The 121,896-nt window shown below is 41.5% G+C and overlaps 3 protein-coding genes across 10 annotated transcripts; 2 read left to right on the forward strand and 1 right to left on the reverse strand.

The window, feature by feature from the left end:
- Positions 1–44,856: 44,856 nt before the first annotated feature.
- On the forward strand, positions 44,857–58,223 carry PDIA6 (protein disulfide isomerase family A member 6). The gene is made up of 13 exons (XM_072331774.1): positions 44,857–44,949; positions 47,765–47,906; positions 49,025–49,082; positions 49,763–49,889; positions 50,372–50,478; positions 52,223–52,356; positions 52,770–52,884; positions 53,743–53,883; positions 54,849–54,933; positions 55,022–55,094; positions 55,481–55,639; positions 56,482–56,578; positions 57,729–58,223. The coding sequence occupies exons 1-13, from the start codon at positions 44,916–44,918 to the stop codon at positions 57,798–57,800; spliced, it is 1,344 nt and encodes a 447-aa protein (XP_072187875.1). The 5' UTR covers positions 44,857–44,915; the 3' UTR covers positions 57,801–58,223.
- A 1,065-nt stretch (positions 58,224–59,288) lies between these two features.
- Positions 59,289–71,752, reverse strand: ATP6V1C2 (ATPase H+ transporting V1 subunit C2). 8 transcript variants are annotated; one of them, XM_072331782.1, is made up of 13 exons: positions 71,418–71,752; positions 70,867–71,025; positions 69,270–69,337; positions 67,032–67,117; positions 63,842–63,936; positions 63,249–63,340; positions 62,828–62,926; positions 61,800–61,868; positions 61,306–61,398; positions 60,984–61,077; positions 60,588–60,685; positions 60,339–60,468; positions 59,289–59,650 (listed from the first exon to the last, which is right to left on the reverse strand). In XM_072331782.1, exons 2-13 carry the CDS (start codon positions 70,993–70,995, stop codon positions 59,555–59,557), a joined length of 1,149 nt encoding a protein of 382 aa, XP_072187883.1. In that variant the 5' UTR covers positions 70,996–71,025; positions 71,418–71,752; the 3' UTR covers positions 59,289–59,554. The 8 variants fall into 8 exon arrangements, with proteins under 8 accessions (XP_072187883.1, XP_072187884.1, XP_072187876.1 ...); XM_072331783.1 differs by lacking the exon at positions 71,418–71,752 and adding an exon at positions 71,139–71,245; XM_072331775.1 differs by lacking the exon at positions 59,289–59,650 and having other exon boundaries at positions 60,097–60,468; positions 71,418–71,546.
- A 3,013-nt stretch (positions 71,753–74,765) lies between these two features.
- NOL10 (nucleolar protein 10) lies at positions 74,766–118,423 on the forward strand. Its single transcript, XM_072331738.1, has 21 exons — positions 74,766–74,880; positions 75,099–75,144; positions 76,178–76,276; positions 77,088–77,165; positions 78,660–78,697; positions 81,874–82,010; positions 82,534–82,599; positions 83,814–83,874; positions 84,388–84,473; positions 84,742–84,820; positions 86,126–86,275; positions 88,564–88,630; positions 92,154–92,206; positions 106,817–106,943; positions 107,873–107,952; positions 108,070–108,168; positions 108,488–108,577; positions 110,201–110,374; positions 110,745–110,992; positions 115,144–115,246; positions 117,763–118,423. Exons 1-21 carry the CDS (start codon positions 74,815–74,817, stop codon positions 117,880–117,882), a joined length of 2,067 nt encoding a protein of 688 aa, XP_072187839.1. The 5' UTR covers positions 74,766–74,814; the 3' UTR covers positions 117,883–118,423.
- The last annotated feature ends 3,473 nt before the right edge of the window (positions 118,424–121,896 follow it).

A 121,896-nucleotide genomic window follows, 5' to 3' on the forward strand; every position in this document is an offset into this window, starting at 1 on the left:
TAGCAATGATGAATGTGAGGCCTGATGTGAAAAATGGATACTGCAACCCCACCAAAGTCAGGAGAACAGAGGCTTGTTCAGGAATAAGACCAGAAATGCAAAGAAACAATTTACAGTTTCTAAAAGAATTTGCTTCATGTTTTTCATTCTTCTGCAGTCAAACCAAACAGAAACTTCATCAGATACAGCAAATGCCACTGTCAGTGACAAATGTCACTCCACTTATCTTGTTTTATTTTATCTTCTAAACAGCCTATTATATTTTATGACCTTTCAATTACAAGTTCCTGTTATTATTTGAATTGCTGTAAAACTGAACAACCTCCTTATGCTCAGAGCAGCTTGTAATTAGTGTTCCTTGAACTTGAAAGATGAAGTCTATTAAAAACATGGAAATATTAAAGCACAGCATCTGGGAACTCGCGTATGTTTGTCTTGCAAGGTGGCCTTCAGATGCCAGGGTCAAAAAGAGACTCTCAGCTATCACATAAAAGAGCTTATGTGGTCACAGTGAAGCTGTAGGATTTCAGAGAACTTTTATACTTTCTTGGGAACTGTTTCACACTTAGCTTTTATTCTGTTTTTAGAGTAAGAAATAATAATAATAGTAAAGAAATAAAAAATAAAAGAGCTAAAGGAAAGATAAAGAAAAAAAAAATCCCTAAGGTTTTCTAAGTTATAGCCGTTCAAACTGAGTTTTCAATTAGGTTTATAGCCACAGCATCAATAAAACTGAAAATATGAACATAAAAACTTTAATCTGAACTCAAGATGTTTTTTTACTATGCCAGCTGTCTCAGTTTGTGAAAACTCCATCATACTAAGAGGCCTGCTGGAGAGCCATTTCTGCTTAACTATGGTTTTGTTCCAACTCATAAGAAATATAAGGATTTCTTGCAGGAAGAGAAGTAGAATACAAAGTTGGGGCTTATCTCTCTTCCAAAACTGAAGAGTCCTGAAATGGCCTACATCATTTTCCTCTCCACATAGCTGTAAGACACAGGTCTCTGTTCTATCCAGATTCCCATTTGAACGAATATACTACACTAGCTAAGGGCTGTTTTCCACTTTAATAACAAATATTCTGTCAGTAACAATCTTGTATATGAAACAGGAGCTTTTGAGTATGTGTTATATGAACAAGAGTAATTGGAGCATAACAATTGCTGTTAACAAGTAGCAGCAGATCTGAAATGTTTTTTGGAGGTGGCACTACTGAAGAAAAGAAATCTAAATGATACGTACTGCTGCATACAGTGCTTAAACACAGCACTGTGTAAGGCAACAAATTGAGCTCAGTGCCTTCCTTGGATATTGGAGGGGTGAGGTTGGCACAAAGCCTGGGATTCAGCTCCACGTGTACAGCTCTACTTCAAGTAGACCTGTTCTACTTCAAGTGTAGGTGTTCAGAGGAAGGGCATGAGGTTAAGCAGTAGAGTCAGGTGGGATTTAAAATAGCTGCATCATGCCTGTGGTACTGGCAGATAAGGAAACTGACCTAAGAGAGACATGCTCACGTCTGCAAGAGCTGCCAAGGGCAGGAGGATACACCAGGGCACATCAAGCAACACTTACAGCCTATGTTTAAACAAACAAATGCAGTTTCTTTGTCAAAATAGTCAGCAATTATACTGTAATAGTCATCATTCCACTGTGTTAGGCAAAACATAGACCCATAGTCCATTTTTCTTGTGATCATAAACACTGCTATAACAAGACCATTTGCTATGATGAAATACCTCCAAAAGAGTATTACAAGACCATTTGCTATGATGAAATACCTTCAAAAGAGTATTTTGTTTAACATGATTTTCAGCACTGGAGAGGATCAGCAAAACTTGCAAGATTTGTTACCTGCCATCTTGATTTGAATTATTTCCCCTGTACTGCATTCACTCTCTCATGGAGCTGACCCAATAAGAATGTATCTGGATGCCAAAACTTGATAGAAGGCCAAAGAAGGCTTGTTTTCTAAGGGGCTGGCAACAAAACTGGTTGGATCTCAGTGACTCTGCAATCTGCTGATTGCAAACAAGCAGCCTGAGTGTCAATGTGCCCTCTCCATACCCCATGTAACTTTGTAAAATCATTTTAGTCTTCCTTTGCAATCTTCAGCAGTAATTCTCTGACGTTTCAGCTGAACTCTTTCCATGTCATAAATATATTGACAATATCCTTGAATATTTCAGTCTCAGATCTCATCTAGATTTGCCTGTCATTTCCAGGGGTGTGTGGCTCATTTGCTTAAAATGAATGGGTTGCATCCTTCCAATAACAGGAGTCATTAAAAACAGATATGATCAGAAAGCAAAGAGAAGATATAGGAGGAACATGAAAGACAGGAATGAAGACAGCAATCCCCTCATCCTTCCTCATTAAAATGAAGTTGGGAGATGTGACGAAATTGAGAGGCAGACTTTTTAAAGCTGTGTTCTTTTCCTATAGTATGCAGTTGTCAAAAGACACTCTTTGAACATTTTGTTGTCTCTGTTATGTGTATGCTCCTCAAGGCAGAGGTTGGTTTTTCTCCTTTTGGAAAGCAGAGATCATCCTGAATGTGCCCTTTGCAAAACATAATGAAAAAAAAGGACGATTCATTTCATATAGATATCATAGAGTCATAGAACATCTTGGGTTGGAAGGGACCTCGGAGATCACCCCTCCTGCCACATGCAGGGCTACCAACTTCCAGATCTGTACTAGACCAGGCTTCTCAAGGCCCCATCCAACCTGATCTTGAAGACCTCTAAGGACAGAGTATCCACAGCCTCTCTAGGCAGCCTGTTCCAGCACCCCACCACTCTCTCTGTAAAGAACTTCCATATGTTTAAGTATTACATGTGGTTCAGGAAAAGAATGAGCACAATAACTGTTTCAGCAGCAAACAAGGGATAAAGCAGTAATGACACCTTCACAGGTGCATGGTGCTGGCTAATGTGCATGGTGTACTGCCTAAAGGATATGGATGTTTTTTTCTTCTTCTCCCTATTCACTGGTACAACAGCCAGGGGCATGCCAAAGAATAAGGAAAGAAAAACCCATTTTAAACAATCCTCTGGAGCCTGCAATCATCCACATCACTGACAAACAACTCATCTGGGAGCACAAAACATTCCTGCTCCTTGCGGCACTGCTGTAGACACAGATGCAGCATTTGCAATCTATTTGTTTTCCAGTATGGGGCTGTATTGGCTTTTTATCTGGCCAATGGCACTGCATTAAAAGAAAATAAAAATGAATCTCCTTCTTGCTGAAAATAGTACAGAGGAATACGTTTTGTGCTCACTTCTGTAGGGAACCGTGTGAAAACAAATTTTTCTTCCTCTGGATTTACTTCTCCAGCTATCGAGCTCCTATGCAGAATAATGCAAAAATGTGCAAAGCTGATCCATTCCCAGAATAGGAAAGAGGGCACGATATAGAACAGAGCTCTGTATCCATGCTACGACTCCTAGCTCTAAGACATGCACCAGCAAAAGTCATATTTACTTACTGCACTCTCTATTTATTCCCTCTGCCTCGTGTAACAAGGAGGGATTAGGGTGTTGTGCATCAAAGGGAATGAGAATATCTCTGGGGCCAGAGAGCAGATACTTCATGCTCCTGCTCTATGCTATGACTGAAGCCTGAATGCAGCTTACTGCGAGTTGTTTGCCATTGCCAGATATGGTGAACATGCAGAGACTGAATTCCACGCTTGCTTTTAGCAGCCATGTTTAAGCAATTATAATATTAAGTGAAGACTATTTAATCCAATTAATTAAAGGCTAAATGTATATGCACATATGAATCCGTGATACCGGGTGTTGTGTGCTATTAGTAACTGCTTACTTCAGCTGGAAAACAGTTGATTGGAATAACCATTGATTGCAGTGGGAGGATTGTATTAATATCCCTAAGGAAAAAGAAACTGATACATTCAGGAAATTGTAATCGTGAGGCCTTTGAAACTGGAAGAAATGAAACTAAAGGAATTTACAAAATTTTGGAGACAGAGACAAGCCTATGAGTTGATCTGAGCTATCTGAATTAAAGATATATATTTGTGCTTACATATTGATCCAGGTGGAAAGAAATCATCTTTGACTATAAAATCCTTTCCTGTCTATCTCTGGCATGACTAAGGGATGGGTAATGGTAGCTTCATACTCATGAGATGGGAAGACAAAAGGGGATGATGAAACTTGAAGCACAAATTAAATACACTTGAAATTACAATGTGGTGGTCATATGGAGTCATATTTTATATCACTTTCTGAACAAAAGCAATGTTATAGAAAAAAATATATACAACCACAGTTTTATTTTTAAAATGTATTAAAATATAAAAGAAATTATTGTTGAAAACATGAACAGGGTGTCCGAAGAAATTAATGACCAAAGAAAAAGTTTAAAAGAATGTCTTGAGTTGTTTTCATTTCATTATTGTGTGATTAAATAAGTCATAAATAAACATTACCTCACTGCTAATATAGATCAGAGACAATAACTGACAAGCATTCAATGCATCATAAATACATGTTTGCACAGACTGTGACAAATGAGAGCACACTGTGTTACAGCCCAGAGAAAAACATTGGCCTTGGGTACAATGCTATGGAAGGCTTCTGCAGGCACACTAGCAAAATCATCCTCATCCCAGCAATCAATATTTCTGTTTTTAAATCTCTGAATCAATTTAATTTGTGCATTTGTTTAGCAAATCAATGCACTGCAATACAAATTCAATATGTCTTGAATTCTAACAGCGGTCCAGCACTAGAGATAGTAGCCCAGTCTTTACAGTATATATATTTAAGAATATCTTTGTTCTTATATTTATATAAGAATATCATCTGAAAATCTGAATGGCATATATGGAACTGGTGTTCTTATGAGCCTGAACTCTTCTATATATAAACAAGTCAAACAGCAACAGTGCAACCTCCCAGACTTACTGTACTATTATAATTTATATTGCTATTGTTAAGGATGTGTTTCAGCTGCACTAGGTAAAACAAAGATGTGATGCATTGGAAAGAGAAACAATTGGACTCAGAACTCTGCTGCTCCTACAGATGGCTGTGATCCAGTGCTGGACTGAGCAGCTCTGCTGGGGCAAGCAGTTGGATGCTGACCTGTTTCTTGCTTCCAGAACAGAACAGTGCTGAGATCTACCCAGCTGCAAGTCCATGCAGCTGGTCCTAGGAACACCTGATCAAAGACATCTTCTCCCAGAGATACTTCCATGTACTCCACAGAGAAACCAGTGGAGAGAGAGTATCAGGGCCCAGGCTCTTACACCTTCAAATCCAGGTTGGATGGGGCCCTGGGCAGCCTGGTCTAGTACCAGATCTGGAGGCTGGTGGTCCTGCATGTGGCAGGGATTGGAACCTGGTGATCCTTGGGGTCCCATCCAACCCAAGCCGTTCTATGATTCTATTATTTCAGAAGCACAAAGCTGGGTCGGAGAAATCCCACCTTCAGCTTCACCAGCAAATCCAAATATGTTACAGCTTCACACAAATGGTGAGACCACGTAAATGGTGCAACACGAGTGAAAGTTTTTAGCTTTCCATTACAAACAAAACCATTGCTAAAACCTGCGCACCTGCAGAGGTGCAAGATTCATCCATGTCATTACCAACGTGACTGTTTTTAGTGGGAATGTGAGCTGGGCTGAGACAACGGTACTTATTCAACTTTTTCTTTTTCAAAACATGCAAAACATGACATTCATTTCACAAGCCTGTGTGCAATAAATACTGTACTATTAGAAATTTTTGCACTTACAAATGCAAAAGTTGGTTGAAGGAGATTGTCACATGTGGGGCTTTGATTATAGTGTTTCATCGCTCAGCTGAACACCTAATGCTTAGCACAGTTGTTGGAGTGCTTCTTTTTCATGTCATAACAAAGGTTGCCCTCAGAAAGTAATTACAGCCTTCCTAATAAAAGGAAAAGAAGTCTGAAACTGCTTAAAAGTTGGGAAACTAGTGACAAAGTTTGGACATGCAGTTTGCCGTCATCTTGCACGTGGCAGGTAGCCTGCAGTCTGAGCTGCTGTGCAGCAAAGTGGCATATTTACCTTCAAAACATTTCCCCAAAATAGGAGACTTTAAAGAAAAAAAGAAAAAGAAAAAGAAAAAGGCTGATGGGGGAAAATATAAGTCTCCAGGATTGCAAAAAGTCACAGTAAAGTCAATGTATCTGAAAAAAAGAAGCAAAACCAATCTGAAGATGCAGTGCAAAAGAGATGTAGTGAAATTTGGATGCACAGCCAGAAATACACTGGGAGCCAATCCACCTCCTTTTCTTTGGGCTGCAGCTATGTCTTGAAATTAGGGTTTCAGATTTTGACCCATTCCTATGAGAATAAACAGGACTTCTCTTTCCTGTGGTGTCCCCACTTGATGATCTGAGCATTCCCACAGCAGTGAGGAATCTTGCTAATCTCTAAGCATTTGCCTGTTGTCCTGTAGATTCCTATCCCACCTCCAAGTGATGGACCAGATATCAGAAATCTGGCTGGCTTAGAGGATTCTTTGTAACAATTAAATCAATCACTACTCACACAATTTCTGATCAAGATACTGTGAGTTTGGACAGAATAGATGAATCTGAGAAGAGAAACGAAATGTTTTATGGCTGTCCTCGTGCATGCTGAAATATCACAAGAGGTAACTCACCAGCACTGTTTATCTAATCCAACCTGGAATGATAACCATTTAAATAAGTTTTAATATAGGGGTCATATTGATGGGTATTTGCCAACAAGCTCAGCAGCCTTTGCAAGGGCTGTGCTGAAAAGCCCCATGTACTTGCCCCTAGACAAGTATTACTAATATTCCCAAACACTCGTAGGTTCTATTTCATGTCTGCAAGCCTCACCAATGTTTTAAAGTCACTCAAGTCCAAAGAAAGAGAGAAATTATTGCAAACATGTTCTCCTTCCCATCAGAGATATAATTTCCAAAGCAGCAGTAGGGATTCGGGATTTGCTGTACTTCTGTCCCTTGAGTTCCACTCAGTCTCACAAAGAGCTTTACAGATATTATGGCTGAGGTGCATCACCCCCAGCTGTAAGTGTTCAGCACAGTTACCTCAGTGAGGAGAAAACTGAGGAGAAAACTAACTCTGTACTCATAGGAAGAAGGTAGGAAAGCTGGAGACTGCATCTATCACAGGGACTTGAGTCACTTCTGGTGCTGCCAGTCCCACCCTTCCCTCACAAGGAAAGTGCTTTAGTGCCAGGATGGCATGGCTTGTCAAAAAAGAATTAATGGTGGATAAGGGCGTTATAACAAGGAGCCAATTTCTAGAAGTCTAAATGCTTAGTTTTCCCACCCTGTAGGCATAGAATCATTGAATCATCTGTGTTGGAAAATACCCCCAAGATCATCAAGACCAACCATCAACTGATCACCACCATGCCCTCTAAACTCCTTCACTCTGTTGTGGTTTAAGCTATTAGACTACAAGCTATACTAGAATTCAGCTATGCTAGACTATGATATGATCCACCTGTCAGGCCAGGGGAAGAGGCCAGCTACACAATCCAAGTTCAGAGAAGCATTTGTGCTTATGGTATCGGGTTATTAACACAAATCCTAATTTGTTCATGTGTGGGCTGCACCAGGCCACCTGGCAGGCTGAGGACGTGGTGGTGGTGCCCCCATTAACAGAGGCAATTCAGGAAACGTTGGGAGCATCCCCACCCTCCACCGCCTGTCCAAATCCACTTTTGTCTGTGGCTATTACAACTGCACGTAAAGCCTCTCTTCTGCAGCTCAAAATAAGTAAATAAATACATGGAAATGTTTATTTTAAAGCTTACAGGCTGCATGTGAATCTGCTCAATCTTCTTTGCTGTACCACTGCTCACCAGAGCAGCTTCCCAATCCTAACTCCTTCCTCAGCACAAGAAGGACATGGAGGTACTGGAGCAGGTCCAGAGAAGGGCAACGAGGCTCGTTAAGGGCTTGGAGAATCAGCCCTATGAGGAGAGACTAAGGAAGCTGGGGCTGTTTAGTCTGAGGAAGAGGAGGCTGAGGGGAGACCTTATTGCCGTCTTCCAGTACCTGAAAGGTTCTTACAGTGAGAGTGGGGCAGGTCTCTTCTCACTAGTGACAAGTGACAGGACGAGGGGAAATGGCTTCAAGTTGCGCCAGGGCAAGTTTAGGTTGGATATTAGGAAGAACTTCTTTACAGAAAGGGTGGTTAGGTACTGGAATGGGCTCCCCAAGGAGGTGGTTGAATCGCCATCCCTGGATGTGTTTAAGAGCCGCTTGGATGTGGTACTCAGGGATATGATTTAGCAGAGGTTTGTTGTTGTGGTATTGTTTTGTGGTTGTTTTTTAAGAGATAGGCTACTGGTTAGGCTGCGGTTGGACTTGATGATCTTCAAGGTCTTTTCCAACCTGAGTAATTCTATGATTCTATGATTCTATGATTCTAACAGGTGCAGGCTGTGCAGCCACCTTACAATTAAAATAATGGCTCCAGACCCAAAATATAATCTGGGATAGGTTTGTTCTGACAATAAAGTCTGTGCTTCTTCCAACTTTTTTTTACCTTACGTCATTCTCGTGTTCCCATGGAACTGCTATGGATACACAACACAGGCCATAATGGCAGGCTATGCATCCAATTTATTGTGTAGGCTCCCTTTTGGATATCTGAGCCAGCGATTTCAGAAAATTTCAGACTGTTCTTTGAAGAACATGAAATGTACAGAGACAAAAAGACTCTTCTCAGAGATCAGACAGTATATACAGCCTGCTGCTGTATGTACCTGATTTCTTTTTAAACATAGATTGGAAAAGTTTTTCATTGCGTAGAAGGACAATCCACATTCCTTAGCCCAGCGTTTCTGCATGATGGAGTGTTGGGGAACACACCTCATTTGGGCACCCCAAAGCATCCGCTCCATGCTGAGAAGCTGCCTCAGAATGGAGCTGCCCCAGTCCCAGGGACATTTCCCAGTCTTATTTTATGTGTCCCTTCTTAGAGAACTGAAAATACATGGGCGTAATTTCCTATTCAAAGTGCATCTTTCAGAAGGTGAATTGAAATCTTGGGTTTAAAGACTTATAAAATATCATTCTCTGTTTCATTTGTTCTAAATTCTGGCATACTTGCCAGTTTCCAACATCATCTTGTCTACTTGTCAGTAACTGTCACATTGTTTATAGCGTCTTCAAGACTGGCTCTATTGATCCGAAAGACCCATTAAAAGTCACATAGCCATTTTGTTTTCTTTATTCATTAAAATGCCTGCCGACAAGATAAATCTGGGGGATATTGAATTAAATTCTAAATATATTCCACTGCATTTATGGGGATGCTATTAGAGCTTGGAAACGCCTGAGTATTACTTTATTGGAACAGAAAATCAGCAGTGATTTTAAAAGTGTGCTTGCACTCTTTGGGAGAGTTTCAAATAAAGCTGTTTTCATAGAATCATGGAATGGCCTGGGTTGAAAAGGACCACAATGATCATCTACTTTCAATCCCCCTGCTGTGTGCAGGGACATCAACCACCAGACCAGGCTGCCCAGAGCCACATCCAATTTTCATTTATTTTCATCTTAGCACTGGTTCATAAGTGGCCTGCTCCCATCACTGGGACCTTCCATTTGCCCCCCAGCCTTTCCCTTCCCAAGAACCCACATGGTGAGGATACACAATCTTGGAGCAACTCGTACCTGGGAACTATATCAACTGCACCATCGTATTACATTCACATCAAACAGAGCTGGAAGAGCTTTTGGGAACAGCAGATCTGTAGGACTACCAGCTCACCCTAAACCCCTTCAACATGAAAGACCAACATGTTCCTTAATCAGTTTAAGCCTGTTAAGAGGAGTTTATTAGCAAATGGAAAGCATCTCTCAGTTTATCTTCTAAAGCAGATAGGAATAAATTCCTGGGCTTATCTGTCACTTATCTCTGATCCCAAGCTCAGTGTAATACTTAGGAATCGCTTCCATTCCCCACAGCCATCACTGCTGGCTCTTGAAATGCTGCAGGGCCACTGCGTGCCATGCTTTGGAACACATTGCTGCTGGAGCTGTGGCAATGCGCAAAGCCCTGGCCAGCCTGTGATGCTTTCAGAATGGCCCCCAGGCTTACATGAGGAGAGATTTATGGCCACAGGGTCTGGCACTCACTGAGGTCGTTTAAAAAAAGAAGGAAAGAAGTCAGAGTGGGACTGACAGCTGCACCTGCTCTCCCTGCTGCTTCTCTGTGCTGTGTCTTTAGCCAGGTGGTGGAACAGCTGAAAAGAAAGAAAACTCGCCCCCTGAGCAAAGCAGTGCAGACAAAGCAATCTCCCCCAGGGCTGAACATCACCACTCAGAGGGCAGGCAGTCCCTGCAGTATCACGGCTCAGAAACCCCCCTCAAACCATCCCCAATGACACACGTTGTCTGTAGCCCATCCGTCATGCCACACTGAGATTTGATCTATATCTTCCCTCACGCTGCCCTTTCCAGTGCCTTCTCTGGCCTTTGTCTCTCCCTCACAGCACAGGAGAGGTCACCGTCTCCTGGCAGAGCACTCCTGATGATCCCTGTCAGCACTACCTTCCTCTGCTTCTCCTGAGGCAGTGATGACCTCATGATGCTGGAATCCTATGAGCACCTCTTTGTGCCTGAAATCCATCTCCCCAAGCTGTCAGCACTGCTGTTTTCCAACGGGATCAGCTTGTGGCTTTCACTACTAAAGGTATCCCAGTGAGGGATCAGGCAGATGCTTAACCTGATTTTAAAAGATCTGCAGGGGACTGAAGGAATTTCACTTTCAGAAGCAACACAGCAAGGATCCAACAGAACAACAGAAAGGCAATACTTTGCTGAAAGCAAACAACTGCTACTGTGAATTATGCTGTAAGTGCCAGACCTTTAATATGTTCACTTTTCACTTCTGCACATAAAACTGTCTCTGGGTATTCCCAGGCTGTGGGCAGCCCTCATTTGACTTAGAAACACAGGATCATAGAATCATTATGGTTAAAAAAGACCACTATGATCATCAAGTCAAACTGTTGACCCATCATCCAACCATCAACCCATCCCACTTTTTTGGGGCAATCCTACAGGATATAGGCAACATCTCTGATTTGAACAGAAACAGAAGCCAAGACTGAAACCATCAGAGGTGTAAAAAATGAACATAGCTTCTTGGTGAAGTAATACAGTGTACATTCTCCAGAGAGCCTCCTCAGTACAGCAGTTGAGAGGCCCAGGGCTAAGGATGCTGCTGAACAAGAACAAGTTTTGGCCATGATGTTTAGGAGGCCCATAGCAGTAAAGGCTAACATTTCTTGGTAGTAACCTAATCCAGTACTCAACTACCAGTCAAGTTCTGATTACTTTATCAGAAATGAGATACCGGTGTTCAGACATCTTGACACATTCTCATATGGTCCCATCTGCAGTTCAGGGGCCCATCTGCATCTCTGAGGCCCCCAGCACAAAGGACATGACCTATTGGAGTGCATCAGGGGCTGGAGCACCTCTCCTATGAAAAAAAGGCTGAGGAAGCTGGACTTGGTGAGCCTGTAGAAAAGAAGGCTCTAGGGAGACTTTAAAGTGGCCTTCAAGGAGTAATGGTTTTAAACCAAAAATGATAGATATAAACATTAGGAACAAATTCTTCACCATGAGAGTGGTGAAGCACTGTCACAGGCTGCCCTGAGGAGCTGTGGATGCCTCATCCCTGGAAGTGTTGGATGAGTGCTGGGCAGTCTGATATGATGGGTGGTAGCTCTGCCCCTGGTAGGGGTGGGAACCAATTGATCTTTGAGGTCTCTTCCAGCCAAAACCATTCTATCACTCTATGAAAGGCACTAGATTTAAAGCAGTTCTATAATGAGTAGTGGGATATTTTGGTTTCCAAGTGCAGTGATGTCTGAACAACAGTTACTGTGTTATCCAGCACTTTTCTTTGAGGCAGTTTAGCATAATATTTCCTGTTTTGGAAAATAAGACAAACTCAGAGGTTCTTCATCAATTTACAGGTCTTTAACTGACCAAAGGTGCTTCCTACAGACTTCTCATTCTGCAATAATGCTTCACAACTCTAGTGAACCTAGATGTGATGTCCTCCTAGGTGCAGTTATGGCGGTACAGTTCATCATCCTGTAAAGAGCTGGAAACTTGTCACACTTACAGAGCCATCATTCTCAGAGATCCTGGTGTATCTTCTCTTCCAGACTAAAGTGGTGAGTGAGGTTCAGGGTTAATAAAGCATCGCTGAAATTGCACTGAACCAGACATGCAGGTCACTGTGTTTGTAGCAGTCCAACATCAGCCCAGCATGGCTGTCCAACATCTGTTAGTACTTGCCTTGGAATAACAGTGTTTCATTGGGTGAAAACTCAGACACCCAGCAAGTCTACGCCAACAGGAAGAAGCAAGGAGTTCTGCTGCATCGTGTGACACAGCAAACACTCCTCAGACTCTCACCCTCTCATCCAGATTGTAAAAAATAGCATTAATTTTAACTCTACTGTTATATTGTGTTTATTATGGAGCTGGGACTCGTGGAACACTCTTTGTTCTGTTTATTCCCATTTTCTCATTAAAAATTGAAGCCAGGATGCACGCTAGGATTAAGCATGTTGCTCTGAAAGGCCACATCCAGCTCTGCTTTCTGGCAAGGACAAAATTCCCATTAGTTTTATTAGCACAGTACCAAGCCCTAAAACTAAAAGTAGCGCTATGAGTGACAGATCCATTGCATCGAAGATTAAATACTTTTCCTGATGCAGAGCTGGGCTTCTTTCTGTGCTGTCATTTGTGAAAAATAATGATGATCTCTGCAGACGTCATCCCTGGAGGTCTGTGCTGTCTCAAAAAAACCTGTTGTGACTTTGATTGCTTGGCCACCACCACAGACGTGCTGATAAGCTGACAGTGGCACATCCAAGCCACAGGCAGTCAGAGCTAGATGGGGAAGGAGGAGCTCAAGGTCAGCTGAAATTCTGCCTGTGCAGGGAGAAGATATACAATGGAATCCTCCTATCAGGAGTCCTGGAACTGGAAGATTTTCCCTTTGAACTGCAAGATAGGAGGGTTTGCAGTGCATTTTTCTGTCTATTTCATGCATCTTTTCCTGCAGAAACAACTTAATATACACAGATAGTTCTTGAAGAAAGGAACTTTGTGGTGTTGTTTTTTTTTTTTTTTTTTTTTTTCCATCTGGACCATTTAATTTGTAAAAAAAGAAAAAATCATAACTCCATTACAACTGCTATGAGTCTGCCTTGCAGACTGTAATTCAGCGTCTCTTAGAAGGACCCAGCTGACGAAACACAGACACTGCTCTGTGCAGTCAGCCTGCACTTTTAAAGGAACATTTGGAGCTTCGTTTTTTCAAATAAAATCTCTTGATTTGGGAGCTGCAGATGCACTTTTTGGTGCTTGTAAATCATCAACATGCAAATACAGTAATCACAGCATCTGCTTTTCAGTTGCATCGGCTCTCCATTATTCTGTAAAACTCTCTTTACTAATCAACACTCATATATCTATGTACTTCCTCCCTAGCAAATATGCAGACAGGATAACATGTACTGAAGTAGTAATCCAAAGGTTTGTGTTATGTACTGCATTTAGCTCTGGCAGAGCAGCTGGCTGGACAGCAAGTCTTGGACAGCAAAGCCTGCTCCCCACAGATGCAGCTAATGTCTGTGAAGCTATTTTGATCCATTCCATACTAAGGTTTTGGTGGCCGTAGCTCTTGGACCAGATGAGAGATAGAGCAGTCAGAGCCTGTCTACCACACCACGGCACAATATGTCCATACCACGTCTTTCATAGGATGTATCTCTGTGTTTTATGCCCATTGTTTTCTCTGAGTAGGGATTGCACAGCCGATCAATCTGTGGCCAAAGAAAGAGTGGCTTTAGCTAATGCTTCGTGGCATCTCTAGATGTGAAGGTGCAGCAGCAGAGCTAAGCCATTTCCCATCATCATCACATCTGCTGGTGCTCTCTTCCAGAGAAAGTCCCCACAGAAAAGTTCTCCCTGCAAAGACCACTCTTACCCTCTACTTCCCCCTCCTCCTAAAGGGAATCCCCTTTGTCCTTGCTTCTGTCAGCTTCAGCAGCAAGTGACTAAAGTTGGCAAACTTCTCTGCTGATAAAAATCTCCCTCTCTTGCCTTGCCTGGGGCATTGATTGGGCTGCAAACTAAACCAGCCAAGACTGAGCAAGGAAAGCCTATAGCCAGCACCTCACTGGTGTTTGAAGGTTTGTTTACACCACAGCTCTGTGCAGAGAACCTCTTGAAACCTACAGGTAAGCTCTAGCCTTGTAGTAGGCTTTCCAGTATCTAATTATCTCTTTTCAACCTCCTTCTGAAATACTTTATTTCTAAACCAAGAACTGGTTTAATAACAGCTTTCAGCTTCATTAACTGTTTTACATACATATTACAATTATGAAAGAAAGCAAAAAGTATTGATTAATTTCCCAGCAGCCCAGTCTAATGCAGCATAGGATTTACACTGGTGTTAAAGAATTTCTAAGAAATCAAATTTTACAGTGCAATGAAAGGCCTCTATCAAGTCAGCATCTACTTTGTGAGGATAGAGAATAAAAATCACATGTTGTTTTCCTCGTGTTATTTGGTTTTTAAAAGCTTTAGAGTCTTTATTTTGTTCAAGGGTGCAGCGTTGATTTCAGTTGAAGGAGAACCTTTTAATTGTATGAAAATGGTAACCTTGAAGCAATGTATTTCAAACATATCTATTCCCAATCAGAATTTATCCTAACAGCCATTCAGCATGTTTTTGTTTCAGCTGGGTTGGAATTGTTTTCTGCAGAGTACCTGGTATGATGCGACGTTTTTGTTCTAGGAGATAACACTCCAGTGTTTACAGTTGCTGCCAAGCAGGTGCTGTACAGAGCCAAGGCCTCTCTCAGCAAAGGGCCCAAGGAGCTGGGAGGGAACAGAATTAGGACAGCTGTCTTAAACTGGCCAAGGGGTTATCCCATACCATGCAACATCATGCTGAAGATGTTTTGAAGGAGATGGAAGTTCACTGCTTTCTTCTGCTGCCCAGGGGGCTAGCTGGGCTTTGGTCAGGGGATAGTGAACAATCACTTGTACATCACTTGTTATATACATTCATATACATATAACTACTATCCTTTTCCTTTTCTCTATCTTATTAAACAGTTTTATCTCAACCCACGAGTTCTGCTTTTATTTTTTGATTCTCTCCTCCATCTCACTGGGAAGGGGGGAAAGTGAGTAAACAACTGTGTGGGGCTGAGCCACCTGCTGAGTTAAACTAACAGCATATTGTTAGCAAACAATTCTTCAAATGTGGGAAGAGCATTAGTTGAGTTGGCATAGTGGCCACATAAGTGGCTTCTACAGATTCTTGTTGCCACACATCACCCCTCCATTTTCAAGCATTCAGTACAGCCTGGATTCCTTCTCAAGTTATTACACGGATAAATCTGAATTTTTCACATTCAAAAGCCTCCCTCAACTCAACATGCATTTTGGTGCTTCGGGAATGGAAAATGAGGAATTTTTTCACTGCCATTTCCCATATAGCCAGAATGACTGATCCCTTTTGGAGTAGGGCTGGCTTTTAAGGACGCTCAGCACAGTATTATTGTTGTCTATGAACCAGATCAGATTTTGTCATTTTCTTTGACAAGAAAATGAAGATAAGAGTAGCAAGACATCAAAATGCGTGAACAGTGCATTACAGTTTAATATTCCAGTGAAGCAATGTGAATAAAGATAACGGTACCTGGCTGCTAAAAATAACCCCTTATTTTTAATGTTGATCTGCAGCTGTAATTAGTGTGTTCAGCAGTTCTCTAGTCTACCAGTTTTTAACGCTAGTAAGTTGGATCAACCTCAGATGAGAAAGACTCACTCTGACTTTTAGGCAGACTGTACTTTTTTCCTAACATAGCTCTGCTTGATTTTGGAACCAAGTATATTCCCCAGACCAAAAGCAGACCAAAGTCACGCTGTCACCTTGACATTAAGCAAAGTGTGAAATCACATTGCAGTAAGGAGAGCCCCAGGGAGATAAAGCTGTGCTTAGTGTCATGACCACTTCAAACAGTTTGGGATCATCATCTCTCTGTATTATACAAGAAGTGGGCTTTCACAAGTAAACACTTGCTATGATTTAATTAATATTCCAGAGCATAATTCTGATTCATTCTTCCTGGCTTAATGAAGGATTAATTACACGGAAGCCAAAGGAATTACATTTATGTGACTGAACCCAAAATCAGGATATGTGCGTGGTTTAGGATGATTTGTAGGTTCTGGAGGGTTCTTCAGAGCCAACCCTCCCAAATTCCTCTCTTCCTCCTCAGAAGTCCTGGCAACTTCCAAAGGGAGCTTAAAGTGAATGTACCCATGGGCAAACAAGCACTTATACTCCATAGGAGAGAGAGGGAGGCAGTTGACTCAGGGCAACAAAGCTGGTGAGGGGTCTGGAGCACAGGCCATATGAGGAGAGGCTGAAGGAGCTGGGGATGTTCAGCCTGGAGAAGAGGAGGCTCAGGGGAGACCTTAGAGCTCTCTATAACTTCCTGAAGGAAAGATGTAGTGAACTGGAGGTTGGCCTCTTCTCTTGTGTCATTAGTGATAGGACCAGAGGGAGGGGGTGCAAGCTGTGGCAGGGGAAATTCAGGCTGGACATTAGGAGGTATTACTTCTCAGAAAGGGTGGTCAGGCACTGGAATGGACTGCCCAGGGAGATGATGGAGTCACTGACCCTGGGGGTGTTCAAGGAAAGACTGGATGTTGTGTTGAGGGACAGGGTTTAGTGGGAGCTATTGGTAATAGGTGAACGGTTGGACTGGATGATCTTTTAGGTCTTTTCCAACCTTGGTGATTCTATGATTCTATGATTCATACTGAACTCACATTTCTAAGATGGCATGGCCATTTCCTGAGTTTTCAGCACAAGGTGGAGTAGTATTCAAAAGCACTTGTCACTGAATGCAGCCTGCTTCAAAAGAGGTTTTAAAAATGAGAAAAATGATAGGCAATGAAAAGAGAAAGAAGAATACCACTCAGAATGAAGCACAAGTGAAAGGAAGGGAATTGTTCTGGGGATATTTTGTTTGAATGATGACTAAACTTCACCACTTACCAAAAAGATGCAAGAAATTGACTCTTGCCAGTCTCGTTTATTCTTTCTGTTTGTTTGGTTGGGTTTTTTTACACCTCACTTTTTCCTGCACCCATGCTGTAAATAAACAAGAAAAAATGACTTCACAGAAATTAACATGATAGATGTAATTATATGTAATTATACATAATATTGACAGGATTTAATTTCAAAACACAACGGTCTAAGAAGAAGAAATTCTCTTGTTCTCCAAATGACCAGTTCAAGATGAGCACAATGTGGAGACAGTTCAGATCATTCTGGAGAAATATATACTGTCCTATGATCAAAGGATCGCTTCTGTATCCAAAAAGCTGTTCAGACCCAACAGGACCACAATTACAGCTCTGAATTTTAAGGCCAGTGGGAAATATTTCCAGGAATTAGAAATATTTCTTCAGGCTTCAAAGTGATCAACAAACACCTGCAACAAAGCAAGTGAGGGAAGACTTTATCCTATACTGCACATCTATAGCTATATCTGTGCAAGAGTTTCAGCAGTCCTACGGTGTCTCAAATCACATTAGATCCATAATTTTGGACAACTGAACCAACTCTAGATCTTCCTTGACTGTAAGTGTTGTTTATGCACTTCAAACTCCTGTAAATGTCTGTATGCAAACATGTAAAGATAATTATCTCAGTCTTGAACTGAATCCTATCCCATCTCTGTTCACTCTGTACCTGGCTGACTTTCTAGCACTGACATAAAGGTGAAAACCTACAGCTGAGAGTTAAAAAAATAATCAACTTAGTTACAACTTCTTTTAACTTACTCTTGGCCTATTTGCCTCAATTTATGGTCAAACAAGGACCTTCAAATAGCTGCTGAAATGCGGTGGTAATTTTTCTAGGTACAAGTTTTGAGCAGACAGCTGTAGCTTAAGCAATTGTTAGTTTAGACCATTCTCTGACATCTGTTACTAATTGCTCAATTTGCACCTGGGTGAACCCCCCCCCATGTGCTGTGCAGACCTCCCATTAATCCTGTTCTAGACCCTGCTGTGTTGCCTGGGCCACACAGTTCAATGCTGAATCTGGGGGTATCTAGCTCTACCCCTCTCAAAGTAGTGACAAAACCTTTTGGGCAGCTGTATTAAATATCATTATATCACATCATGCATTATTGACCCTATTGACTGCTAGAATGAAGCATAGTGTGCCACAGCTCAATGAAATGCTACATTGTGGATTTTTTGACATGTTTTGAAGGTTGTGAGACCTTTACGTGAGGTACTGTTCAGTCACTGAAATGGTAGTAGCTGCTGAGTTGAAATGGAGGCACAATTTGTGTGGCTTTTCTGAGAAAAAGGCACACAAAGCTCTCAGCTTTCACCACAGAAAGGCTAGAAAGGAGATCCTGACAATAATGCTTGATAGGTGGCTTTGGGAAACACAGGCTTTGATTCCTTAGAACTTCTGCTACCATTCAGCACATTCTGCTGGAGTCCCTTAGGGGAAGCACTGAGATCATCTCACCCATCCAAAGCACAACACCAGCACGTGAATAGTGTTGGATAAGGTCTGGCACGTCCCACATACTCATACCACAGACCATCTCTTGCCTGGACATAGATGACCTGGACCACATATGTAAGCAGTTGTCTTTAGTATTCGCTTCTTGTTACTGCCACATTCTTAAAATACAGCTTTGCTGTTATAAGTGAGCTAAGGAGCCTGCTTAGCCATAAGCAAACAACTGTGTATTTCCCAGATGCAGAAAAAGTAAAACTGAGTGATTTCAGGTCACCTACAGAAGCATCAGCAAAATATGAATTTCTTGTTACTGAAATGATTTATTTTAGCTGAATGTCACTTCCCTCTATGTCAATTTTGATCCAGCTGGGAAAGTGAGTGGTTATTGAGGCTATTAAGCAAACATTCCCAGATCAAAATAATAGACTCATTACTTCTAGAAGCATATGGTTTTTATTGTAAATGAATTAGTTACTAACTCACCCATTCTACATTTTAATACTCAGCTAGGAAGTGCAGTTTGGTTTTAAGGGAATTTTATGTTTCACAAATGTGAAAACTTTGCCACTTACTGAAGGGTTCTAAACAGTAAATAAATGTTTCATGAGACTGTGGGAAAAGCATCTCTTTTCAGACGTTGTTTAAGAAAACAGTTTATCAAGCAGTGGAATGAAATTGAGAAATGAACCATGTTATCCTTAAACCCAAACTGGAGCCTAGGGGTAAAATGAAAAAAGAGATCTAGCTTTACTACATTGTATAATTTGTTGGTGTCAGAAGTTGAAGAGCTGCAGAGCCTCAAGGCAACTAACTCTGATTGCTTTTCCCTGCAGAGAAGGGCACGCAGTCAGTGGTGACTCAGAGAGTACATGCCAAGGAAATGAGCCGTGGCTGTAGCCAGGAGGAAGAGGAGGAGGAAGAAGGGGCAGGACGTTAAGGGGAATCCGGTCTTCTTCCATCTAGGGGAAGAAACCAAAGCTATGGGGCTGTGAAATTCCAAGAGAGAAGCTGGATCTGGTGAAGCAGGGGAGGGAATGACTTGGAACGGTAATCACCGTTTGCTTTTACACAAAATACTGCGTTCAGTGCTAGAGATAAGCAGCTGTAAATCTTCTTACCCATGCCACATAGAAGTATGACAACAATACTAAGGGGCAGGAGATTAGTAGGCCCTGACTTTTTGTATGGGGATGAGCTTCCCAAACTTCCTGCAGCAGTCCACTGCAAAACAGGTAATTCCACAAACAGTTCAGCTACCACAGGAAAAAACGCAGCTGATCTTTCCAAGTGTAATTTCTGCAGGTCTGTTGTCCCTCCAAAGCTGCTGTCATGGGGTGCTGGGGAGCTGTCCTGGACTTTTATTGCAAAGGAAGAAGAATGAGATTTAATGAACCAAAACACAGAATTTAAGTTACAGCCAGCTTACTTGAGAAACCTGGCAATGGTATTTTGTCCTCACAATGAGGACTTGAAAATCATCAATAAAATTTAATTATTTTTAATGTTATGTTCTTTGTACCTCATGTTTCTTGCAGAGGTGACTTAAATCTCAGCAGGTCTATCTCTTTAGTAAAGCAGTGTTGAAATCTCCTTGGGTCACTTTGCAGAGGATACATACTGCAAGCTTATTTGAGCTCCCTATCTTGGATCACACAGATGTGCTTTCAGGTCAATGGGTGAAGCATTTAGGTGGGCTGGAAGGCACACAGCCCTGCCCCACAGTGGGGTGTCTAATGACATGCATCACTTTGCATACCTGCATTGTATGCTTAGAGCTGTGGAGCTGGTAAAGAATTTGCTGTATCAGGACCTCCCCCATCAAGTGTATGAGACAAGTCCTCCCATGAAAGAGCCAGTTTAGGAAAGTCCTGTCCAAACTCTAAACGTGCCATCCTGCCTACCCCTCCATCAGAGGTTTCCCTGTGGTTGCACTGATCCAACACTTTGTGACCACGTTGTGACTCACATCTATAGAACTGTCTGGTCCTTTAGGATTATTTCTGGGTGACATCACCTCACAGATGTGGGCTGTGCAAAAGGTGGATATCCCTTAATACGTCTGCCCAAAAGCCAGAGATTTTGTGCCTGCTGAAGCCCCTCTCCAGTCAATGGAGAGAAATGACACCCCTGACTACATACTTAATGGGAAATATATGTATGCTATTAAAATGAATACTTTAATCTCATAGTCTGGATTGTAGCCTGATAGCTGAGTGTAATGGTAAAGTTAGAATGAAGTGCTTTGGCTTCTCATTGGAAATGCTAGAGAAATGAGTTGGTTCCCATAGACTACCTTTTGCAGTTAATCTGCATTTTTCTTTGTGAGCTGGTTCTTCAAGAATCTCAGGCACTTTCATCTGTGACAAGAGGTGCATATGGATCAGAGATGCTGCTGATGGTCCAAATTTCTCTCCTATATTAACACATTCCCTGTACCAGATTGCATTTGAAGATAAACCTTTATTTTGCAATATAAAACAATGGAGAAAACCTTCAGATTAAGAGAGATTATTTTAACACATGAACTGTTAGAAGATAGATTGACATGTTGTCAGAGTGAAAAAGAGACCCAGAGAGTGAAAGCTAGGGCTGAAAATGTCAGGCTTAAAATAAATCGAGCCAGGCAAGTTGAATTTCAAATCATTCCATAATGCTACAATGACATTCTGAGCAATAATTAAGTTCTCTATTGTTTGCATTCAGAGAAGAATCTTTTAATATCCTGCAATTTATCATTCTAAAACTGAATTGCAATATAATTCTCTCCATTTTAAATAGAGCTGTAATTGTTAAAGGAATGATAAAATGCATTAGTAATTCACTCCGAGCTGCCAGCATCATTCATTCTAGGGACAGGGTTTGGTGATTTGTTGATGGGATTATGAGATTACCACATTAGGAGGCAAAAACTGAAGGATCGTAAAACAAACTCTTCCTCATGAGCCGAGCAGAGACTTTCAAGACTCTCAATGAGGAGGTTTGGGAGGCAGGAATGGAACAGAGCCTGCAGATCTTCAAGCACACCTTTCTGAGATCACAAGATCCCATCTTTCCATCCCTCAGCACAAGAAATCAAAGAGAGGAGGCAGGGTCTGTACAAGGCCTTTGACATTGTGCAGTCTTTATCTCTAAATGAGAGAAATGTGGATTTGAAGGCTGGACTATTTGGCAGATAAAGAATTGGTTGGACAGCTGCACCCAGAGCAATGTTGTCGATGGTTCTGTGTCCGGGTGGAAGCCGGCCACAAGTGCTGTCCCTCAAAGGTCAGTCTTAGGAGCAGTGCTTTTTAACATCTTGATCAATGACATAGACAGAGCGATCAGGTGTACCTTCAGCATGTTTGCTGATGACACCAAGCTGAATGGTACAGTTGATAGGACAGAAAGAAGGGATGCAAATCAGAGGGAACCAAACAGGCTTGAAAATTGATTCAAGAGAACTGAATGAGGTTCAACAAGGCCAAGCACAAGGTGCTGCACTTGGATCAGGGCAATCCCAGGTATATGAGTACAGACTGGAAGAACTCCTTGAGAGCAGCCCTGCCAAGAAGGATCAAGTTGATAGGAGCAGACTTTAATTGGTGGCATGCAGCAATAGAATAAGGGGCAACAGGCAGAAAGTGGAGCACAGGAATTTCCACACTAACACAAGGAAGAACTTCTTTACTGTGAGGGTGACGGAGCACTGGAGAGGCTGCCCAGGGTGGTGGTGGAGTCTCCTTCTCTGGTGACCCACCTGGAGGTTTGCCTGTGCAACCTGTTGTAGGCAAACCACACCGTGCTCTCCTGAGCATGAAACAGGCTGTGAGAGAACTTCCAACGTGCATCCCAACAGACATGGCCTCCAGAAAGCTCCTGTGGGTGGAGAGTTGGTGGAAGAGAGCAACCATTGAGCGATGCACAGTAAGAAACCAAGTCAGATTGCTGTCTACTGAGCTGATATACAAATGCAGGGACTATAAAGAGATGGTTAAGACCAACCATAATTTTCAGCAAAGGGCTCAGTGAGCTGGAGACAAGAACCCCCGCTTTCCTCAAAGGGAAGAGGAGAAAAAGGAATTGAACTTCTAACAATAAAGCAACAAGGAATTATTTTGCCTTACTGCTCTGTTACCCTTCTCTTTCCCTCATCACTCATCCCAGTGCCAGTGTCACAGATCTGCTATGGAAATCACATTCTGCTGCTGGGACAAGTACAGGGTGGTTGTCCTCAATGGACTTGCCATAAATTCTGATTAATGATACCAGAGACCGATAATTATTGTTATTCTTTCTCACTATTGTGTCTTAAAATACAAAATACATTACTATTTTTTATAAATCTTCAGCTGTTCCTGGTTAACCACACAGTTTAAGGATGCAAACAGTAAAGGTGGAAGTACTTCCCCCCTACAGGTTTCTGCATCCTACACCCCAGAGCTGTCAGAAACTTAGCTTCAACAGCTGATTTACATCTTGCTGAGAAAGGAAAGCAGCCTAGTTAAAAATGCAGAGTAATTTTCTGCTCTTACGATCCATCAACCACAGCAGCACTGGCTGTTATACTGACAGGGTAGTAACACAGGACTGACACCCTTCCAGATCCAGGGCTGCTTGCTGTAATCCCATCAGCCTGGACACAAACAGGAACATTGCCAGATGACATCTCCATGTTGCTCCCAAGGAGTAAAGAGCACCCTTAACCCAAGAGGCAAACAAAGAAGTATTCAAAACTATCTTAGAATTATCATGGAAACACAGAATGGCCTGGATTGAAAAGGACCAGTTCTCTCATAGGAGAGGTGCTCTAGCCCTCTGATCATTTTAGTGGCCGCAGTTAAGAAGTGATGGTAAAAAGGGAACTGCTTTTAGAGGGGCTAAAGGAAGGGATTTTTTTTTAATGAGTGACTTACAGAAATCCCTGGGAAGACTGTCTTTCCTAATATTTCTCCATTCCAAGGGAACAGCTGAAACAGATGCCATCATCACCTTCATCATGGTTTCTGCACACTAAGAAACTGAACTGTGACACCATGGACTGTTAGTTGGTATTTAACATAGGTCACAATTGTGGTTATCCTTATGGCAAGCTAAGTGATATGCCCTTGGATGTCTGGCTCAAACCACAGATATATTTTTAACCAGGGCACTTTATGCCAGCTGACATATACTACTCAGCACTGTTTCTTGGTCTTTCCTCTTAATCTTCATTCCCAAGAGTGGTCTTGTAAAGATCCTTGCAAAACGGGATTTGACTTCTTAGACTTCATCTATATTCTTCATATATATATGATAAACAATTCTAGAGCCATTACCTACCCCTAAGGTCAATAGACACAGCTGGTTGGCATCAATACTGTTAAAAAAAAACACTGGGACAACATCCCAATTGCCAAATGGGAAAAGTCCCTGGTTCACTGTACCTTTCAGACCACACTCAGAAGTCCTCTAGGAGAATTCTAGCTGGCCTGGAATTGATCACACCACATTTTTATCATTTTGCAATAAATTTAACAGTCTGGGAGTAGATTCCTGTATTTGACACAGACCATATTTACTGCTCATACTCACTGGGAGCTTTGGGACAACAGTACTAAGAACCACCCTGGTATGGGATTATTTAGTATTTCAGCATGCATCAAACAATTTAAAATATGGATTATGAAACTCTTTGCACTTCATGTTTTCAGCATGAGTCCCATCAAATCTGTAGCAGTTCCTCTGTCCCTCATTCTTAAATGAGCTTAGTGTGAAGTAATGGTACTAGAGTCATCATCCTTCTGGTGATGGGAAGCAGCTGAACACAGGGGTCACTTCTTTTCCAAAACCAGGTAATCAGGTGTCTCTGCAGAATGGGGGCAATAGTCTCAGGTGGCAGCATGGCTTCTCTTTCTGTCAGCTTTAGTTTTAACTATTAAATATCATCGTGCATTCTCAAGGTTGTTTTCTGTAGTCGTTTTGAATGGAAAAATCAAGGGAGATATTCTGTAGATTTTTCTTGTCTTAGTTTCTTGCTGGATTTATGACATCTACTGGTTAATGCATAATATTCCCTGAATAGGTATGAAGGCACTATGGTGACAGCTGAGACATGGGACCCTAGATAAGGAAAATGAATTTGAGGCTATGACAGATTGAAAGCTCTGTTCGTCTGCAGGAAAATGATATCCTTGCTGGAAGGATAAGATCATTCATACATGATACTGTTGGATAGTTAAAAACCTTCAGAGTAGACATCCTTCTCAGTTCAGCTTTTAGACTATTTGTGTATAATAATGCAAGAGTTACAAGTGAATCCTTAACAAAATTCCCTAGCAATACCACAAATTCCTCGGTATTATCTCAGAACAATCTCCCCAGAAGCAGACATCCTTATTTACACATACAAAAGCCCCTTCTCTGAGCTGCAGCAGATTGAATACACCACCTCATTCATCCCTGTATTTCCAATGAATTAAGTCCAGACTATCATTCAGGGGATGAGGAAGATCTTCCTCATGCAATTAACAGTATTTAAAATATGATTGTAGACACTGGAACTAATCAGCAGGAAAAGGCTCTTACCCAGAATATGCAATAAAAAGCAAACACATTTCTGGAACATTTGAGTTTCTTGTCTCCAACTTCACAAAACCAATTTTCGTTGCTATTACCAGGCGAATCAATGGAAAGTTGCTATTCTGACTACTTCACTTTTACACTTGGTGCTAGATTGGACCCCCACAAATTATGTTTGTGATTTGATTAGATGCTAGATGGGGTTCCAGGTTTTGCCCACACAAGTGGCATGAGAGCCAGCTGATCTTAGCCACAGTTTAAAAGGGGCTCATCTTTTAGCTTTGCCCGCAGCTAGTGGCTTCACTTGGAGCATCATTTCCACATGATCTTTGCTTCAGATACAGATGGGCTCATTTTACAGATTCTGTTTGTCCATATGAGGCCACTGAATTGTAATGCTGTAAAAGTTGGATGCTGGTCTCAGCCTTACTTCAGAGCATTACTAAGACTTCTGTGGTTCATGTCTTGATTTCTGTCGTGATCTTCCCAATTTTATGCAGCAGCCCCAGACCTTTAATAGACTTAATAGGAATGTTTCCACTAACGTTAATGGAGCCATTTTAGAGAACAATGCAATAAGCAAAAGTGAGGCTTCAAAGTCCGTATTTAATTTAGTGTCTTAATAACTTTGCCTTGCAGTGGAAGCCAAAGACAAAGATTCCAATCTATTACATGAAATCTTTCCTTAGCACCTCTATGCTAAATCAAAATGAACCAGGCCTAGACCTTAGTGCTAGAAGTTTTCTACTGCAAAAATGCAATCTAACTACCATATAATCTATCAAGAATCTTGGTATTAACTCCTGGAGCAGTACAAGAGCTCACTGCATGTTGGCTTATATGGGATCTGAAACAAAACATAGGAGACTGGTGCCTGGTGTCACCAGAACCAGAATATGGAGTCTTAAGAGATGGGAAAGTCATTTTTGGTCTTCTTTGGGATGGAGTCATTTGATTGAAATGACCAGAGGGACATACTCTGAATCACCTGGGACACAGCTAACATTATGATATGCATTTTGGAAACACTCCACTTATGAAACAAAACTCAGCAATATGCCGTAAAATCTTTTGCAGAAATCTTCACTCACCTTCCCAGGTCTCAAAAGAACATTTGTCTTCATCCCTGCCTTAGACTTCTTGCTCCAGCAAAGCAGCTGGTTGTGATTGGAAGGACAGCCAGGAGGACACCTTGCAACCATGGGTTCTAACATAGGGATTACATCTAGCTCTCACACAAAGATGGAAGAGAAGCATTTTCACTTCTCTGCTTGCAGAGCTGTTCAGGAATTTGCACATTGCCTCACATCTTGGAGCCCTTGTATCTGCATTGAAACCTTTTGCTCAAATTATAGGGTCACAGGATGGTTGGGTTGGAAGGGACCTCACAGTCCACCCCCCAACCCCTGCCATGGGCTGGCTGCCTCCCACCAGCTCAGGCCACCCAGGGCCCACCCAACCTGGCCTTGAACATCTGTGGGGATGGGGCACCCACAGCTCTCTGGGCAGCTGTGCCGGGGCCTCACCACCATCTATGAGATACAACAAAACACACATACCATACAGTTTACCCACTTCATATGTCTTTCTACCATGTGATTGGCTCAAAGACTTGATAGGAAATAGAAGCGGAAAAAAACACAGGTACAAGACGTATCTAAATAAGTCTCTATGAGGCAGAGAACAGCAACTAGATCATTGGCTAGAGAGAAACTATTTTCAGCTGCCAGCTATAATTAAACAACTCACTTTCCTAAGGCAGAACATCCTCTACAGTGAAAGGTTTTTGTTTTTAATTAAGTTGCCAAGGAACTGCTCTCACAGACGAGTCTGAGAGATCTTCAGCTTGGGGGATTGGTGTGAGGCAGTAAAATCATCCATGTTTTGTGGGAAAAGCTATGAACTATAACAAAGAATTTAATGGGAAGCCTTTCAGACATTTCATAGGGTCAAAGCATCTCTGAAGTGGGCAGGTATCTCTGGATCCATCCAGCCCAAACCCTGCCCAGAGCAAGGTGTTACAGTGCTGTCATACCTTACAAAAGGAACAGGAGTGCTTGGATATCCCTAGACAATGCATACCACAAAGCAGAAGAAAATCATGGTCTCTGTTAGTGACAGGATGAGGGAGAATGGCTTTAAACTAAAAGAGGGAGATTTAGGTTAGACATTAGGAGAAAATTCTTTGCTCAGAGGGTGGTGAGGCCCTGGCACAGCTTCCCAAAGAGCTGTGGGTGCCCCATCCCTGGAGGTGCCCAAGGCCAGGTTGGGTGGGCTCTGGGCATCCTGAGCTGGTGGAAGCAACCAGCCCATGGCAGGGGTTGGGTTGGGTTGGCTGTGAAGTCCCTTCTGACCCAGCCATTCTGTGCTTCTGTTCTTTTATTCTATAACCCACAGTGCTGTACCTGAACACGGTATCAGATGTAAACAGGGAGCAAGAAGGAAGATGCAAAGATAAATATGGCTGCATAAATCCATTGCCACGGGTGGCTGCCAGTGTAATGTTATTCGCTCCCTTTCCCCACTCCCACCCTTCATTATTTACTCTGATTATATTGTTTAGATCTCTAATTGCACCGTTCTCCAAAGCATTTGTCTAATAGTCATTAAGCCAAACAAAGCAGCACTATCGCATTGTAGCACTGTTGCCTTGAGCAGAGCTCTGCAGCGACTTTGGAGAAGATGGGTTCTTGTATGCCCCAGCAATTCTTCCTTTTCCAGTAATGTTTAAAGTATATAATTATGTGCCAGATAACAAGTTACCTCAGTTGACATTTGAGAAATGCCAGTGTTGTGCTCCTTTATGCGCTTCAAGGCAGGCAATGTTTTTGGAACAGAAATAGGTTGAGGGGAGCTCAGTGCTGGGTACTGAGGGAGCCTACGGGGGCTGCTCTGGGCTCTCCCATGCCGTGGGCATAGAGGAAGCTGGAAATGTGATGTAGAGTTGTGTGTGGGCTTTGGTAGGGGAGGGACATATGGAGAGACTCACGTGCTGAGGGAAGGTCAGCATGAAGGGTGGAGAGCACACACCTCAATAAAACCAGGGCATTTCTGTTGGGAATTATCAACATTTCTTCTTTCTTTGTTATTTTCCCCTAAGAACAGACAACAGAATGCAGTTCCTGCAAGGACAGAAACAATTCCCCTGTGCAGTTCTAAGAACTCCGTTGTTTTTCCAAGGAAGCATACAGTGTTCCCTGGAAATACGCTGTCCTGCAAATCCTAAATAAACCATTACTTTTCACTGTAATTCCACCAGTCCATCTGCTTCTCTTTTCCTTCCCAACTTTTTCCATGTCTCTTCCATTCCCCACCATGTTATAGGTGTGTTGTTTTTTTTTCAATAGCAGTGGCAATTGAAGTTGCCAAAAGTGATGGCAGCAGTCACTGCAACCCATAATCATTGAATTATAAAATCACAGAATCACAAGTGTTGGAACGGACTTCTAGAGATCACTGAGTTCAACCCTCTGCTAAAGAAGGTTCCTTACAATACACGGCAGACGTGGCACAGGTCTAGACAGGTCTTGAACATTACCAGAGAAAGAGTCTCTACCACTTCTTTGGGCAGTCGGTTCCAGTGCTCTGTCACTCTTACAGTGAAGAAGTTCTTTCACACATTTGTATGGAACATCCTGTGTTCCAGTTTGTGTTGTTGCTCCTTGTTCTGTATCTGCACACCATGGAAAACAGCCTGGCCTCATTCACTTCATTGCCTTTAGATATTTATAATCATTTACAAGATCCCAGCCCAATCTTCCCTTCCCCAGACAGCCCCATTTCTCTCTGCCTTTCCCCATCCTGGAAGTGCTCCAGGCCCTCATCATCTTTGTGTCCCTCTGTTGGGCTCTCTAGAAGTTCTGTCTCAGAACCAGATACAGCATTCCAGATGTGACCTCATCAGGGCAGAGGACCCGGGGATGATCATCTCCCTTGACTCTTTTTAATGTGCCCCGAGATACCATTGGAAAGGGGAAAGAAGTGGGACAGTTGGAGTTATCTCTTTGCCCGTGTGTTCCTTTCTGGTTGTGCATTTGTAATACTTTCTATCTCTAAATAAAACTCCAAAGAAGCAAAGGGTGTAGCATGTATCCAGTCACCACCAGATTTTTAGTGCTCTATTTCGGCAGAATCTTCTGTGATTTTTAAGCACACGTTGGTATTGAGTGTCTGGAAAAAAACAGCTACGGGCCTACTGATGGTAAGACAGCCATCAGTGAGACAGGGAGGCAGCCACACTGCTGTGCCACAGTAGAATGAACAACAGCCAGGTAAATTCTGGTCTGCACGTAAGTTGAAGCACTTAAAAAATAAAATGACTCTGGGAGATATAATGCTATGCATAGCGGAACAAGCAGGGAGAAGGAAAAACATTTCTGTGAGTGGTATAAATCCTCAGAATCGCAGTGCCGGCAGCTGGAATGGCACTGAATTTTTAAGATGGCTTCAAGAGGTCAGTTCTCTACGTGTGAAAGAAGGATTCTATTTACTTATTAAGTTCTCCGTGGAATAATGAGAAAATGGAGAGATGAATGAGATATTTAACTGTGCATAGGCACTAGGACATAAAATACTTCCACTGTCTGTGTGTACATGTACACTTACATGCATGCTCACACGCATTAGCCAAGCCTACAAGCAGTGTGCACTCATATCCTACAAGCAAAGCATTTCACAGCTTATGCTGACAATGTGCTTCCCTTTTGTTATTGCTCAGCACCGTGGCCCTCCTGGGCAAGGAATTAATGGTGAAGCAGACAGCAGACCGTGCCTGGGCACATGCCTGAGTAAGCTTTATACCTTTCTTATGTAAGGAAACACATTACAGTAAAATGTACTCAGTATGAGAAACCAGAATTGACACTGATGACCACAAGTAAATATTTTTATATGTGCACTGCGTAAAAATATGAGGAGTATTAATTCTGAATCATGTTTGGTAATTGATCATAGAATCTTAGAACCATAGAATCATTCAGGTTGGAAAGACTGATTAATCATCTAATCCAACTATCAGCCCATGCCTGCGTCCACTCAAGATCATATCACTCAGTACCACATCTACCCTTCTCCTGAACACCTCCAGGGCAGGGATGGTAACTCCATCTGCCTGATCTATGTTACGGCTTCAGAAGGCAGTTATGCGAATGTAGGTGAATATAAAAAGACTAATGCCATAATTTACTTAATATATAGGGCTCCATTTACAAAAGCATTTGTGCTATATGTGCTTGTGTTTTAGTTCTGAAGCTGACACTGAGGCAGTAGGTTTCATTTTGGCTGGAAGTAAAATGCTGTAGTGCGCTTCTTTATCTTTTTCACAGTACTGCTCTATTCCATGAAGGTAAGTGCTGTAACATTTTAATCTAATTATAACTGATTATATTATTGAGATTCTCCACTAAGTGCTTCGCTAGACATATATGCCTTAGGTACAATTTGAGTGCCCAAATTACACAGAGCACTCAAAGCCCACATTAAGCAACAGTTCCAGGCTTAATGACCTGAAAGTAATTGAGCAGTAGTCATTCCAGATGCCTGTACAGAAATGCCTCAGAACATTCTGATAAATAATATTCACCAGTGTTTCCTCTCATTCATACCCAGAACTTGTTGCATAAGCTCAACAGCAGCAAGCCCTTACTAATTACTTTTGTCTTCTCCTTGCTGTCGTGACAAAAGGATCACTGTGGTCTCTGAATTAATGGTTTCAGCCATACCTTAGTATGGTGTGGGATTTAAACCCAGAGTTATGATATAACTTTCCTGTAGTACAAGAGTCGGTTTTCATATTTTAAAAGTATAAGCTGTGTACGTCCAAAGCTATTTAGAGGTTAATGGGGATTTTCAAAAGCATCTCAGTGTTTGAAATTGTCAGGAGTTCACTCTAAGTACACAGTGGCTCCTACACAACCTTCAGAGCACCCATCTACCTTGTTAGGCACTTACATACCCATTTCAGTCATTCAGTTTCACATGATTTGTGTCGAGCTGACCATAAAGCTTCTAACTACTACTGAAATAGACCCTTTCCCTTTGGGCACATGGGGATGGTTTGGGTCAGCAGTCAGGATGGGCAAACCAGGAGGCTGTGACTCATACCTGCAGGTGGATGTAGCAGGTAATGCTGGTGATGGACATGGTAGTGATGGGCTGGTGGTTGGACTAGATGATCTTAATGGTCTTTTCCAACCTTCTGTGATTCTGTGATAGATGACTGTGTTGCAGCACTTGGACCCATGCCTTGTTATTTTTCTTTGATCTACTCCTACAGTTATTCCTAAAGGGGAGCTTGCTCACAGGACAGCCGAGCTTCAGAATCAGTTTTGCTCTTGGTATGGAACTGTTTTCAGTAGCCATGCCTCCCTGGATTTCCATGAAGTCATGCATAAATTTAAACACTGGGTGCTTAGTTGGCATCCTGAGCTTGACCTCCAGGGGAAAAATAAATAAATAAGTAAATAAATAAATAAAGAGAAATTAAATAAAAATAATAAAAATAAAAACTCCACGCATCAGATCCTGTTGTTACCGCGCTAATCAAAGCCAGCGCTGTCGCAGGATCTGCTGAAAGAAGACCTACGCACACATCAGGCTTGCGCCAATTAAAAACTTGCTCATTGCCTAATTCATCAAACAGTGGGAAGCAGAAATGAAGCTTTAAATTTAGCAGAGATATTAGTGCTCATTATTAACCACAGTCTCTCATTAAGCAGTTGTCTGTCATTCTGATGAACAGTTAGAACAAAGAGGATGAAACATAATCTACTAATCAAACTGTAATGTAACTGTATCCAATCAAACAAGCATGCGGTCATTTTCTCAGAAGATCAACTGGTGGCTTTATCTCACAGTTGCTAATTAAGTGCAGACTTATTGCTCAAAAATAACACAAATTATTTCTGTATCACATTTCTTACTGCCACAAATAAGGAAGGAAGAGTGCACAGAACTTGAGCAAAAAGCACCGCAGTGGGATGTAGCTCAGTTTTCTATCTTTGTGCTCCTTCTTGTGATAAAAGGCCTTTACCTTCACCAAAGCAAATCTTACCATGTGGCCCTTGCTGACTCTGCGAGTGATTTTTGTGTTCATTTTAGGCCATCCAGGGCTCCATGTGCTGGCTTCAAGAGCAAATTGGAACCACTTTATCTGCCATACTCATCAAATATAAGCACAGATCAATACCCAATTGCCTGTAGGCAGGTAGTGAATTGTTTCAAATCACCTATCACGTTTACATTGAGATCTGTGGTCTCTGTGCGTGATGCAATTGAAGAGGCAAGTGCTGCCCTTGTGAACTTCAGGACTGTAACTGAAAGGAAAGCCTGCAGCTGATGCCAAAACGAACACCTGTCCAAGAAACTGTAATAATGAGTTCTTTTTTTCTCTGGATGACTTGAATCAAACTGGATTCAATGGATCAGCCCTCCCTGTGGGGAGGTTTAAGGTTTTCTACTTGGCTTTGCAAATCCTGAGTGGATACTGGGGAAAAGTTGCAGCTTTGAACTCTGGAATCCTGCCTTGGCTCAGCTAAGCTCAAGGGATTCCTAACAAAGGATATTTAAGTTTTGGCTTCAATCTGCAATTTTGTTGATGAGTGCTGCCTTCCTCTTAAATCCATTACCATTTTGGAAATGAAATACAGAGTCCCAGTGTGACAAAGCATGTAAGGATAAAAATTGTAGGATATACCTGTAGGTGTTTGAGCAAAAGGTGCGTATGTGTGAACTGCTCATCCACACCCACGTCACAGTCAATAGGCAATTGCAGAGAGCAATTCATGGGACCCATGTATGCAGATATTTTTAACTTAGAGAACTTGCCTTCTGGAAGAGCTTGTTTATGTCCACTGACTGTAAACTGTCCCAGTGAATTAGTTTTCACTTGGATAGCCATCCTTCAGACAGGTAAGTAAGCAGAGGTTAATACTGACTTGCTTCTATAACTCATGGCAGAAATAAATTCTCATCAGTTTATATAATCTACAGGGCATAAGAAATCAGAGGTCTGGATTTCAAGCCTGCAAGACTATTTTCCAGGCTTTTTCTGATCAGGATCTCAGCACTCTACAGGAATGGGCTTCACTCAATTGTCTGTTGCACAGCAGCACCAGAGGGACGCAGCAGCTTTGGAATCTGGGTTTCACAATATTATGGGGTTGTAACAGACTGTTTGAAAAGAAGAAAAAAGGAAAAGAAGAAAAAAAACAAGCACAAAACCTATCATGAGCTGCTTTGTTTTGCAGTTCTGAGCATGATACAGCCCAGCATTTCCTGAAATTAATTAGAGGTTATTCTTTCTCTGGAGCAAAGAGATTCATTTTTAGGTAGATTAAAAAATAAAATAATAATAAATATAAATAATTTTTTAAAAGGCTAAAATGGCAACAAAAGTGCTTTTTTCCTAAGCATAATGTTAATTAATCTTCCCTTTTTCTATACTGGTTAGAAACTGTGCTTATACTAATTATACATTTCTTAACCTGACATTTAGGTCTATGCCTTCAGCCAAACCTTCATCTTCCCTTGGCCTTCAGATCAGTCAAAGTCTTTCAGCCCTCTATCCCCCTCCCAGACCTGGCTGCAAGGAGGATCCTGAAAGTCTCCAGGAGCTGTCAGTGTTTTCCCTTGTTACTGCCCTTCTCCTTTATTATCAATGAACTTCAAAGGTTTGTTATTAGTGCATCACCTTAATTTGTATTAGATTTTGTGACTGTCTAATTGTCATAACAACTTAGTACAAAGCTACCCAAAAGGTATTCACCTTGTCAGAAAAGTACCATTCAGCTAAAGGACTTAAAATGAATGATTTTAAATTCAATTACCTCTTACAGAAAGATTAATCGTGGCTGTTAAATTCCCAAATTAAGATATTCTTGCTCTAAGCAATTAGGAATACGAAAGGCCTTCTGGTCTGTTTCAATAAAAAGGAAAAATCAAGTTATAGAAGACAAATAGATGTGATTCTGATCTATGGCAAAGGGTGCACACAAAGTCCAGTTTCTCGGAGCATGTTCCAAACAGCACAACACAGCACCCAGCACCTACCAGAGCCTTTCTGCAAAGGTAACCCTCCATATCCCTCTGTCGAGCTCTCACAGTTGGTCCCTTTGCTGCATGCTGTCTCTATCTGACATGGCTGAGCCACATCTTCAAACCGGTTTCTCACCACAGAGATGAGAGTGGCAATGATTTAAATGCATATTGTAAGCATCTATGCTTGGCCAAAGGAATGCCTTGTAGAGTAACATCTACGCTAATGACATAAGAAGCAGCAGGGCCCCTTTTCCTGGTCTGCAGCCAACTGGCAGGAGTGGACCAAATAAATGCTCTCATAGCCTCCAGAAAGAGCTGGTGATATGCAACCTGCCTAGTGGATATCCCTAGCTTGGGATAAGTGGTTTCAGGGATTGCTAGCTGGATGTGACCAAAATCCTGTTAGGGATATGCATGATGGTTGAACTTCACTTACATGAGATGTAGGTTTGAAGCTCTTCAGGCAAAGCAGATGACAGAATCATAGACTCATAGAATCATTTATGTTGGAAGGAACGCATACAGACCATCTAGTCCAACTCCCCTGCAATGAACAGGGACACCCACAGCTCCATCAGATGCTTAGAGCCCTGTTCAGCCTGACATTAAGTATCTCCAGGAACTGGACATCTGCCGCCCTGCTGGGCAACCTGGGCCAACACTTCACTGCCCTTATTGTAAAAAACTTATTTTTTTTTTAACATCTAAGACAACAGTATAAATAAATTTCCCATTTCCTATTTTGTTGCAGCTTGTGACCTACCCTGCTGGCTGGACTGAACTCTGTAGGGCATCTGTTAAATCTGCTGAACTACTGGATCTTGACAGGCCATGAGTATGAGATAAACACTGCACGGCTCCATTAAATCAAGGTTATTCCAGAGGGTACAGAAGGAGGAGGACTCCAGGCAGTTGGCTGCACCACTCAGACAGCTGAGCTACCCATGGAGCTCAAGCACCAGCTTCTCTGGTAGCAACTGCGTGGGAGTTGGGAGGATTTAGGTGGTTGATTCTGACCCACTGTTTTTAGATAGAATGATCTGAGTCCATTTATCCACTACAGAAAGTTTGATGTAGCTATGAAATGAACATTTAGTTTCTGAAGGAGACTGAGGCAGCCCAGAAGCATGAGGAAGAAATTAGACAACAACACAGCTCACTGGATATGCCGGATATGATTTTATTAAACGCATGCCTCCTGCTTTGATTGTTAGTAACTGCAAGTAGCATGCTATGTGCTTATTGATTAGACAAAAAGGCTTTATTTTAACACGGAAATTTCTACCAATCATATACACGTGCCATGTGCAGACTTACCATCCCCTCACAAGATGGCAAGTGCTGAGCTCAGAGATAGGCAGTCACATTCATTCCCCTCCTACGTCCTGAACTCCTCTATCGACAGGAAAATTCACTTGTTCACACGTGCTCTAGAGTGACACTGATGTAAGCAAAACATTCATTACAACAAATGGTGTAACCATGTACTAATTGATGTTGCAGCTGAAAAAACTAAGAGCTACCTCCCATGCTTTAAAAAAATAATAGGCTCTTTTGACATGAAGCCAGCTGTACTCTTATCTTAATGGGGATGCTCTGTCCGTGCAGTGAAATGTGGGAATGAAGCCAGGGACAGGATTCTGCATCCAATCCATTCCTGTCTTTGCACACGGTTTTTACAGCTTTGCTCTGAGTTTAAGAGCAGAACCAATTGACCCAAAACGCATCCCCTGCAGAACAGTCAGGATGTGAAATAGGGCTGGAAGAAGCTGTACTTCTGCTTGGTTTTACTGTCTTAGTCCGCATTGCATATTTTAAGAGATGTTTATTTCTTACATGGAGTGGGTAAATCCTACTTCTTTTAAAGCACTGAGTTACTCAGCTTTTGTTCTGATACAGTTGGGCCGTATCACAGCTGTTCCATCTTCCAGATACAGCAGATAGTGTGTTATGAAGCTGTGGCTTCATAACTGTAAATGCCAAAGCCATCAGCCCTGCAACAGGCACTGACAGTGATACCAGGATGCTCAGTCCATCCATCCACAGATCTGATCACTGTCCAGGAGAGCATCCCTCCCCTCTCCCACCTCGGTTGCACTGCTTACAGAGGAGGGACATGGACAGAGAATATCCTGCACCTGAAGCAGTGATCAAGTTCTGGGCTGCCCAAAAAGCACCACCAGACATCTCCATAGCACTACTGATGTGCTTCCCTAGGCACTGCTAATTTATTCTCCACAGGGTCCCCAGTATTCCCCAATACATCCGTCCAACCATCTGTGAAGTTGGGCTATTTCTTGCCCAACTCTTCAGCTCTCTTCACAGTGCAGTCCATAACTTCTGGCAGCTCTCACACTGCTGACTGTGTCATGCAGCAGTTATCGCATCGTGTCTTGCTCAGGGAGCCTCAGTTCTGGCCTCAGTTCTAGTCCTAGAAGAGCCCGTTGCTCACAGAAAGGTGAGTTCCTCTTGGGCCAGAAGCAATAACCAAATAGTTAAGTTTTGCATTATTTGATATTCATTGTTGCTACTGTGAAATTTCAAGGCTCTCTTTCCTAGTAAATAGTAATAGACACCTTGAAATCATGCGAAGGCCTTTGCAAATTCATAGGTGTCCTTCATCCCCGGAAGGACAACCAGTGCAATGGTCAAGGATGAAGGAGCTGGTAGCAATGTTATAAAAGATGCTCCATTGAAATTTGTACTTAGAGCAGAATTAAAATCCCCTTAGTTCACCCTTCTATGACTACATTTTCTCTCTATATCTCTGTCAGTAACTCCTCAGGGAACTATTAAATTGTCTGTATCATATTTTTAGAAAAATATTCCTCCGTTTATTGCCAGGGAACAATTAATTTCTCCAGCCTGGATTTTAGTCCCAGCTATAAGAAATCCATCTAATCACCTGCAGCCCAGCCTCCACGTGTCCTTAAGGTCACTTCTTCAAACCAACATTAGCTTAAAACTCTCACATGAGAGTGGTCCTTCCTTATGTTAACCTGATGTAAATCCTAAACAATTTTTTCTCCAATGGGAAAAGTTCAGGTTTGGGAATCATCTCTTTCTGGCAGAGCAGAGCAGCAGGTTCACAACCTCTCTTTGAAACATTTCCTTTTACAGCATGTTCTCCTGTGCTGCCTCCAGCTTGGCATCAGGGGTGTAAGGAGGGGATAGATGGGATTCACCCCCTACCTCACTAGACACAGCCCATTTGCCGAATTACTGCAGGTACAGCCCAATATTTGCATTTAGCAGGCATGAATAAGGAAAGGAAAATAGGGCAGGCAGGGGGGTGGAAGCAATGACTGCAGCCATGCTGCTGCTCCCAGGCTTACCTGTCCCCCTGCATGGCTCTTCCCATCTCTTCACAGCATTAACAAGATGAAGTGGGGCTGAGGGACGGCTCTTTATTTTCCCAAATGTAGAGTATGCATTAATGAGATATGCAGAGTAAAGTAAAGTTAATTATTATTTGACACAAAACATGGGAGATGAATCACTGATGGTTAAAGCAAGTTTAAAGTCTCTCTTTGCAAGGCTCATGTAAACCAAAGGTGAAAGTAGCAGTCCCACAACTCTGGTAGTGTCTGTGACAGCTCTGGGGAAGCAGAGGGTGATGTTTCCATCAACAGGAACCCACCTGCTAAAGCTTCATCTATAGGAAGGCTAGATATTGCATTCACCCAGGTTGTGGTGTCATCAATGACAGAAAAGTGCACACAATCTGACCTATCTAGATACGTTTTTTATTTGAAAGCAAACATTTTCTTTCTTTCTTAGTGCCTTATGGGGACCAGCAGTCTGCAATTAACAGTCAGTGAAGCCAAGCAGCCGGGTTCTCTTTCTAGGGAAAGTGGCATTGACAAAGCAATTGGAAAAGGGACGCAGCCTTTCACCCTGTGGTGACAGTTTTTGTCAGCTGTGAGGGAGGGATATTCCTTCAAGGAAGATCTGGTATTCCAGTTTCTGCAACAAGTCCTGCAGTTGCTCCACAGCCCTGTAATTGCTCCAGCTCCTGCAATCAGCCCTGGAGCTGCTCCAACTCCTGTGACAGGTCCTGCTGTTACTCCAGCTCCTGCAACCAAAGCTAAGCTGCAAAGGCAGCCTGCATCACATACATAACTTGGTTGTGGAAGTCAGGCAGGTGACTCCCATACTAGATGTTTATTTTTCTGCATTCGTCCCATGATTTTTTTTCTAATCAGAATGAAACACAAATAAATGGCTTAGAAAACAAACAAAACAAAACAAAACAAAACTGGATTCGGATGGCTTCTGATAAATAAGGTTGAGGGGTTCTGTGGAAGGGAAAGTGTAACATGGAAATCTCGCTTTGTATCTCATCTTCTGGCTCTCAAAGTCATGCAAGAACTGTACCTACAGGGAGAACACAAGCTATATTATGCTGTAAGACTATAGCTAGTTTAACAGCTAGGTTAGGGGAACTGATTTTCTACATTTTTAGAAGAATCCATGGTACAGTTTTCTCTCAGGTCAAGCAGCACTTCCCTAAACAATTCCTTGGTATGCTTTTAGAGTAAATGTGAGCCAGGCAATCCACATGCAAGCAACATTTTTCAGAATGTAAAGGGCTCTGTAGTGTGGTAATGGCCAGAGCAGGCCTACTGGCCTAAAGGCCAAAAGTAGACCCAGATTCTGCTCAATCAGCAGAAGTGTAACAGCAGCACATCAGCAGCCCAGTGCCATGAATTCTATTCTTCCCTCAGCAGTTCTGCCACAGTTACATTGAACTCGATCAGTTTGGTGGTGAAATGAGGAGACATTGCTTTATATGTTTAAGAAGAAAAACACAATATGTAATTGACTGTAAATTACTCCCCTCTTTTTCTGTCTTGTGAAATCTAATTTTCACATGTGGTAGTGTAAGGAAAACAACCTGATTTAACTGTCGTACCTCAGTTAGTTTACTGAGAGAGCAGAGAGCCAGGTGGTAACCACAGAGTTGCCCAGAATCAAGGGTTCATGCATAGGCTTTAGCCATAGTGATACTTATACAAGTTATACACTGCCTCCTAATCAGGCATACTGGTACCTTTCATCAATCTCACAGTCAGTGAGGTCACAAGGCTCTTTAAACCAAGGGGCTGCTGATAATTAGTTGGATTTTCTTCTCTGCTCTCTTGAAGAGCAATGTATTGGTGGCTGCCAACCTAAGAACTAGCTGTGAAGTTCCAACAACTCAAAAGCGAATACAGGCCAATAAACACAAAACATTTTCTCTTTATCAGTTGTGGCACTCAGGTCCCCAGCAGTGAGACGTTCTGTAAGTTTCCTTCAAGACTGTGCTCCCGTCAGTATCAGGAATCATCAAGTACATAAATATTCTCTCTACATCTCACTCAGGAAGCTCACATTCGCAATGAGGAGTACTGCGTTCCAAAGAACTTCACATTTCACAATAGGAAAACATATCAGGTCTAGTAATTATGTGTCCGTGAAACTTCCTACACGGGTAGTATTTCCTCTGAATAATGCAGAGATGTTCTGAAGCTGACAATTGCACCCAATTTCATGAGTCTTCTTTCCAGATCTCTCAGCATATACACAGAGCCCTGCTCATAAAAATGTTCTTCCATATTCAAGTAACCATTTATTACCAGTTTTAGCAATGTTGCAAGGACGCGTTCTAACATTTGTTTTCATTATCACATTGTCAACCTCTTAAATTAACACTCAAGATTTGATTTCTTTTTCCTAAGACTGAGCTGAGAGAACTTGTGGCTTTAAACTTGAAATATTACCCTTGTATCTGCAATTAAGTCAATTTCCCTAAGTTAGGTGAAAAGGAATATGTCAGCATTCATTCCTGCTCTGCTACCTCCACAGTATGAGGCAGAGTGATCTTCTTGTTCTACCAGAGCAATGCAAAATTCAGTGCACAAAACATAAGGTCCCACTTACTCAGCTAGAATAAACTCAAACTCTTCTAATATTTGGCCTATACTCATTTTGAAATAGTGTTTGTCAGCTGGTCTAGTAGTTACAGACTAGTTCTGAAAGGAATTAATTAGAATTCCTTGGTTTTAACCTAAGTCAATCCGGACTAACAGAATGAACTCTTCTTGCCCTGAAGTTGGTGTCTACATCTAGTTACGACTACCCAGTGAAAGCAGAGCTTACAAGGTTTAATCTTGCATAATATGGCTTTCCAGTTTAACACTAGCAAACACTGCAACTTGTCACATTAGCACAGTAGTTCAACTATTCTTACTTTTGTTTTCTGTAATCAAGATGTTAAGGACTGTGAGCATCATTTCTTTCTATTCTTCCCCATATCATTCTCCAGCATTACCTCCCCTGCATGAACATACGATCCCAGCTTTGCAGACCCCAGTGTCCCATGACAAGGTTTGCTGCACTGCAAAGGCAGACAACCATTGCAAAGGCAGCCAGCACCACCTCATGCTGCTTTGTGGCACTGCAAGGAGCTGCAATCCTGCAGCAGCAATGGGTAAGAAATGGTCATTCCCCCCAACACTCCTGTCTTCCCTACAACATCCTGTATTAAGTATACCTGCTTCAGTACCACTGAATCATTTCGTGATTCAAAGCAATAAGTTTTGGAAGAGATGCACCAAACTATACTATATTTTTCATAATGTTTTCATTTGTTGCAACAAAAAAGCATCCTAAATCATATGCTAGTTTAGTGTAAAAACTTCTGGGGAAGTATTCACAGATCCAAGACAGATTTCTGGTAAGAGACTCAACCCCACTTGATCTCAAGCATTCATAGATAATTCTTATTCTGCTGTCCCAAACAACCAGTGCATCTTCTAGTAGTACACAAGCAGGTCAGTTAGGAGAACAGACAACTCAGGACTCCTCTGGACTCTGGGGTTTTGTTTCTAAAGAAGAAAAAGGGACAGTTCTCCAGACCTTTGCCAAAGAATATACACATGCTATAACTCTGATGTGCCAGCAGTACCCTTTCGTCAGCCTGCTCTCCTGTACAGTCCGGATAATTAGATTTGTCATGGATGACATGTTTTAATTAGTGACAGCGGCTGGATGAGACAGAGGAAAAGATCCGTTCGTTTGCAGCCTTGCAAACTCGGGTACAGAAGACATGTGGCAGAGCAAATGTCAGACTCCAGCAGGACCCAAACTCCAGCACAAAGAAAACACATTGCGTATAAAAATGCTTCATACAGATTTCACATACTTCTTCTCCATACCTTTAGGCGCCATCAGTTTAGTCCAGACAGAACAGCGGCTGGTGTCGGGAGATAAGGCTTTTTGGTTGCTTACATGCCATTTGTTTGTCACTCAAATGAGAAAAAAGCAGACTCTAAAAGACAACTGAATAAACAGCTCAAAAATAAAGGGCATCACTCCAGTGAAAGTATGGATGCCACCTGTTAAACCAGAAGATAGAGGAAGAGGAGTGAGGATGCTAGAGATCCTAGTCATATAAGATATATTAATGAATATAAAATGAAACAGTAGCAAAAGATGCCCACAGACATTAGGGATGGTTAGCTGCTGGCTCATCAGACCCACAGCCTGGCCAGCTGCAAGGCCAAAGGAACTACTGCATTCAGGAGGGCTCTGCATTCTCTGCTCCTTTTCAGCTGCCCCTTGTATGGCTCTTTTTGTGCCGTAGGAGTTCAAGGGAAACTGATTGCCTTTTCATTTTAGCATCTTTCCTGTAAAATTCTGTATCTGTATACCTTGCATTTATGTCTCCTTTTATTGTCCTGACTGGTGTAATAAAGACAGATTGCAGAATGTGACCTTTTCATCAAGTTAAATGTTGTCCCTGTGCTTGAAATGCTATTGCTTTATCTATCTTGAGGCCCAAGGAAATTGCCATTGCACACACTGATGGGCATAGTTATTTATTGCCTGATTCTTGAACAGATTTCTGAACCTGTTTCATACGCAGACTGGCTGCTGGTGAGATACTGAAAAGATGTTTGATAGCACACAACCATCCAATGCAATGGAAGCTAAATGCAACTTGCTTTTAAAAGCCTCCTGCTTAGTAAAGGCGCAAGCAGCCTGTTATCATCAGTGCATATCACTGCTACTGGATTGTTATTCAGAGCAGCTGAATATCGAGCAAAGATACCTGACTTGCAATAATTACAGCAAATTGAAACTGGCAGGAGAAGTACAAACCAAGCCAGCCTTACAGTGACCATGTCAGGTCAACCTGAGAGGTGGATGTGGTTCAGAAAGAGCAACTGGGAAGAAGTGGTCTTTTTGGAGTATCCTGCTGCTATCCTTATCTGTACGAGTAAGGACTGGAGGGGTCCTGGCCCCTTCTGAGGGGTGAAAAGATCCACTTTTTTGGCATCTCCTGGCCCCTTCTGAGGGGTGAAAAGATCCACTTTTTTGGCATCTCCTGAAACAGAAGAAATATTTTTCTGTGTCACTGGAAGGCAAACAGTGCACTAAACCTCACTAAAATTTGTATCGCTCTGACTAAATAATAACTAAAGATATCTGCATACAGCAGCACGGATAATGTCACAAGGTGGTAATGTCACCAGACAGCCAATGTCAAGCTGGAATGTTATTGGCATTTTTAAGCAAAGTAATTTCAAATTGTTTGACATAGTGCAAATAGATTCAGGCTTATACCAGCAAAGTGGGGGTTGGCCCATTAGCACCTCAAGCCAAGACATTCCAACAACATGGTGTTAAATGCCATACACGTCTGGTCACCTCCTTCCTAAAATAATCAAGTTCTTCATGAAAGATGGATAAGCATTTGAGAACACAAATACAGAAACAGATACAGAAAGATACAGAAGCAAAAAACAGAGACATCTTTTTCCAGTGTATTCCAGTGTATCCTCATCCCCCATCATGGTGGGCTTAAGGGACTTTCCCAGACAGCCTCCATAGCTAACTAACTGAGATGGAGTTCTGTTTCCATCACTTTAATCCACTAAGGCTTTTACTATTCAATATTTTTCCCTCAGTTGGAACATTTCCCCTCATGCTTCCTCAGAGCAGAGCAGGAATTCCGGCTGCAGGGCTGAGTTTCCCTTCAGCAGGAGGAGCACGCTGTGCTCACAGCAAGTCACAGTCTGCTCCAAGGCCCTTCAGTACAACAGGTCAACCTACATGGGATGTGCTCAAATCAAACTTCTTTTTTTTTTCCTTAAAGAAAGTCTTAGTTTATTAAAACAGGTCTTTCTTCATGCCATAATGGTCAGACAAAAAAAACCCAGCCATTAAACTGAAAATTACGTCTTCCCACAGTTGCTGAAAGTGCTACATCTAGCTTCAAGATAGCAAGCTAGAGACTTTCTAAGAAGCTTTGTTTTCATGAACCCTTCTGGATGAATTCTGGAAAGTCTCCTATGATTAGCTAACTGGATTTGAAAAGCTTTCGTGTTTCTAATCCAAACAGGATGCTCATCTTCTATATCCTCTGGTCTGAGAGGTCTCCTGCATCATCTCCTTCCTTGCTTCACTCAAGCTTCCAGTGAGCACAGAGCTATTCGTAAAGATCTGAACCATTATTACCATTTTACTTTTCCTTTTGCTTCTGAAACCTGAAGGTTCAATCTATGGCAGTTTAAGTTACTAGAACCCAGGACAGTTGGGGCCTTGCCAGCCTCTGCCTCTGAGCTTGCACTGTCCCTTGCACACTTGTAGTATCTCTCATAACATGATAGTAGAGTTTCAGTGAGTAGAGAAACACGTTATTAGATGTTAATTATGGTAGTTGACAGTAACGGCAGTTAGTGAAAGGTATTGAATGTGTCATTTTTTGCCCTATGGCACCCCTTAACAGCAGACACTTGAACCTGCAAGATATGTAGGACTGCACTTGCCAGTTAGTGAAGGCCTTGCAGCATGTTTGCTGCCTACATGCCTTCCTTTCCTTCAAGTATGGTTCTGCAGGAGAACAAACAGGTGAGCCCTAGACATCCCCAGAGAAGGCAGCTTGTGGGAATACAAGAAAGACTATTCAGAGCAGAAGCTGTGAAACGGTATGAGAAAGCAAGGCTGAGAAGCAAGGATACCAGAAGATGAGAAAAACAAAGTCAAGCAAGCTGCATGATGGACATGTTGGTGATGACCCTGATTGGAGGAAGAGCGGATGGCTTGGAACGACTCACCACTCTGATAGAATAAGCGCCTGCACACACAGTTAAGGGGTGTTTGTGATTTGTTGACATGTAAAGGCAGGTGGGGAAGTTAAAAGAGAAAACCTGTGAATGCATATATGGGATGTCAGAACCCGTAACCGATTTGGATCGATCCCATCTGAGCCTTTGCCTCGTTGTGTTTCCATCATTATCCATAAAACTAGAATGTTCTATTGTTCTACTGGTTGGCAACCCTGCCCACCACAGGGGGGTTGAAACTAGACGATCTTTGAGGTCCTTTTCAACCCAGGCCATGCTATGATTTATCACTCTACTAATGCTTGTGTTAGTGTAGGTCTTTCCAGTGCTATAGTAGATCAAGCTACGCTCCTTAGTGCTATGGAAATGGTCATCATACAACTGCCTGCTGAGGGCACCAAGCCCCGCCATTCACTCCTACCCGCCCACGCCCACCCGCCGCCCCACAGCGCTTCTCCCCTCCGCCCAGCGGCCCTCACGCGGCCGCTCCCCACTGGTCTATCCCAGTGCGCCTGCGCCGCATCCACCAATGGGCGCCGGCCACGGCGGGGAACGTGGGGGTGGGTCCGGGCGGGCTGTGAGGAGCGGCGGCGGCAGAGGGCGGCTGCAGCGATGGGGGCGCGCGGAGCGGGCGGCTTGTGGTGGGGTAAGGGCCCCAATAAGGGCGTCTGGGGGGTGGTGGGGTTGGGGTGCGAGCCGCGGTGTGATGGCCGGGAACGGGGGGCTCCGCAGGGGAGGGATTAGTGTGTGAGGGGGCGGCGGGCCGTGCCTAGAGCTGAGCCGTGACCTCTTTGCCGGCGGAGGAAGCGCGAAGGGCCCGGTCTGCCCGTGGGGCCCGGTGGGGAGACTGCGGTGGTAGCGGTCCCTGCAAGCGGGAGCAGCGGAGCTGGCTCTTACTGAGATTAAAATAGCTCCTCTCGTTTCCAGTAATCGGGGGGTGGGGTTTTTTCACGTGCCTGGTCGCCCCGAGCTGGGGCGCGGTGCATTGAGGGCGGCCAGGGGTGAATTAACGTGCTACAAAGGGCCGTGGGGCGAGTCGGAGCCGTGCGGGGGTCGGTCCGAGGAGGGCAGGCACGAAGCCTTCGTCCCACGGCGGCAGCTTTCCTTGCCGGCCCTTGGGGCGTAACGCGGCTCTTTGCTGGGCTAATGGCGCTGCTGCCTGCCTGCTTTGGTTACAGAGAAAACTGCTTTGGATATCTGCTGCTCCGGCTGGTTCCACCCGCTGTGGATTTCAAGCAGTCCCATATGTGTGTTTTTCTGGCCTAAACGCTTGTAGGAAAACGATGTTGTTGTTTGCTGTGGATGAGTTAAGCCTTGCATGTTTCACATTAGAATAAATCCCAAAACGCACCAGTAGTAACCTAGTTAAATTTCACTGTATGCTTTCTTCTCTGGTTTCTCTTTGGCAGATCTTTGTGAGCTTGAACTTTTCTATTTGAAGTGACTGAAATAGTTGAGTGAACGCTGTTCAGTTGCTGAATGTTTGCCACAGATCTCTTGGGTGATGACAAAACGTGCCGGTTTCAATTCAGTCATCTCTTTCCATCTTGGGAAGGGTTTCTCAGTAGAGATTGAGCTCTGATAGTGGGTTGGTCTGCACTGAGGGGATACTGAAGGGGCAGGCTGGTGGTGGAAACCAGTGAGGTTCACACTAAGAGGAGGGGCTGAGAGATGCCTGGAAGAGGGTGTTCTGCAGTGGGTAAGGTGCTGGTTTGTAGTGTGGCAGTTCAGCCCTGACCTCTGAGCACCCAAAATATGCTGTACTCAGCATTGGTGAGGCCTCACCTCGAGTACTGTGTCCAGTTTTGGGCACCTCAGCACAAGAAGGACATGGAGGTACTGGAGCAGGTCCAGAGAAGGGCAACGAGGCTTGTTAAGGGCTTGGAGAATCAGCCCTATGAGGAGAGACTAAGGAAGCTGGGGCTGTTTAGTCTGAGGAAGAGGAGGCTGAGGGGAGACCTTATTGCCGTCTTCCAGTACCTGAAAGGTTCTTACAGTGAGAGTGGGGCAGGTCTCTTCTCACTAGTGACAAGTGACAGGACAAGGGGAAATGGCCTCAAGTTGCGTCAGGGCAAGTTTAGGTTGGATATTAGAAAGAACTTCTTTACAGAAAGGGTGGTTAGGTACTGGAATGGGCTCCCCAGGGAGGTGGTTGAATTGCCATCCCTGGATGTGTTTAAGAGCCGTTTGGATGTGGTACTCAGGGATATGATTTAGCAGAGGTTTGTTGTTGTAGTATTGTTTCGTGGTTGTTTTTTTAGAGATAGGCTACTGGTTAGGCTGCAGTTGGACTTGATGATCTTCAAGGTCTTTTCCAACCTGAGTAATTCTATGATTCTATGTTACTTTCTGCTTCCCTCATTTGCAGAATACGTATAGTGAAACTTGACTTGCTGAGCAGGGCTGCTAATCCATAGGGTATGCTGCACAGTCTGTGTACCACATGGCATAGAACTTTGGCATCATTGAGCTGCGTCTTGTATTCAGTCTTGAAGGAAGTGAATATGCAGCTTGCTATGCAAATTAGAGCCACTTGCAGAAAAGCCAACCATTTTTGCCTAGTTCTGACTTCGTTGTCTGAGCTTTTACTTCCCTGAACCTTCAGTGAAGGAAAAAAAGTCTGCTGTTGTATGAATTTTGTTACAAAGATGCTTGTTGTTATCATCAAGTCATCTCTTAATTCTGACAAGGTAGAAGAAAGGGATGTGAGACTGTACGTGGAAAGTCTCAAAGTAAGATCTAGAAGTGAGCAGAAATATGAAATTCGTTTTAACAGATGGCTGCATCCTTGTGCCTTTTCAGTGGGGAGCTCTGTTGTTAGGGCTCTAAGGGTGTTTGAGTTGTTAACTAGAGAGATTTAGCATCTGCTTTCCAGTCTGTTGCTAGATAGACTAATCAACGCTGGATTAGCATCCTCATAAAGAATGAAGGCAGTTATACTACTAAGGCATCAGGTGCTGATCCTAAAACTAGTATAGCTGTGCTAACACTGGTTGGGATTATGCATTATGTGATGCTATGAAAGGTGTCTGTGGTAGTGCAGCCAGCTGGGAGTATGTTGTGCTGGAGACATGACTGGATGGTTTTGGAGGTTCCATGAGAGTGAACTGAAGAACTAAAAATGTAGCTGATCTTGGGGATGCACATGGAAGTCTGTGTGGTGCCAGCTGTAGTTACAGTTGCAGCTTTGACTGAATGTTCTCTGCAGATCCTCAGCTTAGCGGAGGTCCAGCTAGCTGTAGGCATAGAGAATACAGTATATGATCCAGTGGGATCATGGTATAAGTGGTGAGTGAGTAGCGTACATGTCTTCTGTTTTACATGGGCAAGCTGGAATCAAGGTGTCTGTTTTTTTTCTGCTGATGTGAAGACTTGCTAGAGGAGGGAGATGGTTTAGCCATGCGAACAGGAGAGCTGGAAATGGTTTCCAGGAATGCTGATTGTTTTGATTTTTCTTCTAGGCACTGTGAGCTGCACGTTATTCCTGGCAGTGAATGGTTTGTATTCAGCCAGTGATGATGTGATAGAGCTAACGCCAACCAACTTCAACAAGGAGGTCATTCAGAGCGAGAGCCTGTGGCTCGTGGAGTTCTACGCCCCATGGTGAGCATTATAGTTGTGTAGTTGGTTCTTCTGCAAGATAAGAGCAAACAGAAGAATCTGTTGCTGATCAAGTCCAGGGTTTCATGCGGTCACTGATGGGTCCACGTGTCAGCTTGGTGGCATCACAACTAGGAAAGAGCTGAAGTTGAGATTCCTTTTTGAAATATCTTCATCACGGGAAAAGGGGAAAAAACTGGCAAATGCCTTACATGCCATTTTACTGCTTCAGTTTTTCAACTGAAATGAAAATTGAAAATGACTTATCAAGTGCAATAGATAAGTTGGAAGGCTCTTCAAGTCTTTCTTAACTTCAGTCAAACGTAAAGCACAGAGCTGAATGCACACTTACATTTATAAATACTGGCTTTGTGGATCTTAGTTTACTGCCCTTTTCTCCCATGCAGCTTGTATTCAGAGTAGTCTCTTCATCCTGCCTGTAAAGTCTGATGATGCATATTCCATCTTTGTACAAATCCTCTGCCCAGAGCTTCCACATCCTGATGAAGGGGCTTGAATTGCAACAGGCTGACAGTGTCTGAACTGGGCAGTTTATGAGACTTATCTACTGCCTCTTCTAGTGCTATTGCAGCTTTCCAGGCTAAACAATGGGCATCATGTAGTTTCAGTAAATGGACAGCTTCTCTTTCCCTGCAGACATACTGTACCATGATTGTATGCTGGTTCCCAATCAGTTGTGGGTCTTCAGGAGATGTTTGTGGGAGTTGATGTACCAACACCTCTTCCTAATTAAGGAGTTACCTCTAGAATCAATTTTTCTCTCCCCATCATTGAGCCATTTTATCTTTTAGCATTTTAGCAACAGAAGAGACTGTGCAAATCTGCATTTTGGTGCTCGATTTTACCTATGTGCTAGGAAGGCTTGTGAGACGTGTGCACGTGTGTGTATCTATAAAAAATACAGGGACGTTTCTCTTCAGGTATCTGAGGGATGATATGATGTAGCATAGTCTCTTCCCCTCTTCATGGATAGAACTCCTTTGGTTTTCAGTGTGCAGGTGTTCTGCAGTTTCAAACTCAACAAGGCTGTGTACTTCATGAGATACTTATGTGCCGATGTTAATGTTATCTGTTGCTGTTTCTTTTTTTTCTTTCAAAAGGTGTGGTCATTGTCAGAGACTGACCCCTGAGTGGAAGAAAGCGGCAACAGCGTTAAAAGTAAGTTTGGCTACTCACAAGTGCGCTTTTGTGGTAGTGGAATAAAGAAAGTCTAACTATTTGGCTTGGAAATATGAAAACAGAATGGAAATCCCCCAAACCGTATCAATTTAATTATGTTCCTCTGCTGCAGAAGCAGCCTATCCCAGGTGGTTAAAAGACCATTAAAAATATATAAGAAAGTCAGTTTTGTCCCAGTTAGTTTCCATTGCTGTTTTCCTAGTCTGCTTTTAACAGCACCACAAGACTGTAGAATCAAGCCATCCCCAAAATAGCATATTTCTCTTTTCTTCTTCTCACCATCTTGTCCCCTCCTTTTGAAGTACAGGAACAGCATGAACTGAGTATTTGAGCACAGCTTTGTAAGCTGTTGGTGCCGAGTGCTTCTTTTATTGTAGAAAACTTGATCATGCAGTGATTTGCTGAGCTCCCTCCCAGAAAAGGGGAATGTAAAATATATATTTCCTTGTGGGGAGTAAAACTGTGTAAAGCTTTCAGGTTGAAGAAAGAAATAAGCATGTGAGATGTTCCTAGTTCAGTGCTTTTTGGGGAACTGCATCTTTCATTTGGTGGCTGTTTTCTTACCTTACTAGTAACTTATCTTCCCACCATGTGTAGTATATAAGATGTGTTACATCACTGTAGGAGGTTTGTCTTAGTTTTCGTTCTTATTTCCACAGGGTGTAGTGAAAGTAGGTGCAGTAGATGCAGATAAGCATAAGTCCTTGGGTGGACAGTATGGAGTCAGTGGTTTTCCAACTATCAAGATATTTGGAGCCAACAAAAACAAAGCAGAAGATTATCAGGGTAAGTGTGATACTCTTTCATGTGCTGCATGCCTATTAGCATCCCTGAATATAGTAACGATGCGAGTTGTTAGTCCTGGCTTGCGTGGCATTTTTTCCGTGTCCGGTGGTATGGTAATGGAGAGAGACAGGTGGGTGAGATCTGTTTGACCAGCTGTATGTGTCCTGTCAGCAGTCTTTAGTCGATGGAGGTCAGTAAGCTGTTCCCGAAGATTACTCATTTCCTGCTGTTTGCTGGGAGCTTGCTGCAGCCATCTCCCCATCGAATAAAGTGTGTATATGAAAATCAGAAAAGGAATCTTGTTGCGTTTGTTTTAAGTCAGTGTTCCACTGCTAGTGCTGTATTACTCTCAGCACAGACCTGCTTTTCCTGAAGGATCCCAAGGGGGAGAGTTTGTTCCTTATACTTATGATTAATTCAGTGGCCTGCCTGAAAAGCAGTTTGGTGCTTTAATGATTCATTTTCTTTTTGCTGCTTTGCAGGTGGCAGGACAAGTGAAGCCATTGTTGATGCTGTTCTGAGTGCTCTTCGGTCCATGGTGAAAGACCGGCTCAGTGGCAGAAGTGGAGGATACAGTTCTGGGAGACAGGTACTAGAGGAAGCGTGTTGTTATGGTTGTAGTTGGAGGCTGTTCTGTGCAGAAAGGGACGGGCTTGTGCTCAATAATTCTCTGAGTTGGAAGGGAGTTCCTAATTTTATCTAGTCCAGTCTCCTCCTCAGTGGAGTGTCAGAGCAGTTGCTTTGGGCTATGTCAAGGACATAAGGACTACAGAGACTGAAGTCTCTGGACAGCTGTTTCTGGTGCTTCACCACCATTATAGTAGGAACATCTTCTTGGATGCTTGAATTGAATTCTTCCATTTCAACTTGGACCCTTATTTTTTGTTCAGTCACTGGACACTGTAAAGAAGAGTCTGGCTTTCCTTTACTCCCTTTCACCAGGAATTTAAATACACGAAAAGGATTCTCACTGAGCCTTCTTTCTTGCAGGCTTAGCAATCTCAGCCTCTCCTCATATGTCAGATGAATGAAGCCCTTAATCTGCTTTGCCCCCTGGCTGGACTTACTCCAGAGTGTGCATGCTTCTGTTACACTGAGGAGCCCAGAACTGGACCCAGCACTACATGTGTTTGTTCCCAATACTGAGCAGAAAAAAAGATTACCTACCCCAACCTTCTGTTAACTCCTGCCTAATGTTCCACAGGAGTGCCTTAGTGGCTCAAGTACAACTTGTTCTCTACCAGGACCCTTTGCATGGAGTTATTCTTCTCCAGATGCACTGCTTTACCTCTCACTGTGTTGAACTTTGAGGTAGCTCCAGGTGGCAGCGCGTTCATCTGGTGCATCAGAAATTTGCTGTTTGTGCACTCAGTCCCACTGTCCAGGTGGAGGAGATGTAGAACCAGTATTGTGCTTGTATTGGCCCTTGGAAAATAGCAGTAGCGACTTAGTGGTGCTTAGATTGCAATCCTTTGAATATAGCAGTTCTGCAGTCCAACTCCCTGCTTATCAAACCTATGCTTTTATCAATTCCTGAATGAGGGTGTTAGGGAAAACAGTGTCATCATGAAGTCAAGGCAGGTAGCTGTCTCCTTATCCACCAAGCTGATTATCCATCACAGAGAGCTATCAGATCAGCATGTTTTCTCTTCAGTAAATCTTTGCTGACTACTCCTAATGACCTTTGTGTCCTTCGTTTGGTTGGAAATGCCTTCTGGAAGGCATTTGCTTCAGGACCTTCCCTGAGATTAAGGGTCTTGAAGCATGCTTGGCACTGAGATGAGTTAGTTAGGTTTTCTTTAAATTTGGTAGTATTTCGCTGTAGTTGGTTTGCTACATTTCTTCCTGAAGATGTATTGAAAAGCTTCTGACTCATACTACCATTTCAAAATCATGGAGCAAGTTTCTTGTATCCGTGTTCTCAGGTTAGCAAGAATAGAAGCCCTTGTTAGATTGTGCCATGTAGTTTGTATCCCACTGGCATGCCTTGCATCGAAAGCAGGGCACAGAGGTGGGTGTGATGGGAAGTAGGGAGTACTTTGGTCTCAGGCTGATCTGAGCATGAAGAACTGGGTAAGTGTTCCTGTGTCTTCCTGTTAGTTTGATTTGAATGCTGTTTATGAGAAAAGGTTCACTTGCTGTTCTTTGACAATGCTTTGGGAATAGGCTGCGTACATTTGTTGTCAGTTTTAAAATGGGAAAGTTGTGTGACCTAACTCAGCCTTTTTCGTATATTCAAATAAAGACCATTTGGTACAACACGACACAGAACAGCTCGTGTGGGAAACCCGTTTTGGTTGCTTCATATGTGAGGGTCTGTTTGTTTCTTACAGAGCCGAGAGAGTGGAGGTGGAGTTAAGAAGGACGTGGTTGAACTGACTGATGACAGCTTCGATAAGAATGTCATAAATAGCGACGATGTGTGGATGGTGGAGTTCTATGCCCCATGGTGTGGGCACTGCAAAAAGTAAATGAGTTCCTTTGGTTTTTTTGCGTTGTTGTTTGTATGCAGTACCCTTGATCCCCCAAAAAGGGGCTTTAGTTATATCACAAGTTGTTATTTGGTTGGTTTTTTTATCATAAGGTGTTGAACCAAAAAGGTGTGGGCTTCTCCTGCTATGGGTACCTTGTTTTTGCTTTGGCTGCACTCCTCCTTGGCAGTAAAATTATTGGTTACCAATGGAAATAAGATTCAGAAACAGATTAACCTCTTCGCTCCTTTAGATCCAGGGCATTCATAGGAATAATCTAGCTAGCTGTTATACCCTGCAGACTCTTTTTCTTTTCCCCCTGAGTGGAGCATGCTGTGTAGTGTTGGGATGTGGTATATTTTGCTGTAACTATGAGGGAGCTCAGAGCATTGATCGTTTTATGTTTTAGCCTGGAGCCAGAATGGGCAGCTGCTGCCACTGAGGTGAAGGAACAAACCAAGGGAAAAGTCAAGCTGGCTGCGGTAGACGCAACGGTCAATCAGATGCTGGCAAGACGATATGACGTGAGTGTGCTTTGCAGTGATGGCATTTTCTTTCCTGTCCCTGCTAAGCCAGATTTTCCTTCAATCTTATTGATCTTAACCCGACACTATTTGTGTTACGTTAAGTGGCACATACAGTTTGTATGCAATTAATTCTTGAATGTTGGTAGCAACATAGGAGGGGTGAGAGGAAAGGAGTAAATCTGAATGTTGCTGATGAGTAAAGCTATTCGTCATAATGTCTTGAATAACTTTATTTCCTGAAGTGAGAGATCATCTTTCAGATGCGTATGTGTTTTAGAGACACTCGAAGGACAGGTGCAGCTCTGAGCCACGTGTCAGGAGTTGCTCTGACAGTATTAACTGCCTTGATCAGTTATGCTGTGTGCTCAAAGCAAACTGCTAGTCTTAGGGGTTTTTTTAATACAATATGGGAGGGTTTACAGTAAGCTGCTTATTTTCCCTGTGAGTGAAGGTAGTTGGCAATCAGGAGCGCTCAGCACATCACATGTGAAGTGTAGCAGGGGGAGCTTATGGCCTGTTTGCTGCCCTGTGGGCACTGCACTGTCTCTCCTGAGACGAACTGGAAAACCAGTGCCTAAGAAACAGGAAGCAAGCAGTGCTCAGTCACTGAGCTGAGGCTGAAGTCTTCCTGCTTGTCTGCTCTAAAACTTGAAACACTGTTTCAGTGTGTTAACCCTGTTTTGAATTGTTGCAGAAGCAACGAAATTGTTGAAGCTCCCTTGTAGCGTGTTGCAAGGCTCACCTAGTTGTTCTATCTCTTTTCTTCCCCTTAATATAGGGTACATCAGACTAGTGGGTGCCATCCAACATAAACGTTCAGGTTTATTTAGCTGGTTATTTTAACTTGTCTTGCAGATTCGTGGATTTCCAACAATTAAGATATTCCAGAAAGGAGAAGAGCCTGTTGATTATGATGGAGGGAGAACTAGATCTGATATCATTGCTCGTGCTCTGGATCTATTTTCTGATAATGCACCACCACCTGAGCTTCTGGAGGTATCTCTGCTTCATTTCTTTATTTCCAAATAGCTTCTCCGTTATATCCTTCATAGTTTTTACAGGACTCTATTGATTGCAATTAAAACAGCCAAGCAATAGGCAAGAATAGCAAGTCTGATCACTCAGCTTTCTGTTATTTTGTTCTCAGTGTGAGGGTTGAGAAGGGTTGAGAATTGGTACAGTTGAGGGCACCAGTGGCACTGGTGTCAGTACACCTGAATTCTCGTAGCAAATGAGTGGAAAAATTGAGTGAAGAACAAGAAAGTAGGATTTTAATGTCTTTAATGATTATCTTCACCTCGTTGTTTTTTTTAACCTCTGTTTTGTACTTTATAGAATAGATTGGTATTGGTAAGTTAATAGCAAATAGACCCAATTAGTGTAAATATACTGAAGGCTGCACACTGTTTTGTCCACAGTCCAAGTTTGTCGATCATTGGTCTAAGTAAATGGATTGATTCCCTTTTTAAGGTAATAGATGAGATAAAATTGGGATTGCTCCATCAGATAGCAATTACATTTCTTTGTCTTCAGCAAATGCTGCACCCTGCTGGCTCTCCTTATGCTAGCAACAGCATGAAAGAGCTACAGGCACAAGTGTAGGTCTGGGAGTGCTGTTTGCAGTGATGAGTAATTAGACCAGTGGTTTGTTTTACACCAGCCCTGGTTCAAGGGCAACTATCATAAGCAGAAGCAGCATCTTGCTGTGTTTCCTGTAAGCCTTACGTGGTACTGCTTATATTCCTGTTGCTTCAGCTCTTAACAGAAGGTTTTATGCATTCTTTGTAGTTAGCCTTACATTGAGGGATGAGTGAAGCATTCAGTGCCTTGAAGGGTTCTGTTGCTTCAGATGCTTATTATCTCGTTGGATGGAGCTGATGAGCTGTTGGAGGGAAGTGCAGTCACAGCAGGATAACAGAAGTCTATTTTATCACCGATTTTCTTCTTTGTCTTTCTTCTAGATAATTAGTGAAGATGTTCTGAAGACTACCTGTGATGCTCATCAGCTCTGCATCATTTCTGTCCTGCCTCATATTCTTGACACAGGTAGGCATAGAAGCCATCAGTCTCCTCTGGGAATTTGTCCCTTTAAGCCTGTGGTTGTGTTTAACTTGTTTAATTGTCTGACAAACAGGAGCCTCGGGGAGGAATTCTTACCTGGATGTCATGTTAAAAATGGCTGAAAAATACAAAAAGAAGATGTGGGGGTAAGTGGCATAGTGGTATGGATAAGGTGTGCACATCTTTAGAGATGGTGGGAGAGAATCTTGTATGGCAGTGATATACCTGCATACACATTTGTTCCTTGTTCTGAATTCTCTATCTTGATTGTTCACTGACTGGGCTGAGAGGTGCTTGCAGCTGCAGAATCAACTGGATTTATTTTTTTTTCCCCTCATCTCTTAATGCACCTCTCAAATTGTGCCTGTGCAGGCTATCTCTTGCATTAATGCCATCAAGTATTCTTGTCGTGAATGCTACAGTACTTCAGGGTGATATTTTGGACTCTTTGAGTCTTTTGCTGGTGAGTGATGACTAATGACTGTAGCGCCTTTCCCTATTTCCATTTCCTGTTTTTTTTTCTTACCCTAAGGTGGCTGTGGACCGAAGCTGGTGCTCAGTCAGATCTTGAGAGCTCTTTGGGAATAGGAGGCTTTGGGTATCCAGCCATGGCAGCTGTTAATGCCCGGAAGATGAAATTTGCCCTCCTGAAAGGATCATTCAGCGAGCAGGGGATTAATGAGTTTCTCAGGTAAGAAATTCTTCGAACTGAGGCTGTGGCTTAAAGTAAGGATGGAAAAAAAGGAATGGTTTCAGTAGAATTGCAGCTATTGAGCAGTACCTTTTTGTAGTGAACAGATACAGCCAGTCAGCCATTTAGAATTTGATTGTGGTTTTGCTAAGACATTTGAAAACCAAGAAGTAAATTTGGATCTTGGAAAACTGTTTATGTAGTAACCAAAAGAGTTCTTAGGATTTGGTATTCAGTGCTATTCTACTACAGGTCACCTTTCTGGTCCTGTTCTGTGGCTTATTTGCCCCTGAAAGAATGTAAAAGGATTAGCACTTTAGTTTATAGTGTTAGTTTTCTTCAGCAAGCCTAAGCAGCAGGTGCAGGATGGATGCCTCCAAGCAGGAGCTGGTTATCCTGGGCTCCTTGGAGACAGCAGGGGCTTAGAGTCTGCTTAAAAGAAACATTATCTCCAGCTTTTCTAAGTTAGAGTTGCATAAAATAGGTCACTCCCCAAATTGGAATTACAGACTCTTTGAGTTGTACTAACAGCGTATTGTCCATCTCTTTAGCAGCCTGTGTTTGTTCATATAACAGAGGGCGCTGCTGAAATATGAAACAGCGTAGCTTAAAATGCTTGTCTCTCTCCATCGTTGGGATCTTAATTGTAAATTGCCAGTGCTGCTTTAAAGGCTATTTATCATTTTCTGCTTTGCAAATTGAAAAGCTACTTCAGGATGATTTAGATCTGGGATCTCCTTATCTCTAAAGAAAGGTAGTCATGTGCCTTCCTTTAATCTGAGGCAAGCCCTGTTTCAAATGGATGGAAACTGGAGAAAACTGTTGAATTTCTCTCCTCTCAGGGAACTGTCTGTTGGTCGTGGCTCTACAGCACCAGTAGGAGGTGGAGCTTTCCCTAAAATTCATGCAGTTGAACCTTGGGATGGCAAAGATGGTGAGGTAAGAAGTGCTCTATGTTTACAAGGGCTGTTGTTCTGCAAAGTTCAGAAGCAAAGGGACAGTAACTAAGAATCATAGAATCACCAAGGTTGGAAAAGACCTAAAAGATCATCCAGTCCAACCGTTCACCTATTACTAATAGCTCCCACTAAACCATGTCTCTCAACACAGCATCCAGTCTTTCCTTGAACACCCCCAGGGTTGGTGATTCCATCACCTCCCTGGGCAGTCCATTCCAGTGCCTGACCACCCTTTCTGAGAAGTAATATTTTCCTAATGTCCAGCTTAAATCTCCCCTGCCGTATCTTGCAACCATTCCCTCTGGTCCTATCACTAATGACACGAGAAAAGAGGCCGACCCCCAGCTCACTACAACCTCCCTTCAGGAAGTTATAGAGAGCAATGAGGTCTCCCCTGAGCCTCCTCTTCTCTAGGCTGAAACTGGCAGTGTGGTGAGTGGGGGAAAACTGTAGCAAGTCATTCTGATGGTCCAATGGCAGGAATTAATTAACAGGAACATAGGCACCGGGTTCATTGTCTTACATTATGGACAGGCACTCCTGCCTGTTAGAATGTAATAGGAAAGCTCAATCCCTTGAGGTGAAATAGTGCATTATTAACCCATGCTGAGTAAGGAAGATTGTAGCGTTATGCATGTGAGGCCCCAAATTGCGGAAGTTTTGTGATGTGCTGATTTTACTGAGTTGATAAGTTAAAGCCCACACAGTGATCTGAGTACGTTCTTGCTTAAACACTGCTGTAAAAGTCAGGTATCGCAGTCCTTGGGTGTACTTCATATGGAATGAAAATACGGCAACCCTGCACATAGCTGGGGGTTGAAACTAGATGATCGCTGTGGTCCTTTTCAACCCAGGCCATTCTGTGATTCTATGAATATGGTACTAGTTCTGTTACCTTGTTTGTTTGCAATTGACTTTACGTGGGGTATATTTAACGAGTAAGTGGCAAACATCCTTCATCCAGTCTAAATTCCAGTCAGTTGTCCCAGGTTCCAAGTGCTGTCAGTTCTTATGAGCCAGAAATGACAGGAGGGAACTTGGCTTTTTCTATGAAGGATCTTCCCAAGTCAGTGATGCTCCAGCGCTGTTTTGCTAACAAACGTTTGCTCAAAACTGTTGCTTTCTCACAGCTTCCCGTTGAAGACGATATCGACCTGAGCGACGTGGATCTGGACGATATCTGGGATAAAGATGAACTGTGAGATCTTGAGGAAACTTCTTTTCTTGGGAGAGTTTGCGCAGCAGTTTGCAACCCAGTTCACATTCAGATGGATATTCCAGTGGCCTTTTTATGGAGCAACGGCACGTGACACGCTGTGCTACGTGATGCACTGCAGCAGTGAACTGTACGCAACTCAAGAAAACATTGCAGAAATTCTATGAATTGTCACAACCGGTAACTTGATTGTATTCTGTGTAACAAATATTTTGAGGACAGCAGCGATTTATTTTTTATTTCTCTTTTGAAACATCCTGGGTTTGATTTTGTTGACGGTGTGCTGGTGGAGTGCTGCAGGAAGCTGTTAGTGTAACTGATTTTAAACGTGGGTTTTGTTTTTTCCTTTTCTGTGGAGGTGGAACCTGGTCAGCTTCTGTTTCAATTAAATAAAACAGAATATTTTTGACACGCAGTGTTAGTCTTGTACGGAGAAATGGAGGTGCGCACGTTAGGAGTTACCCTGGTTTGGATGACTCTTCAGTAACAAATGGCAGAAGAGAGAGGCTGGTGAAGAGAGCTGTCCTGAATGCTTTAACTGTGAAAGGTACTGATGGTTTGTGCTAAAGCTTGGTTAGAGCAGCAGTCTTAGCTTAAATGTTCTTCAGGCTTCCCTTTCCTATTCTCTCTCAGGGGTTTTCTCTTTCTTTGTGCCAGCCTCGGTATGATCATTAATGCAATGGGAGTTGGGTTGCTGCTGCAATGGGAGATGCCATCCAGTAGAAGACGCTGCTGAGCTGGGAGTTGCTGTTTTTTTTCCCCAGGAGCGGCAGTGAAACTAATCCCCATTTTTAGGGCGTGAGTATTTCTAGGTGCTAATAGTAAAAAGCCAAAGTGCTGTCCCTGGCAGATTGGATCCAGTATTTCTCTTTCCATCTGACATTGTTTTGATAGGAAATTGCAGTTTCATTTGATGAGGAAGCAGGGTTCGCTGTGAAGACAGTGCTCTTTTCAATAAGAAAACACCATGGCCTTTTGTTGCTCTTTATGTCTTGTGTATCAGTGTCCAGTAGAATGACCCTCATGTGATCAGTTTGTTCCTAAGTAAGGAATGAAGGAACTGAAAGTTCCCATCCTTTCAAGGAAATAACTTGAAATGGAAATACAGAATCTGGTGTGTGTAAGAGCTTGCCTTGCATAGTGCTGAGCTAGGAGCTGTGTAATAACTGCTGGCAGCCTGACCACTGATGCGGGGAAAGAAACCTTCAATTCTACATTGTCCCAGCTCTTCTAATCAACGTGTTCTAACTGATGTGTCTTGGCAAAGCTGAACTTGTGAGAACTTGGAACCACATTGTCTTCCTCCAGTCAATCTTTGAGTCTTTCTTCTTAAGGCGTTTAAGGAAACAAACAGAAGCCCTGAGGCTTTGCTCTAATGCTCTGTCCTTTTTTTTCCTTTCCTGGTTGAAGTTTGCTTTGTTACAAAACCAGTACTGTACAATCAGTAGAAACATGAGCCGCCACACCAAGAAGTAGCCGCAAAATGGTTTAATTTGAAGTCCAACAGATTCCATCTTTGTAACTTACCAAAAAATAATAAATACTACCATAGAACCACCTGCCTCTGAAACATGTTTTTATAATGCTACGAACTGAAGATGTTTGAAGTCACTTAAATTACTGAAAGCGTTAGGAAAATCTTATTCATCAGCATTTCAATTGGACTTCCAACAGCTAAAGATTCTTTTCCTATAACATTTGGGTCTTGACAATTAATAGATGGAAATGGTTGGTTTGTTCTTAACTGCCATCGAGAAGGCTGAGGTCGATCTTGAAATAGACGTAAGGGTAGTATTCTTGATTACTCAATTGTAAACCAGGGATGTCCATGCCAGGCTGCAAAAGGAAACAACATGACTTCAGTAGCAGTAAAAGCTGTACTGTTCCAAGCTGAAGCAGATTGCTTGCTTTACTGAGGTGGAATGGAGTCTTGTACTTGTTGTGCTTAACACAGAATTTTCAGACAATCTGCTGTTTGCTTGGTGGTTTTGGTAGGCTGTCTATCACAGTACTGTTATTTCCTTTGTTCTTATTGGCTTATGCACAGGGAATCTTTTGCTTGCCTGGTTTTAGGCAGTTGTAATCTCCTGGTTCATCTACAAAGGTGTACTCAGGACCCAAGGAGCAAGTATTGCTGCCTGATGCAGTTTTAGGTTGAGATGTTTACTCAGTGACAGCTTTCTACAAAGGAGGGAGATCTCATAGTCCCAGCATTTGTTTTTCATTGGTTCTGGTGTTGGCACTGAGCTGAATGCTTAAAGCTTACCTGGAACTGCCATGAGTGAGCAGACCTGTTTCAGGCTGGTAACTGTAAGCATCACATGCTTCAACAGAACTGTAAGCACACTGCAACTCTCCATGATAACCTGACCCTACCTGACCCTCTGATCCTTCCCATAACCACCAGGGATTAGAGCTGTATCCAGGGATCCTCACACTGCAAGGTGTGATGAGGCGTTTGCTCCAACCCCCGGACTAAACTGGGACAAGCTCCATTACATGCAGTTGTATTCCGAATACATACATCCATTATACTTGCTGCTGCGACTTCATCTAGATGTTTGAAGGCCACGTTTAGGACATCTCTCAGGCGTTTCACCGACTTCCTATTTGGCTGCAGCAACATGGCTTGGAAATTCACTGGAAGGCCATACCTGCAAACACAACGAAATACCCCCTCCTGTGATGTTTCCTCCTCCCCCAGTGAAGAAAGTGAGCTGGTACTCGTTATGTTTGTCAGGAATCTGCCAGCACTGCCTCCGTACCCACGTACCTCAGGACTGATTCGACAAAAACTCTCAAGGCTTTCACATGAATCCAAGCCACAAACGCTTCACTGAAGTTCACTTTCAGCCAGCGCAGTAACGGGCCCTATAAAAACAGAAGTAACCGCGCTGTGATTCCCCCCTTTGCTGCATGACATGGCTCCATTGCTAATGCCACTGAAGGCTGCTGAGTTTATTATCAGGCAGGCCATTATGGCCCCCTGGTAGATCAGGAACTTATGTGATCTTGGGCAAATGGTCTTGTCTATCCCACACCTGTTTTCAGTGCTGGATGGAGCTCATAGGAATCTACTGGGATCAGGAAGCCACTTATAAGTGAGACCCTTACACACAGGTAGCAAAGGCTGTCAATATAGAGGCCAGCAACTTGATGTGCTACTTACATACTGCTGTTTCTTATCCGAAGCCAGCTTCATCAGCTCTTCCTTTTCACATTTCAGCTCCTTCTCATCAAAATAAAACTCTCGAACCATGAACCTACAATTGAATGACATTTGCTCTCACAAGCCATCGTCCAAGCAGTAAGCACAGATGTCTCTTTTTCCTCTGATGAAGCAAGATGGGGAAGTTTTGAAGATGCTGACCCTTTTAAAGCATCTGTAGGGTGGGAGTTGGAGTCACCTCCAGAAAGCAAATGTCCTGTTGTCTATCGCATGAAAGCAGGAAGGATGGTTACTGGATTCCTTGCAAAGCACGACTTCTTACCTGTTCTCTCTAGCTTTAGCCTTGAAGTCATCCATCACTTTTCGAAATAGGGTGACAGTAAAGAGTCCTCCCTCGGCATCCTCAGCAATCATTCTGTGAGGGGGAAACATCCCTGCTGTGAGTTGACTCGGCCAATCTCTCACACTCGCTTCACCTTTCTCTTTCGCAGTTCTTTCTTCCTCTCATTTATGAAGCTGAACAATACCTCGCTTTTCAAGGCAGATGTGGCTGACAGAGGGAGCAAAGGCTCTAATAGTACCAACCACGGCATCTCTGATGCAGACAGCCTGCTTACACACATGATTTTGTTCTTTCTGTTTCCTGATACGTTCCTCTGCTTACATGCATGTGTTTTTAAGACAGGCAGTTGTACAAGGCTTTCCTCTCTGTGTGCTTTCCTGTGTATTAGTCAAGTGATTCTGGATCAACTTGAGTGACAGATAGGGCAGGGATATCTGTAGCTAGCAGGGACCTTAAGTTGGGACATCACTTACTTGGTGGAGCGAGGCACTACCATATCAGACAGGGATTCATAGGTCTTCTGCCACTGTACGTAGTTTGATCTTGGTGCAACACAAAGGAAAGCAGAGTAAATAAATGCAATATATCAGATAGAGAATGCGCTGAGAAAAATAATGAAACTAATTGCCCAGAGTGGGAGCTCTTTGTGCTGGGTTGTGTGATGGCAAATCCTCTTCTGTCCTTTTCTGTCCTTTCCTGTCCTAAGTGAGTAGCTAGAAAGAAGCTTCCCAACATATCCCCCTCAGTCCTCCCTCACTCTGGGTCCTGGGATGAGGAAGTGTGAAGCAAGAAGCTGGAGGTGGAAAGATTGAGGCTTTTGGTTTCCATGTACAGGCTGCCATGTGTCCTGTGTTCCAGGAGCTCTACACAAGTATCTCATGGTCCAGTAGTGATGTGGTGCAATACTGGGATCAACACTGGGAGAATGGGGCCAAGGGAAGGGTAAATCTGCAAAAGTGAGATGTGTTTAGAGTGGGAACCCAAAAGGAGTTGGTAATAAATTCAATGAACCCAGGATAGCTTTTTGTGACACGTTTTTGAGATGGAAAAGTGATGGCACTGTGTGTGCATGTCAGAACAGTGTTGTACTGAGAGGACAAGTCTTGTGTAGGCTTTCAGAAGGAAAGTTACCTTGCACCTTCACAGCTGATGGCAATGGCAATTATCCTATATGCGGGCACTTATGTGACCAGCAGAGCCCTTGTGAGTTTGACAGGTCTGATTCCTTTTATAAACTGTCTCAGCTCCAATACAAATCTGTTCTGCTGTGGTGTTGGGTTTATTTTAACTCCTACCAGGAGACTGAGAACCTGTTCTGTAACATTTACACACCTACATCCCACTTGTGTCCTGTTCTGAGCTGTTCCTTTTGCTAATGGATCCACCTGCCCCCCAGACACAGCACAGATCAGCTGCCCCAACCGATCCGGTAGTGCCCGCATGCAGCACTCAGGCCTGCAACTCAGCATCACATCAGTGTGCGCGCACGCCATCGTCTTACTTTGGCACCACGACGAGCAGTGTGATAAGGTACTCAGAATTCAGAACAAAGTCTTCTTTATGCACAATGTCTGCAAGCGTCCGAGTCAGCAAGTTCCCCCTAAAGCAAACAAGACAAAGAAATGGCATTAGCAGGAACCCAGTAGCAGCACACCAAAGGCACTGCGATGGAGATACGGTTGCCAACAGTGCATACTAGAGATACAAGAGAAGAGGCCGAACCCCAGCTCACTACAACCTCCCTTCAGGAAGTTATAGAGAGCAATGAGGTCTCCCCTGAGCCTCCTCCTCCCAAAGCCAGGCTCTATGTGTGCACCCATCACAGCACACACAGTTCACTGCACAGCAGTAGCTGAGGCACGCACTGCTCTCACGTCGGCCATGCAGCATTCCAGAGCTCAACAAGCACACGCTGTACTTACACGGTTTTTTTCTCCAGGCTTTGCAGATTTCCTTTAATGTTGTTGTACGCAGCAGATCGGGTCTTTAGGTCTGCTTCTATCTGAGTAACTTGCTAAAACAAAGAACAAAAAGTGAACTGAGAAACTGCTTGAGGCATTATCCTTGCCTTCCTCCTCCTACCTCTGCACTGCAGAGAGATAACACAGCTGTCAACCCCTCCTAAAACCATCTGAACACAGCCAGGAGGGACCCCACTTCAGTTCTGGGCTCCACAGAACTGCTCAGTCATGGGCAACAGTCCCTGTAGCAGCAAGGACTTGGTTAGCCATTACATTTCATTTGCTATCTACATTGAACAACAGTTCATTCCTTCCCAAACGGGCTGTCGGTGTAAATAATTTATCCAACCTGCAACGTGTTGGATTTAATGTAGGCCAATGATTTCACAAGAAAGCCCCAACATGGAGAAAGATATTACGGTACATAAAAACAATAAGATATTACAGCAAAGGGGACTAAAATGTAGCAGGTATCAACGTCATCTAATAAATCTGATAAAGGTCCATGGAATGAATAGGCTCAGATATCTGTATATAGATACAGATATACTCACCTTTGCTAATGCTTCTGATATGTTCTTCAGTGGCTGCTTTATGGGATATTTGGCCATGTCCCATTCAAATCGGGTCAAGTAGCTAATCAGGTCAACTGGAAATACAAAGAAACATGTTACAGCAGGCAGCTGACGTGATGGAAACTCAAGGCTGGGGTGGCAGCCCCCAGCTGAATCCTATATAGAGCTTTGATTGTCCCGCCTCTGAATTCTCATAGAATTTTGATCTAGATCAAACCTGCACAAATCAAATGCTCAATCTAAACATCCCCTAATTAAAAAATAGTTGAAATAGAGACACTGTTTGCTGCACGTGGGCTTCTTCCCAGATGGGTAGGATGGAGAACATGTGGGAAGTTGCCATGGGGCACAACAAGCTCAGGGAGCTAAGGAAAGGAGTGGGGCTACTCAGTGCTCTTCACTGCCCGGTGCAGAGCTAACCACTCCCAAGGCAAGGGCTGAACACAGTTCCTTATGGGTTGCACACAGTGCGAGGAACGCTGTATGAACAGAGACGGATGGGAAGGAATGTGAAAAGTTGTTTAAGTTGTTGTCATGGTTTTGTGCAGCAAGCTCCAGCACAGGGAGCACGTGGGAAGGAGGTAAAGCAGAGATGACGTTCACGGTGCCCCTTTTATCCTCACATTCTTTAGTCTCAGCAGAGCCCAGCTGTTCAGCAGTTAAGCCCAGTGTGAGCCTTCAGCCCATTCCACAAGTGGGTCGTGCTCCCAATTCCCTTCCCTTTTACACTGCCTCTCCTTGCCGCCATCCAAGAGAGATGCCTCTTTCTTTCTATAAGAGGGGCATCTCCACACGGCTGCTTCCAGCTATTGCCCACCAGCACGCAGCAGGCAGATTCATTTAACTAAAAGGGCTGTATTTGCTGATGCTTGCAGTCCTCCTTCCCACAAGTCTAACCAGACGATTGCTAGACACAGCCAACAACTCAGTCGGCTGGTGGACCAAACTGCTGCCAGAAATTCATACAGCTGAGCTAAAACCAGAACGTTTGTAATCAAAAACCTGAGTGTGCATCATCTAATAGCCTGAAATTGGTCTCTGCGGCAAGAAATCGGGTCTTACAACTTGGATTCTGATGTCAGGACCTCCAGTTTTAGGGTCTTTTTGCCATCCAAAAAGGGAAGGAGGAAGAATCCTGTGTTGCTGCTGGTTGTGAGGAATGTTATTCATAGAATCATAGAATGACCAAGGTTGGAAAAGACCTAAAAGATCATCCAGTCCAACCGTTCACCTATCACCAATAGCTCCCACTAAACCATGTCCCTCAACTCAACATCCAGTCGTTATTGGATCATAACAGGGGAATCCTAAATATATATATATTTATATATTAAAATAGATGTATTTATTTTGAAAGATGCAATCGACAATCTTAAAAAAGTCTTAGATATGACTCCTTTGGCTGACCAAAGGACTGAAATTGGTAGCAGATACAAGAAACTTCCACATCCTTCTATTCCAACACATGCAGAGTCGACAGGAAAAGAGCGTAAAAAGAGGAAACAAAGGAAATAAGTTCAACCTGTTGTTTCTCAAGTCATAGAGATATCGTGATCGAGCTACGAGGTTGTTACTTGAGAAATCCATCGTAACATGATCACTGTATCTCTACAACCAGACCAAGACTTGTTTCTAGCACTACTACACCCACATGCATGCTTGTAGCAACACTGCAATCAGCAATCCTCAACATACTTTTCAGACATTTCATTTTATCCTTTCGCCCTGTAACATAAATAAGTGGGATTATTGTACTTGGCCAGTAGCTGCACACACAAAAAGTCAGTCTTATTTCATGCACAAAGGGTGTTTCTAAAAGGACTTTCTCTCCACCCTATGAAGATGGAGAAGAGTCTGGAGGTTGAGGTATGCAAGGAGCGGCTGAGGCCCCTCGGTGTGCTCAGCCAAGAGCAGAGGAATTGAGGGGTGTCCTCATGGTGGCTGCAGCTCCTCACAGGGAGTGCAGGGCAGCTGAGCTCTGCTCTGTGAGACAGCAAGAGGGCCTGAGGAAACGGCATGGAGCTGTGTTAGTGGAGGGGCAGCTGGGGGTCAGGGACAGGGTCTGCACCATAGGGCGGTGGGCATGGAACAGTCTGCCCAGGGCTGTAGGCACGGCCCCAAGTGCCAGAGTTCAAGGAGCATCTGGACACTGCTCTCAGACACAGGGGTTGATTTTGGGTGGTCAAGTGTGGAGCCAGGGGTTGGACTTCATGACCCTTGTGGGTCCCTCCCAAATTGGGATATTCTGTGTTCTAATAGTGAGCTCCAGTCACCTTTCACCTTCAGAAGTGTCTCTGCCTGCTCTTTTCTTCTGCTACACAACAGCTGCCAGTCAGAGCAGGGGATCACAAGGGAAACCAAAGAGAAGTTATTTGTGATGGGAGCAACAGTGCACATCCCAACAGCCTCTGGCATGACCCTGTGAGTGTAGCCTGGCTCCCTAAGGAAGCAGCATATGGGCAGGGCAGTGACAAGGCCCTCCCCTTGCAATGGAGATCTCACATCTCACATGATTGCACAGGCTTGCAAGACCTCACCGCCTGCCTGCTGTAGAACAGCACCACAGCTCCACTAACAGAAAGTACACACAAGTAAGAACGGGAAACTCCTCAGGCTTTCATTGTTACTGCAACACTGACTGTAACACAGAATTTCTGGTCTTGCTGCTTCCAACAACTAGTAACTCCCCAAGAGTCTAACTGCTGCACCCACCATCCACCTGTGGTGTTAGAAATCCACAGCTGACAAGAGAGCAAGTTCTATCCCAGCACTGCAGCAAGGAAAGTAAAACACTACCACAGCACTAATCAATTCCATGCAGACTTTAGGACCTGATTTAGCTGCCTGGAAGTGATCCAGCCCATGGAGGCCAGAAACAAGTGCTAGGTCATTTTAGGAACGTCTCCTAGTTTCCTCTTCACTCCTCAGCTCTGGTGTTGGAAATAGTTCTTCCACAAAAGAGTATCGGATACTGAATATTGTCCTGGAAGCAAAGCTGCAACTGTATAGAGTTTCTATTGACTCTGTAATGTGGCTAGATGTGCTCTTAGAAAATATTCCTGATGGTTGTCTTTTCTAATGGGTGAGTGTTTCAATTCTGAATGCTCATATTCTGAAGCAAATACAGGCAGCATCAATGCATTAACATGTCCACATTCACAGCACCTACCTCCATTAGCCAGAAGATTTTCCTGGACTTTATCTTTGGAATCCTCCATAACTTCTCCTATATACTGGACTATTTTCTTAATTACGCTTGGGTGTAACAAGAGAAGCTTCGTTAGTAAAGAAACAACACAAATATAAAACAGATCCTACAATGATCTGATAAACACGGAGATCCCCACACAAAACACTTCTGAAGCAAAGCAGGTAAATTTGCAACTAAAACGACAATAAACAACCAGCTTAACCCTGTTTGAAGATCTGCTCACGGGATGCTAAATAAACCTTCGCAGTTGTTCTTATGACACCAGACAGGAACAGTTCAGAGTCTAGGCTTGATGCACCAGATAGAGCCGTGAAAGTGTTACAATGCCATGACTTAATTACAGTTATTTTGTTTAATGAAAGCCAAACACTCTTTAGGTAACGCTGTCTATTAACCATCACTCCCACTGGGGGCACAGAAAGCTGCAGGTAGCAGAACCCTGCAGTCTCCAGCCTCTGCACTACACCCTGCAGACATGGGATCCGGAAAGTGCTCAGGTAGGAGTGACGGATGGGAACGTCAGCTTTAAAGAGCACCACATTATCCCACGGCGACATGGAAAAACACTCCGCCTCCCTGTGTAAATAAATAATAAAAGAGCATGGAAACAATAGATCCTGCAAACTCCTGCCCCTTCTCTGCTGTCCTGGCAGGAGGCAGCGCTGACAGGTTTGTGCTGCCTTTATTGGCAGTCCTGTTTATCTAGCAACAGTGCAGCAGGTAGCTACCTCAGAGGAGCAGGAATGTAAATGTTCAGGTCATTTGAACAGGCTTGAACTCTCCAGATGCTGTTTTCTTTGGCTAAGTACAAGCGCTTGGTATTTTAACCCTTGAATCTCAATTTACATACTCAAAATCTTGGGCATTTATTTAACACAAAACGATGTCATAATTCCAATTCATTTCTCCTGATAATTCTTTGCTATCACCCTCCTTTAATCTATTTTTCTTGTTTTTAAACACATTTTCCTCAGTTTTAAATGTCACTGGTCCTTCTTCATTATTAGCTTTACGAACAAAGAAGACAAACAGGAGGAGTTCGTACCCAACAGCTCACTGTGTAAAAACCTCTCTGACTCTTTGCTCAGTGCATACACAATGTCACACAGTAAGTGCCACTGCTGGCACTAACAGGACAATTAGTGGAGTAAAATGGCATTCAGCCTGAACAAGGAACTATGTGATACCTTGCTGAGTTAAAACAAAGGTAACAGCAGGAACATGTCACCTAAAACTCCCCTCAGTGATCTTACCTGGATGCTACAGCAGGCTTTGCAGAAGTGGGAATTAGCCGAGCCCTTCCAAAAATCATTTCTGCATGATCCCTTTATCCTTCAAACTCAGATCACTCAGTTGCTTGGCTACCTGCTGCCCTAAGTAGCTTTCCAACTTTGCATTGGAATAGATAGATGGCATTGGCACTGTCTCATCGGAGATTTACTCCCATTACCGTTTCACTCCAGCGTGAACAATCTGCTGTATGAACCAGACGCACAAACACATTTTCAAAGACCTTGGGGCAGGTTTCCCTACCAGATGGGGAAAGTTACAATAGAGAAGGTCTTATTGATTAAGTGTTAAGCTGCTTTGTGCTGTTAAATATTCTGAAGGCAAAAAGCCCCAGAGCTGTATGGGAGTTTGCTTCCAAAGACAGGAAAAGTTTCATCAATAAAGTCTACTTTGTGCCATAAAGTATCCTAAAACCCGGCATTTCCTTAGCATTCCATTCTCTGTTATCCTTTGTCCACCCAGGTCAGCTTGGCCTAAAAGGCAAACTTGGCAGAGATCAACAAGGAGATCATGTGAGTCTCCCTGCATAAATGGGTTTGACATAATGCCAGTCAATATTGTGGCCTTCCAGAAGTTAAACAGTCTGAGAGGAAGAATACCCGATTTCATTCAGAAGGAATTATTCCTTATATCTCCTTATAACTCCAATATCTGGTTAAAAAGAAACTCGAGAGAAATATTCTGGGAAAAAGAAAACTGGGCAGGGTTTCATAATCTCTAAATATTGTTTCATTAATTTGAGTTTCTGGATGGGGGGGAAGTTGTTCTTCAAAAAGAATACAGAAAAAAAAAATCACAGCTGTTTAGTCTGGGTTAAACCAACTCTGAGGTGAATCCAAGGACACACCAACCCATACAAACAACGTCTGTTCTTCATTTGTAGGTAGTAAGAAAGACCTATTTTACCTTTCAGCAAAGGTATCAAGTTTTCCCAACTCATCTGACAGACCAACAAGAGCATCCAGTGTCCCCACCTGTACAAGAGATGAGAAGCGGGTGAGACATGCACGTGTCCAAGGCTTCTGTCAGCAGTCTTAGGGACTTTGATTTGTGAATTCAACAGTTCTGTGGGACATCATTCACTTGGTGGATAGTACAGCAATTCCCTTTCCAAGACCCAGGCACAAAAAGCCTTTTCCAATAAAGGAAAAAGTGTATATGATGTCTCGAGACCAAGCATCTGTGTCTTCCTTCCTGTTTTCATTCCTGAATCACTGAGTAGCATGGACTTTTACCTAACAAAACTGGGAGTAGAAACGCACACAGCAAACACGCAAAACAAATCCAACGTACTGAGAGAACCGAGGGAAGCAGAGCGTATTCAAAAATTCTCTGCATCCTTTCCTATTGCCAAAGACTGAGCCTCTCAGGACACCATTTTCCCCAGGACCAACATCTGCTTTTTGCATGACTCTGTTGCAGTCATAGTTCTATGTTTATGGTACTGCAATACATTGCCAAACCTTTTCTTGTGACGTTGCCAGCTCAGCATTACAAAGGGTCAGGCTGAAGGAGAACAGAAGAAACAAGTCTTGCACAGAACAATGAGCAGAACACAAAGAGCTGGCTGTATGGTCCAATGATATCAATACTTCACTTCCTCCGGTGTTAATGGACTCACACCAGCACTTACTGGGCTGATGGCACACAGATGGGTAAAATGACAGCAATCTCAGGTGCATATGTAATAAGCAGCATGTGCGATCTGCAGCACCCATGTGCTACTTCAGCAGGTTATCACTTAAGAAAAGGCCATGCTCCCCTTTCACTTGCATCTGCAAGTAACTGGAACAGCTCAAGCCATAACTTCATCTTCGTGGACTAAAGCCATACCCTGCCTTCACAACGTGTTGCTTTGTAAGAGATGGGTGATGGTAGCTCCCCAAAGAACCAAGTACCACACCTGTTGCAGCTCCACTGACTTCAACAAAGCATATTTAGACTTCTCATAGATGCAAATGAAACAAAAATAAAGTGCAGATCTTACGAAAGAGTGATTAAAGAAGACAAAGGTGTATTTTAAAAGAAGTCACAAATAAATGCTCTTCCTATTGATATGAGGCTATAAAGCCAGCAATATAGCTGAATATACACACATCCATCTCCTATAGAGTAATGTGCACTATATAGGACTATCTCCTCCATCAGTGGTCTCACTGGAGTACTTCTAGATACTGAGCTGCACCCCATGCATTAGCAATTCAAGTTGTACAATGCTGGGTGACTTTTGGGATTGCAAGCAAACGGTACAGCAGATGCAATACATTGTATTTAACCGGTCACCTTCACTCCTCACACATGTATCCTTCCCACATGAAAGTCATCTTCAAGCAAAATGACTCTTGTCTCTCCCCAGTCAGTTTTCAGTAGCCTGAGCACAGCTCACCTCCAATCATAATCTTTTTCAGCTCTTTGAAAGGATAAATCTCATGTTTATCCCAGAAATGCTTAGTCCTGGCTGGGGATGTTTTGTCACCCACACCCAAACCCACTCCTCGCTTACCTTTAAGTCTGGAATATGAAATTTGCTGTTGCTGGACAGGTTGGATTTGGATGTCACCGTGTTCATTCTCTCCCATGCCTGAAGGTTTGTTTTATCCCCGGGGGCAGAAATCAACCAGAACTCCGACATGATCCAGTACTTTCCCTTCGCTCCTGATCACTGTAGAAACACAAAGCAGGTGAGAGGCTAAGAAAAGTACTGTGTAGAATGTGTTCTTCCCTAAGAACCAAAAGAGTTGGAGTGGATTACTGATCTTCTGGACGCATAATTACAGTGAGTCACTCCAGTCTCAGCCTGAAACAGAACATGACCTTCTCCACAATGTCACACACAGAGCGCAGCAGTTCCTCCTTTCTCAGGCTTGTTCCACCCAGTTTCTGAATGAAGAACCAAAGCTCTCTCCTCCCCTTTCCCTCTCCTCCCCGTCCTTTTGCACTGCACCCAGTTCAGTCCCCATCGCCACTGTGGCTCCCATTGCCAGGCAGACTCCAGTCACAAGGATGTAATTAAGGACTTCTGTTTGATCAATAGAAACGCGCTTATGAACTTACAGGCTGCAGGAGACGCCTGACGGAATATTGCTTTCCCCGTGTTTTAATTTCCAGGCTGGGTACCAAGGAGAGGAGGAGAGATGCCGTCAGCAGGACAATATACACAAAGCAAACGGCGGTGCAAATCCACGTGTGACAGCTGCGGTGACGCTAAGCAAACAGCTGAGGGCAGGACAGCGAGAAGCGGAACCACACGCAGGGATCTCCAGCTCTTCCATCCAAAGGCTCTCCCGGACCCGTCCCACCCCGCACGCCTTGGGACTGCACACAACGGGAAACCCGGAGAGCTCCGCACCCTTCCCGGCTCCTTCCCGGTGGTGGAGCGGGGGGGAGCCGCGCTCGGGGCGGCGCCCGGGGCAGGGCCGGGAGGGAGGCGGGCGCGGAGGACAGCGCATTTTCCTCTGGGTCTACTCATGTTTCTCTGTACCGAATGTAAATGAAGTTCTAGAGACTTTAAAGAGAATGACATTCCTCCCACACACACACTTCTGCGCCCAAAAAGTGTCTTAAACTGAGAAGGTTTTAATTGCTGGATGGCATCTCTCCCTTCTGTACTATCAACTGCACCACTCAGCTTGGTGTTGAACGAGGGTGCACTCGATCTCATCATCAGTGCAATTGATAGACATTGAAGGACACCGGTCCCAAGACAGACCCGAGTGACACTGCTTGTGACCAGCCTCCAGCTGGACTTAGAGCCTTTGACAGCAACCCTTTGGCTATCACCCTCCAACCAATTCTTCATTCACTTAATAGTTCAGCCTTTAAATCCATATCGCTTCAACTTAGAGACAAGGATGTGGTGCGGGGCCACATCAAACGCCTTGCACAAGTCCAGGCAGATGATATAAGTTGCCCTTCCTTCATCCATTAATGTCATCGCTCCATTTTAGAAGGCCACCAGATTGGTCAGGCATGGTCTGTCTTCAATGAAGCCATGCTGCCTTCTCAAATCTGTTGCTCATCCCTCCTATGCTCTAACGTCTTCTAGGAAGATCTGTTCTATGGCCTTCCTAGGCTCAGAGATGAGGCTTATGGCCTGTAGTTCCTCAGGTCTTCCCTTTGAAAATGGGAGTGATGTTTCCCTTTTTTAAGTCGCCAGGAGCTTCAGCTGACAGCCATAACTTACCAAATATAATGGACAGAGTCCTGGCAACTGCATCAGCCAGTCCCTTCAGGACCTTAGGATGCATGTCATCAGGCCCCTAAGTAGTAATGCTGGAGTGAGTGTCTCCAGCATAAGGCTGAAGCAGCTGATGGGAGATGTCCTCAATCACAGCTTTGGACTCGGATAGTTGTTCCTGCATCATGTTGCTAATGGAAAGGTGAAGGTCTTAGACTGTAAATTTATAGGCTGTTTAGATCAGGCAAGATATATTGTATAAATATATATCTTCATTTGCTTTTTAGCATTTTTAGTGAGACTTAAAATACTTATATAGAGGAAGAAAGTCTCTACTCAAAGCTCACCATAAAGAGACACGAAGTCTTATCGTTTTCTATTATCAAGTTTTCTGATTTTATTCTAATCCTTTTTCTTTTTCCCCCGTTATACATTTTTTAGGCCTGGATGAATTGGGGATGGAGGAGGGCAGGATCATGGAGCCCCTTGGATGGGATACGGCGGTGTGCTGCTGACTGGTGGTAACTCAGCTGTGGCAGCTCCTGTGGCCCTGCTACTTCCTCAGCTGTACCGTGTGATCACCAAGCTGCTTAATTCCCTTGTGATCACCACGTGTCTCCCTGCTCCCTTTGATCTGTCATAGCAAGGAAGCTTTCTGTGGCTTTGCCTTTCTCTGTGTTTATGAGTACTCCTTCCTCTGTCACAGTAATGTGCAAAGCACAGCCTCCAAACAGTCATTAAAAGCATTAATACCCTATCTGAAGTATCTCCCGAGGCACATTTCTCTAACAAATAATCAGAGTTAATTACCTACACAATTATGACATTGACATTAATTGGAAAGCTTATGTTAGCTTGCAAAACAGCAACCTCAGAGCTGCAGTTCTCAATAAAACAGTTTGTACAACTACTACATGACAAGCATTACCTGCTTAGTCTTCCATTAATGTGTGGTTTTTTTCCCCTCTGCTTCTGAAGAATCTTTTAAAATCCCATTTCCTATTCATGCAAGTGCATTACTGCAGTAACATATGTGGAAGTCTAAAATAGCTCAGCGAAGGAACTCCTAACAAGACCTGATTGTGGCTAATAATGATGATCTTCCTGACCTTGTTGAGGTGTCCTTGTGTCATACCAAATGACTTGGGGAGGATGTCTGGGATTCCTTGAGGAGTCCTGTACTGCAAGATGCATTTAATATGTGAGCAAATGGATTCAGCCTTTATATGTCTGTTAACAGCTAGCGACAGTCTTAGGAATGAGATGGTAGGACTTAGAAACAGATTGAATTCACTCCGAAGTAGACACCAGGTGGATACTGTGCCACACTGCTCCTCAGGCTTCATTACTGGGATTAACTAGGTATGCAATTCAGCTGCCTGAGCTTCTAGTGCCATTTGAGATGTCCTCCAGCTCACGCCACATAGCACATGGGTTTTCCACAGGTCTTGTGTCACCCCATCTAGGTGTCCTGGATACCACGAGGCAGCTCAAATACCACCAGACAATCTACATGTAGGTGAGTGAAGCCTTAGCTCCCCGAAACGGGGACGCAGCACTGAGGGATGTGATCAGTGGGCACGGTGGGGCTGAGCTGACAGTTGCACTAGATGATCTTAGTGATCTTTTCAGACCTTAATGATTCTATGATTCCACTCAGGGAATTCTGTATGTAAGAGCTGTGACATTCATTGTTATGCAAAAACATTCATAGAGTGAAAAAAATATTCTATTGGTATTTGTTGCTGCTCTTCTAAGTCAGAATAGGCAAGGCCTGACACACTTCCACTGTGTCCTTGTCACAGCCTGCTATGGGGAACCTGCATCTGCAGGGTCTGGGCTGGGTGTTCATCGCAGGTCCCCTCGAACCCCTATAACTCTGTGATCTGTGTTTAAAGCGATGCTACATAGAATTTAGCCGGCGCTCTACTTTCTATGTTTGCTGGAAGGATGCTGCTCAACCCGATTCTGCAGTGTCGTGTGGGGCAAGAAAAGAACCCCCTCACCTACGTCTGCCCAAGCGGCTCCTTCCTACTCCGTGATTTCAGCCCGAGCAACGCCTGAAATAGCATCATGCAGCCGCCTTTATGCTTTAACGCCACAGAACGCGATTTTATCTAATGTATTTCCTCCCGACCCCCACTGCCCGCCGACACTCCAACGGGAAGCTGGGTGGCCCACGGCACCGCCCATCCGCCACGGAGTGCTGCCGGGTCGGAGCCGAGCCCGGCCTTCCGCTTCCCCCGCGGCCCGGAAGCGGTGTGCGAGCTCGCCATGCAGGTCTCCAACCTCAACGAGGTGAAGATCTACAGCCTGAGCGCCGGCAGGAGCCTCCCGGAGGTGAGGGGGCAGCCCGGGCGGGACGGAGCCTTGAGGGGGCGGGAGGGCGGGAGGGACGTGTGGGCTCCTCCGCAGCTCTGCGAACACTGATCCTCTACTTCTTTTCTCGTTGAATCGCGGGACGGTTGGGTAGGAATGGTCCTCAGAGCCCCTGTAACAGTTCTCTGATTCTACTTATGTGCCTTAATGTGGATACTGATGTCTGTGTTTCCTTACAGTGGCTCTCAGACAGGAAGAAAAGAGCACTGCAGAAGAAAGATGTGGGTGAGTTTTCCCATCGCAGCCCTCTGCAGAACGAGGCTGTACACGTCTGATCTGCTAACCCAGGAGTAGGCACTTTGCTGACTCAAGGAAATTGTGCATAACTTGTTTTAATAAATACTAGTGTGGTGGATGCATCCCATGTATATTTTATGATCAAATCTAGCTATAGACCCCTGTGTATGTATTAAGCTCAGCTTAGAGGGCAGCTCTGTGATTTTATCATATCATAATCATAGAATGGCCTGGGTTGAAAAGGACCATAATGATCATCCAGTTTCAACCCCCCTGCCATGTGCAGGGCTGCCAACCACCAGACCAGGCTGCCCAGAGCCACATCCAGCCTGGCCTTGAATGCCTGCAGGGATGGGGCATCCACAGCATCCTTGGGCAACCTGTTCCAGTGCATCACCACCCTCTGTGTAAAAAAACTTCCTCCTAATATCTAACCTAAACCTCTCCTGTCTCAATTTAAAACCATTCCTCATTGTCCTATTACTGCCCACCCTCGTAAGCAGTGATTCCCCCTCCTGTTTATATGCTCCCTTCAAGTACTAGAAGGCCACAATGAGGTCTCCCTGGAGCCTTCTCCAAGCTAAACAACCTCAACCTTTCAATTTTACTCTAAATTTGTATTATCAAAGGAAATGTTTACATACCATCATGAGCACTGTGCAAAGCAGCCAACTGAAAAAATATTCACGGAGGTAACAGCGTTGATGGAATGCATTATGCATCTTTGTTGTGTAGAACGTGTGACCTTTTTGTGAATGTGAGGTTTATCACATGGTTAGCACCTCATGACAGACATCTATTTGGTATGGTGATAGCTGGCTTCTCAGTGTTAGTGTACTGCATTGCTCTCCTGGCCTGTGTAAAAGGCAAAGATGTGTATTAAAAAATATTCAGTTTTATTCAGTGAACTCAACATACAAGAAACTCAGCATATAAGAAATCATTACATTATTGGACTGATAATAATGGTACTAGCTTTACAAATAATCTGCCTTTATATGTGTTTCTTTTTCCTTTATAGATATCCGTAGAAGAATTGAACTTATTCAAGACTTTGAAATGCCCACAATTAGCACCAAGATTAAGGTATCAAGAGATGGACAGTATATTATGGCAGTTGGTGAGTTAACTAAGGATCCCACGGTAGCAGAGGCCAAAAGTACTAATAATGTTTTATCACAGAATATGACAGGTAGAAGATAAAGGGTTTTTTAGTTTTGTTTCTTTAATGAAGCATTGAATGTAATTGTGGAATCCTACACTTAAGATGAGATGCAATGAGTGTTTTGGTACTTAGGTTGAGAAACAATTTTTAGCTGTATTAGAAGAACATGAAAACAACAACTTATTTGTTTTTATAGTATGTTCGTAGAATTATAGAATGACAAGGTTGGAAAGGACCTACAAGACCATCTAGTCCAACCATCCTCCCATCACCAATGCTACAACAAACCACTAAACCAGATCTCATAGCTCCTCATCCAGATGCCTCTTGAACACTGCCAGGGATGGCGACTCCACCACCTCCCTGGGCAGCCATTCCAGTGCCTGACCACTCTCTGAGAGAAAAAGTTCCTTCTTATGTCTAGTCTAAACCTCTTCTGGTACAAACTTGCTTTAAATGACTTTTGAGTATTACTTAGTGGTTTGTTTTTTTTTTAAGGATAGAGGATAGTGCTACATTTTGTAACTGTTAACTGTTAAAGTGAGATCCTAACACGATTACTTGTTAGCCCTAATGGTAAAAGGCTTGGTCTTTCAGTCTTAATGGAAGGTAATGTTAAATTCTGTTACTAAGAGGCCTCTTTTCCGTTCACAGAAACATAGATGTAGTGAAGGATGTATATGTAAAACATCATATATTTTTTAAAAAAGGGTTAATATTACCTTTTTGATTAACTGTTCTATTAAAAATCAAATTCTTCTTTCAGGAACTTACAAACCAAGGATCCGCTGTTACGATACTTATCAGTTATCCCAGAAATTTGAAAGGTGCTTAGATTCCGAAGGTTAGTATAAGCTGCAGCTGTTAGTAGGAGAAATCTTTTGTCTACAGCTGCTGCTCTTTCTGGGGAGTGCTGTGTGAGTATGTGATAGCAAGCAGTTCTCCTCTCCTCTCCTCTCCTCTCCAGGTAGGAGAGTGCTTTGTGGTTGCTCAGCTGTTACTGAAATAAGTCCCTGTGTTTTCTCACTGCGGACCAAGTCAGTTAAAGAGAATTCCTTGATTTGTTTTGTATTTTTCTTAGTTATTATTTTTAGACACAGGTGGTAGCAAAGGAAAGGCCCCGATTTCACGTTGTTTGCTGTTCACATTGTTTGCATTGAGAACTGTTGTGATGAGAGCAAGGAGCCATCTAAGATCTGAGAAAGGGCAAAAATCTGCTTGAAATTAGACTGAAGGATGAGATTTTAGGGTCTGTAGGGTTGAGGGGGTTATTTTGTTTTTGTTCTTAGGAGACTAATGGCAGAAGACAGATAGAGGTGAATGGAACTGAGGGGTTGAGAACAGAAAGCACAGAATAGTGCAAGACCTGAATCATGAATGAGAAATGGAACTTGTCTATTTTTTATGTGTGATGTAAGAAAAAAAAATAAAGAAGAAAAAAATGGGAGCTACTGAATTAGGTCAGGAAAAGGGAAATAGAAATTTTGTCATTTGATTCCTTAGTACTGCAAGGAGTCTGGTGTAGATAGAGACAGCACTACGAAGTAGTATGAGAAGGGAGAGTCAGGAAGGCTGGGGAGAGAAAGGTGTGGCATGAGAGAGACCCACTTGGAAAGAGTATGAGTCATTGTAACAGTAAATGCTGTTAATTAGAGCTTGGAGTTCAGTTTTTTGAACTGGCTTCTTATAAGACTTTAGAAGTATGTTTAGCTTGCATTGTATCGTAGAGTCACCTTAAATGACCTACCTTATTTAAATGGAAACAGTTTAGGTGAAGCAGCTACTCCCTAATGTTCCAGACTCACTTTATTTAAAGCTAGGCGAAGTTCTGTATGTTGTGGTGTTCAGCAGAGACAGTAGCCTTTGCAGTTGTGATTATTGGCTCCTCAAAGCTCAATCTCTGGAAGCTGACACCTTAGAAAGGCTGTGTCTGAAGACATGTGTAGTACATTTGATCCCATGTTATTCTTATCATCTTTGATGGTTCACCAAAGATCTGTGGACCACCCACTCACTGAAAAGCATTGGATTAGACCTTCCTAAATACACGTTTGAGCACTGCATTGAGGAGAGTATCAAGTATACAAGAATGATAAAAAGATTATAAGAAGCTTCATAAATTTCTAAAGTTTTCTTAAGTAACTCATTATTTTGCAAATAAGGTTGTCTAATTAAAGATTTTATCACCATGTCTGCAGTATGCATTGACACCTGTGGGGAATACTTATATGGCTAAAGGTTAGCATAAGAGTAAATATTATTTTCAGGCTTTGTGCCAATGTTTGCAAATAAGTTTGCTTACTTAGTTAACTTAAAATTCTCTTGTTCTCTCCTCTAGTGGTTACATTTGAGATTTTATCAGATGATTACTCAAAGGTATGTGTAATGTTTTCAATGTATAAATGAGAAAATTGTGTAATACGTACATTAAAATACATTTTCATATATAGTAAAGGCGGTCGATCAACAACTTTTGGAACAGATTGTTTAAAAAAACAAACAGGATAAACATATTTTTTTTGTACCTTTAAAACATTGTTTTCTTTGCCTCTTTGTACTGTAATTTGCCTCACCACTTGTAAAGCCTTTTGTCTGCAGCAGAGAACAGCTTCAGATAGTCAGCTACCCTGTGATCAAACTAATGTGAAAAACATAATTAGCTGTTCTTGCTGGGGTAACGTTTGGTTATAATTGCTGTGACAGTAGCCAACATGCACCTTTTTTGAGAAATGGGGTAGCTACAGCTGAATTAGGCTGATTTGCTGTGGCAATGATAAGTAAGCTTGTGAAGGAGGCAAAAATTGTGGAGAGAAATAGCATGTCTTGTTTATGGACTGCTGTATTGGAGGAAACAGTTGAGTTATTACAACTATGTGCCTTTTTTAGGCTCAGTACAATTATCACTTCCAGTTCTGTTGAGGGCCCTCAGAAATGTGCTCAAATTCTTGTGTGTATTTTCCAGCTGCAGCAGTTGGTGTGAGAAAAGGTGTTGCCTGTTCCTTAAATCTTTGCTGATTCATCAGAGTGTTAAGTCTAAAATGAAATATGGATATTTAAGCACATCATTTTGCTGATTTAATTACAGCACAGTGTGTTAATAGTTCAATTCTTACTGTATTTCTTTTTTTCCTCGGGGACTTTATCATTACTGGTAGAGGTTTGTCTTGTATTTTCAGACACATCATCTAACCTTCTAGCTCTAGGTTTTTCAAGTGAGTTTTCCAAGAATGTATGAACTCAATGGAAGAAGGAAGTGACTGATATAGTAGGGTAGCCTCCTTCTTCTGGTTGTAAAAACCAAGCAATTATGTGCAAGGCTGAGGAACGTATTCTCATTGTTCACCCGTCTCTGACTGGTCAAGCAAACAATAAGGCTTATGTGTGTTTGTGAACTGACATTAGGACTGTATTTCAAACTGAACCTTGACAACCGTATCTTCAATTGTATTTTCCTAAAACATCCTAAATTGTTGGAAAGAAAATTGATTTTAGGAAGTTACGCCATTATAGATGTGACAAAAAGAGGGGATAGTATTTGAGAAATTGCAGTTGAAATGGTTAGAATAGAAGGAGACATCTAGGGCTCATTTCCTGCATGAAATAAGACCAATGCTCTGTGATCACCTCCTAAAGAATAGTTCCCTCCTGTCCTGCCTGCCCAACCAAAGCTGAAATTTTTGCTACTGCAATGAGTTTGACTGTCCTTTTTGTAACTGCATTTCAGTTGTAGGCTGCTACTGGATTGTTTCACAGTATCCTCACTGCCTAACTAACAAACTCGGATTCTTCCAGACTTTTCATCTAGGGCTTGTATTCTACCCCTTGTCTGGCTTGGTTTTGTTGAGGTCCTCTCCAGTCTGCTCCTACTAACCTTGTAAGGCATCATTTTGAGGTTCATTTGTTTTCACAGAGCATACTGTTCACTTTTGCTCACGTTTGTATCTGTACAGTCAGTTATGTTTCTGTGCTCTCTGGAGGTTTAGGTTTGGACTAAGTTTTAGACTTAGGGGAGAGTGGTATCTCTTCTACTGTAGTCTTTTCCTAAATGACAAGTTTTCATTTTTCCTCTGTCTTTTTTTGTCACACGCCATTGGCTATGCTTTTGCTCCCACATGTTTGTAGGTTTCAGAATTAATTATTACAAAGGAAAAACAAGCATGACTTCCAGTTCAGTTGTATCCTTTTCTAATAAAAGAGGGCATAATTGTCTTCAAGTCCCATGTTGTAGATACATCAGCTTCAGACATAAAATTGCTAGAGGTAACGTAGTTGTTAGCAGAATATCAACTACAAGAAAATAGAAGTCTTTTTGGAGGTAGTAAAAGAGAACTCAGCAAACTGTATCTTCCCCATTCCTGGTAGAAAGTTTCTTGATGTCTTACTGATAGTGAACTAACAAGGTGATATTGGTATGTTCAGTTAAATATGGTTTAATTTTGTTAAAGAAATCACAATAACATTTCTAAACTACACAAAGATACAGAGATTTCAGCATTGTCACAGCAAAATCAGAAAATACTTATCTTGTTACTGTTACAATGAAGAGCTTTGCTTGTTGTAAACCTACAGTTAAAAACATAAAGAAGTTAAGCACGCAAAGGGTTGGTTGGGCTGTGTTTTGAAAAACATCATTGTGTAACATCAGCTGTGCAGCTGCATCTGTAATCTTGTATGAAATAGTAATTATACTTGAGAAGAGTGATACTTGACTTTCATCTTGGATCTCAAGAGTGAGCCCTTGAATAAAGGTTGAAGTACTAGAGTTTCTGATACTAGAAAAATGGAAAGGACAGAAAGGTCTTAAATAGGCATAAAGTAGCCACTCAGGTCAGAACTTTGTACATACCTCATATAAAGGGAAACGTGTAAATAAACATGACGGATTCAAAACAACTGTTGTACTTTGTCTTTGCTGAGCTGCTCACTAGTAGTGTAGGTAGCAACATAGTACAGTTGGGGGAAATTTAAAGTCTTGAGGATTTAGTATTGTGTGAAGATATACAGAGTACACACGTTCTAAACTGGCACCTCTCTAGTCTGATCTAAAAAGAGTTGAGCCTCAGTTGTTGACCTGTAATTGTCTATATCACTTAATTGTTTGCCTTCACCATAGAGTGATTTTGGGCCAGAGTGATGATTAATGCATCCCATAGTATCTGGGCAAGGTTTAAAGTACGGCACAAATGTGGTGGGAGTGGGAAGAATTCATTTATATGTATGTGAGTTGCGTTATGTTATTTAGTCATTTAGATCTAGCTTTCCAGTGATGCCTTACTGCAGGCTTAGAGGAACAAGTAATTTGTCTAAACTTCCGTAAAAACTTCAAGTTATTACATATGCTACTGTAAGTATTCATCTTATTGTTAATAAAGAGATTGCTATGGCTAATGAGAATGAAGAATGAATTCTATCATTCTAGTAGAAATTATTTAAGTGGGTTGTGATAAACCTATGTGAGCATGAAAAAGTCACTGGAGGTTGTTTTCTGAGGCCAGCTGAGGAGCTTCTGTTATCTCTTCTGTGTGTTTCAGTTCTCTCTGTTTTATTTTCAGATTGTCTTCTTGCAGTGTGACAGATATGTGGAGTTCCATTCACAACATGGACATTACTACAGGATAAGAATACCAAAATTTGGTAGAGACTTCTCTTATCACTATCCGTCATGTGACCTGTATTTTGCAGGAGCAAGGTAATGTTTGAATGGATTAGTTTGTTTCACTTCTGTCAGGAATGTTTTCCAAGTGCTGAATGAATGTTAACTGAAAATTTATAATGCTGTTGTATTGGAAAAAGCAGGAATTCTTTCCAGGAGAAGATTGCTTATAAAGAGTGAAAAAAGTGAAAGTCCAAAATTAACTCAGTTTCCTGCATTGAGACTTTTATTCTTTGATTCAGGTACTTACAAATTTGTTGTCAGAATTGCAATTCGCTGTACTCTGTTTTAAAAGTGATGAACATCTTAGTAAGGAAACTGAAGTAGCTTTTTGTGGAGATTCTTCTGGACAAGGCTGGATCAGGCCCTGGGCAACCTGATCTATCTGTGGTGTCCCTGTTCACTGCAGGGGAGTTGGACTAGATGGCCTTCGGAGGTCCTTTCCAACTCTAAGGATTCTGCGAACCTATTCTATGATCTTTGATGAACATACACGTTATCCTTTCTTCAGTGTACAGGAAAGAAGTAATTGTGATTTATTTATTTATTTTCTTTGTAGTTCTGAAGTATACAGGCTAAATCTGGAACAAGGAAGGTTTCTGAACTCCCTGCAAACTGATGCTTCGTAAGTAACTGTAATGCATGATGTCTGTCTTCTGTCCACCAGGTGGAACCAAACTACTGATATGCTCACCGTCAGAACTGTATCTGAATAATGCCCAAATACACAGGAAAGTAGATTTGAAAAGCAACATATGCCTAGTTTGAACCTCATTTTATTTAACTTTATGTCCTGTAATTCTTTGTACCATTTTTTATTCTTTAAAATATCCACACAAATAATCAAAATCAATTAAAATTGCTTAATATAGACTTATTATCGTATTATATAACTTTGCCATTACAACTCAATTTAGCCATCACATAGGGGCTCAGTAGGTCGGATAGCTTAAGGAGTATTTGGGTGGGCATAACTATGGACATCCAGTAGCAGTGTGGGGGGGGAAAAAAAAGGGGAAAATCCTGAGCAGCAGAGCTGAGTCAGGAGTGAAATCTGAATCAGGGAAATGAGAATTGAAGATTTGGAAAGCCTGTGAGGCAGGGGAACTGTGTGAGTTATAGAATTATTAGTAGCGTTCTTAGAATAGAAGTTGGGATGAGGAGTGTAAGGAGAAGTATTTCTGTTTTGGAAGAATTGGTGGAGAAGTGCAGGGCTGTGGCTTGAGCAGTTGAGAAATGGGGTTCTCAGAAGAGGAAAGAGTAGACAGGCTGCTTGTCAGAATATATTGAAGATATAAGCTTCTGAACGTGTAGTCAGGAAGACATGTTGATGTAATTGAGTTAAGAATACAGAGGAGCAGAGCAATATGGCAAGGGTTGGTAGTAGGTGGTGGGCTTTGACAGAAGATTATAGAATCACTGAGGTTGGAAAGATCCTGAGTCCAGTCTCCTGCTCAAGGCTTGGCCAACACTGAATTCAGAAGACTTTTCCCAGGGGTTTTTGTAAACTCTGAGAATAGAAATTCCAAAGCTTCTTTTGGCAGCCAGTTCCAATGATGAGGTACCCTCAGGGCATAAAAATATTATCCTTACATCCAGTTGGAACCTCACCCATCTCAAGATATCGGCACCGTCTCTGATTTTCTCTGATAGCTCCAAATTCTTGGTAAGCTCCTATTAAGTATGGGAAGCTGCTACTAGGTTGCCATCCACTTACACATCCTCCCCCCACTCACCACTTTTTGCTTTTCCAGGCTAAACAACGGTGTATGTGATTACAGAATTCTTTTTAGTTACATTATTCTGAAGTCACTAAACTTGTTCTTTTTTCTGTTTTAGAGAGAATAATGTTTGTGACATAAATCCTGTACACTACTTATTTGCTACAGGGACAGCTGAGGTAAATGTTTGCATTCCTTCTATAAAAAGGGCAGCAGTGTTTGTATCTCTTTTGTATTAGTTTGCGTGAGGATAAGAAGGAATCATGACAGGAACTTAAGTAATTAATTTGATCTTGTTTGCTGTGTTAAGTATAGATTTGTTAAACAGGAAGACTTAGAGAGCAGTGCAGGTACAATTTCTGAAATATCTTGCTTGCTGAGATACATGAGATTTTGCAGATGAGAGAAAATATTGTTATCTCTCCTGAGAATGTAACTCTCAGTTGAAATTTGCAGGCCTGTTTGCCCACTTAATCTTGGGAAATCTAATGTTAACCATTTTGATTCAGAGCACATTTGTTTTAAATGCACATGAAATGTGTGGAGCTTGTGTGCCATTATTAGTACAACTCTTGTTGTAAGAAATTCGATTTATTATTAATAGATAAAAGAGTTCATAATTTTATGTAAAGACTTTCATGGTATCTGATATTTGTTGCATGAGCTTAAAATATATTTTCTAAACTCTTTAGGGTAAAGTGGAATGCTGGGATCCAAGAACTAGAAATCGAGTTGGGCTGCTGGATTGTGCTTTAAGCAGTGTGACAGCAGATACAGAGTGAGTAAATGCTACCTTTGCAAAGGACATTCTTCTGGTGGTTTTTGTTTGTTTGTTTTGAAGTTTTGCTTCTAAAAACAGTTCCCACTTGGCACTACAGTGCCTGCTGCCATCACATTGCTAGTGTAAGCTTTTCTCAGTTATAAAGTAAGTCTTTATGTGTGGTATGTCTGAATAAATCACACTATTATTTTGGCTATTTTTAACGTATGAAAAACTTAGATCATTTAGAGAGAGAACATCTAACTCTAAGAATTGTGCTTTGCAGGGTGGATCGTTTGCCATCGATTTCAGCACTGAAATTTGATGGAGCTTTGAATATGGCTGTTGGAACATCTACTGGGCAGGTAGTCTTAACTTCTTCTACAACACTTCCTAGGAGATCCTTTTGCAGTTGCCAGTCCAGGTCTATTGTGCACTGAGCGCACTAAATGTAATACACAATAATACAAGTATTTCTAAAACTGTAAATTACTTGTGTAGAGTAGTAACAGACATTCTTAAGCTGCAAATTGATTTTGTCAAGTGATCCTGTTCTTCAGAATACGGAAGGGTTGGCTTAATATCATCACAACCTCCGACCTGCATACTACAAAATTTCAGTCTTTGTGGTTTTCTTAAAACTTAAGGATCAGTTATGTGAAGAAATTACTCCTTTTTGAGACTGTCAGTACTGGTTTTAGTGCAATACACATGCTCTACTTTATTTTGGTGGAGGCTAAACAAGCAGAAGTGATTGTCTTTCAACTAATGTGTTGGGTTTTTTTTATCTTATCCTATGAAGCATCATTTTGATTCATTTATTCGTTGTTTTCATGCTAGTCATCAAGTAGAGTATGAGGAAATTTTTGTCTGCCTTTAGTGATCTTTCATTGGGTTAAGAAAACTGCTTTTTGGAGACAGTTATAAGAATTGTGCTTGTAATAATGCTATTATATGTGCTGTGCAAGCTTTACCAGAGATGTATTTATAATCTGAACTAAACAAATGGATAATATTTTTTCCCTCAAATTATTAGTATTTATTCATATGAGAAATATAAGGTTTTTTAGAGATTCCATTGGAAATTTTGTAGATAAAAAATGCATATTTCTGGAGGATGGCCGATATTCACCACTTCTCTTAAAAAATAGTTGCCTTCTCTGTTGTTTCTGTGAGTGAAAGGAATACTCACTGAATCTGAAGGGTATCTGAGGATTTAAGCCTTTTGAGTAAGAATAGTTTACGGTTTGCTGTAGCTACGGTAATGGGAGGATGGTTAGACTAGATGATCTTGTAGGTCCTTCCCAACCTTGTGGTTCTATGATTCTATGAATGCAGAAGTGTGATATTAGTGATTTAAAAATACTGAGAGAGCCTTGAAAACGTTTCAGTTTTTCAATTTTAATTTCAATAGAAATGAAAAGGACTTTAGAAAGATAGTAAACTCTTGGATGCAAGTTTAATTTCTCTGGACTAAAACATTCTGTGGTTAAAATACATTGTCAGGATAAAATGGGTTTATTTCATCATTTTCAGAGCCTGAAAGGATTTCTTTATGGAAAACAAGCAAACAAAAATCTCACGTTGAGTTAAATCATTAATGAAGACCTAGTTTGACTACCTCTTAATCTTAAAATATTGAAAATTTGATCTGTCTTTTCTTCCTCAAGGTTTTATTGTATGACCTTCGGTCTAGTAACCCACTGATAGTCAAAGATCACCAGTATGGCTTGCCCATTAAGTCAATTCAGTTTCACCATCAGTTGGATTTAATAATCTCTGCAGATTCTAGAATCATAAAGATGTGGAACAAAGATACAGTAAGTGTTTTTCTGTTGCTGCGTTTGTATCATTTCCTTTATTTATCTATTTATTTTTAATTTAATGTGCAATTTGAGTAATAAAGTTGAAATTCAAAGTAGGAAGTTGAGTTTTTAATGTGTTGTAATTTACATAGCATTTTTTCCTTGTCTGGCTGAGCAACCCTGCATCTGGGAAGGTATTCAATAGCCTGTCAGGTATAAAAGTACAGCCTTGGTGGTTTTTTATCTGTTTGTGTATGTCTGCTGATGATTCTTTTTTCAGTAGAAGGATTTAAACACAAAAAGTGGTATCTCAGCCATTGCCTTGGTGTGTGTATTTCCATTAAGTGGACTATGAACATCCAATACGGAGAAAAAGCGGTCATCCCAGTTCTCTTCTCGAAGGAGAGCTTGCTTCAAATGTAGATTTGTAGTGGTTTATGAAGTATTAAAAAGCTTCTTAAAAAATGTAAAAGCTTCTTACTTTTACAGGAAATTGCATGGATTTTGAGGCAGATATCATGCCAAGATCCATTATGCTGTATTCATGGATTAAGTCATAATAGACGACATCTTTATCCCTGTCTTTTGCACCTATAGGCAATGTTGTAATCTAATTACTCTAAGACTTTCTTTTGTTACATTATGCTGTTTTTTTTTCCTTCTCTTTCCATCAACGCAGTGTATACAAAATACGTTATCCTGTAGATTCACTCTAATTCTACTGCAACTTGATTTGGTAAAAGAGTCGATCTTTAGTCATTGTATTCCTCCAAAAGCAACTTGCTTTGTGCTGTATCTGTGATTTTGTGGCTTTGTAATGAAACATATCAAGAGCAGTTACAGTAGTTTAGAGGCACTTATTTTCTAACAATTTCAGGCAGCCATTTTTCTATTGTTGTATTTTTTTATGAACTTTCAACAGCCCTTTTTTTTTTTTTTTTCCTATGATTGCAAGCAATTTTTTTTTATGCTCTTCAGTTACTTTTTATTGTTTAAAAAGGCAAATAATAATTTACTGGCTATTATTTAAAACATCTGCAGTGGCCCTTCTCCATTTTTCCTAGGTACAGAGATTTTCCTCACTGAGAACGTAACAGTGCAAAGTTTGTCAGGTGGCCTCTGCAGTGGGAAAAGGGAGGGTTTCTTAGCGCTGGAAGGCAAAGATAGCTTTGGACTCTTTCCTAGAGTGTGTTCCAGCTGGCTCCACCTCTCCCAGATGTTGGTTCCTGACTATCTCTGGCTGGGAACCAACTGCAGAGGCAGACTGCGGGGTGGAGAGCATATGGCTTTGATACGAGAATAGCCCCATGCTGAGACGTGCCTTGGGGTGGGGAGCGTGAGGCTTTTGTCTGCTAAGACTGGGGTGGGGGAGGACTCTTATTAATCATCGGGGAGAGACCAGGGATGGGTGGGGTACCAGCATATAACTGGGTGGGAAAGGAAGGGCCCGGAAAGGTAGGTGGGATTGCTGCAGGGAAAGAGAAAAGAGGAACAGGATGAAAATTTGCTCTGTTCCTGTCGCTCATTTAGAACCATGTAGGCATGTACACTCATGCTTTGTATTCTGTGGCCCAGTTCTTAGACACACTTCTTTAACTGGCTGTCTTGTGTCTTGGCTTACAATAGCACCTGTATTTTGTCTGGATTTTCCAGACTGTTCCAGTTCTTAGTTTTTGAAGATCTTGTATCCTACTTTTACTGTTTTCTTAAATAACTTCATTACCGTGCTCAAGTGCATTACCTGTGGATGCTTTTTATTATTCTTATTTTGTGTTTAGACCTCTTTAACACCAAGTTTGTAACATACAAATAAAGTGCCGAGCCGTATTTCACTTTAAGTAGACATGGGCAGGCTGGAGGTACCAAGCTGCACAAATTCCACTCCCAATCCATCATTTCAGCTAATACACTTAGCAGAATGAAGAGGTTTAAGGTTGCCACGTTCAGACTTGACCAAAATGAGGGTTACTCTGGCAGTGTGCCAGGGACTTGTGAGCCTAATCCTCTCTTTGCATAAAGTAAAATGAAGTGAAACTAACATATCTTTTCAGCACAGAACTGAACCAAGATATCAGGAGTGCCGCTATAGGCAGCAGTGTCCTCAGTCACCTGTAGGCTACACTTAGAAGACCTGATCAGAGGTAGAATACAGTATTGAGTTTTTGTTTTATGTTCAGATACTTTAGTTACATTTATTCTAACATCCTTAGCTTCTATAAAGGCAAGTCATAATCTCTAGATATACCATATGTAACTGTGTTGTTTGGATTTCTTTATAATACGTTATATTCCTTCAATTACAGGGGAAGATATTTACTTCAATGGAGCCAGAATATGAAATCAATGATGTCTGTCTTTATCCGAATTCTGGTATGTTAGCTGTATTAATGTCCTATTGAATTCACAAAGGAAAGTGTGTGTTAGTTCATTATGTTGCCTTTTATTTATTTTTTTAAGTGATACAAATTAGGTCTACTTCCCTCCTTATTACACAGCTTGTAAAAAGTGGTTGCAAGTTAATGTCATTGTTTTCTCTGCATCTGCATTAAATCAAAGACTCTCAGCAGTTGGAATCTGCTGTGCTTTCAACTGAGTGACTGACTTTTGCCTTTTCGAGTATCTTAAATATCTCATAAGAAAAAGAACTTTGTCCTTTTGTCTAAGCTAAGCTGCAGAAAGTCAGAGCATACTTTCTACAGCTAGGAAGAAAACTCTTTTGACAAGTTTACTAACTTTTTACAAGTGTATGCAACCATTTGATCTTTCCCCTTTTTAAGTACGGTGCTCACCATGTCCTGCTTAAGATGGAGTACTTTTGTTTTTAAGCTCAGGGGTGTCCACAGGTTTGCATGCTTTTCGTAACTTCTCAAATTTGCTGTGCCTCATAACATCATGTTTCGAGGTCAAAAAAGGGCCATTTTTAACCTGTTTCCAGATTCTATTTCATGGGAGAAAAGAATATTTTACAAAATGGTGGTTGTATGTGCATATGTGCTTTAGATAGATTGCAGCTGACCTTAGTTTTTTCCTGTAGGTGCTTAGTTCTTAACTAGTGCATGATATATGCTTCCTGTTTAGAAAGCAGCACTGGAAAAGATGAAAGAAGCATCATGGCCTGTAGGATGGCGGAGGACAAAGTTCTTGGTCAGAGAATGCCTGCGTTGCAAACTCTGCTATTATCTTAATTTTAGAGAGGTAGCAGTGAACACAGAGCAACTTGAATCTTACTAACAGCTCAATTCAAGATTGTAGATAAGTGAGTTTGAGATTTCTAACGAGTTAAAACTTATCTTGTCTTTTCTGCCAGCTGCAGTTAAGAATCCTTTCTTTTTTTTTAAAAGATGAACGCTTGCATAGTGAGCTCTGCTGAAACGGCAGGCATTTTTGACTTTATGCAGCAACAACACTATGAGGTCTGCAGGATCCTGCTAGCGAAAATATTAGCTCATGGTCTTGATGCTCAGGACTCCGCCCCTCTGAAACTGAGTGGTCTTCTAGTGCTAGCAATTGGGCTGGCTTTTCCTAAGTGTTAAAGAGGATGGCAGAATTTAGGATGCTTGGTGCTAATTCATAGATTCGTAGAATTTAAAGTAATGAACATTTGAAGGAAGTCCTTCCAGTCATATCAGTGCTGCAGTTGTGGAAAGCCAGGACAGGCAATGACACATAAACACCAGTATGGCCGTAGCTTGGTGTTGTCATTGGGTTCCAGTTCTCTCAGGGCACACTTGGACATTCAGGAGCTGGAACAGCACAGGAAATCCCAAGACTTTTGCCCAGCCTATGCTCTTGTACTTAATTTGAAGTGACTGTTGAGAAAACCTGAACTTTAACCCTTATCCTCTCTCATTTGCTTAAAAAAGCTTTGCTGTTTGCTGTCATGTGAAACAAAACACTTTTTTTCCCTATTTTATCTCACTGACATGGGCCAAAACTCAGAATTTCTGTCATGAGAAACTCACAGGTTTTGTTTTAGACTTGAAGAGAATAATATCAGAAAGTGAGAAGTCATTGAAATTGATGCCTGGTATTTCTAGAGGTTTTACTTCTACCTTTTATATTTGTAATCTTATTGTACTACTGGCAGTATTCAAGCTGTGTTTTAGGCTGTGAAACACAGCAACAATTTCAATCATTCCAAATTATTAGTATTGGTTTTTTTTACAAGTAGAAACTGTAGGAACTTTTTCTAAAACTGCTTCTCCCATTTAGTCCAGCTTCGTATTCACATTTTCATTCAGTGATACCATATAATTATCACTAAGGACAGTCACTATCCTTTCTAAGGATGGGCTTAAAAAAACTACTTCTGTGAAAGAAGCGTTCTCATTTACTTCCCTTTTAAAGTGATCAAAGCGGAGTGCTGTGTAGCTCGGTTGGGTGTGGTCCTTCTTCTTATAAAAGTTGGTTGGAACTAAGAAGCTGAGGTGATGAAAGTGCACACAGACATCTTTCATGGAGTTGTTCCTTTTTGGTTTCTTCTTTTCTTTCTGTATTTCCCCCTTAGTATACACCCATGTACTCTTCTAAAGACAGTTTCCCGCCTTTAATTATTAGTGGAAGACTCTCAAAGAGGAGTTTTTTTTTCCCTTTACTGTCATCTTTGAAGCACCTGCGGAATTAATTTCTTTTTATCTCTAGTGATTCATATTCAGACTGTAGAGAAATGCTTTGCCTCCTGTAGTAGCAGCGAACGTGCTGATATACCAACGGAGCACATCATCTGTGAAAAATATACCACAAATTCTTGCTTTTTCCTTCAATTGCCTGCAACTCTTTCTGGATTTGGTGTTAAGCCTCAGTTTGCTGTCTGAGCTTTCACAAATGTTTTGCTTTGCCAGGAAAGCAAGCCCCCTTTTTTCTGATGTTAAGAGTCCAGCTGCATTGTGTGTTTTTAATAAAAGGATTAGGTAGGAAGGATTACTCCACCCATGTTAATTGTGTTCCTGTAGTTGGGTGTAAATTATATTTCTGCCCTCCGGGTGTGTGGTAACTGCCCCATTTATTCATAGTCTCAGTGGCATGTGTTACTTCAAGATCCGAATGTTATCTAACTCGATTGCTCTTTTGTTCTTCATGCTCTGTCTTCGTGTATTACATAGTGATCAGCTACGTTGGAAAGTCAAAACTGAAATAAACATACAAGTATATGCCAAATGTCCTTACTAAGCTCCTGTCTAGAACAAACCTGGGAGTATTTCTCATCTTGAATGTATCCAAATTCCTGTGACATTTCCAATTTTTTTGTGGATTTTAATATTTTTACAGTAGTTTTTTTTTCTATTCACAGTGTTTGCAGCCATTATTCTCAGCATTCCTTAGGAAGATTCATTGAGATTTCAGATTTTGCTCTCCCCACCAGACTAACACCACTTTGATTTGAAGCCATAGTATCCTGTCTCTCCTTCTGACAACCTCCTGTTGATCTCCCAAGATGAAATATGAGTACAGCAGCAGACCTTACTGTGATTTATGACTTTGGTTAGACTATAGATACATATATGAAAACAAAGCAAAACAAAACCCAGCCCCTTGCTTGTGTTAGGTTGTGCCCAAAGCAGATTTTAAGTGTAAGGCGAACTGAATTTGTTCTGAACGATATCACAAGATGAACTATTTCAATTTGTTAAGAAAATTGATAGTGTGCAGTTGTTAGAGCTTAGTGTTGCTTAGTGATGCTGGGCTAAGATAGAGGTCAAAGGGCATGAGCGTGTAGGAAATTACACTTGATTAATTGCACTGCTATCAGGCTATTCTTTCCTTAGTCCTGTGTACAAATCTACTTCTTGTGAATTGAATACTTAAGGTGTATTTATGTATGTGAGCGTGTGTATATAAAAGTAGTGCTATCCTCTTGTGATTAATGTTTTTTAATGTGGAAATATCTTTTTAGGAATGCTAATGACTGCCAATGAAGCCCCCCGAATGAATATCTATTACATCCCAGTAAGTAATACAAGTTGTTGCCTATACTGCTCTTGTAAATCTGTCATTCGTTTGGAGCCATTTGTGTTTTCATGTCAGGAAAATGATTTCTGCAAATTCACGTCTGCATTCTCTGTTTTCTCATGATAAAGTGCATTTAAGCTAACCCTAATTTATTTATATGGTATGTAGAATTAATTGGAAACAAAAAACCCACAACAAACAAACAAACAAGCAAACAAAACAGCTTGTAATTTGTCTATTCCTACCTATTCCAAAACTGGCAAGCAGTGGTAGGAAATGCAGGCAGAAAAAAAAGTCAAATGCTTTTGATAGCTAGTCAGAAGAGAGTTCCTAAGTAGGGATTGAATAGCTTACCTTTGAAGTGATAGTTTTGCTCTGTTGAAAAATATTTCATAAGTGTCTTCAGTTTGTAGTATGAAGTGATGTAGTCATGGCTGTAAATATTATTTGCTGTTCTGACAAGGATGTGTTATTGTGTGGTTTCATGTATGGTTGTAAGCAGTAGCTTCTGTTCAGTGCCCAGTATTGAGCTCTTCCCTCAAAAGGCTCAACTGGTATCTACATGTTTTTCTGCAGTGGGTTGGTTTCAATGAGACTCAACAGCAGGTCTTTGGGCGTCTGCAAACTGCACCACATTTCACTCTAGTTCTGGTGTTGATTCCACAGTACTATCACTAGGGTGTTCCTGGCCTGGCAGGAGATGAATAGGAGGGTCTGTGTGCAAATGTTCTGGGCAGAAGGGCATACTGAGCTTAAAAATTATGTACGCTTCTCCATAAGTCACTTCCTTCACATTTTGGACAAACTATTAATCTTTAGAGATCAATTTTAATTATTTTTTTTTTCTTCCTTTTTTCTGCCCTTTAAGGTCTTGATTCATATATTCATTAGGTTACTTTTTACATTATGGAGCATATGCTACATACATGTTATGTATACAAGTGCAACCCCAATAGTATGCTCCCCTGAATTATTCTGTACACCACTTGTACCGTGCTCTGTTGTCAGATTTTTGCATCTGAAGAAATGTAGAATTTTACACATAAGGTTTTTATTGTTTTAGGGGTGGTAAATTGTCTATTTCTGGAGCTGTTCCATGCTTTATGTAACAGGGGGCAGAGGGACAACAAATATTTTCTATTTTAGATGCCGTATTACAGGTAGGTAGACACTGAACATCTGTGGTTCTATTATCTTCTCCTTTGTAAAGTTTCAGGAGTAGGTCACCAAGCCTTTTTTATTTACCTGCCTTTTATTAAGTGGGTTGGAGAAGGCAAACTCCACATTTTCAGAGTCAGATCAGTTTTTAAAACTTAGATAGACTGGTGGCTGTATCTAAATAATTCAGACCCATTTTTGTGTAGCTAAGGCTAGGGCTCAGCTTCTCTCTGAAAACTGTTCATTGAGATTTTTGTTTCATCTTCAGGTGTGCGTGATTGATGAACAGTACCACTATAGCATGTTAGAGATGCATATCCAGCTTTACCACTGAGTAAAGAAAAAGGTTCATTTCCTTGACTTGCCCCTAGCAATGGGTGCTGTTAGAATTTGTTCTAGTTAGTGTTATTTTGATTCTTTGCACAGACTATAACAAAAAAAATTGTTTTTCTCTTCCAAAAAATATCACTTTCATGGAATCCTCTCCTAATGCTGTATTTATGTTTCTGAAATTGAATATGGAATTTTTAGCTAAGAAGTATAAACAGTCTGTATTAGATCTAAGATTACGCTCAACAGACATCAACTGCAAACATAAATAGTGCCTAATGCTGTCTAGTACTTTTTCAAGTTACAGGCTGTTCCAATGAAAATCAACGTTAAACCATATTCCTTTTTCATTCCTTGATTAAGTCCACCTGAACTTGTTCGAATCATGACTTTTTAGGGGTTCTAGGTTCACCGTGACACATGAGCATACAAATGGATCCAATGGATCCCAAATGGTGAATCTAAAGGATAAATACAAATAAGAGGGTTTTTTCTGGTTCTTTTTTGGTTTTGGATGTGTATAAGAACACTTAAAACTTGTTTCAAAGGCCACCACCCGGGCTATATTTGATTTTTTGGATAGGGTAAACTTGTCCAGTTCATGTCTTCACATTTGAAGGCTGATGAAGGTACCATAAGTATTGGCATGATTGTTCTATTCAGCAATCTCTAGTTCACTGCAAGTGAATATTTTCAGATAGCATAAAGCATGTAAAATTCACTTTAGACAATGGAAGAGTTAAATGTAGAAGAAACCACTTTGATATTAAGGCAGAAGTTTCATGCTTTGCTAACTTGCTCTCTGCCTTTTCACTGGCAAGAATGAAAGGGCTGGCACAAATCACAAATAGCGTGGTTATAATTGAAGGGTTACTTGCCACATTTCCTAAAAATCGAGTATGTAGCTCACAAAAGCTGCTTTTGTTGGCTGTTCTTATTATTATTTGTTTAATCTTTTTAAATGAAGAAAATGAAGAAAATATAAAATGGAGAAGTCATGTCAGCCTCAGGGCTCCAGGGCATTTGTTATTAAGGAAAACTCAGTGTTATTAATGTGTTCATGTTCTGCTTTTTAATTCCTTGATCTCTGAGGCTCGTTATTTGAGCTCAGCAATGCACACCTGTCCTTTGGTTTGTATGTATTGTATTATTAAGGCATGTCTTCTACCTGTCCTTGGAACACTGATTAATTTCCTTTGTACAGACAGAGATGAGTTTGGTTGTGTGCATCTTTGGAGCAAAGCTTGAAAGGCCAAGTGATTTGCTGTTTTACCTGATCTCCTTTCATGGGAAAGTTTTCTGGCTTTTCAAAAGAACTAACGTCGGCTGTTTTGTTTTTTGTTTGTTTTCAGAGAATAGCTTAATTTTCTATTTATTTGTTGGCTTTGAGATAGTCACGAATAGAATTTAAGATGCATCCTCTCTTTTTGAGATGCTGATGAGAACAAAATTATAATTGTTCAGTGCCACAGCAGAATAAATGCCCGAGGGAAAAACTACTGTCATGGAGGACGGTTGTGTATCAGAGCTCTTGGAAGTACTTCTGTGTTTGGTTGCCCCAGCCCTTACTGCCCGGTAGTGCTAGTAATTAATACTTTTTATTGAGGGTTGTTTTGATTCTTTCAGTCTTCTGGAGTAACTACAGGGGAGTACCGTGGATACTTAAAATCTTGAATTTGATGGTGCTGGACTCTAGTTTACAAAATATGAGAAAAAAGCCATTTCGGAAGAGGTGTGCAGAAGTCTTGCAGTGCAGGAGCATATTCCATGGGTGAATGCACAGACCTAGAATCTTCTGTCCTTGATTGGAGTTGGCCAGACAGCATAGGACTGTGCCCAACCTAATATACCCAACCTCTCAGCAGGTTTTATTGGTGTGGGCATTGTGCTGTGCTAACATAGCTGTATGACTTCTGAACTGGAACTGGTTTGTGTCTGGCTAGCTTGGAATACGGTCTGACTGAGCTCATGTCTGAATGAATTATCTGTCTACATGTGCCCGTTCTCTCCATTGTTAATGCCAAAGCTCAATTTCCATTGCAAAAAAAAATGACTTGTCTCTTGAACTTCAGGGTTACGAAGGAGTTGACAACAGCTATCATAATATTGCCTGTAAGTGAAATGACGTGCTTCAGATTTTACTGCAGGATTTTCAGCATGATAGGTATGACATTCGAGACTTGGAATGTCTGAGAGAACTATATTTTTCTTAAAAAAAAGAAAAAAATCAGAGTAGTTGTTTCTTTTGTCTGCAAACTGTTAGTAGAGGCAGGGAGCAATTTGGGTTTACTAGAAAGAACAGGCAGATTTGGTTTTAAATGGAAAGATGCCCTGTACAGGTACATGGTGCAGGGCGTGAGTAAATTCCCATCTGAAACTGACCGTTAAAATGAAATGTTTGTTTTATATAGGTAACATCTTGAACACCTTTGCTTAGAGACTTTGTTTTTGTTTTATTTTGTTGGGCTTTAATGAAGGCAAGTGCCTCTGACTGGAATCGGGCCATTTGCCAATAGTTTAATAGTTAACTTGCAGTTTATGCAAACACTTGGAACCCGCTTCTTGCCAGCTGGCTTCCTGGTACCTCACTTTGATGTGTGCCTCGGGAAGACTGAAATGAGAGCAGTGTGCGCCTTGGGATACTATTCAGACTACTGACTCAGAAACGTAAGTTGAGTCAATAGTGCAACCTGGTTCTGTCCAAAGAAGTGAAGGGAGGAAAAAGCTCAACTGGCATATGTTGGTCCACTGGACTGGGATCTAAAATGAGTTGGATTCTCTTAAATTTAAGCTAAGCTGTCAGCTTCCATGACAAGTAACGTTCTCTTTTCAGATCCTAAATATTAGTTTCTGGATGCTTTGGTTGGAAAGAAAGAAGCACATACGTTATTATTCTAAATGTTTACTACTGGTTACATGAACACATCTCATCTCAGTGCAGATATTTTGAACCAGTCCCGTCTCCTTTGCTGGACTTGAAACTTTGGGCTGTATAGACATACTAAAACTGAACTTGCTCTATCCATTAGGCTGCTAAAAGAAGAGAGCAATTAAGAGTTTAATTAATTGAGTGTAATATTCTGTGTTCTGGATGCTTTTTTTTTTCTTTTCTTTTCTTTTGTTTCTGTTTTACTTGCCTGCAGTCTTGGCAGAAAACTCCCTGTTGAGGCTAGAAGCAATGTACTTTTGGTGTAGGGAAGATATTAAGCTCTTTAAGAAGAAATAAATCCCGGAGCATCTCTGGCTTCTCTTCAGGTGGTTTTGAAAAATCATTTGATATCCCGGTGCTCTCCTAGTTCAGGGCTGCTGGAGTTACAAAGTGGAAATGTTTCAAGGGCGAATATTTCTTGCCTACTCAATGATTCAGTTTGTCCAAGAATATCTTCATTTTGGGTCTGGATTCTAATACAATTCCCTCTTTGGATGTATGAATCTTGTTATTGCTAGAATTATTTATTGACTTTGTGCTCGTGAAATGAAGTGGCTTTTCACACCCAGACACTCCTGGTGCTTCTTTCCTTCATATGTGTAACTTTAAATTATTTTGGTTCTTCTTTTTTTAGACTTTTTGCATGCCTGTATTAATTATTCTTTATCACTTCTTTTTTTCTACCACTCAAAAATGTACAACCTTTAAAGTTAGTTTTCAAGTTAGCTCCCACTTCTGACTGAACTGAGTGAAGAGTTGTCAGTCTGGTGACAGTGCCATTGACTAGTTCTTTACAAGGGGTTATAATGATCAGACATTTATGCTACAGTTTTGTTGTTTCTCACTTAAAGGTGTCAGAGATTCCTCATGGATGGCATGCTCCACACATAACTCTATGTGATAGCCTTTCAGAACAGTCCCATTGATTTTTATCAGTCTTAAGATTTTCTTTCTGATTCTTCCATATATATAAAAATTTTTTTTTGGAGGTCTACTAACTGTTGTCCTTTCTCTCTTGGATCTTCATATGGTGGGGATATGGTTAGAGGCAACACCTCTCCACAGGTCGTCCTAAGACCAGTGTTGGGCATCATTAGCCAGTATTCAAGTGGTTGTGGGTGTCGTTTGGCGTTATGAGTCCCATCCTCTAACCTGATGTTTGACTTCTGCATGGCAAAAACTATAAATTAAATAGTACAACACTTTGTATTTCACAGAATTATAGAATCATTAAGGTTGGAAAGGCCATTAAGATCATCCAGTCCTATCATCAACCCATCACCACCATACCACTAAACCATGTCATTCAGTTTCGGATCTACCCTGTTCTTGAACACCTCCAGGGACAGTGACTCCATCACCTCCCTGGGCAGCCTGTTTCAATGCCTGACCACTCTTTCTGAGAAGAATTTTTTCCTGCTATTCAACCTGAACCTCCTCTAGCGAGCTTAAAACCATTACCTCTTGTTCCTTTGCTGGTTACACAGAAAAAAAGGCCAACTCCTACCACACTAAGATCTCCTTTCACATAGTTGTAGTGACTGACACTTTGACAGTAGTGGAAAGGATTAGCAGTAGCCTGTGAGATTATGATTTCTTTTAGGATGTCTTCTGACTGGTATTATGTCATTCCTGGAATGTCTAAACTGTCTTCTTGAAGATGGTATGATGAGTCTGAATTGTTTTCAGAGGACAGTTGTTCGTCGACGTCAATGCAGCTGTTACCTCAAGTCCATTTTGGTAAGGTGGAAAGCAGCCCAGCCATAGAACTGATTTGAGCCAAGAGATTTATTTTTTTTCACTATCCAGAAAACGTTTCATTCCTTGGGAATAAAACATTGTAAAACAAAAATGCAATAGTTATGACATAGAGTGGGAAATATTGGCCTTAACTGTAGTTTTGCTTATTTCAGGATCTGCGAAATGACTATAAAGCAGGGATGTTACGTAGTAGCATATTACAATCACACTTTAGGATGGTGTTGAAAAAAAAAAAACTTTCCATTAATAAAGAGACAGTTAAGTGCATCTTTGGCCTTCAAGCTAACTCTGAGTTTTGTGTATCGTACTTCTAGAAGAGTTTTCCGTTCAGAACATTCTAATCCTTTATACATAAAATTGTGCAAACAGTATAACAAGAATGCCTGCTGAGTGATATATTACCCATCTCACAGTATTAACAAGCTTAGGAAAAAAAATGTTTATCTTGATAAACAGAAACGTGAACTTCCTCTTTTTAACCTAAACACTATCAAACTGAAAAATAACACACTAGGCTTATTCCCAACAAAGGATATCCTCTATTTCCCATGCACTGACTAGAAGAAGGTACTGCTTTTCACACATACACAGAAGAAAAACACCGAGCTGTGATAAGTGGGAAGCAATTTCTGATCTTCCTGTGAGATTTGTTGTAGCTGGTGATGGTGCTGCTGATGTAGTAGTTTAACATCTGAAGAGTGAGTCCTGCTTACCGCCATTATGAGGGATAGTATGACAGAAACATTTGTCCTCCTTTTTCTTTAATGGGCAGCACTATCACAAGTTATTAAAAGATGCAATCACTGAGAAGGAAGTTTTACACTGTCCTATGTTCTGTCAGCATGTGGATTTTTAAGCTTTTTTTTTTTTTAATCAGAAAAGACAAAGGACATGGTAATAACATGACATATATAACTTCAACTGAAGATTACATTGTGGAGGATCTTGTGGCTTATGTGTTGCCATCCATCTGCATTACCAGTGAATCAGATGTGATGAGTTATGACTTATTTACAAAAAGTAGTTTCAAAGCTGTAAGGATTTAAGATTTCTATCATGCAAACCATCTATCAAGATGAACAGAGCTAATCAAATGTATGAAAACTAGCATTCAGAAACATTTTGAAAGATACGTCCTACTCAGAGGAAATCATTTCCAAAGTTACGTAAAACTTCTTACTGAAATTGTTCTCAGGAAAGAGTAGGTTGGTTAGTGTGAAGGTATCCTCATTACCTGTCTGGAGGAGATGCACATTCTTAACAGGTAGCTGCTTTTCCTTTCCTGTGTGCTGTCTGGCAGAAGTGCTATAAACATCCAGACCAGTTTGCAGCTAGATTTGCAAAGAGCGATTAAGTTGCCATGATAGGGAATTATCAGTGGCTTGTCTGTTACATAAAGTAGTACAGCTGCACTTGTCTGTAAAATGCAGGTCATGCTCTGAAATACAGTACAGTCAGTTTGGTTTTCATGAGCTTAAAGATAACAGTGTTGTAAAATTGCTTGCCATCTGGCTTGTATTGCATGACCCCGGTTTCCAGGCATAGAAGAGAAAGGCAGGTCACCCACCAGAAACTGTGCATTTCTAGCTTATTCTTAGTTCTTCTTGCTTAGTTGTAAAGTGGGTTGCAATCAGCAACATAAAATCAATATTAGTGATTGTTTTGAAGTTTTGTCCATTGTTGGCCCATAGCCTTAGTACTACTAACTGATGCTGTTATGTTTTGTGATGCACATTTTGGACCACGTTGGAACAGGCAGAACTTGTGTGGAAGTTCTTTTCTGATACAGCTGATAAACCCAGGGCAATTATGAATTCTCTCACTTTCCTTATCTGTTTCCCTACCATCACGGCTGAAAATGAAGGGCGAGAGTGGTGGTGTACTTGGAAAGTTTGGGGAACTTTTAATTTGTTTTCTGTGGTGGGAAAGTGCTTGAAGAAAGTCATGTTTTCTAATGGCTTTGGGAAGCCATTCTCTTACCTTGAGCTCCATCTGATGAGTTGACTTAAAAAGAAAGTAGCGGGTTGTTGCACTTCAAGCTTTTATTTATTTTCTGTCATCTATTCTTTTCTGTTCTGTACATCTAGAGAGCTAAAAAAAGAAAAAAGAATATGGGATTTGAGAAATAGAAAAGACCATAGCAATGCTGCCTAGGGTTTATCTTTTATCTCAGCATCAGAACATGATAGGGATATCAATGAAAGCATTAGACTCTTTAATCAGTAGTGCCACCAGTGGTAACTGACTTGAGAAGTATCACTTTTTCTCACTGTCTTATGAGAATTAGTCTACTGATTTTATTTAGTTGTGGCGAGTAATGTTCCATCTTTACTGGAAAATTATTTGCTATTCCTGTTTTGGTGGGCACTTCTTTCTCTACATTACAAGGAACAGGACCATTGCCTTCTCCAGAAGGTGGTAGCTTCAATGAGAAGACAGTTTAGTGAGAGCAGGCTTGTGACTGGTAAGCGACTGATATCTGCCAGCTTGGAGAATCTGAGATTGATAAAAAAACCAGTACATCATCTACAAAGCCAAACTGTTTAGGATTAGAAAAAGAAGTCATTACTATCTGATAGCTACCTGAGAAGAAAGATTTAGGATTTAATTCGTAGAAGAGGTGTGCAAGTTTCTGCTGCAGTTCTGGTTTAACACTAGAAAGATCTTAAAAGCAACACTTCCTTTAACACGCTCTCTTAAGGATCAAAACCTCCGAGTGCTCATTTGGCAGTTCCCATTGCATAATGAAAGGTAGAAAAACCAACCTCCCTCAGATTAATGAATCTGCCAAAAATGTCTGGATGTACTGGAGTTAGAGTGAGAGAAAAAGCCAATTCATTGTATAGTTCATTGCAGTTTATGAGTGTATGGGCTTAAAACCAAATGCAATGCTGTTGTCAGGAACAAAGAGGGGAAAAAGAAACATGCTTCTCAATCTCTTGGCCGTAGCTGTGCTCCAGTGAGCTACTTGTTGGCCATGGAAGATAGTTGCTGTAAAAGCATCAAATCTAATCCATATAATAATGTAAAGTGAATGAAAACGTGAAATGAAAAATGAAAGCATATGGGTAATTCATGTGGAGTATATTGTCAACATCCATTTAATTTAGAGAACTAAAGAACTGTACTCATAAAGTAAATGGGATTGCTTACGAGACTGAAAGGGCACGACTGGAGTTGGTTGTAGAGTGTTCACAGGGAAAAGGTAGACTAGAAAGGAACAGCAGGATGATATTGACAGTCATGAATTGTTTGGAGGACGCTGGTTGCTACGGGATAGGTACTGTGTATGGAAATGTAGATAGAGACATAACAAGGTAATGTCATCCCAGGGCTCTTCTCTAACACAGGCTCATCTCACGGCTACCCTGAAGTATGTGGCCTGTGTATACCGAAACCCAAAGTGCAGAAATTAGAATGGAGAGATAGAGATTATCACATGTACAAGCTAGGAATAGTACATCTGGTTTTAGGGAGTTACCAATTGTGGTTAATGTGACCATGAGGGTTAACAGGGTATAGCAAGGTATTGTTTTTCCTCTTACCATTTACCTATGATGGAAACTTTTCAAAATTATTACATATTGAGATCTGTCTGATGCTTAAAATTAGAGAACAAAACATTAAAAACAGTACTCTTAAAATGAATAGTAATTAATTACTCATGTAATTGCATTAATTAAACCTGGCTATGCAATTAGGGAGCTAATTACGTTGAAAACGCAATTGCACATTTCAATCACTGCCCACACCCTGGAGATCGCCCAGTTTCTTCTTCCTTTATTAGACCTTCTCTAATCTTCCTCTCTTGTTGAATGGCATAACTGAAACTGAATTGAAACTGCGTGTGCACGCGCAGATGTGCACTTGCTTTCTCCAGCAAATGGCTACAAATTTAAAACGATTATGCCATTTTATAAATATGTTTGCATCCCACAGGTAAGATACGTATGTGAAAGCGTTGAGTCGTATGTGTAAAGTATATTTAATTTGGAAAAGAATTCTCTGTGTTAAACTGCTTGAAGGCATTTTATTTTTTAATGAGAACAGTGCAGTGGAGGTCTTCCTTGGGTCACGGTGTCCCAGGCTGTTTTATCATAGGCAGTCAGATTCTATCATCTTGTCCCTAAATATGCCACATTTCATCTTAAAATCAGTTACTTGTTTCTTCCTATTATCTCCACACATTTTCTGACGTTTAGCAAAGTTGGCAGCGTTACTGTGATAGCTTTCCATGTATTTGTTCTTATTGCTTCACAAATCATCCTGGTGGCTTTTCACTGTCGGTGTTACGCTTTGCATTTGTATATACCGAACATGATTACCTGAAGCTTTACAAGATGTCTCAGCTGAATTATTCTCCCTGTCCTATCCCAATACAGTGGCTTCATGATTGTTCTATTGATCTGTGGTCAGTGTCATTTTTGCCTCTTCTGTTCTTTGCATCTGGTATTGATTGGCTGCAAATGTCATCCAATTTGCAGCTTTGTAGTTTGTCCTTTGTACAGTTATCAGACATTTTCCCACTCCATGTGCGGTCACTGGTGAAAATATTCATTAGCTTCACTTGTAACCTCCTTTCTGTACAGTAGTTAGCATTAACTGTTTCTCATTAACCAGTCCGTATCCTGCCTTACAGTTATTAACATTACCATCTAATGGGTAATTCTGCACAATAAGCTGTGCTCAGAAACGTGCCGAGTACCTCAAAGATCAGCTATTTTTGTTGTAATTGACATTATTCAAGTGAAATGGCAGTGAGTGCTGTCACCGCAGCTGAATGTTTTTGCTGCCTCACGAAGGTCATACAGTCTGACTGCAACACCCATAAAGGATGGACCTTTATGGATGGAATTTGAAGATTTTTCAAAGGAGGTTTTACTTTTACATTAAGTCATGAAAGAACTGTGATTTATTTTCATACTTATTTGCAACTTTGTGATTGCATGCATTCCTATGGGTATAGCATGATAACAGCATCACAGTGCTAGTGTCTGTGAAGCTGTATGGTGCTGCCCTGTAGAGCTAAGGCAGCTCGTGCCTCACCAGTGCATGGCAGAGGGGCAGGATCACCTCCCTCAACCTGCTGGCAGATCTTCAAGTGTATTCTTGTGTGCACACACATTGGATTGTGCATTCAAAGCTGATTAATTTAAATCTCATGACATCTGACTATAGAAGCTGTTGAACATGCTGGACTGCCTTGAAGTTGAGTGAATTCCAAGTTTAAAATGTGGTAGATTTAGACCCTTTCTTTTGGTGTCAGATTGTCACCTGGCATCTAAAAGTGTGCAAGTGCTGTCTGACTGATAATAAAGAACATCTACTGTGGGCTAAGGATAGCACCCACTGTATCCTCATGTTCATTAATTGCAGGGAAGATACAGAATGATGCTCATGAATTAGACATGGCCCAAAGTACAGTACAGTGCTATGCAGAGCCACACCATGCAAGGTACATGGTGGTACAAGATGACTGAATTGCCTTGTAAAATAGAACCGAGTTCTCTGAAGTTATTTTAGAGTATTTTCAAAACGTTTGTCAACTTGTTTTTATCTTCCTGTTCTTGAGCAGTTTGGCCTTGCCCTGGGAACAGCTTGTAAACTCAGATGAGTTGTATGCTGCATTAGTTGTCATAGTTTGTTTTCTTTGTTTACACAGGAAAAAAATAAAGACGTTTTACTGTATACTAATACAAATTTGGCATTGGATGGCATGGTACTAATAATATTAGTTAAAAACTTGTATCTTTGCTTCATGTGGTTTTGTATAACACATCAAAGGCAAGTTACCTGTCGTACCCATGTTGAATGAGGGCTGCAGTGGGAAGTCTCTGTGGTCAGCGTGCCCTGCTCTGTGTCTCCTTCTCAGGAGAACGGCCTTGCCCAGCAACAGAGGATTCCCAGGCCTTGATCACATCTTGTTTGGAATCCTTTCAGGAGGAAGGAGGGAAAGCAGGAAGCAGTCTGCCTGTGTCGCTGCCAGCTGGCTCAGCCCACGGCCTGGGCTGCTCTGTTAATAGGCCAAAATAGTTTCAGAGACACTCTTCACTTTCACTGGAAATCAATGCAGATTGTTTCAAGAAGTGGTAATTCTGCTGAAAATGGAATAATAATGAACATAGCTAAGATACTGTTTTGATCACTCTTGGTGATGATGTCTGGTTTTCCTAGCCTAAGAAATATTTGAGCAAAAGCCAGGTTTAGATGCGCATTCATTTAATAGTGGTTTTCCCATTAGCTGTATGTAACTTCTCTGGTAGTTACAGAGAAACCTATCTGATATTTCATATTTCCTGCTGCACGGATGGAAACCAGTGACCTGGTACAGGGAAATGCTGTACTCCTGAATCTTATCTTAACGTAACCCAGTGCCCACAGTGTGCACACAGTTACAGTGCTGTGGTTTTATTTATTTACTATTTCCCTCCTGCAAAATACTGTACTGCATGCTTTGATGTTCCAGCTTTGACTGGGGCTGTTCCAATACGAAGTGGAGCTGTAGCTGAAGAGCAGATAAACTTCTTTCTGTTATTTCTGAAACTTCTGCTCTAGTTCTTCTTTTAAGGATTTACACCAGTCAAGAGCACATCTGGGGATTACCCTAATTGGTTGCAGTTGTCTAAATTCTAATGAGTAATATGTGATGTGTAATGCTTGAGCAGATAGTGCCATGCAAATGGAAGTGATGAAAAAAGTTTATTGAAGTGATAGCGATCTTTACATAATGTGTCAGCAAGATGGAATGAAGGGAAACTCTTTGTTTAACTGGAGAGTCGAGGAGTCTCAGCTCTCACTAATAAAAATAATCAACACAGAGACTTAGATTTGATTACAGAAGTTGTGTTTAGTGAGGTAAACTTTAAAGGAGATTTCCCTATTCTAGTCATGTTTTGATGATCTAGTAATGTAGAAATGACTGCTGGTTTATTCAGTGGTGTGAAAAATAGTGGAACATTTTCTATTTCTAGACTACTTTCTAATTGATATATTAAAAAAAAAAAATAAATGGCATTTATATTTAGAAGTGAATTTGAGAGGAAATAACTGAATGGAAAACCTTCATGGACAGTCTGCAGTGCTGACATGAAATTGACCTGAAAGTTGTATGATGTTTAAGCTGTTACAAGGTCACAAGTGGGAGTTTGGTTAATACATTAAGGAGTGAAGGCATCTTAGGGCTTTCCCTGGAAACTCTTTGTTAATTGGAATAAAATATGAAGCACTGTTTAATAAAAATAAATGAATTAAAAAAGAAATTGTCTGCTACAGTTCTCAGCTAACGACAAATCATGCCAGATACAAAGACAAAGGTATTGCAGAGTATTATTGTCCAGAGTGTTAGTCTAGAATATCAGTAGAATGGTATGGTCTAGAATACAAGTTTACATTTTTGTCCATAGTTATCTGCAAAGATTGCTACATCGACTAGTAGTCTGTTACTAGCAGACAGCTACTACGGCACGTTGTACATGTCTACTGATTGCCCTCTCTTGTTAAACTATTTATATTGTATATACGTGTGTGTGTGTGTGTGGAGTTTTTCCATGTGTATTTTTAATAAGCAAAATGGAAGTCTCATTCTGAGTCCCTCTCCAGCAGTTCACTGACTGCTTTATGTTCTGAAATGCCAACTGATTTGCTCTGGAGATAAAAATGTAGTGTTGGATCTTTCCATTCGGACAGCTCACCTACTAAAATAGTAATATTGGAACAGTTGAATATGTCTGTGTGTATCAGGATAGAGCGGAATTTCAATCAGAGCAGCAGGAGGGAAAAGTGAAAGGAGATAATGATTAACTTGGGAAGTTGAAGGAAGCATGTATGGAAAAGAAAGTTGACAGTGCAACATAATATTGTTCAAAAATTCCTTTGCCTCATGGTGGAAATATGCAAGTTTTGTTTTTCAGTATTTCCCCTTATTTTTTTCACACAGTCTGTATTTTCCTTGAATAAAAGTATATTAAATATTTCTGTGGTGTTCTGTCTTAATTAAAGTAAATAGGGCAGAGTAGGATTTAACATGATTATGTAGTGAAGTAATGAGTTTACGATCCAGCTGTGCTTTGCAGATTAGCTGATACCTACTGCCCTTAGTTAACTTAATTGTATTTATAACATTTAGCTCTGAGCTCTTAATAAATTACTTGGTCAGGCTAGGATCACTTCAAACACTCAAAGTCTCTATATTGTTGATCTCAAATAAATGACCTTCATTAATGTAACACTTACATAATCAATTGTACTCCTTATCGATAATGCAAGCAGTAGTTGTAATTGCATTCTCTAGCTGCTGTTCTTAAGGTGTATTTGACTTCAGAGGGATTAATGTATTCTTCCATTACAGCAAAGTAGCTGAGAATGTAGCTGTAGGCTTTTTATTTTTTTCTGTAAGAAAATATGCTATTTTGTAACTGTTATATCTACAGGTTTTGGGACCTGCCCCAAAATGGTGTTCTTTCTTGGACAACTTGACTGAAGAGCTGGAAGAGAACCCAGAGAGCACAGTTTATGATGACTACAAATTTGTAACCAAAAAAGACCTTGAAAATCTAGGTAAAGCATTTGAATCTCCTTGTTAATTGACATCTTTGCTCAAGTGGTCAGGCACTGGAATAGCCTGCCCAGGGAGGTGGTGGAGTCGCCATCCCTGGCAGTGGTCAAGAAGCGTCTGGATAGGGAGCTAGGAGATCTGGTTTAGAGGTTTTCTGTAGGTATGGTAAAGAGAGGATGGTTGGACTAGATGATCTTATAGGTCTTTTCCAACCTTGTGATTCTATGATTTATAAGTTTGATAGTTCAGAAATGTCTTATCAGTGAGAAATGTTGGAGAACCATTCTGAATTCATTGGCAGTAGTTTCTTCCGGTCATCTTGGTTATTAATATAGCAGACTGATGACTTTTTGTTCCTTGGTTTGTTATAAAGGATTTCCTTTTTCTCGCTTTTGAATTTCTAAGATACGCGGAAGGAGAATTTGAGAACTCCTGAAGTATTTCAGTTCTTATTCTTAGGTTAGGGCCGAGGGTGATAGTTTTATGATCTGTTATGGTACTGTATTTCTTTCACCAGGTTGATTCTTCAAAGATAGTGACCTAAGACAAAACTCTCTAAATCAAAACATCTCTATACTACAGTAAAAAAAAGAAAGTGACCGTCAGACATGTATAGACTGTCACTAAAAAGTCTTAATTTTTCTTTGTGAAGTGCCTATGGTTTGCAGTGCTTGTAGGCATCTTTCAAAAGTGTAACATGTAAGAAAAATGTAATTTTGTTGCTCTGAAGTAGCTTAGATTTCTTGCTGGTCTGATTTTTTTGTTGTTGTTGTTTAACTTAGTCTTGATGTACTGGGTGTGACTGTCAGAGACTGATGTGTCATGTCAGCAGTGCTTGTTTGTCTTGAATCGAGTAAGTGAAGTGGCCAGTTAAGAATAGGAGTTCTTTATCTGTGAAAACTCTTTGAAATCCTCTGCAATTTTTTCCCAGGCCTTGCTCATCTCATTGGATCATCACTCCTCAGAGCGTATATGCATGGCTTTTTCATGGACATAAGGCTTTACCATAAGGTAAAAGAGGAGGGTGCTTGTAAACTTTGACTGTTAACATTCAAATGTGCTTCCCCCCGCAAAGAGAGGACTGTATCCTGTATTAATGATGTTCTTTTTATTTCTGCTTAATCAAAGGCAAAAATGATGGCCAACCCCTTTGCTTATGAAGAATACAGAAGAGAGAAAATAAGACAGAAGATAGAAGAAACGCGTGCACAGAGAGTTCAACTGAAGGTAAAGGCATATGCTTCTGAAAAAATTATTCATATAGAGTGATATATACCTTAATTACTTAGGACTTGATTCTGTTTATCATCAGAGACAAAAAGTAAACTTAGCTTTAATTTATCAAACTTTTTGAATGGAGCCATAAAATTCTTATGCATATGAAGCCCACAGATAACCTGGTGATAAAACTCGTTGTTTCTGCTTGTCTTTAACCTAAGCGTCTTACGCCATTAAAATGTGATACTTGGAAAGGAGATGTATAGACACAATACTGTTTTTTATATCTGTATTCTATTAATACCAACATTCCACCTATGTTCTTTAGAAACTTCCCAAGGTCAATAAAGAGCTCGCCCTTAAACTGATCGAAGAAGAAGGAGAGGAACAACAGGCTACTAGAAAAAGGAAACAAAAGGTGAGCTTCTGTTTTAGATACTTCTCTAACGTGGAATGCAGAAATGGTAATGCAGTAATTACGGTTACTGACTTGTTGTTTTCTGGCCCAAAAGATTCAAAACTCTATTCTTTCTTCTCTCATAAATAACCTACTCTACTCGGTAAGATGGGCTTCTGTAGCTAGGGAACTAAAAAGGCCCTTCAGTAACATCGTCTGTTATCTATATTGCAAATGTTATATGTTGAAATACCTGCTGGTGAAGATGATAACGAGCTTTGTAGGGGTTCAGAAGCTAGTTAAATGAAGAATCAATACCAAAGTTTTTCAATAAAAAAAATATATTTCAATTTTTATTTCAATTAATTTCTTTTTTTCAGTTGTTAGTATTTTGGTGGTAACCATGACAAGATAGATGCCATGGGTAGAAATGAGGAGCAGGAGGCTGCCTGAAGTTGTATTTCAATATAATTGCCTTTCTTTACAAGATGTAGTTGACTGTATACGGAGTAGCTAAGATAGCTGATTCTTATGCAACAGCAAATCTTACTGATGCTGAAGTAATCCATTTTTATCTTAGAATTAGTATAAAGGAAAAAAATAATTGATGTTTACTTTCTAATGGGAGCAGATGGCACAGCAGAAGTTTGTCTTATCAGCCTCTTTATATTAGCGGAGTCCAGGCTCTTTATATAGGCAGCATTTTATAGGTGCTTGTTCTCACAGGTGTGCTGCATTCACAGAAGGCAGGTACTAGGTTCAGTGGCCTCAAATGAAACCTTGTGTGATCAGTTGATGCAGTAGGAAGTATGAACTACTGAAAAAGTACATGGTAGTAAAACCTTAGATTCTAGCTTTCTAAGCCTGTGTTGAAATGAGTTCCTTATGTGGGGGGTGATTTACCCAGGAACACATTGCATCTTTACATAGATAAAAAAAAAGAGTTCATGAAGATGCATGTTCTGATCATTTGTGACTTTGGGACTGATTGAATTTTTAGCTTCCAAATGAAACGGCAGGTCACACTTTTGCAACAGCTTCCACATTTGAAATCTACGCTTGTTTTCTCTATCTTTTTTCTCCCACTTAATTCTTAATTCAACTCATTTATACTGGATTCATATTTGTTTTCTTCATGAATGAAACTGCCTTTTCCTTTCCGTATGTGAGGGCAGTGAAGAAACTGTCATAAGATGTACAGAAACACTTTTATTTATTTACAGTAAAGCGGCAGTACCGTTGCATAACAAAGTGTTTACCCTGACAATTTGTTTTATGTGTTGTAGAATCATTCTCATCTAGGCAGAGTATTTGCCTCGGAGGTATTGCTGATTAGTCAATAGATGCCAGCGTGTCTCTAGACTATCTGGCTGGATGTATGAGAAACATTAATTCAGAAATACTAGTAATTGTGTGTCTGTAGTGTGCATAAAAGCTTTCTTGCTTACAGGAAGCTTAGAATGATACTTATTTGATGTTTGTGGAAGTAATAAAGTATATGACAATATAACAATACATTTTAATTTATGTGACTTAGGAGAATAAAATGACTGACACTGTTTTTGAACTTCATTTAATTGAAAAGGTGTTACCAATTCCTGTTTTGGAATTTTATGACTAACTGATGCTTTATTTCTTTTCCAGAATCTGCCCAGCCTTCTCAAAGATGATCGTTTTAAGGTCATGTTTGAGAATCCTGATTTCCAGGTAGATGAGCAGAGTGAAGAATTTAGGCTACTTAACCCACTTGTTTCTAAGATAAGTGAGAAAAGAAAAAAGAAACTAAAGCTCTTACAGGAACTGGAAGAGAGAGAACAGGTAAAATATTTTCTTTTTGGACTGGGAATAAACAGTGTTTTACTGTTTCACATTTTCAGATTTTTCATCCTGAAAGAAGGAAGCAATGCAAGTCTGTGTTACCAGCCGCATTACTTAGATCTAATTTATAAGATTACCCTCGTTTTCAGATATATGCCTACCTCAATAGTAGGGTTTGAAAGACATTCAATATGTAGGTGGAGATAATTTTATTATTTTTCATTGCTTCATTTGCTGATAGTACTTTCATTTAAATTGTGTGTCTCTTCAACCGTATCTGTGTAAAATCTGTCACTTAGTCTAATTGCAGGAATGGTTTGAAAACAAAACTACTTGATGATTTCTTGTTTTGTGCTATTTTTGTCTTCAGGAAGAGGAGGAAGAACCAGAAGGAAAACCAAGTGATGCAGAAAGTTCTGAGAGTTCAGATGATGAAAAAGGTTGGGTTGAAGAGGTCAGGAAACAGCGCAAGCTTCTACGCCAAGAGGAAAAAGTAAAGCGACAGGAAAGGTTCAAGGAGGATCAGCAAACATTACTAAAACCTCAGTTTTTCGAGATTAAAGAAGGAGAGGAATTCAGAAGTTTCAAAGACTCTGCCAAAAAACAAAAGTTAATGAAGTAAGACAAATGTTCCTATTTTAATAGCGGAGGGTGGAAGATTCTCAAATATTTCTCTATGAAAAAAGCCAGTGGCATTTTCATTAGTTAGCATGATAGCCTTGGAAGCACTTACTAATGAAGCCACATCTGGTGATTCAGGGATATGACTTAGAGGGACACAGTCGTTGAAAGCTTTGTTTTGTTCTTAAACAAATACAACACTTCAAGTATGCAAGAGAGACAATGCGAATGAGATGAGTAAGAGGTTAACATTCTGAGCCAGATTTGAGGATCCATTACTCATTGTTGGCAAACTGCTGCTCACACAAATAATAGCAGTCATGTCTCTGAGACTGTTTGAATTTGACTGCTGGTGTCAGTATGAAATTGAGTCTGAATGAAGTATGAAATACTGCATATAGATTCCTCTGAAAGGCTGCAGAACACTGCATGATTAGCCTGGAGTAGGTTCCAGATGGTAAAAGAAAACATTGTACTGTATAAAGGGCACACTTATCTTTTAGATTCTCAAGGACTTGGCTTTGGGGTTCCCAATAATGCCTGTAAATCTCATTGATATATTTTTTTTCCAGAGGTGAGTTTAGGCCTTTGGAAGACAAGGTTTAGTAGGCTTTTATTATTTAGGGAGCAGACACTAATATTAAAACACTGAGGGACAATAGTTTCAGAGTTCTTGCAGTGCATTGGATGCAGGGCAAAATTTTGACTACTGTTGGAAACAAGCTGTTGGGTTAGATGGATCTTGTTACAGCCATTAATTTTTCTTTTTTACTTAGAATGAAATAATACATTCCAAGAAAAAAAAGAATAATATAAGGATGTTTTTTAATGTCATTAATAACTGCTAGTGCAGCCTATTTGTGTTATGATAGCTGTTTTCTAGACAGATGTAAAGAAACGTGATAAAAATACAGCCTTTCCCTTAAACGTACACGCTTTTAACTACGAATTGTCACATAAAAAGTGTGACATAAAAGGAGCCTGAAACAAATGGTCGAAGGGATCAAGTGGCCTCTTTGTCACTGAAATATTTCCTTTTTACGGCAGGATGGCTGCGGCCTGCTTGCCTACTGCTGTTTTGCACCAATTTAGTTACTGACCTGTAAGTGAAACTTTCAGGGTGTCTCAATTTGAAATACTAAGAGTTAATTTTATTCAAAGTATGGGACATTTGAATGTGAAAAAACGTACTGAAATTTAGGCAAGTAAGCCAAGACTGCTTTAGAGAAGAGAAACCTTTAGAAATAAAATGGTTTCAAAAAGCGTGACACAGAATGAGGTGAAATCTTTCATCTGTAGTTTAGGGGAAGAAAAATTATTGGTTTAGCTAGGAAAAAATGAAATCAAACACCACAGCCTTGTCCAAGGGATGGAGGGATATCAGTAATGTTATAAACCATGGAAAGACTTAGAAAAGACTTCTTGAGGGATGAGAGAATCTGCCTTACAGCTCACTGTTAGTTCCATGCAAAGTATTTTTCAAGGGGTGACGTGTAATTAGGGTTGCTCAGGTTACATGCACTCACTGTGATTCACAGATGGGATGTAGTTGACTTCTTTCCTTTTATTTTTGCCTAAGCAAAAAGTGATCCCATTTGTGCTCATCCAGGCATCGTTCTGACAGCGTAAGCTCAATATTCCTCAAAGTCAGGGAGCAAACTTTAAAATTACAGCTGGCGTCCATTTGTTATTACTGATGTGATTGCAGAATCGTGATGGTTTAATCTGTGTTGTGACCTAACTTGTTTTGTTAAGCATTTTCACACAACAGAATTTTAAGAAAAACACTTAAATATGTTTTCTGCTGGCCTTCTTCAGTGATAAGTAGTCAGCATAAACATAATTAATTCAGCTAGTGTGCTGGAAATTGGAAGGACTGCAGTGGCATGTACAATCTGGTGAGGCTGGCATGTTTGTCTTTGATTTGATTTATTCAAGCTATGGAATGATGGTCTGTGACCAATATATTTAAGTGCCTTAATACCTTCACTACGCACTTAATGGCGAGGTGTTCTTTTTTCTCTAATCGTATAATGTTCTACCTGAGGAAACAGTTTATGGCTTACGTAAAACTGGGTGTTTCTTTTGACATGCTCCTGACTCAGCACGGCTCCAAGCCCAACTTCTGAAGTTGTGGTGCATACTATAAATTTCTTAGCAGACCTGCAGTCTATGCAGTGCTCTGTGCAGGAAAGCTGGCAAGCTTATTTGCGATCATAACAAATAACCTCATCTCAAATCTGTCTGCGTTTCTCTTCCCCCTTTTGTGTTCTTATGCTTACAAATGAAAACCTGCTGAACGTATTAGTAAAGATGCAAAACTTTTCTTTGTTTAGTTAACACATAATTTCCTTGCACAGCAACTTAAAAGGAATACGTAAAAGGAGAGAGGGTTTTTTTGTTATCAGGGTCCGCAGAGCGCTTTTGATTTTCCTGATATCCCTTCAAAATGTTTGTCGTTGGAGTTGGAGCACACAAAAATGAAAACCTGAAGTAATCCTACTCAGTCAAGTGTAGATCAATGCACGAACAAGAAAGTCAACAGAAGCCAACAAATACAGCTGGCTTTCCTAAGCGCTGCTTGAGTACAACAGCAGGAAGAGTCCTGAGAGACTCTTCTCTGCTCTTTCGTAAAGGGGAAAAGAAGCGCCTGGTCAGTTCTCATTTCTTTGTTTCTTTCTCTGTTTAACCGTAGGGCAGGAGAGGGTGCTTTTGATAACACTGTGAATGTGTCAATTGAATCTGTTTGTTGAGGATGATTTTAAAACGATCCAGGCAGTGCTGAGCTGCGCGTATCAGCGTGTGTGATTCACTGCCGCTTGGGATCCATGCATTTTCCGATAAATACGGCCATATCTGTGCTTATTCAGTAAAATGGCAAAGTTAAAGCCTTTTCCTCCTTTCAGTTTTTCTCCTGACCGAAGCAGAGTCTGGGCAGTCATGCTAAATAATTGCTGGGTAGGAGCCATATTTCTCCAACTCACTTTCAAAGGGGAGAAAAATGGAACTTTGCTTGGATGTAGAAATCCCACCACAATGTTGGTGACTGATCTTCTGCCATAGTTAGCTCTAAGGCTTAGCTTGTCTTCCTGATTCACACAGACGGAACAAGTTTTTACATGTAGGCAATGAAAAATATACTACAGAAAAAGACATACAATCAAAGTACCTCGTCATGAGAAATAAAGTAATTCTCGACAGTAATTTTTCACTGTTAATCTGAGGAGTCTTTGTTACATAAATGGCTCATTAACCAAAATTCTGCAGACTTCAGAGGCTCCGTGTGTAGAGCACGCTGTGCGAGTCTTTCATCCATAGAAATTCCATTGACTTCGGTGGCTGCTCCTCATGTGTATTTTTATGATGATTTATTTTCCACCTTCCACTTCAAGGGAAAAAACATGCTGAAGAGTTATACAAAAATATTTCTTAATAGAAATACTGGAGGTCAGTTCCTGAGTGCAGATAGCCCATAGCCACTAACTGATGAGCACCGTGCAGAGGAGGTGTGAGGCACTCTGCTGTGAGGTCAGGTTCTCCCTTCAATTCTCAGACCCACTTGCCCGTGGTGTTCTCTTAGTTGTAAAACTATTCCAGTTATTCCGCTGTGGGACACAGTGTCTGAATAATCACTTCTAGTTGGACTCTGTAGCTGCTGATGGTGAAGTGATGTTTCTTTCTGTGATTAATTCGAACATATAGTCAAGATTATTTCCTTCCTTCAGAAGTGTTTCTTAAGTTAGGAATTCTAAGATGCCAGCTAAACTGGATCTATCTCGCCTTAAGTACTTCTGTGTGTGCACATACTTTTATCCGTTACTGCAGCTGAATATACCTGACTTCTTCTAAAACGTCTTGGAAAAGTATGGCAGTACTGGGGTGTGGTTTCTTTCTCAGCTGGAGGCCCGATGCTTTTCTAGAAGAAAAGACAATGAGCTTTTCAGTAGAAACATTTTTTAAGTTTATGTAAGCGGTATCTGGAGGGAGCAATTGGAACTCGCGTTTCTTCTCTGTTTACTGACGATTTAATTTCTAGACATGTGGCATTGAAGGGCTTCAGGGAAACTAAGATTCGTTTTGACTGCATTATTGGAAGGTGTCGTGGTAAGATGGCAAGCATAGAGACTAATGTTAATTGTTCTCTGCAGGAAAACTCTTGGAGATCGTTTGAAGCTTGAAGAAAAACTTGGCACACTGAATGTATCTGATACGACAGTGGGCAGCAAACAGGCTACGTTCAAATTAAAGAAGGTAAGCTATACATACATGCACATATATATACTTAAGAGATGCAGAAGTATCTTTAGGTTTAGCATGAAGGGACAGGAACTTGAAAATGGTCAAACACATGTTCCTCTTCATTTCTTCATGTGCTGCCAACGCTTCTGCTTCTTGCCAAAAGAATGAAAGCCTCCGGTAGTGCTCTTTGTTGTTTATACCCTTATAACCCAGGCAGCACTCATAAAACCCTACGTTCCAGTGGAAAATACTGGCTTCCGTATTTTAGTAGTTTATTTGCAGACATATATCATCAAAAGCTTGTGACCTTACCTGACATCAGTGACTAGTCAGATCTTGGTTTGCGGCTCCTGGCACGATTGGGATGCTGTAGGTGACAGGCTTTCTCCTGGCTGATAATATTGCTGGGTCACAGCATGATTAAAATCCACTTTTGTCACTGAACTTGTGTGATGCAGATCACAAGAATGAGCTCTGGTCTTGTGCTTGCCAGATTCCATTTGAAGCGTGTGGTTGAATGCTGCTCATCTACCTTTCCTAAAGGGTTTTTAGTTCCCATCTTCAGGAATTTTGTATGTCATAGACAGCTGATTATTTAACAGCGTAGTTATAGTGGAATGTGTGTGCATCTGCTACTGCTGCTACTTAGGCTTGGGGGTCTTTTTTTTGCTAGAACTAACGATCCATGAGGAAAGCTGAAGATTGGTATTCCATGTTAACTGATATTTCAGCTGATAAAATGTACTTCAGTTAAAAATGTTTTTTTCTCAAGTAAGCTTTTCTTCTTTCCAAATAGATATTTCTTCTTAACAGTTGTCAAATATTCTTCTCATCAGTAAAACTGTCACCAAAAAAGAGATCTGATCGCTTTGTCTGTGCCTGAATAAACTTTTAAAAAGCCATACTTACTGAAATATTTCTACATTACTTCCTTCACTTGTTCATTTACTCTTTCATCTGCTTTCGATCCTTGTATTTCTGGAATTTAAAGTCTGTTGATGGCTAAATAAGCCACAGATTCCACTGCAGGAAAACCATTCAGGGCATTTTACCAGCTGCTGTAACTGGTACGTCAGTGCCTTGCAGCTTTGTAAACAGGCTTTCCAGGCCTTCTAAAGCGCAGTATTTTCATAGCTGCTTTAAATTAGAAAGTGCTGAGTCACGTCGCTTCTTGCAGTTGTTGGTAAACAAAAAACTTCGTGAGGATTTGGATTCGGTCAGACGTGCTGTAGCTTTGAGTTTTTTAATTCAGGGCTGATAATGTGTATCACCTGCTAAATGATGTGGCTTTAGTGAAATACAGAAGTTGTGCTTGTTTGCATTTGGAAGATTTTAAGCGTCTAATTAAGAGAAAAATAATTTGTCTACATTAAGTGTTTGGGGATAGATGGAGAGAGCTAGGAAGAAGTCCTTGCAGTGTGCTTTGATGCTCCTTGTTAGACCATAGAATTCTATGATTTGGTGATAAAGAGAAGCCAAAAGAGAATTCCTTATTACTCTGATCATCAGCTTCTGGTTTATGATGCCCTGACCTTAACTTGCAGGAGTACTCAGGAGTAAGTAGAAAGGTTTAGCAGGGAAGAGAGTTGTGTTTCCATGAGACTGATGTCATTTGGCCTTGTAAGTCAGTGGGATTGAGGCTGAGCTTGGTTGTTGTGCTGTAGTCGAGCCCACAGATGTTCAGCAGCCACCGATAAATTCAGCAGTGAAATTTTGCCACTGATATTTTGCAGTTTAGTTTTCAGGGGATTTTAGTGTGGTTCCTACAGTGTGAAGTTCTGCCCTGTTTTGTTTTTTCAGTTTCAGTGTGCTCTGTCTCTACAAATTGATATTAACGACAGGCATTCTAAACTGCTCGAGTGTTTACAGTACTATGGACACGGAATTTTTGTTTTCTAATGGGAGATTCAGGGAGAGATGGGCTGATGTTTGAGTGCAGTTAATAAGGGAATTATTGATGCCATGGGGATGCAGCTATTTGAGTTACCGTAACTCTAGCACTGTGAATGCAGTTAACCTGTGCTGCTGTTGAAATCAGTCTGATTGCTGGAGAGTTTTATAACGTGGACACTTGCCTGAGCATGGATAGTTCAAGTCTGCTAGTTCCAGTTCCTGCTTAATTTCAAGACAAGCACTCAGGATTCCCAATAAAATAGAACTTTATGGTCGTAAGAGCATTTTCCTCTGTTTATCATGCAAGTTAACTCCTTTTGGTGTATTTTCGATGAAGAGGAAAAACATTCACAGGTGCAGATATTTTTGCTTATTGCCATGTTGAAAGTGTTTCTAGAATTGTCCCCAGCATAGCAAATGCTTTCATGAAATTCTAAGACCACGTGTTAGAAAACCTGTTTGTTTCAGTAATATTAGGTAAATTAGGATAAGATAATGTGGGACCAATTGTGGGAACGTTTCCAGATTTCCCTTGGGGGTTTCTGACTTGTTCTGTAAGTATTTGAACAGTGACGTGGTTCATAATTTTACAAGAACTTGAGGGTTTGTTTTCTTTTCATCTTTTAACATTCTAGTCCGAGCACCAGAAGAAACAGCAGGAAGCTGAGAAACAGCATCGTCAGGAGAGGAAAGCTCTCAGGCGCCCTGCTAGTCACCTCAAGAGTAAACGTGGAAGAGGACAACAGTTTCATTGATTTATGTTATCTTTTTAAGAAACTTTTTATTTTTCATTTGAAAAAAGAGCTTTGTAGTACCGGTGTATTTGTATTTTGTTTCACTGATGAACAGAAACCAGAACTTGCTAAACTCTGGCTTAGTTATTGAAAAGTTTATGAAAGTGTAAGTATTGTCCAAGGGACGTGGTGTGTATGGTATGTTATGAACTCCAGAGAGAACTGTATTTGAGGAGAAATCACCAACAAGTGGTTATTGTGTAACCCTGTATGTTTTCTATACAATAATTTATGTATACAATGAGGCTGACTGTCTTTAATTTAAGAGAAATGTGATTTTGCTTTCTGAAGTCTTTATTTATGACTTTTTGGATACAAAATCGGGGGGAAATTATTTTGTCTAAAAACTTTGCTTTACAAGAGCACAACAGTTTTTTATGCTGCTTCTTGTATGACATAACAACTGTGTTTTACAGAAATTGGCTTTGTCTTTTGTGTTCGGGGTTGTCTGTATGTCCAAGAGAAGGTAAAAACAATAGCCATGAGAACAAACGAGAATGGCAAATTTGGATTTCCTTGAGTCATTCTATAAGGAAAATTCTCTTTCCACACTCATGTACAAAGGAGAAATTGAGAAGGATAATTGAGTTAAATTTTGTGGCCATTGCATTTAATCAGAAATGATTTGGTAAGCAAGCCATGATTCAAGGTAGTTCAAATCGTGTATACTTACATGCAAAGAGTATTAAGGCCACACAAGTAACCTCCAATCCTCCAAAGTTAGTTTAGGTAACCAAGTTAAGAAACTAGGACATATGTTAAGAATATATTTTGTATGTCTTATTTTTGATTACCAACAGAATGCTTGTTGCTAAGCAGGGCAGAGCATTTCTTCTTGATGTTTTATTATTATTATTATTATTATTATTTTATTTTATTTTTTGTAGATAGTATTTGAGTTTACTTGAGTCCAAATGTTCATGGATGGCACAGTTGGTTCAACAAACAGGACCTGAGGAAATGGCTGCAAGTTGTACCAGAGGTGGTTTAGACTAGGCATAAGAAGGAACTTTTTCTCTCAGAGAGTGGTCAGGCACTGGAATGGCTGCCCAGGGAGGTGGTGGAGTTGCCATCCCTGGCAGTGTTCAAGAGGCATCTGGATGAGGAGCTATTGTGTGCCTCCGGTGGCGCAGCGGTAGAATTCCCGTTTGCAACACCAGGGGGCCCGGGTTCGAATCCCCTCCTGTGGAGCAGGGGGTAGAAGTGCCGCTCTGCTACACAGAGGGCTCGAATCCCGGGAGTTGGACTCGATGATCTCTAAGGTCCCTTCCAACTTGCACAATACTATGATACTATGATGATGATACGAGGTAGATATATGGCATATGGCACGTGTAGCTTCATCAGTTGTGATGTGCCTCTTCAAAAGGGAGACTACTGCATTGTAAATTCTACTTATCTTTGCCCAGGAGCACCTGCCTTGCTGATGGTTCTTTGTTCATTAGTTTCCTTCTTGGTGCACTTGATTGCTCACGGCTTACATGAGATCATAATGGAATCATGTAATATGCAGAAGATGCAAAGCTCTGTGCAGTCTTCATCTTAGCTACAATTCTTGCACGCTGATGCAGATTTTGAGAGAGCAGTGAGAATTAGCCAGAAACATGTCTGTAGTGCTAAAGGAGATGCAGTCCTGTGGCAATCAAGAGCAGACCAAATTGATGAGTGTAATGAAAAGGCAAGTCCAAGGACAAGCTAGCACATAAGGATCAGGGAGGCACGTGGATGGGCATGGCCATACCTGCAACATAGCTTAGAGGAGGACCAAGGGTGATGCAGTTCCCAGTCAAAGCCTTTGGCAAAGCTTTCCAGAGCTTTTTCGCACAGCTCTTCTTGTAGCAGTCCGGTACCCAATTACTTGGCTGTACTCTACCAGAGCTGGCTTTAAGTACAGCCAATGAAACCCTTGGCAAAGGAAGATGTAGCAGAGCTTGTTCATGTACTTAGGAATCTGGCATGAAGCATGTTCAGATTGTTGGAATTGATAAAAAGCATTGATAAAAGACTGATAGAAGGGGAAGATTTGAGAGCTTCAACAGAAGCTGACATATTAATGCCGCGTCATTGCAACTAATTAACTTCACAATGCAGCCAAAAAAGGCACTTATTAGGGTATCATCTTTGTTACATCAGCTTTTATTTAGCTACCCACACCATCTTCCATACTACGGGAATCAATATTGATTCAGTATGGCCATTCCTAGAAGCTCAACAGCAGCTGGGATACTTTTTTATATTTAAGATTCCTGCTCTGAGGTAAGTGACCATATGCTGTAGCCTTCTGGAAACCTGATTGTTTTGTATGCATGACAATTCAGTGGTGGTAATCAGTTTAAAAATTAAAAAAAACTCACTGTACTGTAACTTCCCACTCACAGAATCACAGAATTGTAGGGGTTGGAAGGGACCTCTAGAGATCATCGAGTCCAACCCCCCTGCCAAAGCAGGCTCCCTACACCACGTCGCACAGGTAGGTGTCCAGGCGGGTTCTGAATATCTCCAGAGAAGGAGACTCCACCACCTCCCTGGGCAGCCTGTTCCAGTGCTCCGTCACCCTCACTGTAAAGAAGTTCTTGCGCACATTCATGCGGAACTTCCTATGCTGGAGTTTCAGCCCATTTCCCCTAGTCCTGTCCCCACGCACTACTGAAAACAGACCAGCCTCGCCACTATGGCTCCCACACTTCAGGTATTTATAAACCTGGATCAAGTCCCCTCTCAGCCTTCTTTTCTCAAGGCTAAACAGACCCAGTTCCCTAAGTCTCTCCTCATAAGGGAGATGCTCCAGGCCCTTCACCATCTTTGTGGCCCTCCACTGGACTCTTTCCAAGAGATCCCTGTCTTTTTTGTACTGGGGAGCCCAGAACTGGACTCAGATGTTTAATGTGAGTGGAATACTAGCAAGACCTGAATCTGATCTCACTTCTACTTGAGTACTTCTTTATTCCACAAGTACTGTTGTTTGCATCAGGCTTTTAGTCATCAAACTAACAATGAATTGGAATTACTTGTGTAATTTTCTTTTAAAAATGCTATTAACAGACCAAGAAGCAGTTCATGTGGCTGTATAATCGTCTGAAATGGAGAGCATCCTCCAGTTTACACAAAACTGGAGGTGAAAGAATCTACTATACTCCTCAACTCTTCTGTTAATGTCAGAACACTACATGCACTACTGAGTGCATGTTTTTATATAGTCAGTTTATGTATAGACCTCGAGGTAGGTATGATTTGAAACTGCTAATTTCAGGAACGAGTGGTGAAGGGGTAATGGTGGCCGGCAGAACTCCCTGCTTCACTGTCTCACCATCTCCTCTCTCCGTGGGTGACGGGTGATGTGAAGCACTCTGTGCTGTGTCTCTTGGCCCAGGAACTTATGAGGTTATTTCAGAAGTGACTTGATTCTCTTGGGGATGCCATGACATCATAGAACTTGCCTTCCCAAGATGGTGTGTTAGGCAGTGGCCTGATTTACCGAACATGTTTCCAGCCACGTGGTAGGTGGCTGGTGGCATGGTGAGTATGTAGTGCTTGCCCTGACAGGTTTGTGGTATTGGTCCAACATGGTCATTTCATTAGGCCTCACCTTATCAGAATCCTTTCCACAGGCCGCTGTTTCAGGGAGACTTTAATTGCACAGCTCACTTGATGGGAGCATGTTTCACACTGCTGGGGGGTGACCTGTGTGGTGGCCCCAGTAATCAGGTCCACCCCTCAGTCAGGTGCCTATCTGTGTGTGGTGTCTCTCCACAGATATTCTGATGTTTCGTGGGCCCATTGAGCCACAGACAGCTCAAACGTAACGTTCCTAGTTGAGGGCCATTTCAGTGCATGAAACCCAGTCTACCTGCTTGTTCTTATATTCTTCAGAGGTTCATTTCTTGAGTATGTGAGCATAGAATCATAGAATCACAAGGTTCTTTCTTATGTCCGCTCTAAACCTCTTCTGGTACAACTTGTGTCCATTTCCTCAGG

Source organism: Excalfactoria chinensis, chromosome 3, assembly GCF_039878825.1.
Source record: "Excalfactoria chinensis isolate bCotChi1 chromosome 3, bCotChi1.hap2, whole genome shotgun sequence".
NCBI classification, from domain to species: domain Eukaryota; kingdom Metazoa; phylum Chordata; class Aves; order Galliformes; family Phasianidae; genus Excalfactoria; species Excalfactoria chinensis.

Coding starts and splice junctions, on each gene's coding strand:
- PDIA6 (XM_072331774.1), top strand. CDS start 44,916: ATGGGGGCGCGCGGAGCGGGCGGCTTGTGGTGGG. Junction 50,479..52,222: donor GATACAGTTCTGGGAGACAG/GTACTAGAGGAA, acceptor TGTTTCTTACAG/AGCCGAGAGAGTGGAGGTGG. Junction 56,579..57,728: donor GGGATGGCAAAGATGGTGAG/GTAAGAAGTGCT, acceptor GCTTTCTCACAG/CTTCCCGTTGAAGACGATAT.
- ATP6V1C2 (XM_072331775.1), bottom strand. CDS start 70,995: ATGTCGGAGTTCTGGTTGATTTCTGCCCCCGGGGATAAAACAAACCTT. Junction 69,338..70,866: donor TTCATATTCCAGACTTAAAG/GTAAGCGAGGAG, acceptor TCTCTTGTACAG/GTGGGGACACTGGATGCTCT. Junction 61,869..62,827: donor CTGCTCGTCGTGGTGCCAAA/GTAAGACGATGG, acceptor TGTTGCACCAAG/ATCAAACTACGTACAGTGGC.
- NOL10 (XM_072331738.1), top strand. CDS start 74,815: ATGCAGGTCTCCAACCTCAACGAGGTGAAGATCTACAGCCTGAGCGCC. Junction 110,375..110,744: donor AACTGGAAGAGAGAGAACAG/GTAAAATATTTT, acceptor TTTTGTCTTCAG/GAAGAGGAGGAAGAACCAGA. Junction 110,993..115,143: donor AAAAAACAAAAGTTAATGAA/GTAAGACAAATG, acceptor TGTTCTCTGCAG/GAAAACTCTTGGAGATCGTT.